This window comes from Vulpes lagopus, chromosome 3 (genome assembly GCF_018345385.1).
Source record: "Vulpes lagopus strain Blue_001 chromosome 3, ASM1834538v1, whole genome shotgun sequence".
NCBI classification, from domain to species: domain Eukaryota; kingdom Metazoa; phylum Chordata; class Mammalia; order Carnivora; family Canidae; genus Vulpes; species Vulpes lagopus.
The window spans coordinates 78045689-78189867 of NC_054826.1; the positions used below are offsets into that span (position 1 = coordinate 78045689).

Below are 144179 nucleotides of genomic sequence, written 5' to 3' on the forward strand. Positions count from 1 at the left end.
ACAGAGGTTCCTCAAGAAGTTAAAAATAGAGCTTCCCTAGGACCTAGCAATTGCCCTGCTAGGTATTTATCCCAAAGATACAAACATATTAATCCAAAGGGGCATCTGCACCTCAATGTTTAGAGTAGCAATGTCCACAATAGCCAAACTATGGAAAGAGGTGAGATGTCCATTGACAGATGCATGGATAAAGGTTAGTGTATACACACACACACACACACACACACACACACACACACAGGAATATTACCTAGCCATCAAAAATAATGAAATCTTGCCATTTGCAATGATATGGATGGAACTAGAGGGTATTATGCTAAACAGAATAAGTCAGAAAAAGACAAATACCATATGATTTCACTTATATATGGAATTTAAGAAACAAAATAGATGAACATAGGGGAAAGGAAGGAAAAATAAAGTGAAATTTGAGAGAGAGGCAAACCATAAGAGATGCTGAACTCCAGAAAACAAACTGAGGGTTGCTGGAGGGGAGGCCAGTTGGGAGATGAGGTAAGTGGGTGATGGGCATTAACGAGGGCACTATGTAATGAGCACTGGGTGCTATATGCAACTGATGAATCACTGAATACTATTTTGAAACTAATACAGTGTTAACTAAATTGAATTTAAGTAATTTTTTAAAAGAGTTAAGATTATACATTTTGTGTTTTTTAATCACAATTAAAAAATTCTTATTAAAAAGACAAGCTTTGGAAGAGATGTGGACAACCTGGAATCCTTATACACTGCTGGTGAGAGTGTAAAATGGTACAGGGACTTTGAAGATATAATTTTATAGTTTCTTAACAAAAGCATAAACTTCACCATATGAACACTGGGATTTTATATTTAGGATTTTACCCTGTAGAAATAAAATGTATGTTCATGAAAAGACATATACATGAATGTTCATAGCAGCATTGCTCACGATGGCTAAAAATTGGACACAATCCAAATGTCTATCAACTGGTGAATAGATAAACTGAAGGTATATCTGTACAATGGAATGTTATTATGTAATAAAAAGGAACAAACTACTGACACATACTACAAATATTTGAACATCAAAAACATTATGCCAAGTGAGAAAAGCCAGATGCAAAAGACTTACATATTGTATGATTCCATTATATGGAATGTCCAAAAAAAGTAAATGTCCATAACAGTATAAAGATTGAAATAAAGCAGATCAAATAAACCAGTTGCCCAGGCTTGGGAATGCATGTCCAGATGAACTATAAACAAGTAAAAAGGAACTTTTTGGGGGTGATGGAAAAGTTCTTAAACTGGATGGTAGTGATAGTTGTACTTGATAAAGCTCTTTTTGACTTTTTGAGGAAACTGCATACTCTTTTCCAGAGTGGCTACACCAGTTTGTATTCTCATTAAACTGGTGAATTGTATAGTATGTAAATTATACTTCAATAAGATAAATAATAAAAATAAAATTAAAAACACCATGCCCCACAGGTAGCAAACCATCTTGGAAATAGATTCTCCAGGATGTTCAAGCTGCCAGGGCAAGTGCTTCTTGGAACAAGGGTGAGCTATCTCAGCTGAGCTCTGACCAATATGAAGACTTGTGAGCAAAATAAATCCACATACATACACAAAACCACATCACAACTGAATCTCATATTAATATTAACGTACTAGTCACCCTGAAACAAAGCAAACTTTATATCTGGATTGAAGTTTCTCCTACCTTGAAGGAAAAGGAGGTAGGGTTAGGTAGTGTGAATGTTAGGTGTTATAACTACATAGCACCTCCAGCTTCATACCTTAAAAAAGAAAAGTCATTTTATCTTATCTTGCTGGTGTGTTAAAAAGCCACAGGCAAATGACAAGTTTAAAAACATTAAGCCTCTTGGAACAATTCGCAGGCATTTCTAACACAGAATGCTGGAGGGAGAGAGGGAGAATGAGCGAGGGAGAAATAAACAGAGGAACTGCAAGAGAGAAAATTCAGTATCAGAAGCAGGAAAACTACAAAATCGTCCCTGAATATGTCATGAAATGTTGTATTTCACAATCCCCTGGATTACTGTGTGGTTAGCATTTGGGCAGCCATAATATAACAGCCCTGAGTTCAGAGCCTAAAGGAGTAAAATTTAATAACAATTACATTACATAGACTTATGGGCACATAAGTGATCCAGTGAAGTGCCAAGGGTGGTGTTCATCCTGGGCACTGACTATATGGGGCTCACTGTAGAGAATTTAAGCATAATATAAAACTACCAGCAATTCTACACAATGTCAGTAATAAGATAACTCCTCCCCCCAAAATCTTTCATTGATCTAAGTTCTAAATCATCACTTCAGTTCCTCTTGAGGTTTTGTTTTTTTTAGTTTTTACATCTTTATTTTGATAGAATTTATGACCATAAAATTTCCCTGTTTAAAGTATATAATTCAATGGTTTTTAGCATATTCATAGCTGTATAGCCATCACTACAATCTAAGTTTAGAACATTTTATTAACCTGTTGGGTCTTAGTAATGCATATGTAAACTTATAATTGGCACATTTTTATTACGAATCCTTCAATATATTTGCATATTACATGGAAGTTAATTTGGAGAATTTTCAATTATGCTGTCGGTCTCTGACCCAGTGGAATTTAGTTACATGCATTAATTTTGAAAGTAAGTTCAAAATGATCTAAAATTGTTTTAGGTCGTTGGGCAGTTACTGCCTCAGGCCTCTGTAATTTACATATTTGTACATTTAAACAAGAGATTCAAGATAAGCAATGATAGATATAAGCAATTTTCTAAAGTTATCTTTTTTCTGGTAGGAAATTTTTAGATGAGCTACAAATGTTTGCATAATCAGATACAAAATATTTGTAAACAGCAAGAATCAGACTTTAATAATATCTGATGAAACAATAAGCTTTAAAATTATGCTTTGAAGATCTGCACATAGAAATTGAGGAGGAGGCTATATAACAACAAAATGTAAGGAAATAGGATATTTACATTTAAAAAAGTGGGGGGTGCCTGGGTGGCTCTCAGTTGGTTAAGCATCCAACTCAGGTCATGATCTCAAGGTTGTGAAATTAAGTTCTGGGTCAGGCTCTGCACTGGGTGTGGAGCCTGCTTAAGTCTCTTTCTCCCTCTCCCAATGACCCTCCCCCTCCCTCTAAGGAAAAAAAAGAATAAAAGTTCAAAGAAGAATGTCAGGAGAAATAATGAAAGATGCTGGTCTTACATTGCGAGAAGAAATTAAAAAGTCAGTATTTGAATTCTAAGCATTGGACACCTATTTTAAAATAATGGATCAAAAAGGTGCCAATATTTACTATTATTCATTTATTTTCTCAGACTTTCTTTTCCTTTCAACAACACAAATTTATTTCTCACAGTATTCCTGGGTCAGAAGTTCAGGCATGGGTGGGCTCAGCCCTCTGCTCAGTTTCATTCGGAAGAAATCAAGGTGATAGGTCATAATCTCATCTGAAGTTTAAGTATTCTTTGGAGGTCACTATCTGTTGGCAGACTTTACTTCCTTGATATTCTAGGACTGAGGTATTCAGCTCCTACAGTCAGCCTGGGATTTCTTGCTAGGAGGCTTTCTCTACAAATGGCAGGTTTCTTCAAGGCCAACAGCAGACTGTCTCAGATTTTTTTATAAGATGAAAAACTTTGGAAGCTTTTACTAAATTATAGAAAAAGTAATCTCTAGTAAAGATATCATTTTAATGAAAAATTTTCATTGTGGAGACATTTGAAGGTCTTTAGAATCATGGTATCTTGAAAATAAAGACATGAAGAGTATTGCAATTTCTGGAATTTTTTGTTAAATCTGATTTAAGACTGCCAAATTTATCCTCATGTTTAAGACTTTCCCTGACTTGTATGTCTGTTGCTTCGTGTGAAAGAAACTTTTCTGAGTTAAAATTATTAAAATATGTTGTTTGCTTTGAAGATAGATCAACAAACCTGGCTATTCAATCTACTGTATGTGAAGATATGAGGTCATTGACAAACTTTTCTAAGTTAACACTTGGAACCAGAAAATGTTAGTTATTTGTGTCACAGATCAATAGATAGGTACTTCCCCCCTGTTTCCAAAAAACATGCTAATGCAATAAAAAAAAGCATTGATGCTTTAGTTTTTAATTTTTACTGAAATACTTGAATTATTTTTATTTTTACCAACATGCTTCTATACATGAAGTTAAATAAAAGAAAATCTTCTTCATTAGCATTTATTTTCTGGCTATTAGTATTATTCATTTCTTTTTATAATACTGAAACAAGTTTGGTCATATAGAATGGGTATATATATATGTCAGATATGTAAGACATTTTACTGCTACATTGATCATCTTTGAAAATTACTCTTATGTTTGGTTTCTTTCTTTTTAAAAATCATATGTTATCATAAGTACAGATATACTAATGAGTTCCTAAGAATTACTCTGTTAGAACGTGGGGGGAAAACATGACTCACATCTGGTACTCACATGTACTTGCTTGTCAGATGCTAGTACAAGCAGTTCTCATGTTTGCTCGATTTAATCATCACAACAACCCCATGTAGTAGGTTTTATTAGCTTCATTTTACAGATGAGGTTAAGAGAAGTTTAGCAAAGTAAACAAGGTTTACCAATGTGATTTTTAACTAGTGAGGTTGCATCCAGATCAGCCTCCAAGACGTGGTATTATCCTGCAGGTGCATAGCACCCAACTGGGAATTTAGAACACATAAATGAAGATAAAAAGATAAAATAATATAAATAAATATAAAAAGATAAAATAATATGAATAATATATGCCACCTACCCATAAAGACATGCCCAAGACTTTTATTGGATCAAGAAAAGGATTTTTACAGTTGAAAAGACTGTGGGAAAAGGACAGAGCAGAGCCTCTAAGGGATTATTTTGATACAGAGCTATAAAAGAAATCTGTATGAGAAAATGTGCAAAGTTGGGTCTCCTCCTGGCCTGTCGGGACTAAGGGCTGAATGTAATTGATTTAGAGGGACCTACTTAGAAAAGAAAGTTCATGTCCTTTTGGTCTACCTACATAATTAAGACAAAATTGTACTATTTCCAGTCATCTTTAAGTTTTGGCTTGGATTTCAGAGGCTAATGCCACTGTATTCAATGTAACAAATATTTAGAACACAGTAGCTATGGATAAAGCTTTTGATTCTTCCTAAAACTTTATGATTTTTAATTACCATATATATATGCATATACACACAAATATAAATTTTTCCACAAAAGGTAGCTATGACTAAAGCATATACATACTCTTTAAAATGTGCTTTTTTATGTAACATGTTATAGACATATATTGTCTATAATATAGAGTATTAATGATTTCATTTTATTTTATTTTAGCCAAATGCTATAATATATTCAATCCGAACACTATTTTTTAATCTTAAGTTGTTGTTTCTTTTGGTTTGCTATAACAAACAGTGCATCATACAGTAACATTAAAACTAAATCCTTTGATTATATCTTATTATTTCTGAATAAATCTATCAGGTAAATTCCTAGAGATGGAAGTTCTGGGTCAAATTGTATATTCATTTTTTAATTTTTAAAAACAGTGCCCAAATCTCCTTCATAGCAATTGACACTGATGGTTTTCAACATAACTGGAACCAAATTATTTTCTTGTAGAAACGAAAGATTGATCCATTAATGCTTTGTACTGTCTGCTGATTCCAACAAAACAGCTCACCATAAAAATGCATTTGATTCACTTCATCTCATATTGCTAAATCCTGCACTATGTGCAAAGCGTAACTTAAAATAGTGAGCAAGAAAATGGACAGTAAGAGGGAGAATTGGAGACATACTACAAACACTAGAGAACAAAAAATCCTACTGCACCCAAACACCCATTTTCAGACAGGTGGAAAGTGCAGGGAAGTCTTAAAAGGAGGTCTTTTGTGTTCTTCCGGAGGGCCCTCTCAAAGCCTTGAGAAGTCTGGGACAGGATGGTCAGGCTTGGGTAAATTCACTGGAAAAATGAACACAACCAAGGTGATTAGCTAAGAAAAAGTTTGGGTAGCTAGAGATGGAGAGGAGGGCAAAGGCCTTGCAAGAGAACCAGGAAGTAAGAGGGTTTGGGTTTCTTGGAGGACAGAGGGAAATTATCTTGGGGAAAAAGGTACTTTAGAGGTCAGGAAAAGGGAAGTAGTTTATATAGGAAAAGGTGCCAGGGCAGGGAGGGACAGGGGAGCAAAGACGAAGTTTGTTGAAGTTTTGTTACAGCTTCTTTCCTGTTATTATCTTTCAAGTTTTGACTTTTGAAAGCCATTTTAATGGATCCCTAACACCTAGACTCATATCATCCCTATTTTATTTCCATTGTGACACAGGCCAAAACATGCCAAAACATCTGCTCTGCTTCTCACTTCTTCCTATCTCTGCACAAATGGTTATTGCAAACCTGGACAGATGGTTAGTTATCTCGTTTGTGAATCATAATTCTTATCCCTGCATCCATTCCCTATCTCAATAGACAGAATACATTATATAGGGTGAATTGATCATCTGGATGCTGGCTAAGGTTTGCTTTGCTGAATAAAACTCAGAGCACTTTCCAATTCCAATTCTTTTATCATGACCTACATGAAAAAAATTCTGCTTATATATCAAACTTAAGAAGAAAATATAGATGGGATGCCAGATGGAAGCAAAAATGCAGTAGTTTTTTAAAAGTTTCAGTAGTTTTATAAAGTTGTAGACTGGAAGTTTGGAAAAGATGTCAAGGGTCACTTTGTCTCACCCTTCAACAAATACAGAAGTCCCAAGGCACTGACCTGCATAACAAGCAACTCTGTTAGAATCTCTATTAGAGGCTTGAACAAAACACTATGGAATGACAGAGGAGGGAGTAATGGAAGGTGCAAATGGGAGACCACAATGTAGCATCCACATTCACAGTTAAATAAATATTTGACTGTGTTTTAAAGGATGATTATATATTTGACAAGTGAAGAAATGGGAAAGGAATTTTACAAGGTTTTGATTTCAGGGATTTTGGGGGAATCAGAGAAAGGCAAATTTGTCTGGAGGTCTTAAATTCCTTGCTTTCTGTGGTGGACAGACTTATAACAGCTCCCAAAGACCCCCATCTCCTAGTACTTATGCCTCTGTGAAATCTCTTCCCCTTGATTGTGAGTGGGTCCTGTGACTTGCTTCTAACCAATAGAATACTGCAAATGTAACAGCATGTCACTTCTATAATTATATTACATGAGGTGTAACACCCATCTTGCTGTCATTTATGAAGCAAAGGTCATGTTGTGGACATCTATGGGACAAAGGAATTGAGGGTGTCTTTTGGCCAACAACTACCCAGGAACCGAAGATACCCTCTGCTGTCAGCTAGAAACTGAGGCTCTCAGTCCACAAGCTACAAGAACTGATATCTGCTAACAATCTTCAGAGTTTGGAACAGATCCTTCCCCAGTCAAGCCAGGAGATGAGACCACAACCTGGTCAACACCTTGGTTTCAGCCTCATGAGACCCTCAAGTAAAGCCGTGCTTGGATTCATGACCCACAGAATTGTGAGAGAATAAAGATGTGTTGTTTTAAGCTGCTAAACTTCTGGTAATATTCCTTGTGCAGCAACAGATAACTAATACACTCCCCTTGTGTCTTTTCTCTCCCTATTCCTTTTTTCTCTCACTTTTATTTTATCTTGAAGTATCTTCTTTCTTCACTCTCTTCTTTCTCTTCCCTCTGTTGTAGAGAGAAACTATGGACTTTTCAGCCAGACTTCATCCAAAATGTTCTCTCTCCTTTTGAAATACAGCAGATAATAATTTTAGCATTCATCTTTGTCTGGGATTGAGTGAAAAATGGAATTGTGTGCAACAGCTCTGATTTTTTTTATTATTATTTATTTATTTATTTATTTATTTATTTATTTTTTTAGCTCTGATTTTTAGAGTCAGAGAGACTTGGGTTTGAATCTTGACCTGTCTGATTATGTGAATGTGCGCAAATTATTTAACCATTCTGAGCTTTGCTTACAGTGAAATGTGTACAAAAGCAATGAACCAGAGTGGAAGCCATAAATTTCAGGAATTTGTAATTAAGCTGCTTTTTCTACAGGCAACTCTAAATAGTGTGCTCTGAACTGATTTAGGAATCAGGATCAGTGGCTAATCTCTCTAGCAATGCCAGCTAATGTTAACTAGTGTAAATATTAAGAGTCCTGAATCTAAAGGAGCCATTCATTCTTACGTCATCTGGGAAAAATACCATTAAGTATTAAAATCAAATTCCTGGTTAGTTCTTCTAAGAAAATTTACTTATTTATTTGAGGAAGATTTCACTTATTTCATTCAACCTATTGAAATAATGAGATTTCAATTTTGCTTTTATTTGACCTTTATATTGCTTTAAACAGAGAATTGACCCAATTTTAGCAGGCTTTGATGGAACGACCCATTTAAAGACTATTCCTAGTACCTTTTGTGGACAAAACAAATTTGAAAAAAATTTACCTATTCTAAAAATGAGACAATATGTTTAGAGGAAAGCAGCTGAATTAGGGGAAAAAATACATTCCTCATACTTTTCAAGAGAAGAGAAAACAGAACACAAATTGGCCATGTTCCTGCCCCCAATAGATGCACACCAAGAGATGAAAGGCAGTTTAAAGTCCAGGTGCCCCAGTATGTCCAAGTCTACACCTCAGGGCTGACAGTCCCTGTTCCTGACTAGTGGAGAGAACCCAAGGTATAAAATACCTGGTAACGAAAATAAGTCAGAATTGAAAGGAAAGGAACTAAGGAGATTAGGAGAAATGTATTTTTGAAGAAACTTCACCTTCCTTTCTCTACTCAATCACTCTCAAGGCCTGCATAAGTGATCCAAGGCCATCTAGAAACTGGACAGTCTATGTGCTGGGCATTTCTCTCATGAAAGATTCAGCGCTTTTTATGTCTTAGTCTTATAAAGGTTATCTGGAGAAAATGAGCTTGGTGGAGATAAGTATAGAGAGAAAAGTAAGTGCTAGCTAGATATGAGTAGTAGAAAAGGGAAGGAAAAAAAGGAGTTTATCTAGTAGGAGAGGGTGAAACAAAGCTTTGTAAAGCAATGCAAAAACTAAAATAGAAATAGTAGAGACCTTTTTATGATAATTTCTTTGTACTGTAATATTGGAACAGGATTGTGGAGACCTTGTAATTAGATCATAGGGACCTGGGTAGGAGAGCAGAGTTTGGGGGAAGACCCAAGAAAGCTGTGGCAGCACTTGAAGTATCTGCACTTGAAGCACATCTCTGAGCAGTGGGCACTCATCTCCTTCCTGGTTCAGAAGAATTTCAATAATTTAACATCTGGAATGCATTGGGCCAAATTTCCTTCATCAGTCTTTTATCTCTCTTTTGAGCTGCCTGGAAAGAAGTACTTACATGTTATCACTACTTTTTATGTCAAACAACACACACAAACACACAAACACACACATGTCTTAAAGAAATATGCTATGTGCTGAATCTTCCCAAATGTACAAACTCCAGAACCAAAGCCATACCATATATAACAAAGGAAAACAACCAGTACTCTTTTAGGAGCACAGACTCATCATAGATAAGAGCATGGAAATCATCCAACTCCAGATCATAGAATCCTAAGGGCTCCTCTGTAGTCCTCCATTTGAAACCCTCCATTAGTATGTGTACTGTGTGTGTCCCTGACTCCAGTGTTGTCACTGGGCTCGGTGCCAAGCCGCTGCTGCATTCAGTGCCCATAGGAGAGTTGCTTCCTCAGGGCACTTGTTATGGGCAACAAGCCCTGCCGCTGCTACTTTCACCAGACTTCCCAAAACGAACAACCATTCATACCCTGAATCTCTACATCACTTCAATGGCACTGTGCTTTCTGGGGCGCTGCGCCCTGAGGTTACACTGTGCGTGGTGCAAGAAACTGTGGAGTATATCTCCATCTTTTCCGAAAGGCTCAGACATGGTCTTATTTCCCAGATTTAGGGGGATTCTATATGACCAATCTCTCCATAATTGCCCCCAAACTTGGCTCACTCTATCTCCTTTCCTCTCCTCCTTTTTTCAGGCCTTTCAAATCCGTCATTCCCAGGGCTTCGCTTATTCTTATTGCTGGGGTTATCAGATGGCCAGGGATTTTCAGATTCTGAAACAGGACAAACAAGGGAGAAGCAGCATGCTCTGTACTCTGGTCTTATGGTGGAGTACCTGAAAGAAAGTTAACATTTTGGACTGTTAAAATTAGCCTCTTGTCAAGTTATATGGTGACAAATAGTAGCTACATTTGTGGTGAGCATAGCGTAACCATAGCATAGTATAGAGTTCTGGAATCACTATGTTGTACACCTGAAACCAATGTAATATGAACTATACTTAAAAAATTAGCCTCCTGGGATCCCTGGGTGGCGCAGCGGTTTGGCGCCTGCCTTTGGCCCAGGGCGCGATCCTGGAGACCCGGGATCGAATCCCACGTCGGGCTCCCGGTGCATGGAGCCTGCTTCTCCCTCCGCCTGTGTCTCTGCCTCTCTCTTTCTCTGTGACTATCATAAATAAATAAAAAATTTAAAAAAAAAATAAAATAAAAAAAAAAAATTAGCCTCCTATCTATCTCCTTCTTGGCTTTTATTTACATTACCATGGCTTCTCTCTCTTCTCATGGCCCTAATACAATACATACCAGGATTCAAAAAGGAAATGTGTGAGAAAAATTTGCCCTACCATGCCTTGCGTCACTATGTCTTCTAGAATTTAAGAAAACTATACTATTCCTTCATTTTACATTAGAAGAATTTCCCCCCGTCCCTTTCCTCACCTCCAATACTCTCAAGCAAACTTTGGGAGTGAGCACATGGGGAGAGTGGAGACTTGGCTCAATGAAGAATGTGAGCAGAAAATCATGTGTTACTTAAAATTATTCCTTTCTAGTGATGACCAAGTCTTTGGTACTACATCAGGCTTGTCTGCTTCTCTTTCACTCTTTAAATTGTGGCATATCTTACACATATGGAAAAGTCAAAATTATATAAAGACTCTCAACCCAGATATAATGTCCACCACTCAGATATAATGAATATTTATATTTTGCAATATTTATTATTAAAAATAAAGTCCCCCCCCCCCAAAAAAAACACCTAAAAATAAAGTTAGACATCTCATTCCCCTACTTCTTTCTGGAGAGATAGCTCCTATGTTGAAGTTTTATGTGACTCAGTTGCATGTTTTTACAACTTGGTCACACATTTGTGAATACATAACTGTATAGAACATTAGATATATAACTATATCAATATCAAAATATTAGTTATATATAACATTGGCTTGTATATCATATTGGTTTGTGTCTTAAAATTGTACATGAATGGTATCACACTTTATCAATCAATAATTTCCTTTCTTTGCTCAAGAAAAAATGTTTTAGAGCATTATCAATTTTGATGCATATACAATTTAAATAATTTCAATTTCTGTGTAAATATACCACAACTTACCCATTAGCTCATGTCCATGGGCATTTAGATTGTTTCAGTTTTTTTGCCATTACTGTGTCTCTGATGGATATTGCTTTTTGGATCTTACAATTAAGCAGTTTTTCTGGGTTAATTCTAGAAGTGAAATTGCTGGGTCATAGAATATACACATCTTTAACCTCACTCAATATTGCCAAATTACTCTAAACTTTTGTGCCAACTTTTACTCCCTCATTCTCTCCAAACATTTAGTATTGCCAGTCTTTTTTGATAATCAGATGAGTGTCAAGTTATTATTTTAAAATCTGAATTTCTCTGATTATTCAAGAGATTGAGCATCTTCTACCTGATTATTGATCATTTTGGGGGGTCCTTGTGTATGACTTGCCTTTTTACATTTTTTGGTTAATTTTAACAATATTTGTTCTCCCAATCCATGAGCATGGAATGTCTTTCCATTTCTTTGTGTCATCTTCAATTTCTTTCATCAGTGTTTTAGAGTTTTCAGAGTACAGATCTTCTACCTCTTTGGTTAGGTTTATTCCTAGGTATCTTATGGGTTTTGGTGCAATTGTAAATGATATTGGGTCCTTGATTTCTCTTTCTGCTTTTTCATTATTGGTATAGAAATGCAACAAATTTCTGTACATTGATTATGTATCCTGAGACTTTTCTGAATTCCTGTGTCAATTCTAGCAATATTTTGGTGGAATCTTTTGAGTTTCCTATACAGAGTATCATGTCATCTGCAAATAGTGAAGTTTTACTTCTTCCTTACTGATCTGGATGCCTTTTTGCTGTCTGATTGCTGAGGCTAGGACTTCCAGTGCTGTGTTAATAACAGTGGTGAGAGTAGACATCCCTGTCTTGTTCCTGATCATTGAGGAAAAGCTTAGTTTTTCTCCATTGAGACTGATATTAGCTGCGGGTTTTTCATATATGGCCTTTATTATGTTGAAGGATATTCCCTCTAAATCTTCTTTGTTGAGGTTTTTTTTTTTATCACGAATGGATGTTGTGCTTTGTCACATGCATTTTCTGCATCTGTTGAGAGGATCATACAGCTCTTATCCTTTCTTTTATTAATGCAGTGTATCATTTGATTGATTCATGGATATTGAACCACCTTTGCAGCCCAGGAAGGAATCCCACTTGGTTGTAGTGAATGATTTTCTTAATGTACCATTGACTTCGATTTGATAGTATTTTGTTGAGAATTTTTGAATCCGTGTTCCTCAGAAATATTGGTCTTAGTTCTCTTTTCTAATGGAGTCTTTGATTTCAGAATCAGGGTGATGCTGGCCTAAGAGAATGAGTTTGGAAGTTTTCCTTCCATTTCCATTTTTTGGAATAGTTTGAGAAAATAGATATTTGCTCTTCATTAAATGCTTGGTAGAGGGGTGTCTGGGTGGTACACTGGATTAAGTGACTGATTCTTAATTTCAGCTCAGATTTTAATCTCAGGGTTCTAAGATTGAACCCCTTGTCAGGCTCTGCACTCAGCAGGGAGTTTGCTTAAAAGATTCTCTCTCCTTCTTGCTCCACCCATCCTCCTTGTGCTTGCTCACATGCAGGTGCACTCTCTCTCTCTCTCTCTCTCAAATAAAGTAACACATCTTTAAGAAAAAAAATTAATGTTTTGTAGAATTCCCTTGTGAAGCTGTCTGGCCCTGGACTTTTATTCATTGGGAGATTTTTGATTACTGATTCAATTTCTTTGCTAGTTATCAGTCTGTTCAAATTTTCTATTTCTTCCTGTTTCAGTTTTGGTAGTTTATATGTTTCTAGGAATTTTTTCATTTCTTCTAGATTGTCCAATTTGTTGGCATATAATTTTTCATAGTATTCTCTTATGATTATTTCTATTTTTGTGGTGATGGTTGTTATTTCTCTTCTCACATTTGTGATTTTATGTATTGGGGTCTTTCTCTTACCTTTTTATAGGTCTGGCTGGAGGGTTTATGCATTTTATTAATTTTTTCAAAGAATCAGCTCTTGGTTTCTTTGATCTGTTCTACTGGTTTTTTTTTTGTTTGTTTGTTTTTGTTTTTAGTTTCTATGTCATTTATTTCTGCTTTAGTCTTTATTATTTCCCTTCTTCCTGCTGGCTCTAGGCTTCATTTGTTGTTCTTTTACCAGCTGATACAGTTGTAAGATTAGGTTGTATATTTGAGATTTTTCCTGCTTCTTGAGGAAAAGAATTGCTCTGTACTTTCGCTCTGTACTTTCTTCTTATGACCACTTTTGCTGCATCCCAAAGGTTTTGAACCATTGTGTTTTCATTTTCATTGAAATTAAATGTCAAGTTTCCATGTATTTTTAAATTTCTTCTTTGAATTACTGGTTGAAAAAAAAATAAAAAAAATGAATTCCTGGTTGACCCGTTAATTCTTTAGTAGCATGTTGTTTAACGTCAACATATTTGTGATCTTTCCAATTTTTTTTCCTGTGGTTGACTTCATGTTTCATGTAGTATGGTGTGAAAATATGCATGGTATCATCTCAGTCTTTTTGTACTTGTTGAGGCCTGATTTGTAACCCAGTATGCAATCAATTCTGGAGAATGTCCCACAGGCACTTGAGAAAAATGTGTATTTTGTTGCTTTAGGATGAAATGTTCTGAATATATATGTGAAGTCCATCTGGTCCAGTGTGTCATTCAAAGCCAATGTTTCCTTGTTGATTTTTTTGCTTAATCTGTCCATTGTGGTATGTAGCATGTTAAAGTCCCCTATTACTATTGTATTATTATCAATGAGTTCCTTTATTTGTTATTGTTTTTTATATTTGGGTGCTCCCATGTTGGGGACATAAATACTTACAGTTGTTAGATCTTCTTGTTGGATAGTGCCCTTTATTATAATATTGTGCCCTTCTTCATCTCTTATTAGAGCCTTTGGTTTAAAATCTAGTTTTTGGAGATAAGTATTGCTACTTTGGCTTTCTTTTGACGTCCATTTGCATGATAAAAGTTTCACCATATCTCATCTTCAATCTGCAAGTGTCTTTGGGCCTTAAATGAGTCTCTTGTCAGCAGCACACAGATGAGTTTTATTTTTAATACAATCTGACACCCCATGTCTTTTGGTTTGAGCATTTAGTCCATTTACATTCAGAGTAATTATTGATAGATCTGTAGTTAGTGCCATTTTATTACTTGTTAAGTCATTGTTTCTGGAGATTTCTTTGTTCCTTTTTAGTCTTTGTCTCTTTTAGTCTTTCTTTCCTACTCAAAGAGTCTCCTTTAATTTTTCTTGCAGGGCTGGTTTAGTGGTCATGAACTCTTTTAGCTTTTGTTTGGGAAATTCTTTACCTTTTCTTGTATTCTGAATGACAGCCTCACTGGATAGAATATTCTTGGCTGCAAATTTTCCCCATTCAGCACAATGAATATATCATGCCTTTCTCTTCCAGCTTGCTTAGTTTCTGTGGAAAGATCTGCAGCTAGCCTAATGATCTTCCCTTGTAAGTAGGGACTTCTTTTGTCTTGCTATCACTGTATTTTGCAAATTTAAATACAGGATATCTTGAATCAAAATACAGGATATTTTGATCCAAGTTCCCTGGATTTATATGTCAGTTTCCTTCCCCAGGTTAGGGAAGCTTTCAGCTATTATTTCCTCAAATAAACCTGCTCTCTTCTCTCTCTTCTTCTGGGTCTTCTATGATATGAAGAGTTCCCAAAGTCTGCTCTCATGATCCATAATTCTTCTCTTTTTTGTCCAGCTTCATTATTTTCCATAATTCGAAATCTTCTATATCACTTATTTGTTCTTCTGCTTTTCTCATGCTTGTGGTCAGTGCATCCAGTCTGTTTCAGATCTCAGTTACTACATTTTCAAATTTCTGCCTGGTTGCTTTTTTAACTTTTTTGTCTCCATAGTAAGGGTCTCCCTGAGGTCTTCCATGTGTTTCTCAAGCCCAGTGAGTATCCTTAGGATTGTTGCTTTAAATTCTCCATCAGGCATATTACTTGTATCTGTTTTGATTAGATCTCTAGCTGTGACCACTTCTTGCTCTTTTTGGATGACTCTTCTGCTTTGGCATTTTGTCTAGGTCTCTGCCTTCTTTTGTGTCAGGGAAGTTTGTTATGTTTCCCGCTCCAGAAAGTAATGACTTTACAAAGAGGTCATATAATGTCCAGGGAGTGGAGCTTCAGAAATTGGGCCTGGTGTGTGCTGCATGCATACTGCTGCTGTTTTGGCTGCTATATCCCTCAGGTCAGTCATCTTCAGAGGTTATTCTTGCTTGCAGTGGGCAGTTCTGGGGCCTTGACTAGAGTTTGGTGAGTTTTAACTAGGTGTGGTCTGGTCTGATTGTTAAATGAGCCCTGATGCTACTTTCACACGAACCGAAGCCTTGTAGAACTCTATGGTTGGTAGACATGGTGTATGCAAATGTTTGTGCTGGTCTCCTGGGGAAGGAAGCTGCCACCCTGGTCTTTAGGCACACTTGCCTGAGAAAAGCAGTACCAGTAGAGCAAAGGGGGGTGGGACTTGGTGTAAGCAGGTGAGGCAGCCAGTATTGGCTTTGTGATGTTTATTGAAGTTGGTTTATGCTGAGGGCTAGGGGAGGGAAATGACACCAGCCAGCTCCTTTGTCCCCAGAGAGGGGACCTCATGCTTGCTCTCTCAGGGAAGCACTCCCAGAGGAGAGAATAATTTCCCCCTTGTATATCCCAAATATTTTTATGATCACTGTCTGTCTCTGGGTTGCTTGTCTGCCTGGATCAGCACAGTGTACTTTGGGCTCTATCCCAGCCAAGCCTGCTGAATTTCAAAACTCCAGGCTTTAGAGATTTGCTGTGGTCAGGGTCCTGGGCTGATTTTCTAGGGTAGGGTCTTGCCATGCTGGGACTGATGCAAGTTTGATTGAGAAGGGCAGTGGCATCAAGATATAGGGGTTTGGGATATGGAGCAAAGCAGGCTAAATAGCCAGAATCCAGGTTACCTGCCCTTAGCAGGTGTCTCTGTGCCCATGCTGAGGGTCAGAGGAGGGAAATGGCACACACCTTCTGGCTCTTTTGTTCCAGAAGAGGGTACTCTATGACTGCCACATCTCCTAGATGTGCTCCAAGAAGAGCTAGTAATCTCTCCTCTCATGCTTTAAGCTATTCTCAGATAGTACCATCTGCCCCAAGGTTGCTTTGTGTGCCTTCTCTCCAGGAGCAGGACAGCACTCTCAGGGCTCTATCCCAGCCAAGCTTGCTGACCTCTAAATATCTAGTCTTTGAGCCAGTTGGTTGCAAAAACTCACAAAAATCAGCCCCTCTTGATTTCTCAGCCAGTGGCTTTGGGGGAGTGTTTTCCTTGTACATACCCCTGTGTATCCTACTCTTTCACCTTTCTCTGTCACCAGAGCTATCTTCCTTCTGCAGTACCTGAGATCTGTTTCTCCCTCAAACGATGTCTCTGCACTTCCTACCATCCTTGATGTGGCCTTTTCTCTCCCTCTACTTGTGCAGTTTGTTTTGTCAGTTCTCAGGTCAATTTCTTGGGTATTCAGAATGATGTAATAGGTAATCTAGCTGTGTTCAAGGGAGGAGGCAAGTCTAGGGTCCTCCTACTATGCCACCATCTTAGTTGCCAATCACACATCTCTTAACTAAAATAAGTTCATTTAATATAAAAATATTAAATGCAAGAATTAATACCTTATCTGAAAAAGGCAGGTGTTCCTCACATCTGAAGATGTGATTCCATGTTACCAAATTATTCAAATGAAGAAGAAATCCATCTTATTACATAAAATCTTCTGATTTTTCAATGTTAGCTTAAAGAGACAAACAGAAACTGCCAATTGTTCTTTTGGTCATGGGTCTACCAGTGTTCAGTCTTTGTGTTAGTAGATACTGGGGAAAAAAATAAGTTTTTTCCCTTATTGTCTCCTCCCTCCAGTGCCAGCCAATGGTTCCTACAGCTCAGTGTCCCCTACTCTTATTCTTGCATCCTCAGCCACTGATAATGCCACTTATGACTTACCTGGACTGTGAACTCCTTAAGAGCATCCCTTCTTATTACATCCCCTCTCCACTTACCCCTGTCTACCATAGTTTCTGGTACTTAATAGGTGTTATGCTTTATTTGTTGATTGCTTCACTCACTCAACAAATATTAGATAGCAGAGAAATAGAAAAGACTTTATAGCCTAAATGAAAACGCTTAGTATAATAAGTACTTGGACAGGGATCCCTGGGTGGCTCAGCGGTTTGGCACCTGCCTTTGGCCCAGGGTGTGATCCTGGAGTCCTGAGATCGAGTCCTGTGTTAGGCTCCCGGGGTGGGGCCTGCTTCTCCCTCTGCCTGTGTCTCTGCCTCCCTCCCTCTCTCTCTATCATGAATAAATAAATAAAATCTTAAAAAAAATAAGTACTTGGGCAAAAAAATAAGCATAGTCCTGCAGGCTGCAAATGAAGGAGTAGAGATGGTCCCCAGATGATGCAATATCTGAAGTAATTCTTTGATTCTTGAAGAAATTGGTTTATCCAGAAAAAAAGAAAAAAGGTGTGGGGAGGCATTCGAAGAAGAGAGAGCTCATTCCAAGAGAGAGTTTGGTATGGGAGCTGAATTAGACTGGAATAGCTGACTCCAGAGCATGAGTAGGGAATGATGAATGATGGTGCCAGAAGATATTCAGGGTGGGTCAAGAAGAACTACATTGAATAATTTCATCTGAGACCAGCACACAATGCAAACTAATCCCTCTTCACTTTTTTTTTTCAATGGGGTTTTCTCCCCCAGTCTGTAATTTCTTTCTTCTAATTCTCTGACTGGGAAAATCTCACTTATCCTTCATCTACCAGTTCAAATGCCAGTTTTCCTGTAAAGATGGTTTCTCTAGCCCTCATGAACAGGATTTGGATTGATTAAACCACTGTACTTTGCACATACTTATATTTTAGCTTTATTTCCTTTTACAGTTTGTATTATTATTAGTTTTTCAGCTAAGCTGGAATCATTTTATGTTTTTAGAATTTACTGTTTTTACATTCATATTGGTATCCAAAGCATTTGTAAGATATTTCATATTTATTCCTTGAATATGTAGATTGTCATTGGCTTCTCAGAAGAAATAGCATTTTAGGTGGATGTTGAGAATAAGTGACATTAGACACATACACGAAAGAAAAGAGAGGGCATATCATGCAAATGGAATAAGAGCAAAGATATTTCTTTTCTTTTCTTTTTCTTTTTAAAGATTTTATTTTAGAGAGAAACAGCTCTAGCTGAGTGAGGAACAGAGGGAGAAGGACAAGTAGACTCTGAGCTGAGCATGGCCCAGCCCAGGGCCTGATCCCATGACCCTGAGATCACGACTTGAGCTGAAATCAAGAGTTGGACACTCAACCAAATGAACCACTCAGGTACCCCAGGAGCAAAGATATTTCTTAAGTCATTTGGGTTAAAATGATTGCCTAAGTGATTAGTGAAGATAAAGAAAATATGATGGCATTTGCAAAAAAGGAAGGCTGTCATGAAATTCCATTTCACACTGAGTTCTTTGGCTGCTTTGATCTACATTCAAACATTTCTGAAGAAGTAAAGCTATTGGTTTATGCTAGTGCAGTTGAACAGGCAACTATGACAGGTCTTTCTTTCCTTACTGTGTGTATTTTATTTTATTTTATTTTTTAAATATTTTGTTTATTTATTCATAGAGACACAAAGAGAGAGGGGCAGAGACACAGACAGAGGGAGAAGCAGGCTCCATGCAGGAAGCCTGACGTGGGACTCAATCCCCGGTCTCCAGGATTACACCCCAGGCTGCAGGTGGCACTAAACTGCTATGCTACCAGGGCTGCCCTATGTGTATTTTATTTTATTTTATTTTATTTATTTTTTTTGTGGTGAAAAAATTTATATTTAGATTTATAGCCGGCTGGACTCAGTTTAGATGATCCCAATTTTGTTGGCAACATCCAAAGCATCATAGTTAGGAGCCAGTCAAACATATGCTTTCTTCTCTCCATCAGGCCTGATCAAGGTGTTGACCTTGGCCACATCGATGTCATAGAGCTTCTTCACAAAAATATGGAACGCTTCACGAATTTGCGTGTCATCCTTGCGCAGGGGCCATGCTAATCTTCTCTGTATCGTTCCAATTTTAGTATATGTGCTGCCGAAGCGAGCACCCTATGTGTATTTTAATACCTAGTTCATGTTTGACTTTCTCCATGCAGTCTTTTCCAATTGAAACACGAGGGTCTCTTTTCTCTCTTCAACCCCTCTGGACTTTCTGCTGGTACATTTTCCAATACAATTTATAACCCCTAAAGGCTTCTTTTGTGATTGCACACTTTATACTTTGATTTAGATCTATAGTGACTTTTTTGGCATGTGGTTGTTATTGTAAGACATCATATTTACCACCTATATGAATATAGACAGATATATGTAGGTAGTTTTCTTCATTTTACCTTCTCAAAGAATTATTAATATATGCAATCCTTACCAAGAAGGAAAACAAATCTCAAACTTTTCAGAAAAATTAGAAGATCAAGGTTAGAGAAATGTGCTTCACCTCAAGAAAGGTATTATTTTAACAGGTTTCCTATTGTTTAAAATATATTTGAAGGCAATGGGATATTAGAAATTTTGATATTACCCATGAAGTTTCTTAGAGCTCTTTCTTCTGTGCCTATGATAAAGAACAGTCTGAGATCAGTTGCTTTGATCTGCTATTATTTGCTATTTGATTCTGCCTTCAGGGTTTATGTTCTCCTCTTTTTTCCTTAGGATGCTAATAAAAATTTTGCCGGTTGGAACTACTCCTTTGAAATCTAGTGGTACACTCCTTTTAGTCAACAGTACTGTAGTTGTCCTAATCTTGATTAAGTACTAATGAGAAACTTTTGTAAAAGAGACTTTTCTCCACCTATTACCTTGCAATAGAAAGGCATGCCCAGGATTTGCCCTGGTGGTCATGGTAACAAGTACATGGGAATCTTCAGAAATTTGGATTTCTCACTAGGCTTTCATTCTATGAAGTGGATACTAATAGAAGAGGCCAAAGGAAGAAAAGGCAAGGGTAACATTTAGGAATGTTAGGTTACTTCTCTCGGTTTGAATTTCCAATCTCATCAACTTTGTGTGGTGTGTTTATTGCTTTTGTTCTTTTTTAGTTTCTTGTTCTGGGTCTTTAGACTGTATCTATCAAATGAAGGGTATATTAATCAAAGCAACCTTATACTCAAACCAACTATAGTTTTTGATCAAAAAAAAGATTTCTTTGAATTAAAATGGTCATGGCAATGTAGTAGTATTGACTCACACAGCATTCTGATACAGCTGAAAAACAATGGACAGTAGTGAACAACTGAGCATGCTTATCACATGGTGGGCACTATATAAAAGATTTCATATGTATTTCATTTTCATGACAGTGCTGTGAGATAGTCAGCCCTATAATCCCTGTATAACAGGGGATCAAATAGGCTAATTGATCAGACTAAGGTCACACAGTGGAAAAGGCAGTCTGTAGCTCTTGGCTTTGTTAGGGACCTTCCAGGATACTCACTGATGGTCAGTGAATACTCAGTGAATACTAAGAATGGTTTTGGAATAAATACCCAATTAATTTTCCTTTTCAACATTACATTATGGTATAGCTTAATTTAAAACATCACTATTGGTACTGAGATTATGAAACCTTTCTATTCAGATCAGGTATTTCTTCATTTGGCAACAAAAACAATATATAACATCATTGATTTAACTTCTTGGACTCTGGTAACATGATCAAGGTTGAATACATTGAATATATGACCTTTTAAGTTCTGGCTAAAGCAATAAGGGCCAGTCTCTTCTATCTGGGTTTATTGCTAACTTTGTCTGCTTTCATTTGGTTAGTCGGGGATGACAAATTTATTTCATTTTGCACATTAAAAGTTAGGATAAAAATGCTATTAATACAATCATTCCACAGACAGTTGCACTGCCAACATAAGTGGTAGAACCAATCAGGGCCATATTGGATGAGAAGGTGAGGTCTCTGAACTGGTCTTCTAGACTTGAAACTTGCTTGCCCTCCTCCTCTTCAAACACTTACTCATTCTTCAGTTCTTACTGCCCTGATATCTGGTTCTGGATTTTTGTCCCTGTACTCTCACAGCTTTTGTACTTATCTCCTTCATCTCATCTAATCATATTAATAATGGCCTGTTACTTGTAGCACCACCCTTTACCCCTCCTAAGAGTAGGGGGCCAATAAACTCTGTAAGGGTAGATTGTTTGAGTCTTATTACAGCCTAGCTAACAGTAGATGCTGAGTAATTATTTGTAGAGATTGTTATAGGAAGACCCTATAATTTAAAAAAACAAACAAAAAAACAACAAAAACTCAACTGCTTTTCCTCCTCTCATGCAGAAAAACGGGACCATTTTAGAAAAATGTCCTGGGAATGTTTTTTTTTTTTTTATGATAGTCACAGAGAGAGAGAGAGAGAGAGGCAGAGACACAGGCGGAGGGAGAAGCAGGCCCCATGCACCGGAAGCCTGATGTAGGATTCGATCCCGGGTCTCCAGGATCGCGCCCTGGGCCAAAGGCAGGCGCCAAACCGCTGCGCCACCCAGGGATCCCTGTCCTGGGAATGTTAACAGAAGTATGCCAATATTCAATCATTTCTCAGTATTATTTGTGCAGAAAACAGCTCTGAATATCTTTTTTTTGTACTACTTTTAGCAGGGGACATGATTTTATGATAAGGATGCCAAGACAGTTTGTATTATGTGATTAGAAGGAATTGGCTCATGAGATTGTGAAGTCCTAAGATCTGCAGGGTGAGTCAGCAAACTGGAGACCTTGGAGATCCAATGGTGTAGTTTCAGTCCAAAGACTGGCACGATTTGGAGACTCAGGAAGAGCAGATGTTTCAGTTCAAAGGCAGTCAGGCAGGAAGAATTCTTCTGGAAGGGGTCAGGTTTTTTTCTATTCCTACTTTCAGCTGGTTGGTGAGGCCACTCACATTAGAGGGGACAATTTGCTTTAGTCTATTGATTTAAACGTTAATCTCATCCAAAAACAACCTCATGGATACAGTTAGAATAACTCAGTATTTGGGCACTCTGGTGGTCAAGTTGACATATACAACTATCACAGAAGCCCACAGAAAATTACTTCTTCAAGTGGCAGATCAGGGATTTGAGTATGTCTGATTTAGAAGCCTAAGTTGTTGTCCAGTGTACACACTACCCGCAAAGAGGTAATAAGTGCAATTAGAAAGCCTTCCAGGTTGACAAACTTCAGAACTTTTGGTCTTTTTCATAGCAGCTTTCTCTTCTCCCAAAGCAATGTCTAGAGATTTTAAATATTCGAAGCACCATATTTCCCCCCAATTATAATGCATCATGTACATACTGGCCTAAAAGCAAGCTGATTTGTATTGTAGTATTTGTTTGCTGGTTTTTATACTAGTTTAGGCACAGAAGTATTGATTAGACTAATTTATAGCCAATCTTGTCAGGATAATATAGCTACTTAGTAAATTTTCCCAATAGGCATGTTCAAAGGTTTATAATACTGGATGTAAAGGAGCAAATCTGAAAAAAAAAAAAAAGCTAACCAGGATTTTGAGTGTAGAGCAAGACAAATACTGACTTTGGGGGATTACCATTGTATTCTTTTGAAATTACATTCAAGTCTCTTACTAATTAAAACAAGTGTTTACTGATCACCTGTTATGTGCTTGTAATTGTTTTGGGTACTGGTTATATTGTAATATTAAAATTTGAAAATTTTTCTTTCTCAGGGTTTCAAAAAAAGTGAGTCATGTAGCATGACCAAGAACTTTGATAAACAAGATGACAAAAGCATAAAGGAGTAACAAAGCCATAAACTGCAAGCTGCTACAAGTGACTTGACTTTTGGGAGTACAAAGGTACTGGAGGAACAGGTACTTAAGGGCATACACTGGATGGCAATGTTAAATTAAGAAATCTAAGTTATGGTTTAATATTTTTATTATCAGAGAATTTACATGAGGTGGCATCCAGGGTCAGAATGGAAGAAACCAGCAATGGAAAGCCAATGTATTTTAGCTTTTGTGCTAGAAACAGCTTCCCAGTGGATCCTAAGAGCAATAGTATTAAGAGAATTGTTTGCTTTAGTGATGATCAAAATGCTTTCTGTTGGAAGGGACCTAGAGGTGAAAGATAAGGAGAAGGTTCATGTGATGATTACAGGGCAGACTACAAATTGGAGAGATGAAGGCTGAGGAATTTCAAAAGAATAAAAAATGGTATTAAAGTGAACACACAGCCTTATTGTCTAAAATGAAGAAATGAAGCCTATATCAAGAAAATTTGGGACAAGGAAAAAGAATTTCTGTGCAGATGAATTACATAAATGGATCTCTACCTTTCACGGTTGGAGATTTTGAAATATAACAGATTTAGCTAAGTGTAATGAATGATAGGGCTGTAAGAGACATAATCTCTCATCTATCTTGAATATGAAGTTAGACAAGTCACTCACTGCCTAACCCAATAATGAAAATGTTAGTAGGCAATATTACCAACAACAACAAAAAAATTATCCTACAGTAATAAGCTCATAGGTAGATAGATGGGCAATATTCAAAATTATTTTAAAAATTTTAATCAATAAATCAAAATCCCAGTTTTCCCCCTTTGTCATAATTCCTGGCAACTTCAGTTAACTTATGCAATTCTTTTGTTTATGAAATTAAAGTCCACAAAAATATAGCCTTTCCTCAGGCTATAAATAAAAATGATTTCTTATAGATTAATAACTTTGCATGAAACCTCAAAACACTGTAATCATATATGAAAAATTTCAAATAAACAAACTAAATATCAAAATGAATAAAACTGTATTATTTTAATACCTTGATAAAATAGTAAGTCTCAGAACTTTAGATAGGACATTGGCTTAGTGGTTCCCAGACTTTTAGATTTCATGGAGTTAAAGTGGGGACCAATACAGAGCTGTTGAGTTTTCATTTTGCCAAGTAAGGATACTTAAAGCAACTATTACCAACATTTCCTTCAATACAACAAAACTTGGAATAATCTTATAATAAAAATTAAATTCAAGCTGATAACCTATCAACTTTTTACTTTATTTCCTTTTTGGATGGTGAAAAGTTAAGGTTGGCCTAGAATTTGCAAATTGCCTAAAATGTCACTTTGTCCAACCATTTTTATTTTTTTATTTTTATTTAAATATGATAGTCACAGAGAGAGAGGCAGAGACATAGGCAGAGGGAGAAGCAGGCTCCATGCACCGGGAGCCCGACATGGGATTCGATCCCGGGTCTCCAGGATCGCACCCTGGGCCAAAGGCAGGCGCTAAACCACTGCGCCACCCAGGGATCCCTGTCCAACCATTTTTAAATAGAAGTTGAGAGATGAGTAGCTTTACCTGAAATCATCCTGTGTTAACCGTTAACCTCAGAGAGAAAGCATAGATTCTGACAATTAGTAGATAATACACCTTCTCAGATACACGAGCACTAAACATGTTGCTAATCAGAATGTTTATCTTAAAACCAAACCCAAATCCTTCATAACTAATGAAAAATCAAAGAAATCCACCTACTTTGTAGTATAAAGACTTGGTATACACAACTGTACCTATAATAATATATTAAGGAAAACCGCAAACCACAAATTATAATTATATAACCTACCTCATAAATGATGTTGTTAGGGTCAGGCAGGAATAGGCAGGGCTAGGTAGGGGGCCACAGAATCAGGCTCACAGAAATCCCAAAAATGCTGAGGTGTAAGGAAACCAGGGATAAGGGAGCAAGCCAGACTACCCTGCCCTAGGTGTGTGTGTGTAGGGGGTAGGGTGTCTTTTTATATAAAGACAGTCATCTATGACCAACAAAGAATAACCAGACCCCAAAGAAGTAAGCCATTAAAGATGTTATCACCAGTCCTAACTCAAGCCAAGACAGCACAAGAATCTCAAGGCCACAAGTTTCCCAGTCAGTTCTCAATAAATGACTGCCCCTACAAGCCCTCAGTGGCAACCCTTTCAGGAACCCTCTCACATCTGAGAACTTTCTCTGTATCTTTGTTCAATAAACTTCTATCACTTTACTCACTCTCCTGTGTCCACAAGATTCATTCTTTGACTCTGTGAGACAAGAACCAAGTTCTCCCGTATCATATAATCTTATCTGTGAACTTTTAATTCTCCAAAATGTTTCATTCTCAATTACATGGTCTATGGAAGATGCTTAATAAATGTCTATTGTACTAACAGATGAGTGACACTTTCAATCACTGAAAAAACAAGTTTCTTCCTAAGAAACTCTCAACTAGCACAAAATCCTGTTTCAGAAATCATTAGAACATTAGTGTGTGGAGAAAAAAAAAGATAGTGGTGGTGTGAGGGAACCCCATTTGTCGGTTTTCTCAAATGAAAAAGCAATCAGATGCCTTAGGGTGCTTAAGTGAGAACAGTATTTGCACACAATTTTTGTGTAAAAACATCTTCATACCCCCTTTACTTTTTTAGGTTAAGTAACACGGAAGTTTTAATATCTTAAAGGAATTATAGTTCAAGAGCATGTAACAAAATTTTAACATGACCTTGGGGATGCATTTATCTAATTGTTTGAACTATCAAAATGCTATAGATCTGCATTTCAATTCAGCTATCAATTCTAATTCCACCACAAACATATAATCTTATTCCTTTGAAAGTTTTGAGAATTGGCACTAATTTCCTCCCTCCCTGCACTAGCTACAAAAATGCATGACTAACAATGTAATTTCAAATTCAAAATTAAGAATACAGTTTAGTCTGTTAAAAGGATGTCCCATTATCAGAAACTGGGAGTTCATGGGTTTATTTTTAAAACAATTAGCCTGTAAAAGTATGATGCTTCTTTTGCAGACCCACTCCTATTTACTTAAAACAGGGGGCAGAGGCACAGAAAGAAATTCACCTCAAGAAACTGATAGGCAGAATCAGGGTTTGTAGTATTTTAGATTTTGTATTCAAAATGTGCCTTAAAAACACATCCAAATAAGTCACATGGGCTGCTTAAAACCAGTATACGCAATTTTGGTATAAACTTTACCTACTGTAATATACAAAATTGTACATTTTAAAAATATCTGTGATCATATATAATACAGAAATGCTAATACTTGGTTTGACTCCAGTGATTTTCAAGGTAATTTTGGATTTTAGCAGGTAGAAATGTGATGACTACTGAGAATTCAAGTATACTAAAAAAATGAGAATATTTTTGTTACCTTTGTCGAATTGTTATGTAAATATTCTGTCCCAATTTTTCCTTCTAACCCATAAAAGAACTAATTTCTTTAAAAATACACATATTAACAATTCCTGTCTTAATATTTTTATTGCTCCTAATTATTTTCAGTTTTCACATTTTTTTTTTCTGAATCAGGAATGAATGTAATGTTTCTGGTCTGAGTCTTTGAAGAATATTATATAAACAAAAACTTGTCTTCAAACTTTTGCCTTTAAGATCACACAATTTAAGAAAATGTAATTACTTTTCTCCCCCAAATAGCTTCTTTACTGAGAACAGCTGTGTGCCTGATTATCAAGAGTGAGAAATAAATCTACCTGTGTCTTTGATCTAGCTTTGTGACTACTATTTCTGTTATGGATGCATGGCTTTCTGTTCAAGAGATCTGACATCATGTGCTCCAATTCCTTCAATGTCCCTGCTTTGAGTGCTTGCCACTTCTTGGAATAGAATTCTGTAATATTAAATCTTAAGACTTTCTTCATGACTATTTTAAGTCTAATATCACTTTGATCTAAATTTCCAGTATGGTTCCTTTAATAGGTCAATTAAATACCTATAAAAATGAATAAAGAAGCTACTGCACCCTTTTATTTTAGACCTGGCCCACTTGTAATTAAGCAGAATAACATTCCAAGTTCATTTTGATTAAAAACTATGAAAACATGGAAGCTATAGTTTCCGTATCATCAACTCTATCAAGAAGAGAATCAAGGTCATATTAAGACATTAATATAGCTTAATCACACCCAATTTACTTTCTAGGTTAACTAAGTAATATTAAAAGGTGATAATTTTCTTTGAAACTTCTAAGTACAACCTGCATATACATGATTTTGAGGATATATGTTAACTTCGACATACAACTATATTCTAATATAATTATTTTAAACATAAAGAAACGGATCCTTACAAGACCAAAGTAACCCACAGGCCATGAGGTTGGTTTTTACTTTTTCCTTTTTTTGTTTAAACAAATGTGCACCACGATGGTTCAACAAATAAGGCAAATGCCGTGAATATGAAAGCTGCAATTTGCAATACATCACATCTAGAACCCAGGGGAGGTGAACAGACAGAGGTGGTAGTCATTCTAATTAAACAGTCATATGACATCATGACAAGTTGGTTTGCAGCATCAAAACTGTCCATTTAAGTTTCCTTTTTCTTAATGATCAGAGGTCCCACGTTGTCTCCAGTCTCTTCATTGTGTTTTGTGTGAGATCCATCACAGAATGGAAACTAGGAAAAGAGAGAATGTCAATGTCTAATCATAAAATCAGTATTAGCTTGGTAGAGCGGGGGTGATGCTTAATTTACATATTTAACACACAGGATAACTCTTAATAAAAAGATCTTCCTAGGCCACATTATACAGGTGCTCTTAAAGAGCATATGTAAAGTATATACACTAAGTATATCCACTAATTTGTGGATAATACACAGATCATTAATTGCATTTTCATTTGTGATATTTGATTGTGGATACTGAATATCTTTTCCATGTTTATATGCTAGTTCCAGTTACATTTCTCTTCTAGTGAACCATGTCCATTTAGAGCCTAAGTTCATTTGTTTAAAATCAATTTGTATATTATGCCTTTTTTTGATTACCTTTGTAGCAATTTTTCCCAAGCCTTTTAATTTTGCTTATTTTTTCATATTAACTTCTCCACTTTCATACAAACATGTCAGTGCTTCCCTGTTTAACATTCTTCATGGAGACATCTTTCTCCTAGAAATGTGGTAAATTTTCATGATTTCATTTAATATAATTGACATTTTGGGGTTCGGTGGTAGAAAATGTGACAGAAGTAAATTTCTCACAGTGCTTGTCAAAGTGTGCTCCAAAGTTGTTAAATCCTAAAATATGTGATTTGGTTTCGCTGTGTTTTAAGAACATATAATTCTTTTGATTTGTAGCATACATTATTATTTAAAAGAAGTTCTGCTATTAAAAAATACTCAAAATTTCCCAAGCTGACTAAACCATAGACACTTTTAACTTTGAAATCTAGTATTTGTGTTCTATACAGCAGACTTTATAACCATGTTTAAAATATGCTTTAGATTAGGGCTAGGTTTCCTTATTCTTGTTAGACCTTTCCTATTTATTCTCTACCTACCTTTATTAAGCTTTATTCAAATAGATAAACTTGAGATTTTTTTTTCCCATGTACTTTTAAATTCTTCTGGAATTCTCATTTTCAGGTAGGTCTCATACATACTCTGATACCATTATTTCTGCCTTATATATTTTATAGTTAGCATAATTAAGTATATTTTCATACCTAACTACTTATGCTATATATTATCAATGGTTTTTGCAAGTATATCCTTCCTACTGTTAAATGAAAAAGATACGAATTCAACAATGTTTTAGGTGTCTCCTCAGGACTTTATATTTAGAAGGTCCAATTATCAGTAACTATTTTGGTTTTTTTTTCCTTCTGTATTTATGTATTTTATTTCTATTTCACATCAAAGGATGACAGCTAGCATCTTTGTTTCATTCTTGATGTCTGAAACGTACCTATACTCTAGAATTTAGAGTTTCATTGTTTGGTATAAGGTACATTACTGCACTGAAGAGGCCTATTTACAAGAGTAAAGTAACAGGAATCTTAGCCTTAGGATTAAAATTGCCTCATTACTCACAGTGAAGGCAGTATGATTTTAGATACCTGAAAATAGACAATCTTAAACTTTGACATTAGAAGTGTCTATTCTAAGATTAAAAAAAATATTTGGTTGATGTTAAAGAAATTCAATTTTAATTTTACTATTTGTATATTATTCCAAGATACAGTAAATTAGTTAAAAATTACAGAAAAAGTCAAGGTACCAGCATGTTTAATGTTTCCAAGTAAATAATCTATTTTGGGGTAGATGGCAACATTAATGCAATATATACAAATAAAGCTTTCTTTTTCTTTCTTTCTTTCTTTCTTTCTTTCTTTTTGGTCAATAAGATATGGTACAAAGTAAATTCATGTTTAAAACAGTCCTTGAAAAAAAATAAAAAATAAAAAAATAAAAAAAAATAAAAAAAATAAAAATAAAAATAAAACAAGTCCTTGCAGCAAAAACATAAAAACATCAACCTAAGCTTTCATTTTTTCTTGGCATGGATGAAGTGGCCATAACAATCCATAAAAATCAAACTAAAATGTACCCCATAGCAAATAACAGCATTTCAAGGTGACATATGATTAATATATAAACACAGACTATTTTACAGTGAGAATACATGTTTAGATTGTAAAAGACCTCACTTTTTATAAAAGGCACATATAAAACATGTTACTATATAGTTTTATATATTTAGGTTTTAAATTAAATTTCTGAAAAATGAAGTATTTACAAATTAAAAAGCTTCAAATAACTTACTGAAATAGCATGTTTTACTTATTTATTTAATCTCATTTTGAAAATACTAGAAAAATAATACAGTTTTAAAAATCATTTCCTTCTAAATACAGAATCAAAAACAGGAAAGACATCTATAGAGAAATATACAAAAAACATCTTATAAAAGATTGAGAAAGCCATACATCTAAAATGAGAATATACTTTTTAAAAAATTTTCATTTATTTATTCATTAGAGAGACACACACACACAGAGAGAGAGAGAGGCAGAGACACAGGAAGAAGGAGAAGCAGGCTCTATGCAGGGAGCCTGATGTGTGACTCCAGGATCATGCCCTGAGCCTAAGGCAGGCGCTAAACCGCTGACCCACCCAGCGATCCCCGAGAATATACTTTTTATATGATAAACTAGTCAGCCTAAAAACCAAAATTTGCCTGTTTCCTGTTTTAAAAGAAAAAATAAGTATTTCTTTAAAAAGCAGTGAATAGTAGATATTGGCCATTTGTTTAATAAAGGTTCATGCTTTTATAATAAAGCTTTTATGACTTTAAAATATTAGTTAAGATTAAAAATCAAAAATCATTTTATTCAGAGACACAGATATCTTTTAATAGTACTTTATTAATCCCAGGAATCATTGATTTAAATCAAATTCCTCTCCCAAACTTCTTGTGAAGATTAGGTATTCTCATTATATTTATTCAATAGAGAGTTCTCACTTTAAGTTAATGAAAAACCAAAACTTTTCTTTTTCAGCCAGGACCAAAATGAGTTATTTCAAGACTGGATTAGCAAATTCTTGAGAATATACTGTACATATTACTGGGATACATTTATTAAAATTAACTCATGATTCTCAAATAAGCGAATGCCAATTAGTCGGCATTAAAATTCAAATGGTAAATTACATAACAATATGTTTTTCAGGAAGTGTCTTGTTCTATTTAACTTTTCTATGCAAGAGAAAGAAAATATGTGTATACTTTTAATCGTAACCTAGTAGTTTTAATAATGCAACAAAAACATGTCAAAAACACGAATTATTCTCTTTCATTTAAAATTTTGAAATTTGTTAAACTGTCAAGCAAAGAGCTAAAATTACAAAAAAAAATGCAAAGGGTATATTTAATTTAATTCACGTGGTATCAATACTTAAAAAGTAAAACCTAAAGAATCAAAATACTGATGGAAAAAAGTTTAGCCCATTAAGTGGTTCTAAAATCTGTTCTAGGGGCTCCTGGGTGGCTCAGTGGTTGAGCGCCTGTCTTTGGACCAGGACATGATCCTGGAGTCCTGGGATTGAGTCCCGGGATCGAGTCCCACATCAGGCTCCCTACATGGAGCTTGCTTCTCCCTCTGCCTATGCCTCTGCCTTCTCTCTCTCTGTGTCTCTCATGAATAAATAAATAAAATCCTTAAAATATCTGTTCTTACATGCCAGTGTTTGTTATTAATGAATCCTGGAAAAAAGCTTGAAAATTAAACTGGCTGAATTTCCTAAATGTCCAGAAAATATCTTATGTTGGCTAACTAAATTAGAAAACTACAAGTCCCATATTTTTATATGGTTTAGAGAAGGGGCTATAATAAATGATTAGGATTTAAAAAAAAACCCTAGAGATTCTTGCTTTTCATTTGGAAAGCTAGTTAACATCATCGATCTTCATAAAATACACAAGATTTGTTTCTTTTTAATGGTCCCAATCTCAGGTTGTGATGTTTCTGTTTTCTGGGTATTTGAAGATAAAAATAAGTAAGTGTTCCTGCTATCTCTTCTATCTGCAACAAATTAAAAAAAACATTTATCTTCCTTCTCCAAACTTTGTATTCTTAATGAGTATGGTTTCTATTTCCCAAGGAAGTTGCCTGGTGCTATTTTGACTCACTACCATAAACTGCTCTAAGAAATAGTCTTTTTCTTTGGTTGAGGAAGAAAAGCAGTAAGATTTGACACTACCTGAGAGGACATGACGTTTTATTCCATTCTTAGGTACTTGCTTTAGTAAAATGTAAGATAGTAGTAAAACATATTAAAAGAAATTAAGATTTTACAAGACTGTCCTTATGTAGATTGGACAAGCTATGTAACCAACACTCTGAATTTTATTTCTATGAAGAAATGGACTCCATGCATCCACCTCCAAACCATTAATAGGATGGAGACTTCTGTTAACACATATACAACCCCCAGAACAAAAACAAGCACACCACTAACAAAACAAAACAAACAAACAAAAAAACAATTCAAATCCTAAAGTTGTAAATGAAACAAAATGATTCTACATAGTCTGTTCAGCTGCATTTCTTTTCGACTTCAGTTGAGCTCCTGACAATAACTGGCACACCCTTCCTCTGTTCTTATTTCTTAGCATGCATCCTTCTACTGTCCTTGTTCAAACTCTCTCCTGCCTCCTAATAGCCAACAGACAACTCAGGGGAGTGAGGGTAGGCTGGGAATCTAGCAAGACTATGTTGCATACTTTTCCCTCTGACATCAAAGTTCTATTTTCTTATTTCGAAAATAAGGCTCTCTCTTCCTTCCTAAGTTTCACATTTGTGCTCTTACTCTCATTTCCTTCCACCTCTTTCAAGACATCACAGTCTCAAATAGTATCTTTCCCTGCTGTCACTTCTCTATTGCCTCTTTTCTTTCTCCTGTCACATATGGATAGCCCTCTTGTGAAATACTGTGAAATAGGCCAGTTTCTGAAACAGCAGAGGGCATAAGGGGTGGGGAGGGGAGAGGGGAGGACAAATGAGGTAAATTTTTTTTAAAGATTTTATTTATTCATGAGAGACACAGATAGGAGAGAGAAAGAGAGAGAGAGAGAGACAGAGACAGGTAGAGGGAGAAGTAGGCTCCATGCAGGGAGCCTGACGTGGGACTCGAACCCGGGTCTCCAAGATCACACCCTAGGCTGAAGGTGGCGTTAAACTGCTGAGCCACCCGGGCTGCCCCCAAATCTTAAGGTAAATCTTAAAATGTAATTTCTGCACACTGTAAAGAAATGATTCATTAGGCCTGGAAAAACCACTCAAAAATGTTAGACCCACATAATGGGCTACTAGTGATTGTACCCTTAGAATGAATTAGAACTGAATTAAAATTTCTATCATATGTACCTTTTTTCAGATAAGTAGAAAGGTGTTTTCATTTTGTCATATTAGAAACACAACTGGTTTGTCTGAGAAAAAAATTACTGAATATGAACTCAATAGAGACATCTAATCAAAGGCATTAATTGCGAATCTTCTGTGATCTTGCATGTAAGTGTGTGAGCTGGCACCACTGTGATAACCTTAGGTATCTGAGGAATGTGGGGTTTCCAAAAATATCTGAAGAATAAAAACATCCATTAATATGAATAATATTCAAAGTGAACTATTAATTGATTCAGAGTGGGAATAAAAAGTTACTAAGATTCAGTGAAAATTCAAAACCGACAAATCCTAGATGCAAAGAGGATCACTAACAGCATAAAAGATGAGCTTAAAATAAGAGAGAAAATGGGAAATAAAAAGACTGGTCTGGCATTCCTTTCCTCGAAATCTACCTAGGGGAAATGACCATCTCTAGTTTACCCATCTGGAAACTCTAAACTGTATGATGAAAAAGTAATCCCAGAATGTTTTGTTGAATTATAAAGTCTAATAAACATTTAAATCACTAGTTGGTGTGCGCTTGTGATTCTTACTGAAATACTTAAGATCTTAGTCCTCATAATTTCCTATTTGCTTTATTGACCTCTCCTTTACCCTCTGGAAGAACCCAACCAAAACAAACACCCTTTATTTGACCCCAAATCTATGCTTTAAAGTTCAAACAGTCATCTTATTTCTTTCCCTTTCCGTTCACTGCCATGTTTACTAAAATTTTGACATATACTCAAACTTCTAGCATTTCTTTATTAATAATTCATACTTTAACCCACTTAGACATAGCTTCTATTCTAATTATTCTGTTGAAATGACACTAAAAGGTCAATGGCCTAAATGTGTAATCCAACTTTTTATATAATATTCACTTAGGTGTCTCTGCACAAGCCAATGTTCACAGCCAAATCTTTGAAACTTTCTCATTTCCACTGTGAAACTGTGATATTCTTGGTTTTCTTTTGACTCTGGCTCAATTCATCTCCTTTTTGACTCATTCCTCTTTCCAAAATGTAAATAATTCACTAAGACTTCATACTTAGCCCTTGATTTTTATCTGCATCAAGAATCTGTTGCATTCTTTGTTTGACTCATCAGTTTTGCTGATCTCTATCTTCAACCCTGATGTCTCAGCCTTAGACTCACATTTCAGATTATCTGCTGGACATTTCCATTCAAACATCACCTCAAAATTCCTTTGGAATTGAATTCCTGGTCACTGTCCTAGAAAGTCAGCTTTTCTTCTTGCAGTCCTATTTCTGTTATTCTGAAAGATTACCATCTTTCTAATAACACGTTTAGATACTTTAACAAGTTTCAGTTTTTCTCCGCCAATCTTCCTCATAAATCAGTCAGTACATTTGGCTTATCCTTCCCTCAAAATATTTCTTGTATCTGTTCATTTTTATCCATCCCTAGAGCTATCACTCTGGGGTAAGCATCATAACTTTGTCTAAAAACCCAACAAGAAGCTCCCCAATGTCTGGAGGCACAAACCCCACACAGATACCCAAGATGCTCCATAATTTGAACCTATACCTCAGGGGATGGAAGAGCAATGACCAGACTAGATTCTTCACTGATCCCAACCTTACTCACAAGGGTCCTTTCCTATAGATTTTGAGAAAGAGTTCCCCAAACTTGCTAGTTTATTCAAATACCAACAAATTTTCCAGGGGCAATTTAACTCCCATGTATATCCGTATGCCTTCCCAGAAAATTCTAGCCCACACTGTAAGCTTTTTCTTTTATTTTAAGCACCTGTACTGAGTCTACTGTACAGATCTATGATACCTGCTATTTTACTATTTAACTTTTCTCATGCATATATAGTAGACATTATATGATCACTGACTAAAGAACTACCAAAATGACTTAAACATTCTTGAATCTCTAAAGGTACTGTTTTGTATATTTTGATGAGCAACAGGAGGGGACACCTATTACGGGCACAAATTTTAAAAAGCAAACCAGGTCTAGTCTACAGAATATTACTGAAGAGTATTTTCTAGTGCCGCTACTAGTACTTACAAATAATCCCACATACCAAATGAACAGTGTTCTTTTTAAGTTACAATTTGTAATGGGCTATTAATTTTGGTTCACATTCTATATGTTCATCAAGCAGCTTCAGATATAATGACATTATCTAAACACTAGATCACTGGATTATACAATATCGTTATATTGGGGAAGGGAGTTAGAATACATTTTCCAGAGGCACCTGGGTGGTTCACTGATTGAGCATCTCTGCCTTTGGCTCAGGTCATGATCCTGAGGTCCTGGGATCTAGTCCCACATCAGGCTATCCATGGGGAGCCTGCCTCTCCCTCTGGCTATGTCTCTGCCTCTCTGTGTCTCTCATGAGTAAATAAATAAAATCTTAAAAAAAAGAAAAAAGAAAAAAAAAGAATACACTTTCCAGAACCTAGTATGTAACTTCTTCCTGATTTGTTGTTTTTTTTTTTTTTTCCTGATTTGTGATAATGGCTTTCCACTGTGGGAAGAGGTGGTTCCTGACGTGTGCTTTCAGAAACATAACTTTTATTGTCCTTTTTTAAATGTGTTATAGTGTCATCTTTGGTGAAATCCATTTTATTTAAATGCTAATAGTGGCAGTACATACAGTATATTGACCATGTATCTCACAATATATGAGAAATTCTGAAATCATTCAATGTATGAAGCTTTTCAAGATGATCTTAGGAAAGCATTTTACCATCCTTAGGTCACTAGCTGTCATCACTGTCTAAAAGTTGCCTAAAAGCTGCAGGCATCACAGATGACAGCTCCAAAAGGAACTTGATGAAATGTTATCACAAAAGAAGATTTTAAAAGCCCCATTATGAATTTAACTATAAGAGCTATAGCTTAAAGAAAGCTTAGATACAGGGTCAATATATCAAGGGTAGTTTTCCAAATTTCTCTTGAATTTTCTAAAACTTGTCCTAGAATCCAGGAGCTTGAAAGCTCACGAAAAGAATTTCCCTTCTGTTTCTCTTCATATTTTAGGCTGCATACACTCTTCCCCGGGATACTGGAAGCAACGATCCATTTGGAGAGAAAATCCTAAGAATAAATAAGGGATTTTTTTCCCTTCTTGGCCAAAAACACAGTTATGTTCACCTGAACTCAATAAGGGAATAATGGAATTTTACTGCACAGTAGTTAATACATTTTAGGAACGATATTCCTGAAGAGTCCATGTAAAACAGAGAAGAACAGGATGCGTTAAAGAAAAGGGGCACCTGGCTGGCTCAGTCAGTGGAGCGTGCAACTCTTAACCTCAGGTTGTGAGATTAAGATGGGCACAGAGACTACTTTAAAAAAAAAAAAAGAAAAGAAAGAAAACGAGGGAAGGGGGAGAAGGAGGAGGAAGAGGAGGAGGTATCCTAATAATATCTGGTGATACATGTTTGATAGAATAGTTTAAAAAGAAATATTAAATTAAAGATGGAACTAACATAAAAGACTTGTTTTCCTCACCTTTTTAGACCTCCAACAACGACAGTACACAGCTTTATCTCCCAAATCCTCCATGTCATAAGCATGTACTATCTTGGGGTTGTCTTTCTGGATGTGAAGGTTTACCATAGATTTGTTGCGATGATCTTTAACATAAAACCTTCTGTAAGCTAGATAACCAATTGCAGCTGTCCCAGCAGCAATAGTAACTGCTGCGATCCATTCAACTACAGCAGGAAAGAAAAACAGGAATAATTATCAAAACCAAAATATACACTAATAATGTGTATTTTTACTAACATGAATGTTCAGGAAATCCAGTTTTTGAGTTAAGCATTCTAATAGTCAAAGGTTTTTACTGTTAACAAAATAATCACAACACGATGGTATTAACAATTTCTTGTTAAGACTTTCCCCAGCCTTTACTGAGGCAATTGTGTATTTTCTATTGAATGACGATGGCTCAGTTAAGATAGAGAGGGAAACAAAATTATTTTATAGATGGAAAAGGAAAAACAATGCTTAATAATTTTTAAAGTGTTCACAAATAGATTTAAAGTAACATGTAAGCTTGCAGATACCTATTGCTTAAAAAAAACAAACAAACCTTGATACATAAAAAATTCAGATTACAAAGACTCCCCCCCACCCAAATAATCAGGAGGTGATTATGTTGGTAGACTCATCAGAGTTCATTTAAATAGAAGGTCCTTTAGTGATTTTAAAATGCATAACCACAAATAGAATTGGTATCCGAAGAAAAAACCAAAAAAGGACAAATAAAGTCACTTTTAATATTAAACATTCAAAGAAATATATCCAGCAGGATTCTAGGCTTCAAAGTCATTCAAAAGTTTTTTGTTTTTTAGATTTCAAAGTGCTTTCTCATTGGAATAAAAATTAGAATGCATTAATTTATTTCATAGAAAATATTAATATAATTACAGTTATATTCTCACTTAATAAATTCTAAATTTCCAATATCCACCAGTGGATGATGATTTGAATTCCCTACAAACTTCATTTTAAATTTCATGACCTTTTTCTACTCAATTATTTACTTGACTAACAGGCCATCTATTTATTTTTTCCACGTTGCTTTTTAAGGAGCCCTTAGAAACCCAAGCACTTAACTACCCCAGTTCCACAGAATGTTGGAGAGAAGAAAGTTCTGCATAGTCTGGTTAGCCTCAGCCTCAGAAGAGAGTTGTCTATTCCCAGCATGGAGTGAACTGCAGGAAGAAGTTGAACAAGGGTCAGGATAAACACACTGGACTGCTTCCCAGCACTTCCTGAGTCAGATCTTCATAGTGTTTGAAATAAGTTCCCAGACTATCAAATAAAGCCCTAGAGAGATAAGTACAAAAAACACATTCCAAGGACAAATAAAAACATATAATGAATAATTAACTGTACAGCTTATTTGCACTATTGAGTCAAATTTCTTATTGCACTAATGTGATTAATTACCCTTCCTAATAATGTCCTACATTAAATTGGAACTCATTTTTAAAAAAATTATTTTATTTTTAAAGATTTTATTTATTTGTTCATGAGAGACACAAAGAGAGAGAGAGAGGGAGAGAGAGAGAAAAAGAGAAAGAGGTAGAGACACAGGCAGAGGGAGAAGCAGGCTCCATGTAGGGTGCCTGATGTGGGACTCGATCCCAGGTCTCCAAGATCACACCCTGGGCTGAAGGCGGCGCTAAACCGCTGAGCCACCCAGGCCTGCCCTGGAGCTCATTTTTACAAAACTGTAATGGGAAGAAGCAACCATTCTTACAGTTCTTTTTATCTTGGATCTTCTCTTTTAATTTATTTAGTTTTTATTAAACATTTCTAATTAGCACTTTCCTTGGATTCTATTTTCAATCACAGTATTTTTCTCTACAAGATAATTTATTTTTCTTCCCACATTTCCATTCCTCCTTGCTAAAATACTCTAAAATAAACATTAACATTATGTCCTTCACAGGTGCTGCATGACTGAGAAAACAAGTTAATAAGTTATTTGACAGCTTCAAACCTTTGGACTCATTGAAGAATGTTTTTAACTACACATTTTGTGTATATTTGTCTTGAATTTTAGTGCTGTTTCATGATATTACACTGCAGCAATTCCAAGCAGGGCTGAAACTTTGCTCTGATTTCTAACTTGGTTCCTGATATTTCTTTTTGATGTATTATTTATCATGGAACTCCCTTGAGAAAGTACTCTCTACATCAGGAGGTATAGCAATCTGTTTCTAAGCTAATGGAAATCCACTCTGAATAGCTAATGTACCCATTACAAAATGGGCTAAAATATTGTTTTGCATAGTATACATTCAGTTATATTTGCTAAATATTATCTGTAGCATAAATTCAAAAGGAGGAAATATCCCAAAGGAGTAAAATAACATAATTCCCTAAATACTGTTAATTTTAGTTACACCCTACATTTTAGGTGAATTGTGAAGTAATCTCTTAACAGATTTGCTTTAATAGTGCCTACATATTACAAAAAGGCCTGAAATCCAAAGAGCTAACATTGGTTAAGATTAATTTGTCTCACAACATAAAAAGGGAATCTTTTAGGAATTTCTACCTAAAACTCATGATAGGCCAAATGAATCTTTCTTAGCCATCAAAACAGTCTTCTATTCTCTTTTCTCATATTAGTCACTGAATCTGTATGGTGACTCTTTTTTTAAACCTTTACCTCCCTAGAATTTTTGACAGTGGAATAAATGGCAGAATAAATAACACAGAAAAGAAGAAAAAGCAAATGAAAGAAAAGGAAATTGACTCTAGATATTACTTAAAAGTAGCAGCCCCATGGAGAATCAAAACACAAACTGTAACCCTACCCCCTAACAAGGGTCACTTATGACCCTATATAAATGTCATAATACCATATGTGTGCTAGAAAAATGGATTTGCATTTGCTCCAATGGATTGTTTAGAATCAGAGAGCTAGGCAAATTCTTAAGAATTTCCATTATCCCCCCCTTCCCAAAACCTAATTCTCTAATCTCACTAGAGACAAATGTAAAAGTTCCCAGAATAAGAAATATGTTGCTGTTTTATCATTTCATTATTATAGGCTGAATCAGTTTTTTCTGGCAAAAAGCTGTGGATGCCACTGGCAACTCTAGGGAAAAGAAGGAAAAGGAAACTATGTAGAGACAGGCAAAAATGATGATGGATTTAAAAGTTAACAATTAGAGAAAGAATTGAAAACCCAAGAAAATAAATAAAAACAATAAAACCCAAGTGACATTTAGTTCTTGATAGTGGATATAGTCTATTAAGAATAAACACAATCTCAGAAGCAAAAAAAAGACTTTACCAAAAACCAATTTTTAAAGACATTGCAATTAGCACCTTTCAGACACTTTCTGAACTGGGGTCCAGAAAAGTCCTGAGCACTACTTCTACCTCTTCTGGTTTTACCCTCACTTCCCTTCTCCGTAGACATCTCTCGAGGCAAAGTACTCCTAGTTAGATCAAACCCCACCCTGCCCAATCTTGCTTAACATCTATCTATACAAATACAATGAATAAACCAATGTGAAAAACAAAATGCAGAAAATACATTTCTAAATAATTCTTCTCATTCTCACTCCTTCCTTGCTCTACTCTTGTATAATACTGGTTTGTATAACATATTACTGTTTTTTCTCAGAATTTTTCAGAGATTGAAAACAATCTCTTGTTTGTAACCCATTCTTCAGCTTTTCTCTACCGTGGAAATTATTTTGCTTCAATTTAGACCAAGATCTCACCCTGTTTCTGTTCCTTTAGCCCCTTTTCTGTTCAAAATGGTCCTCTCCTGCCCAGTGTCAACTGTCACAGAATCAGAGGTTCTTTCCTTTTCAGGAGAGGGGGAGGGGAGCTATGTGTAAATCTTTCTCATCCTTAGGTCTCTCCCATAGATTGACAGGCTGTGCCTGGTAATGATTTTTTTTCTTAAGGCCTCGCATAAAGGTGGTGTTCAAGGTTAGCTGAGTAAAAAGAAATAACAGATTACTAATTCGAATTTGTAACTACCTCTGTCCATTTTACCATCACATTGCTCTTATAACATATGACTTACCTTTGGCCTCATCTTAACCTACTGTATCACATGTGAGACTTAAAACATTTCTTCAGATTAAAAATAAAACTTTATTATGGAACATTTTAGACATATACAGGGATTACTATAATGAACTCCCATTTACCCTCACTGAGCTCCAACAAGGATTAACTCACTGCCAATCCTGTTTCATCTATGGTCCCTAATGTCATTTAATATTTATTTATCATTTATAACCTGAAAGAGCAGATTCAATGAGTTTGAGAGGTTGGTACCTCTAAAAGGAGCAAGACATATAGTAAACTTCCTAAAAGTCATACACTGTGCATGAGTCACTAGAGACAGAGGATTCCATAGTAGTGAAAGATGCTTGAAGTTAGAAACTATATTAAACTAGTATCAGATATTAAATAAAAAATACGTTGGGCAAAAGTACATTGATTATTCCTCAGTAAGGGAAAAGCAAAGTTGGTATCGCCTATCCAAAGGGTATCAAGAACCATCTCACTGAATAAGATTTCTAGATTTCAATTCCAATCACTTATCCCCAATGCCTCTCCCAAGTTCCTGTCCTGGCCTAATCTCCATTAATTTTACTTATAACCTACAACCCATTATTTTTCTTCTGAATATAAACAAGAATTCTGCATAGATACACACTCTTTTATTTTTCATTTAACATATCCTTACAAAGTGCATACCACTGGCCAATACTATTTTAAGCCCTTAATAATTACTAATCTATTTAGTTGAGAAGAGACATCTTCTTAATTTATCTTCCCCAAATTCAAAGATCAAAAATTTAGATTTTTTTAGTGTGGCTTAAAAATCGAGAACAATTTGAGATCTAACCATTACAAGGTAGATTACCAATACATTATCTGTCCCTACTTTGCCACACTACTGTATTTGAGGAAGAAGGTAAGAAGGTGCTGGATAAAGAGATTTACAAAGGTTTCAGTAACAACCTTTACACTTTTAGGTGAAATAAAAAGTATTTACTTCTCATAACAAAGTTGAGTACTTCAAGTTTAAGCTGAGAACCCTCTTCTCTGGCAACTTCCTATCCCTTAGAAAACAGCAAGCTAGTGGGAAAGTCACCTTTGGATTCCCCTATGGTTCGATTAAAAACAAAACAAAACAAAACAAAAACACCACAAACTCCTATTTATTGCAAGAAAGATTAGTCAGCAGGTAGTGTTAAGAAGTCGTAGGGTTCACCTACCTCACATTTCACAATAGGACTCCACATTTAAAAACATTTGTTGGAGTTTTTCAGCCCATATCATGTTAAGTGCTAATTTTCTTCCTACAAAATTACTAGTGGCTCAAGTCACATGAGTATCTTATTTTACACAACAGTCTTATTCCTGAGAAAACACAGGTTTGGGTTTTTAAACAAAACAAAACAAAACTGCTCTCTATTTTAACTGCACCAAGGTACCTCTATTTAAAGGACTCTCAAGATGAGCAACCTTTGAAATAAATTTTGCAAATAATCACCTCCTATATACTTCATTAGTAACTTAAAAATGTCATGGGTTATCATCCTAACTCTGCCAGGTAACTTTTGGCAACAGACGCGGATTTCTCTAATTTAAAGAATGGATATTACAAAATTGGGTCTCATGTTAACAAGGGGCCTTTACAGAACCTGACACTCCAGATGCTCAATATTTACCAAAAGAATCAACAGGGCTCTTTTTAATTAACTTCTGGACAATCTCTTTACATTTACTTAACTGCTGTTACAGGTAATCAAATCATGAAGTGTGGGGTTTACTAGGGCAGAAAGATCACATGTATCACGCAGCTGGTGCACAATATTAACAGTTATACCACTACCAAGAATTGTTATAAAGTGAGGCTCTACATTAATCGACTTCTAGAAAGTCTCTTAATTTTAATTGGACCTGTTTCCAAACGCTAGACTAGCGCAAAGGAAGTGAGGCTAAGAAAGCTCAGAGCTCAAAGCTCCAAGCTCCGTTTTCAATCCTCTCTCCTGGACTACTGCCATAGAGTGCCAGATGCCAGAGGGATTTAAAAAAAAAAAAAAAAAAACAATACTGGGAAAACCGAAGACCTCGGATTAGGTTTTTTCCCCTAAAAAAAAAAAAAAAAAAAAAAAAGTGCAAAACTAAAATGCGATTAGTCACGCATTGCTCCAGGGTTGCAAGAAATTGATGGTCTGATTCCACGGTGATTTAAACTTGAGAAGAGGGCGCAGTTAAAAACAAAAACAAAAAACCTTTCCTCTTTTCCAAGCTCTGTGATCTAAAAACACAGAGGTGTCTCAAAGGAGAACAAGAAAAAAAGCTAGCGGCGGGACCATTAGATTTTAAGATATGGCTAGTTACGGAAACGTCGTCCAGACTTGGGTAGATGTCTCCACGGCCCCCATGCCACTTGTGCCTGGAGAGATCACCAATCCATGCCGACATCGCTCCCTTTCCCCGTTCGGCCCAGAGAGCCTGCAGGCCCGCCTTGCGCTTGCCCTTCTACATCTCAAGGTTACAGGACTGGCAGGCTCGCAGGGCAACGGTAACTAATATCCCAGAGAGGAGCCTGAGGAAGCTGCAACCGGTGCGCAGGCCTCCAGCCTCACCCGCTCCCAGGCCCCACTTCACCTCGTACGCTGGAAGTCAGACTCATGGCGCCGTCGCTTGCAAGGTGTGTGTGCACAGGACACTGAAGCACAAACAGGCTCTCGCGGAGGGCCGGAGTCAAGGTGCGAGAAACGTCCTACGCGCACCGACTCCAGGCCGCTACGGCGCAGGCGCCGCGGCTGGCCGTAAGCACGTGTGTATTGCACCCCAGCTGATGCTGAGCATGCGCGGAGCTGCGTCCCAGTCTTAAAGAAGTCTTGAGACTGGATTTTGACAGCCGCAAAAGTGGGGAGGAGGAAGAGACCCAGAGAGGTAGCAACTGAGTATGCGCAATCGTAAGGGGCGGAGTCTTGGAACCTGGGGCAGCGCTTTGAGAATAGAGATTCTAGGCCAGATTTTAAGTCTCTCCCAGGAGTGCAGGTTTCTAAGGGTAAAAACAGGTGCTGATATAACACTTGACATAATCAGGTATCTAAGATTTTATCCACAGTTTTCTTGCTCAGTTCGGTAGCTGCAAGGCCACGTCCCGTTTTCATATAAAATGCCAGTGGCAGACACACAGGTATCAATTGTGGAGTACTATTTCAGAACCTCATCTCGCTCCCGGTATACATCACTCTCCGCTTTTGAGCCAGTTATCTATTGAGGACCATGGAATCTGCGCTAAGGGCTGAACAGGAGAGAAACAAAGCGGCTCTTTTTTTTTTTTTTTCAAATATACTCAAAAAAGAAACTAAGATTGTTTTTTATCTTCTACAGTCGGAAATTGTCGATTACAAAATACTTTATTAAAGCGGTTTGCGGGCCCCAATTTGGGGGGCGGCGTTAGAATTAAAGGGTGTTTTGAAGGTGAGTTTTTTTAAGAAGCTGCCTGTTTTTACTTCTTGTTTCTATGCGAGGTGGGAGTTGATTGCAGTTAAAGGATGGGCTCGCAAGCCACGCTTGGCACTACGGCCTTCCAACTCTCAACACGTGACCAATTTTGCTCCTCACAACTGGAAGCCCCTGGAGTCTTTGAGCCGGACCCCAGGAAACGCTGAAACGCCCCCTGAATGAATGAAGCTACAGTAACCCTGCTGGCATTGTAAAGCCAGCTTAGGGGCGGGGGTGAAAAACAGCGCGAGCGCGCGGGCCCCATCCGGTAGCCTTCAGCAACCGCTGGCAGCGCCGAGCTCCCGCCTCGCTGCAGGGGGTCCCGTCGGGCAGCCTCTGGGCATGCTCTGTAGCGGCGGCGGCCGCGGGTCGCGCAGTCGGAAGCTCGCAGCTGCGGCGGCGGTGCAGGCGGCGCTGACGCGCGCGGCAGCTGAGGGGACTGGAGGACGGCGGGAGGGGGCGGGGGCGCAGGAGGTGGGGCCGCCGTCGCCGTCAGGGCCCCAGGGAGCGTGGGGCGCCGCTGCCGCTGCTCCTCGCCCCGGTTCCGTCTCCAAGGCTGCGCCGGGAACAGTGGCCGCAGCGGCAGAGCAGCCGGAGTCGGGAGCCGCGCTCCGCCGTGAGTTGGGCAGGGGAGTGCCCGCGCCTCCGCGGCGTCATGGGCCCCCTTCCCGGGCCTCAGCGGGCACCAGCCGCGGGAACCCCCGGGCCTCCTCGCGGCCGAGCCTGAGCGACCCCCGGGTTCTTCGGCGCCCCCCTCCCTCCGCCCTATTTTTTTCCTGCTCTAGCTGCGGCCACAGCTTCAGCTCTCCGTTATGGCAACGGAGCCACCATCCCCCCTCCGACTCGAGGCGCCCGGCCCCCCAGAAATACGGACCCCACCGGTGAGCGAAGCCCCCCCAGAGGGCACCTCGAAGCCGGCAGGCGGCAGGCTCTGCTTCCTCAACGGCTGCGTGCCCCTCTCGCATCAGGTGGCCGGGCACATGTACGGGAAGGACAAAGTGGGTAAGTGGGGGTGGCGTGGGGCTCGCCGCTCCCCTTCCGCCTCTGCCAGCCCCCGGCCGGCGGAGGCAGCTTGGCGCTCACGGGCCGGGCTGGACTCCCCTCCAGTCTGTGCACAGCTCCCCAGGCCTCTTCCGCGGTCCCCAGAGCTTCAGGACCCTTGCTGCAGGAGCTCGAAAGAGGGGAGATTTCTAGGGTAGGGGGCGTCAGGCCAGCAGCAGAGGTGGCGGGGACAGAAGGGCTTGGTCTCCCTAGGAGGGTGGATGTTGATTGGAGACGGCGTTGTTAGTTGAAAAATAGGAACTTCATTTTTACTGGACGGGGAAGTAAATTTTCCCCTGAGCACAAGGTCTGTTTATTATAGGCGGGTAGCTATTGCACAAGACACGGAATGAAATGCAGATGATGCTAATCTAGTGCTTCTCTTCTGTGTGCAGCTGCATAGCTGGAGGGGAAGAAAAAACATGGTGCTTATTTCATTTATTTATTTATTTATTTATTTACACACTTATTTATTGGGAACGCTTGTCTTGGCTTATCCAGTATCCTTCTCCCTGTCCCCTTGAGAGGTTTTTCTGGTATCTCTTGGGTTTCTCAGCAGGCGTGGTTCCCATAGTGCAGAAACTCGAATTCATGGTAGGAAATATACCCTGTTGTGGTACTTGAAAGGTACACAGTTAAAACATTCAGTTATTCTTGATGATCTTTTTAAGACTGCCATTCCAAAGCACAATACCAAACCTATCGCAGGTGATTCTGATGGTGATATAAAAGTTCTGTTTAGGAACCATAATTCACCTAGCTTACTCACACTGGTTCTCTGGGCCGTGATTACTTGAGGAATCTGATATGTGAGTATTTGAGTAGTGCAGATCATAGACTTGGAAACCACTGGATACAATTTGGTTTATGCTAGTAAAGTGATTCCAGTTTAGGGTAGTGAAATAATACGTTTTTAGATGAGTAACTGAGGCCAGGCCTGGTTAAATGACAAGCCTGAAGTCACACAGCTACTGTGTGTTAGCATTGGGAAACCAAGGGTCCTGCCTTAGAGCACTTTATTTTTTCACTGTGTATTCTTGCAGATAACTCATCAAACAGGATTTTTCAAAATGGATGAATATTTGTTTGAATGTATGTATGTTATTCTCCAAAGAGCAACTTTTCTTACTGCTTTATCTTTACCTACCTTTCTTTTTCTCTTGGTGAAAGTTAGGTGTTAATGATGATGTCATGCATTGTGCTTTTGTCCCCACTGAATTGTACGTTCTTTGAAGTTAGAAACCAGATCTTTTTATCCTCAGGCTTGTACAGGGATTGGGGCTTAGTTCAACTGGGAAATGTTGCTGAAAGAGGGAAAATTGACAATCCTTTTAGTATATAGGGGCAAGGAAACAAATATAGTTCTGAAGGTGCTTAGGTGAGATGTAAGGAAACAACGTTCTTAAGATGCTTAGCACAGACACATAATTGTGTGTGGCTCTTCCAGTAATGAAAGTTTGAGAGTAATTATGGAATTCCTGTTCATAGATTTATATACTGCATACCTATTGATTTATTTTAATGAATTGTAATGATACTATTCCTTTAGTATTTTAGAAGCCTAAAAAAATTTTCCATAAGGGTCCTTAGAGATCGACTTGTGTGCAAAGGAAGATAGATTAAAAAAATCCCAGCATAAACATGCTCTCAATGGTGATTGTCGCTTAAGAGTGCAACCATTGCTTATCAAAGTATGTACTAGTGAGCCTATTCAGCGTATTCACAAATGTACTCTAAATGTGACTTTAAACATATTGCAGAGTGGCTGAGTTAATTTGTCACCCAAATTACCTAATTTACGAAGTAGTTGAGATTCTAAAGAGTCCTTGATTTTGCTTATTGCATTCAATTTAAAATAAACTTCAAGAAAATTTGTCAGATACTCTTGACTAGGGATTGTCTTTGTATTACTAATACACAATTTTGCAAACATACTGTGCTAGCAACCTAATAAATATTTTGTTGAATTTAATTCATAGTTACTTACACAACCTAGCATATATTGTTAAGGAAAGGACACCTGAATGATAATCTTACCTGTTTATAAAGTGAATAACAAGATGGTCAGTAATTCAAAGTTCAAGAATTTATTATGTTTCTCTACTGTCATAAATCACTTACAGTTGTAAAGTACATTGTGTAGATTATAGTTTGGTTTGGCTGTCAACTGAAATTCTCAGAATAAACTTTCTTAAAGACATTGTGTGTATATTTGTTTTGCTTTTTAAAGTTTTTGTTACTGTCATTAAGTAAAGATTTTTCAATTTAGGACTCATATCTTACCTGTTTCCAAAAAGAAGTTGTTGGCTTTGTTAAATTAAAAATGAAAACACATGGAACCAGTTGTACAAAGGTACTTGGACATAATAACATCTTGTTATAGTTGAGTAATAAGAATATGTTATAGTTCTGCTATCAGAGTTATATTTTATGTTCTTCACTAAAATATTTCAATCTTATTTCTAAGAATAAAAAGTGTTATTTTAAGATTGTAAAAGTAGTACATGATCTTTTAGGAAAAAAATTCAAACACCTACTCTCCGTTTCCCAGAGGTAGTCACTGGTGAACTATTGCTGGTGCATTCTTTCAGGTTTTTGTTTCTGAGCACTTATGTAAACACATGAACAGAACTCTAATTTTTTGTACAACTGGATATATCAACTTTTTTTTGTTTTCATTCTATACTATGTAGTATATCCATATTTTTGTGTTCATAATACACTTCATTCTCTTAAAAAACTGTTATATTCTGTAGTGTGGATGTATCATAATTTATTCTTCAAATGGTAGGTTTTTGTATTTTCACTATTTTTTTGCTATTATAAATAATGTATTAAACATTTTTGTACATTATAGTATACCTTACACATTGTGCAACATTTTCTGTAGGGAGATTTCACAAAAGTGTAATTGCTATCAATTTAAATTCCCAAGCTCACCAAAGTTAGCATGAAATCCTTTTTCTGTTTTAGTATTTAACATGTTTAATTTCTTTCAAAAGTCATTAAAGTTTCAAACAGTTTAAATCTGGTATTTGTTTCCTGATCCAACAAAAGATCTCGAAATGAAGTAGTCTATGGGTAAAAGAAGGATTTAAACTGGTATTGTCTATTTTGGTTTATGGTCTATTTTATTAGATATGTTCTGAAACTAATTGACTTAAAATAATTTCAAGCTTACGGAAAAGTTACAAGGATAACACAGTGAACTTGACATTTCGTGGAATTTCTTTATGTATTCTTTATTTGGAGGGAACTATTTGAGAAGAGGTTGCATTTATTTTGCCCCTTTACAGAGCAATACTTTGGTGTGTACTTCTGTAATCACAGCATATTTATCAAATATGGGAAATTTAACAGTGATACAATGCTTTAATCTATAATCCATATTCTAATTTTGTCAGTTCCAGTAATGTCTTTTATCATATTTTTTTTCTCAGTCCAGGATTTAATTCAAGATCATATATTGCATTTAGTTGTCACGTCTCTTAGAATCTTAATTCGTAACAGTTCCTCAGCCTTTATCTTTTATGACATTGTCATTTTTTAAGAGTACAGGCTAGTTATTTGATGAAATGTTCTTTAGTTTGGATTTCTGATGGGTTGTTAAGAGATCCAGGCGATACCTTTCTGACTGGAATATTATACAAGTGTGTTCTTCTCAAGGGGTCACATCTGGAGGCCTACAATGTCTATATGCCCATTATTAGTAATATTAATTTGATCATCTGGTCCAGTGTGGTCTGGCTTCTCCAGTATGTAGTTAATATTTTTCCCTTTGCAACCAGTAAGCTGTTTGTGGAGAGACACTTTGAGATCATGCACATATCCAGATCCTTATCACACTTCACCCTTAGATTACATATATATTGATAATTTTTGCCTGAAGCAATCTTTACTCTGAAAGTTGAAAAATTGTGACTTTTCTCCCTAATTCTGTCACTTTAACAGCATTCTAAGAAATAGCCCTCCCTTCACTCCTATATATGTACATGTTTTTTTTTACTAATAGTTTGGACTCATGGATTCTTATTTTGTAGTGTTATTACCCATTATAGAACATTTATTTTGCTGTTCAAATTGTCCTAGATTTGGTGAGTGGGAGCATTTCCTTCCTTTCTGTCACAAGTTATTTTCGATTTATACTTTCCTTTCCCAATTCTAGAATCAGCAATTTCTCTCAGGAGCCGTGGTTCATTTTCAGTGGGAAATGGTATTTTGAAACCAAGTATCTGGGTGTTGGATTGTACTCATTCCCTTTGGAGTGTTACTGCTTCCTGGCCTTTTAAAAGAACTTAACTGAGAAGAATGTATAAATATTTAGATATCATAATTTCATATTGATATTTCTGATTTCATTCCGATACCACAGAGTTCTTTCTTTTCTTCCCCTCCTGATTCTAAATTTGTATTTCCCATCTACCTCAGTGAGAACCCTGGCTCTTGACATTGTTAATGGGTTTTTTTGGTTTGGGTTTTTTGGTTTGTTTGTTTTGCTTGATCCTATAACTTTCAGAATTTGTATGCCCATACTACTGCAGGAAACAAACCTAGAATAAAGAATTCAGGATGAGATTCCCTTATTTTAAGGGTATATAGTTGGAAACTCTTCAAAAGCTATTTGGGTTAGGGATTTTTGTTTTTTTGTGTGATTTTTTTTAACCCTTCTCTAAGGTAATATTATTTATTTGAAATATAGTTGGATTCATTTGTGTTTAAATTCAGTTCCTTCTCTTCATTTTTATTTAATTTATGTTTTTGAATGCTTCCAAAATTAACATGCTTTGAAAAGTCAGATGTATCAGAAGTGTCACTCCATTCTCTGTCACTCCATTCATGTTCAGCATCCTTTTAGGTATCCCATTCCATTGTTTTCTCATTTATCCTTGCTCAGTTACTTGTTGCAAAGATAAGCAGATCTATATAAATTTTCACATCTTTCTTTTTGACACAAAAAGTAGTATGCTATATTTACTTTTTTGCACTTCATATTTTAAATTTAATGTATCTTAGAAATCAGTAGTGTCGGTTTGAAGAGTGCTTTATCCTTTTTAACGGCTCAGTTGTACTCCATTGTGCATATATACTCCACTTTTTTGGCAGTCAGTTTCCTGGATTTGTTTTTGGATGGACTTGTATTTATTTTCATCGATTAATTTATCATAGCAGTAATATCTGATTATCTTAATTCACTGAAGAATTGAGTCTTGATGTATGGTAGAGTAAGCATCCTGTTTTCTTTTTTGAGATTGTCTTGATGATTTCTGGTCCTTTGCATTTTCATGTAGATTTTAAATCAACTTGTAATTTTTCCCAAGAAAAGGTAAGATTTTTGTGTCTGCTTTGAGTCTATACGGTGCTTTGGTAAAAATTGATTTCTTGATAATACTTGTATCTTCCAATACATGAACATAGATCTTTCCATTTATTTAGGCCTTCTTAAATTTCTCTTATAGTTTTCAATGTAGAGGTCTTACACAGCATTCACTAGATTTTCCCTAAATATTTGATGCTACTGTAAATTGTATTGCTCTTTTAAATAATTTTTATTTTGGAAAAATTTCAAAGTTGTAAGAATAGTATAATCAGCTAATGTGTATAATTCATGTAGGTTTTACATATTAATATTTTGCCACATTTGCTTTATCACTTTCTGTACTTGATAATGATTTTGCAGAACCATTTAAGATTAAATTGCAGACATCATGACCCCTTTCCTCTAAATAATTAAGTAATGCCTAAAAATGAGAACATTTTCTTACCTAACCATGGTTGCTGTTCTTTCAGCAGATTGAACTAAGAAATACATAATTTCGTATTTTTAAAAATTTGGGTTCATACTTAATCTATAATTTAAACCTAATACCACAGGGTTGTTGTTTACCTTCCTCTGTTCTGTATTTATATACCCCTTCTTTCTCATTGAGAATTCTTACCCAAAACATCAATATACTTGCTCATATTGAAATACTTAAACCAATTTTGCATTCCTGGAATAAGTCCAGTGGTTATGATAAATTATCCTGTATACATTGCTGGATTAGGTTTACATTAAAGATTTTTATTGCTGTGTTCATTTGAGATAATTGTCTATAATTTTCCTTTAAGTCTTTGTTGGGGTTTTTAAAAGGAATATGATGGTTTCATAAAATTAGTGGGGAAATAAATGTTCCCCACTTTTCTGTTTTCTGAAAAATTTGGTAAGAGTGCTATTATTATCTTTTTCTCTAAATGTTTAATAGAATTCACTATTGAACCATTCTGGCCTACAGTTGTCTCAAGATATTTAAAATTATGAATTCAATGTTCTTCATAGACATAGGGCAATTCAGATTTTCTTTTTTTTTTTTTTTTTTTAAGATTTTGTTTATTCATGAGAGACACAGAGACAGAGGGAAAAGCAGGAGCCCTGTGGGGAGCCTGAGGTGGGACTTGATACCAGGACCCTGGATTAAGCCCTGAGCCAAAGACAGATGCTCAACTAGGCGTCCCAGATTTTCTACTTCTTTTAATTATGTTTTAATTATGTCTAAAGGAATTTATTCATTTTATTTAAGTTGGATTTATTGGAATGGGTTCATAATTATCTTATGGCTTTAATGCTTATAGGATTTAACATGATAATCCCATCTTTCATTTCTTCCTAATAATGGTAATTTATGTTTTTACCTTGATCCATCTAGATAGAGTTTTATCAGTTTTATTGATCTCAGAGAATCTTTTTCATTGGTTTTTTCCCCTCTGTTGTCCATTCTTATTTCATTGTTTTTTTTTTGTTTTTTTTATTTATTTATTTATTTATTTATTTATGATAGTCACAGAGAGAGAGAGAGGCAGAGACACAGGCAGAGGGAGAAGCAGGCTCCATGCACCGGGAGCCCAATGTGGGATTCGATCCCGGGTCTCCAGGATCGCGCCCTCGGCCAAAGGCAGGCGCCAAACCGCTGCGCCACCCAGGGATCCCTTGTTTTTGTTTTTGTTTTTATTTGCTCCTATCTTTCCACTTATTTTGGGTTAATATATTAATTTTTTCTAGCATCTTAAGTTGAAACTTTTTTTTTTACTTTCTAATATAACCATTTAAAACTACTCATTTTCCTCTAGGTACTAAGCAGTACTTTGAGTACATTTCACAGATTTTATTATGTTTTTATTATCATTTAGTTAAAATGTTTTTTAATTTCCCATGTGAATTTTGATCCGTGGATTAATTACAAGTGTGTTTACTTCTCATCTATTTGATATTTTCCCAAATATCTTATTACTTCCATTATGGGCAGAGAATATTCAATCCTTTTAGATTTAAACTTGTTTTTAATCATTTAGCACATAGTCTTCATAAATGTTCCATTTGTACATGAAAAAATGTGTTTTCTGTTGGGTATAGTGTTCTATAGGTGTCAATGTAGTTAAGTTGTTTGATAGTATTGTTTGGTTTTATATATCACTACAAATGTTCTGTATACTTATTTTATCAATTATTGAGAGAGTGTGGCTTTGTCTATCTTCTCAGTTATGTCAGTTTTTATTTCAAGTATTTTGAAGCTCTTATTAAGTATATACATTTAGGATGGCTATGTATAAACAATTTGACTTACCATTATGAAATGTACCTTTTTACATATAATGTTCCTTTTTTTGAATTCTACGTCTAATATTAACATAGTCTTTATAATACTATAAAGTAATATTAATATGTTAACTTTCTTACGAGAAGTACTTGCTAGTATATTTTTTTCCCGTCTTTTTACTTTTATTTTATTTTATTTTATTTTATTTTTTTTATTTTATTTTATTTTTTCGTCTTTTTACTTTTAACTCATCTGTGTCTTTATATTTAAAATGTCTGGTAGTTTGTATTTTCTATTCTATTTGGAACTCCCTGAACATTGTGGTTCTGTGTTTTTAGGTTTTTCATTAGTTTTAGAACATTTTAGACATTGTCTTGTCAAGTATTTCCTTATACACTGTCATTTAAAAAATATTTTCCCTTCATCTTTTTCAATAACTTTAGATAATTGAAATTGTATAGAATACCTAATCATTGTAGCATATTTGATTTCTCATGTCATGCACTTTTTTCTAATAAAAGCAGTATGTTTATTATAGAAACTTCTGGAAAAAGTTACAAAAAAAGTAAAAATTACCTAGAATGTTCTAACCACAGATAGAAATTTTAACATACATTTATTTTACATGGTTGTAATCCTATTAAATACATAATTTTTTCACTGTGGTAAAAAACATAACATTAAATTTACCAAATTAACCATTTTAAGAATACAGTACAGTAGTGTTAACTATATAAACATTTTTGTGTAACATATCTCTTAGAACTTTTTCATCTTGCAAAAGTGAAACACTATATTCTTTGAATAACAAATCCCCCTCTCCCTCCCTCAGGGACCTGGAAATCAGCATTGTAATTGCTATTTCCAAGAGTTTGACTGCTTTAGATACTTTATGTGAATGGAATCATGCAGTATTTGTACTTCTGTGACTCTCTCATTTCACTTAGCAAATGCCCTAAAGGTTCATCCATGTTGTTGCATGGAATAATTTCCTTTTCTAGGGCTAAAAGATATTCCATTATATGTATACACTACATTTTTTTAATCAGTTCATCTGTTAATGGACATTTAGGTAACTTTCACTTCTTGGCTATTGTGAATAATGGCTGCAGTGAACATGAGTGTGCCTTTTTATTTCTTCTAGGATTCTTATAGTTATCGTAGACTGTTTAATATTATTCCTTAGATCTTAGATGCTTGCTTCTAGTTTTTTCCACACTTTGTGTGTGTGTGTTTCAGTTTAGGTAATTTCTGTTGACCTGTCATCAAATTCCCTGATTCTTTCCTCTTTTATGTCTACTGATGAGACCGTAGTAAACATAATTTTGTTTCTTTACTTCCTTTTTCATTTCTTTTTTAAAATTTGTTTTATGTTTTTATTTAAGAGAGAGAGTGAGTGAAAGGGGAGAGAGCACAAGCTAGGGGAGGGGCAGAGGGAAAGGGAGGAGCAGACTCCCTGTGAGCCGGGAGCCCAAGGCAGGACTGAATGGATGCCAGGACCCTGGATTCATGACCTAAGCTGAAGGTAGTTGCTTAACTGACTGAGCCACCCTGGTGTCCCTTTTTCATTTCTTTTTTTTTTTTAAGATTTTATTTATTCATGAGGCATAGAGAGAGAGACAGAGACTCAGGCAGAGGGAGAAGCAGGCTCCATGCAGGGAGCCCGATGCGGGACTCGATCCCAGGACTCCAGGATCGTGCCCTGGGCCCAAGGCAGGTGCTAAACTGCTGAGCCACCCAGGGATCCCCCCCTTTTTCATTTCTAACATTCCATTTGACTCTTGAAATTTCTCTGCTTAAATGCCTCATTTTTGCATGCATGTTTTTTACATTTTCTGTTACAATCTTTAACATGTTAATTGTGGTTATTTTAAGTTCTTTTGATGATTCTGATATTTGTATCATCTCTGAAACTGTTCTGTATGTTGCATCTTCTCTTTTGGCGGTATTTTTTCCTTTTTCATATGTCTTTAATTTTGTATTAAATTTGGACATCACATGTGAGACTGAAGGCAAATAATATTTATGACTGAAATTCATATGCCTCTTCTGCTAGGCAGATAGCATTGGTGATTGAACTAAGGTGGAATTTTGTTATTACAGTCACTTTCTGTTATGAATTGAATATTTGAATGTTGTATTGCCCCAAAGTCCTATGCTGAAACAACAACCTTCAATATGATTGTATTTGGAAAGGGTCTTTATGGAGGTAATTAAGATTAATGAGGACTTAAGGGTGGGCCTGATCCAAAAGGATAAGTGTCCTTACAAAAAGAGATCTGAGAGAACATGTTTTCTCTTTCATTGTTTCCACCATATGAGGACAGAATGAGAAGGCAGCTATCTACAAGCCAGGAAGACAACTCACACCAGGAGCTGAATAGGCTGTTATCTTGATCTGTGACTTCTAGCCTCTAGAACTGTGAGAAAATTAATTTTTGTTTTTTAAGCCATTTGGTCTGTGGTATTTTGCTATGGAAGCTGGAGCTGACAACACCTTCACTGCACCACAGGCTTGAAATTTTTCTGTTGTAATCTTTTGTTTAGGGTGGGGTTGATTTGCCAGAGGATTTTTCTCAGCATTCCTATTTAGTGCTCTGCTTTAGGTCTTCCTTGTGCACTCATGCTTCAGAGATAGTTTTTTTCCATGTTCATGCCACTTCTCCAAATGTAGATTACTGTTGCTTATTACTTGGTGATTACTAGCCTAATGTAAGGGTGTAAGGGGTGTTCCTTGTCTTGGTCCAGCTTCAATATTAGGAAGGCCCTATGATCCTGATTCTTGGGATAGGGTTTCTGTATTTTAGGTAAAAGTGGAAGTCCAGAAATTTTTTTCTGACCTATTCTCTTTTCTCCTTATGATACTCACACTACATGTTTGTTAGAATGCTTGATATTATCCTACTATTGCTCTATTCCTTTTTTATTTTTAGATACTTTTTCTTTCTTTGCATTTGGATATTTTGAATCATCCTTAAAGTTCTTTGTACCTTTCTCTGAAACCGTATTGTAATCCGTCAATTAAAATTGGGGATCCCTGGGTGGCGCAGCGGTTTGGCGCCTGCCTTTGGCCCAGGGCACGATCCTGGAGACCCGGGATCGAATCCCACATCAGGCTCCCGGCGCATGGAGCCTGCTTCTCCCTCTGCCTGTGTCTCTGCCTCTCTCTCTTTCTCTCTGTATGACTATCATAAATAAATTTAAAAAAATAAATAAATAAAATAAAATTGTTTCAGATACTCTGTATCATGTCAGCTTCAGAGTTTTTTGGTTTTTTTTTGTTGTTGTTGCTGTTCTTTTCAGACTGCTTCCCTCCTGAAATACCTCATCTTTTCAGTGTTTATATCTATTTTTGCCTATAATTTCTTTAGCACATATAAGATTGTTGTTTCAACATACTTGTTGATTAATTATAATTATTTGGTTATCTGTGTGTCAGCTTTTCCTGACTATATTTTCTCTTGGTTATGTGTCATATTTTCCTGATTTTTTTGTATGTCTCATAATTTTTTTAAATTAGATTTTGGACATTTTATTTGAATAGGGAGTAAAGTGTACTATTTGTTTTGTTTCCTCTATGTAGAATATAAGCCCTTTCTTATGTTTAGGGTGATGGGCTAATAAGTCATATTCCTCTTGGAATTTAGTTGAGCTGGTGCTGAGCTCCAGTCTTATATTAACTTAGTCTGTTATTTTATTTATTGATTGATAGTTTACAAACTGTGATACTTTATTGGTGGTAAAACTTTAAAAATTGTTATCTTAAATTCCAATATAGTTAACATACAGTGATATATTAGTTTCAGATGTACAATATAGTGATTCAGCAATTCCATACATTGCCCAGTCAGTGCTTATCATGACAAGTCCATTGCTTAATCCTATCACCTATTTTACTCATCTCTTCCACCCACCTCCCCTCTGGTAACCATGAATGTGTTCTCTGTAGTTAAGAGTCTATTTCTTAGTTTCTCTCTCTCTTTTTTCCTTTCCTTTTTCTTTTTTTGTTTGTTTCTTAAATTCCATATGAGTGAAATCATTTGGAATTTTTTTTCTCTGACTTATTTCATTTAGCGTTATAATCTCTAGTCCCATCCATGTTGTTGGAAATGTCAAGATTTCATTCTTTTTTGTGGCTGAGTAATATTTCTGTGTGTGTGTGTGTGTGTGTGTGTGTGTGTACGATACCCATTCATCTATCAGTGGACACTTGGGTTGCTTCCATAATTTTACTATTGTAAATAATGCTGCAGTAAATGTAGGGGTATGTGTATCTTTCCAAATTAGTGTTTTTGTAATTCCACTAGTGGAATTACTGGATCATATGGTAATTCTATTTTTAACTTTTTGAGGAACCTGCATCCTATTTTCCATAGTGGTTGAACCAGTGTTCATTCCCACCAACAGTGCACAAGTCTTCCTTTTTCTCCACATCCTCACCAACACTGTTATTTCTTGTATTATTGATATTAGCCATTCTGACAGGTGTGAAATGATATCTCATTGTGGTTTTGATTCATTTTCCTGATGATTAGTAATGTTGAGCATCTTCATATGTCTGCTGGCCATCTGGATGTCTTCTTTGGTGAAATGTCTGTTCATATCTTCTGCCCATTTTAAATTGGATTATTTGTTTTTTTTGGCTGTGAGTTGTGTAAGTTCTTTATATTTGGGGTACTAATCCTTTATTGACTATATCATTTGCAAATATTTTCTCCCATTCATTGGCTTGTCTTTTTGTTTTTGTTGTTTGTTTTTGTTTTTGTTTTTTTTAAGATTTTATTTACTTATTCACAAGAGACAGAGAGACAGAGACACAGGCAGTGGGAGCCTGATACAGGATTCCATCCTGGACCCCAAGACCATGCCCTGAGCCAAAGGCAGACGCTCAACCACCCAGCTAACCAGGCATCCCTGTTTGTTGTTTCCTTCACTGGAATACTTTTTATTTTGATAAAGTCCCAATAGTTTATTTCCACTTTTGTTTCCCTTGCCTCAAGAGACATATCTAGATAGAAGTTGCTAGGGTTGATGTCAGAGAAATTACTACCTGTGCCCTGTTCTAGGATTTGATGGTTTCAGGTCCTTCAAATAGGTCTTTAATACATTTTGAGTTTATTTTTGTGAATGTTGTAAGAAAGTGGTCCAGTTTCATTCTTTTGCATGTTGCTGTCCAGTTATCACAACACCATTTGTTGAAGAGACTGTCTTTCCTATTGTATATTCTTTCTTCCTTTGTTGACCTCCCAGTTGAATCATGGGCTTGGTTTATTCCTGGGTGTTCTATTCTGTTCTATTGATCTGTGTCTATTTTTGTGCCAGTACCATACTGTTTTGATGACAGCTTTGTACTATACCTTAAAATCTGGGATTGTCATACCTCCAGGTTTGTTATTCTTTTTCAGGATTGCTTTGGCTTTTCAAGGTCTCTTGTGGTTCTATACAAATTGTAGAATTTTCTGTTCTAACTCTGTAAAAATGCTGTTGGTATTTTAATAGAAATTGTATTAAATCTGTAGATTGCTTTGAGTAGTGTGGACATTTTAACCAGTTAATGTTGCTGACTCACCCTTTCAAGTTGCTTTCTTTTTTTACCTTGCCAATTTTTTAGCTAGGAGGGGTTTGGCTGTTATTTAAGATACTGTTGATTTGCTTTTGGATCCTGGAATTCACTTTATCCAGAGAATGCCTGGGATTACTATCTTCTCCATAGCTACTTTCTTTTAAAACTTGGAGTGCGAAATGTTTCAGAGTGAGTAGTGTGTTGGAGAATTGCTGGGACAAGCAGACTGTTTTTGTGTTAGAGGCCTGTTGTCTTTAAACCATCTTGCTCTACCACAAGGTTGCCTATAGTGTAGCTGATATCTGCTTGCCTGTAAAATATATTTGTCCAATGGTAGGTTCACCTGTATCTAGAGTAGGTTCCTGGATCAAGGTAGGGAAGGTGCATAGTTCTCTCCTCATGTATGAATGCTCCATTTTCCCTCCTGTGGAATTCAGTTCATCAAGGCTTCGTTGCATCTACCACTCCTCATTAGCCCATAGAAAATGTCTATTACCATAGGAATCAAGGCCTTTCTTGTTCAGCATCCCGATCTTCAAGAACAGAATTTCTCTTCAGTAATTTTTAGTTATATTAGATTACTCCTTAAATTTCCCAAAATCTTTTGGCTGCTTATCAACCAGTCTTTTGGCTGAATATTTACCTTCTTTCTATTCTATATTTAGGTCTTAAGTAATCTTGATTACTGTACTTCTTGAGATTTCTGCTGCTCATTGATTAAATTCTGAATTTTTTGTCATGATTAAAAATTATTGATACTTGCCAAAAGAAACAGAAACTAAGGTGACATATTTTATCAAATAAATATATTTATTTGTACCCTATGAATCATGTACACATGATTTTTTGAAATCTCAGTACTTGAAAATTTAAGATTTTAGCGTATAAATTTGGTAATAAGTCTGAACAGTATAGGGACAGTGCCAGTGTTAGTATCTGATTTCAGCCCCCACTTTTCCTAGTGGCCATGTGCTCTCATACTATCAGTACATAGTGCATCTGAATCAGGAAAAATTTTTAGTTGTTTTCTTATGATAAATGAGAGAACCTTATAAAAAAGCTACAAAATAGGAAATTCATATAGTACCACCTTTAACATTTTTTTTTTCTGTTTACAGGAATGGAATCAATTTAAACTATTGCTTTTAACTTCTTGTTTAACTATAACCTCTCCCAGAAAGACCATTACTGAAGAATTTCTATAAAAATTTAGAAATATGTTCTATTTAGTAGAAATTCTGAGAGGGCTCTAAGGAGTGTAGTAGTTGGAGACAACAAAATCACACTCTTCAGAATTTGTGTTCTGGTTCTTTGCATATACCAAGTGCTGAAATGTATTGGTTAAATGTTAAAATTTCTGAAACATGGAAAACCCCTTAATTTTTATGAAAGTGGTTTATCTGTAACTTTAGGAACACATCTATCCTGTGATGCAAGGTACACTATTATCAAAGCATTTAAAAAAATCTGATTTTTGTTCTGTAGGTATCCTGCAACATCCGGATGGCACAGTTTTGAAACAGTTACAGCCACCTCCAAGGGGTCCAAGAGAGCTGGAATTCTATAATATGGTAAGTAAGGTAAGATTTGTTTCATTGTAGTCAAAGAGTTTTTCATAGTTTTCTGATGACTTGGTAAGAAATATATTTGACTTATGTTCTGCTGTATTGTGTATGTGACTGAAATAAAAGCTTTATGAAATAATGCTTATCTTTACTGATACAGTCTAATATTTTCCACTATACTTCATTTTTAAAATATTATTTATTTATTTTAGAGGGAGAGAACATGCACACAGGAGTGGGGGGAGGAAGAGGGGCAGACGATCTCATGATCCTGAGATCACAACCTGAGCCAAAATCAGTCAGCTGCCCAACTGACTGAGCCACCTAGGCGTCCATACTCCATTTCATTTTGTAAAGATTCTTATTCTGATCTGCTAAATTGCTTAACTGAGAGACTACTTGTATTTATCAGAAATGCTGAGTTTAAATAAGTGTTTTTATTTTTATTACAGGTTTTTTTAGAACCTTAAATGTGCTGATGTATGCCATGAATTTCCAAAGTTGGGGAGGAGGAAAGGGCATACTAAACCTTTAATTAACTCTATGACTAGGAATACTTTTTTATTACATTTACAGTGTTTTCAACCATCACCTTTATCTAGTTACAAAACATTTTCATCATACAAAAGGAAACCCTGTACCTGTTAAACCATCCCTGGCAATCACTGATTTTCTTTCTATGGACTTACCTATTTAGGATATTTCATATAAATGGAATATACAATATGTGTCTAGCTTTTGTTTAGCATGGTGTATTTTTTTAAAGATTTATTTATTTATTCTAGAGAGAGAGAGAGCATGAGCAGGAGAGGCAGAGGGAGAGAGAATCTCAAGCAGATTCCATGCTGAGTGTGGAGTCCAACTTGTGTCATGACCCTGAGATCATGCCCTGAGCTGAAACAAGAGTTGGTCACTTAACCAATGGTACCACCCAGGTGCCCTAGCATGTTTTTAAAGTTTGTCTAATTATAGTCTGCGTCAATACTTTGTCACTTTTTATGGCTGAGTAATGTTCCATTTTACTTTCATGCCACATTTTGTTTAGCTTTTAACTGCTACATACAACCTCTTTTTTGAAGAATGTATTTTATATTCACTCTATAAAAGTCATGTATATGCTTTGTTCAATTTATTTTTAGTACTTCATTTTTTGTTTCTATTATAATTTTTTTGAATTGTTTCCCAACGATTGCTAATATACAGGAATGAAATAGATATTTGTATTTCTTTTATCTAGTAATCTGGTTGGTCTCTTAATTCTAATTGTTTACTGTGTAGACAGTAAAGCTGTTGTGATTGGAAGGGGGTTTTTTTGTTGTTGTTGTTGTTCCTTTTGAATCCATATAGTTCTGTCAAGTATTTCCAGTTCAGTGCTGAATAGAAACAGTGATGGTGGGGGCATCTTCCTCTCATTTAATAGAAGTGCTTCTAATATTTCTCCATGTAAGTATAGCTTTCTCTCTTAAGTTTCTGATAGATACTTCTTCCCAGGTTGAGGAAATTGCCTTCTGTGTGAGTCAAGATTCTGTCAAGAAACAAATGGTGTACTCTGTCAGTTTAATAAAGGGACTGTTTACAAAGGTGTGGTCAGAGTTTAAGGCCACCTTCAGGAGTGAATGCTATACCATCCCTGGGCCTGAAAGGGCAAAGAAAGGGAGAAGTTACTAGAGCCCAAGGAAGGAAACTTTATGAGAAAGTATGAACAGAGAATGAGGGAATTAGAAAAGTAAATAACCTGACCTCAACACTTTTCCTACCTTCCACTGTCTGATACTGTTAAGAGACAATGAATGGCAGGAGGGCAAGGGACACCCACTGATGCAGTTGATTGAAGTTAGCTTCTTGGAAAAAAGGGGAAGATACATAGCATCTGTTCTGTTTTTATTTCAAGAAACAATTTAAGACATGAATGACTATTGAATATTTTTCAGCTACCTTTTCTGTATCTGATGAAATGATTTTATGAGTTTCCTCTTTTAATCTTAACATAATGCCATAATAGATTTCTAATCTATCATTACCTTTCATGTTTGGAGTAAAGCCTACTTGTAGATGTCCTTTTAATTTTTTTAATGATATGCCTTGCTGGATTTTGCTTGCTAGTGTTTTATTTAATATTTTTCCAGCTATTCTCAAAAATGAGATTGAACTATTGTTTTCTTCACATATTTTCCTTGTCTGGTTTTGATATCAAGTTTCTTTTAACTCATAAAAGGAATCAAGGGGCATTTCTTTTTCTATTTTATGGGAGAATTTTTATCAGATAAGGATTTTGTTCCTTAAGGGCTTGCTTGATAGAACTTAAATGTAAATCATCAGCGTAGCCAGTTGTCTGTCTCTCTTTCTTTTTTGCTTTCTTTTTTTAATATCCTTTTTTTTGGTCATTCCTTCTTTCCTGGGAAAGGATTTTTTGTTAAGATTTATGTATTATGAATGAATGGATGAATGAATGAATGAATGAATGAATGAATGAATGAATTGAATGTGAGCAGGAAGAGGGGCAGAGGGAGAGAATATAGAAGCAGACTCCTGTGCATAGAGCTGAACACAGGACTCCATCTCACGAGCCATGAGATCAGGACCTGAGCTGAATCCAAGAGCCAGATGCTAAACTGACTGAGTTACTCAGGCACCCCTGGGAAAGGATATATTTTTAGGCACTGATCTTGACTTTTTGTTAGTGTAATAGTAAAATATAATTGGATTAGATATGATTCCTTTTTTTACTGCTGGTATTGTTTGTTTTTTTTGCTACTTTTAACTTTTTCTTAATCAGTGTGACCTGTAGCATTTTTAGAGTGTAATGGTAGGGGAAGGAAGATGATGCCTGGGTTTTTACTGTTTAATATTTTCATTTACTCTCCCTGTTTCAGTATTGTAACTGTCTTCATCTATGCGGAGTCCATAAATTTAGAGATCCTTTGGTTCAAGTCTTCAAGGCAGACCTTTATGAAACCCAAATATCCATTTAATGCTTTTGATTTCCTTTTCATTTTAGACTCTTGAGTTTCCTTGGGAGCTCAGCTATGCGTTTAAGAAAATATTTGTTATATTTTATCCTACATCTCTCTGGGTAGAAAGTTTTTTTAATCACCTCTCCCTTCAAAATATTTAAGAAGAGAAAGCTCACTTCTATACTCTTTTTAGTGTTTTTATCATTTTCACTTACAAATATATCCTGGACTTCTTTTAAGTACATAGAGATATACTTGGTTCCTCCATCCTGTTGTTATGTCATCATGAACACTGCCCTTCCTGATTTTATGCTAGGAACAAAGGTATGATAAGGTGTACTCTTCCCTTAATTACCTTGGCCTAGAAGTGACTCATATCACTTCTGCTCACATTTCAATAGGGGAAGCTGGGAAATAGAGTGTATTACATGGGTATTTGGTGAGTCTCTGTCACACTTGAGTTTATTCTGTAGACTTCTGTTGTATGTATAATTACTTGACATGAATATGACTTGACAAATATAATTAGAATTGCAATACTAAGACTTCATGAGCATTTTATTTTACACCAGCGAACTTTAATGGTTTTGAATAATTAGGCCATATTGTGAGAATTCATTGGATAACATGCTTTACAAGTTGTTTTTAAAACAAAAATATTTTCATTCCCTTTTCTTCTAGGGAAAAAAACTAAGGATCTAGCTCCAGGATATCTGAACATTTCTAGTATTTTCTAGAATTATTATTGGTTATAAATCAAGGAATTGCATGAGCAATAATTAGACTTACATTGAGTTAAAGTATAATTTTTTAAAGATAAAACCGTAACTCCCTTATAGATATAAAAAAAATGTTAAAGATTTTGTTAAACAAATTATATAATGAATGAACCAAGCAGATATTAAAACTGGTGCAAAGAGAAGCTAAAGAAGCACAATTTTTTTTTAAAGATTTTATTTATTTATTCATGAGAGAGGCAGAGAATAGTCAGAGGGAGAAGCAGGCTTCCTGCAGGGAGCCCGATATGGGACTTGATCCTAGGACTCCGGAATCGCTCCCTGAGCTGAAGGCAGACACTCAACCACTGAGCCACCGAGGCATCCCAAGAAGCACAAATTTATAAGGAATGAAGGGAAGTTGAAATAAGTACATATGTGTGGACACTGAATTCCACCCTCCCATGACGGATGGGAGTGGAAGGAAGTGAGTTAAAACCTCCTCTGGCCAGAACTTACATTTTTATGGACAAGAATTATTTTGCATTTGCTGAAAGTTTTATCTACAACTTACTTATTTGTAAAATAGTTCAAGGACATTGAAAGGCTAGAGTTAGATACCCCCTCCCAAAATGTGCTCTAAACAATACATACTTTTTTTGTTGGAGACACACAGTAATATTTTTTTTCCTTCCAAATGTATTTCCAATTGAAATTCATACCAAATAAATTATGATTCAGCAGTATTGTTTTATTTGAGAAATGTGTAGAGGCAAATGTAAAGTATTATAGGAAACTACCATAAAAATGTATTTCTCTTTGTTTCAGGTTTATGCTGCTGACTGTACTGATGGTATTCTTTTAGAGCTACGAAAATATTTGCCAAAATATTACGGCATCTGGTCGCCTCCCACTGCACCAAATGGTAATCATTTCTCAAAAATCCATCCTTTGCTATTAATTCATGAGAATGGCTTTTTTAAAGGCTTTATATAAAATTAAGCCTTGTATTATATAGACAGAATGTAGGTGTTTTTCTTTCTAGTCTTTTTTTCTACTTCATTAAGGAAATCTTACTAATACTTTTGCTTTTCGTTCTTTCTTTTTTTTTTTTTTTTAAGAAGAGCATGAGAGAGAGCAAGCATGAGCCGGGGGAGGGGCAGAGAGAGAGGGAGAAGCATACTCTCTCTTGAGCAGGGACCTCGATGTAGGGCTTGATCCTAGGACCCTGGAATCATGACCTAAGCTGAAGATAGACGCTTAACCACCTGAGCCACAAAGGCACTTCTACTTTTGCTTTTCATACCCAGTTTCTTAAATGGTATGTAACATGACCAATGGGGCACCTGGGTGGCTCAGTCAGTTGAGGGTCCAACTCTTGTTATGGTCTTAGGTCATGATCTCAGGGTTGTGAGATCCAGCCCCCTGTTGGCTCTAAGGTCAGCAAGGAGTCTTCTTCTTTTCTTCTCTCCCTTCCTCTCCCTCTGCCCCTTTCCCAACCTTCCACTCATGTGTGCACGCTCTCTAAAATAAATCTTTAAAAAAAAAATTAATGACCAGTTTGTTATAATTGAATAAAAAAAATGTACTTAATTCTGTGTTAATTTACAGATGATCTTTTTTCCTAATTTATTGGAAATAATTATTTTTTTCCTAATTATTATTATTTTTATTATTTTCCAAATAATTAGTATTTTCCTAATATTTCCATTTTGGGTAGGAAAATCAAGAAAAATATTTTGTTTGCATAACTTCCTCTATATCTCATTCTAGGCTTTAAATTGCAATTTTTTAGGGGAGTCTGAGTGGCTCAGTTGGTTAAGCATCCAATGCTTCATTTCTACTCATGTAATGATCTCAGGGTTGTAAGATTGAGCCCTGCGTCGGACTCCATGCTGGACTTGGAGACTGCTTAAGATTCTTTCTCTCCCTCTCCCTCTGTCCCTCCCTCTTCCCTCTCTCTTTTTTTTCTTTTCTTTTTTTTTTTTTAAAGATTTATTTATTTATTCATGATAGACATAGAGAGAGAGAGAGAGAGGCAGAGACACAGGAGGAGGGAGAAGCAGGCTCCATGCCAGGAGCCCGATGTGGGACTCGATCCCGGGACTCCAGGATCGCGCCCTGGGCCAAAGGCAGGCGCTAAACCACTGAGCCACCCAGGGATCCCCCTCTTCCCTCTCTTAAAAAAAATTTCAATCTTTTAAAAAATAATGCTAAGTTTCATGGTTAGAGAACAAAATGATCTATGTAAGGGCATAGCATCTCTTAATGAAAACTTGAAGGAGTATTGCCTTTTTAAAGCCTTTGACAGAGCAGATACAATTAATTAAACAAGTAGCATGATTGCTTAATGATTGAAGAAGGTTTGTGAATGGAGGAAGAGTTTCAAACTTGACTGAGTTTAAGAATAACCTAGAGGCTTGCTAAAATGCAAGTTAAGGGATCCCTGGGTGGCGCAGCGGTTTGGCGCCTGCCTTTGGCCCAGGGCATGATCCTGGAGACCCGGGATCGAATCCCACATTGGGCTCCCGGTGCATGGAGCCTGCTTCTCCCTCTGCCTGTGTCTCTGCCTCTCTCTCTCTCTCTCTCTGTATGACTATCATAAATTTAAAAAAAATAAAATGCAAGTTAATAGACTCAACTCCCAGTTTTTTGTTTATGTGGATCAATATTGGAGTTTAGTGATATGCTGTTTAAAATAAAAGCTACAGGGATGCCCGAGTGGTTCAATGGTTGAGCATCTGCCTTCAGCTCAGGGTGTGATCCTCGGGTCCAGGGATCTAGTCTTGCATCAGGCTCCCTCTAGGGAGCCAGCTTCTCCTTCTGTCTATGTCTCTGCCTCTCTCTGTCTCTCATGAATAAATAAATGAACTCTTTTTTAAAAAGCTACACTTTTTTTTGATATAGTTAGTACTTGAACCACATTTTGAGAACAGGGAAAGAAGGGTCTCTAGCTTGGGCTTGTTCATCTATTGTTGTCCTTCTATTCATTTACAAGGTGTGCCAAGTGGCATTTGTAGGGAATCATGATATCTCCCTGAGTATCCTCAGTTAGGAAATAGTAAATCTATGATTCCCTGGGTATTTAGGATTCTTTTGTATTTTAGTAATACAAAAAAAAAAAAAGAGTGAGCTTAGCTTTTTTCTTCTCTCTTTTCTTTCTTTCTTTTTGTTTCCTTTCTTTGCTTCCTCTTTCCCTTCCTTCTTTTCTTTTCCTTTCTTTTCTTTTCTTTTCTTTTCTTTTCTTTTCTTTTCTTTCTTTCTTTCTTTCTTTCTTTCTTTCTTTCTTTCTTTCTTTCTTTCTTTCTTTCTGTCTTTTAGTCCCCCCCCCAAAAAAAATATATATCCTTGATTCAGATTAACACATTACTTAAATTATTTCACCAATCTTTATGATCACCTTTACTTTATAGAGATTTCCATTGTAAGATATCTGGATTCCATCACATTTCGCTATTGGTTGCTGATTAATTTTGAGCAAATCATTACTTGTCAGGAGAGTGACATGGAAAGATTAACAAAGGTTGTTGAGGATGGTACTAGATTCGACATCTAGATGAAAGAAATACTGAGTTTAAAAACATTGTTAAGAAGGGGTAGAATAACTGAGCAAACAGCATCATTATTTTGAAAACTAGAGTATAAAGAAAGAATCTGGGTGAGAGAAGAAATATTTTAATTAAAAATAACATTTTAGGGCAGCCCCTGTGGCTCAGTGGTTTAGCGCCGACTTCAGCCCAGGGTGTGATCCCAGAGACCTGGGATTGAGTCCCACGTCAGGCTCCCTGCATGGAGCCTGCTTCTCCCTCTGCCTGTGTCTCTGTCCCTGTGTGTGTGTGTGTGTGTGTGTGTGTGTCTGTGTGTGCGCGCGCGCCTCTCATGAATAAATAAATAAAATCTTAAAAAAAAAAAAAAAACATTTTAGGGCAGCCTGGGTGGCTCAGCAGTTTAGCGCCACCTTCAGCCCAGGGCCAGATCCCGGAGAACCGGGATCAAGTCACACGTCAGGCTCCCTGGAGCCTGCGTCTCCCTCTGCCTGTGTTGTGTCTCTGCCTCTCTCTCTCTCTCTCTCTCTCTCTCTCTCTCTCTCTCTGTTTCATGAATAAATAAAATATTTTTTAAAAATAACATAGTTTGGAATAACTAGCGTATGATTTAAAAATCAAGGACTTGCTAGTAGTCAACAGCTTTTTCGTCTTTAGTACTGACTAGAAGGACATCGATGTCAAAATAGAAAGAGCAGTAACTTTGAGCTCAAAAGACTTGGTTTTTACCATGATTTTTTTTTCCAAATTTTTGAACTTGGTTAACTCATTAACCTTTTTGATTTCTACTTTTTCTTCTATAAATTGAAAGTAATACCACATAGAGTCGAAAAGATAGATGCATGTTAGGTAAGAATGCTTTGAAAATTCTAATACTCTTATTTGACTATAAATGGAGAAATTGGTGCTATTGGGATGAGAAGGTAAGTGAGAAAAATGAGAGAAGAGAGGAGAAAATCTAAATATAAGGGGGAGAAGGACAGGAATAAAAAATATATTTGTACAGAGTGGCTCAGTAATACCAACAATTTCCTCGGAATTTCTTGTTCCTTTTCAGTTTTTTAAAGCTCTGGAAGAAGTTGGACAAAAATTGTTGCACAATGCAGGTGTTTAGCTTTGATTTTACTAGAGAGTTTATGGGATCATTTTTCTGTTTTTATCCTTCTGATAACAAATGAAATAAATAGAAATATTTATATTATGAAACCAAATATTATATTGAATTTTAGTAGAACATTGTGGTTTACATTACTGTATTTTACATAGGAATAACTGGGCTTTTTTTTTCTCCCCTTCTGGGCATCTTTTTTTACGTGCTCAGAGTAGTTTTATAAAGCTTGAGATAGTTCTTACAATCCAAAGTAGTAAAATATAGAAAGTACTGCCAATTTGTTTAGCAAATTATTGTAACTTGAGAGAAGCATAAGAATGTGCTGACCAATAAGATTTTTTCTTTTGATTTTTTTATGATAGCTTTATCAAGACATAATTTATGTACTGTAAAACTCACTCATTTAAAGTATACAATTCAAGGTGCCTGGTTGGCTCAATCAATTAAACATCTGCCTTCAGCTCAGGTCATGATCCCAGAAATGTCTGCTGTCAGCTCAAGTCATGATCCCAGCGTCCTGGGATTGAGTCCTGCAGCAGCTCCTGCTGCTCCCTCTTCCTCTGCCTGCTATTCCCCCTGCTTGTGCTTTCTCTGTCAAGTAAATAAATAAAACCTTAAAAAAGGGGGAAAAAAGAAAAAGAATTTATAGAGTATACAGTTCAGTAGTTCATAGTATATTCATAGAATTATATGACCATCATCACCATTAGCTAATTTTAGAACGCTACTAAGGGATTTTTAAAAAATTAAACATTAGCAAATTATCTTTGAAGATTTTAAGCTAGTTGTATATATTAAATCTCATTTGTATCTGTATAAACATATGATGCCCAGTACATGTACCATCAAAAGCCTTTTATTGATAATTATTTAGAGAGATAGGAAAGTATATCTTCAGGTAGATTTGAGCATATTGAGAGTTTTCAAATGTAATCTCTAGCCTGATTGATTGTTACATTTCTGGATCTAGCTACTAGTCAAATTTTAGGACGCATGGACTAAAATAAGCTGGCATACATGTCTATTCTCTCCTTCAAACTTAAGTCAAATTTGGAGGCTCAAAGGGGCTTATAATTCTATTTTTAGCTTATCTTGCTCTCAGAAATGACCAATAATTGCAGTAGAAAGCGGAAGCAAAGCATTCTTTGTTTTTCCATATGGCTTCATAGTTGGGCAGGGGCTTCTCATCCGGGCTTCTCATCTGGCCTCTTCTCCTTGTTGAGAGGTTCAGAAATTGAGATGGAAATTAATAACTAGTAGACTTTCTAGAGATGATGGGGAAGAATTTGATACAACTTGAAACCCATGTTCTCATAATTTATACAATCAGAAATATTCAGTAAGGATATCTAAGTAAGTCTCCCTTCAACTTCCTAAATGCCCTCTCCCTTTTCCTTCTTTTAAAGGAACTAATTATCTTATCTTTACTGTTTAGTTATATGTAGGTCTTTCAGTTTTTCTACAGTATTTCAAATATTTCTGTTTTTTTCTCTTTTGATACTGAGAATTTTCTGCCTTTCTTAGAGTGTCAGGACTATATTCCAGCATAGAAAATTTGCTATAGGAATTTCTTATGCTTAACAATAATTTCTTATGCTTACATTATAAAACAATGTAAGTACTGTATTCATATTTTAGGTAATTATAATCAATTAAATGTATTTAAACAGAAAATATATTTAAAATAGGAAAGCTTTCTTTTTTTTTTTTTAATTTTTTATTTATTTATGATAGTCACAGAGAGAGAGAGAGAGAGGCAGAGACACAGGCGGAGGGAGAAGCAGGCTCCATGCACCGGGAGCCTGATGTGGGATTCGATCCTGGGTCTCCAGGATCGCGTCCTGGGCCAAAGGCAGGCGCCAAACCGCTGCGCCACCCAGGGATCCCAGGAAAGCTTTCTTCAGCCATGGTAACTTTGGGTAATCTTATACTGTCATCAACAGCATGAAGTGTATAAATATTTTGAGCATGCTAACCATGTCATTGTTAAAATGACTTAGATACCTCCTTAGGAATCTGCTTATAACAGCATGTATTTAGAAATACACCACTGGTAGTTATTTCTGGTAGTTATTTTCGTGACTTTAACCTCAAAAAGTTAATGAATTACAGAAATTATGTGTATACTTTTCATAAATTAATAGATAAATTATAGATTTATCTCTTACAGCCATAGACTCCTAAACTTAACTAAGTTATTTCCAGTGTGACCTCTTGTAATGAGCTCCACGTATTTATGAAAAGTAGATGCCCCTTTATTTATTATACAAATACCATTAGGCATTATAGAATATCTCCTTAGATCTGAGTTTCACAAATGCCAGTCCTTGGACTTCTGGCAAACTGGCCTTATCAGAATCTGTTGTCCCAAATAGAGCTTTACAGAATTTAAAAAAGTAAATCTAGTTATTATTCTAATTATTCTATCAATCTTTATGATTTATACACACACAAATAAATATACCCCTATATATGTAAAAATGTAAAAATCACCTCTTTTCATTCAAAATCATATCTTGCAAGTTATATCATATTAAATAATCATACCATAATTACTCTTTTCCAAACATCATATTAAAGTAGTTTAATTATTTCCTTAACCTTGGTCAGAATGAACTTAAAACTGTCCCAGATAGAAAATTTATGTTATTCTTAGTCCATCAGATTTTTTGGATGAGTTTTACTTTTATTTTTAAGATTTTATTTATTTATTTGTGAGAAAGACAGAGGCAGAGGCATAGGCAGAGAACGAAGCAGGTTCCCCATGGGGAGCCCGATGTGGAACTAGATCCCAGGACCTGATCTAGATCATGACCTGAGCCAAAGGCAGATGCTCAACCACTGAGCCACCGAGGTGTCCATTGGATGAATTTAGAACATATTTTCTGTTTACTTGAAAATTAAAAAATACTGTTCCATTCTATACCCTGAGAGGCCTGGCTGAAAAAGTGTCCTTTGTTATCCAGTCTGTGGTATTGCCTTACATGCAAAGCCCTGTAGTAAAATGCCTTTGAGCATTTAAGTTACTGAATCTCAAGATTGACTTACTTTGAATTAAGCTCTGTGCTAGCAAATAATTTGCTAATAGCATTTTTTCAGAGATAATTAGTATCCAGACTTATTTCTAGTGATGACAACCTGTAAAAATCAGTAAAAGTCTCAGTGCTCAGATCATGTCCCATTTTCAAGTATTTATTTATTTCATTCAAAAGTACTTGTGACAAGCTGCTAGATATATGATGACATATTCTTAAAAACTCTGCATCTCTAAAGCAGGTTTTTTTTTTCTAAAGCAGATTTTGATGTTTATTTTTACAACTTAGAGGGAACAATAGAAATCACAGTCTCAAAAAAAAATTACAGTCTCAAATTCTTAGTTTTACTTAAAAAAAAATTAGGGCCAGGAACTAAAAGAAAAGACTAAGCCAACTCAGTATGTCTTAATTTAAGGGTTATTAACTTAAGGCTATAAATAATCTACTAGTTATTTGGTAATTTGAGTCATATATCACATATCAAGAACCTGAAAGTAAAGAAAAACACATTTGGCTGGTTGAAATAAAACCCAAGATACTCAGGCCTGTTTACTGAAGGAATGACTCAATTTATTATGTTAGTAAGGCCAAACCCAAAGTTCCACTGGGCAATAGGAATGAGAAGGGCAAACATTCATTCATTCAGCAAACATTTATTATATTCCTACTATATATGAGATTTGCATTTGTATTTTCCTCTTTCCCAAGAGGGGAAGGAAGAAATAGAGATTTTATGTTAAGATAATGCAATCTACTCTTGCTTCTGTCATCTCTTATTACAAAAAAGTTTATTATTTGTTTTGATCACTACCAAATTGTCAAGTAGAAAATAATAATGCTACACTGAGATAAAGATGCTATGATAGTTAGCTAGGTTCACTCACTATCTGTGTACTCCCTTACATAGCCTCACCTCAATAGGATTTTTGCAGTCTCTTGAGTTATGGAAATTAATGATATACTTGTGAATGCCAGTAATGTACTGTATTAGGTTTTAATTAGTCTTTTCTGGTATTTGAACTATAGTTCAAATAGTTAATAAACCATGTTACTGAAATTTTTACACAGCTATAGGAAAAGGATAAGTCTGTTTACTTTCACTCAAGGTAGCTGGAGACAGGAGGAAGACCTAGAAGAAGAAGACCAGAAGTTCTTTGCTGCTTTCTTCCCCATCTTTTCACACTATCCTGTACTTATATTTTAAAGCACAAAAGCTCATTGACTAGGTTCCAGTTTCTTGGTTGGGGTATTCCCACTGTGCCCTTACCTTTCACTGTTAATAGTCCCCTGTCTGTCTCCAGACCTTTTGTTTTCTCTTGCTGAACATGTCTGTTTGTGAGTCTTTCTTTAAAATGTTATACTTTGTCTCCAGACCTTTTGTTTTCTCTTGCTGAACATGTCTGTTTGTGAGTCTTTCTTTAATGTGTTATACTTTGTTTTGTGTGGGTGCTGGTTTCTTAGGCTATAGTTTTTTTTGTCATATTTGGGCTTGACTTCACCTAGTTCTATACAATCATGACTTTGCTCCCATCTTCCTTTGACTAAAGGATAAAACTTAACTTTTTATTTCTTATCCTTTCAAGGAAAAGATTTATGCCTCTTAAATCTGAAGGCTTAAAACTTTCTCAAGGCCTACCCAAGTTCTCACTTTTGGTTCAACACAGACTTCTTTATTATAATTTAATAACTGCTACTCTTGGGACGCCTGGGTGGCTCAGTGGTTTAGCTCCTGTCTTCAGCCCAGGGTGTGATCCTGGAGACCCGGGATCGAGTCCCACATTGGGCTCCCTGTGTGGAGCCTGCTTCTTTCTCTCTCTGCCTGTGTCTCAGCCTCTCTCTCTGTATCTCTCATGAATAAATAAATAAAATCTTAAAAAAAAATATGTCTGCTACTCTTTGTGGATCAAGGTAAAGGCAAAGAGGGTAAAAGTCTTCCTTTTTCTCTGGTGGCCTCTTACAGAATTCACTGAAAATACATACCTTCTCTAACTTTGTTACTTTGGTAAGAAACAGATAAAATCTTTTCTGTTTTTGAGAAAAAGTTTTTAGGAGACATGCTTCTCACATTCATAACGGAAAATTATGAGCTCATTCAGAACTTTGGGACGATTCTTTTATCAAGTAGAGAGAGGAAGAATTTCCTTCCTTCCCTTAGTGTACTTAGACCTTTATTTTCAAACTAAGCTATAATTAGTTCAGCTACAGTATGTAATAAATGGGACTTCTATAGTCTTTTACTTGAATCTCCATTTGTAATAGATAATATGTATATTTTATATTATTATATATTATATAATATATATATATATCTGTGAGAAGATGTATGCAGGATGCCAAAGTGGTTTACAGATGAACTTTTGATGAACACTTATATTCTAAAAAGCAAGATATTTATTTTTCTTTTGAGACTAGTAAAACTAGAATGTAAATTTGGCAGTGACCATAATTTAGCTTGATTTACCTTTCTTAAGCTATATTTCTGTTGTGTACACTGTGGGAAGGATTTATTCCTATTACTAATTTTAAATGAAGAATTTTAAAAATTATTAAAATACTAAGAGATCTGCTGAGGTATAGATGACATAAAATATATTCAAAAGGGGGAAAAAAAAAGGGGGGGGGAAAAACATAAGGGGAATGCATTCTGAAATAGCTTTTGAAATAATCTCATTTTAATGTCCGTAGAAACCTTAGATCTATTTCATACCTTTTGCTTATGGTTGAATATTATTTAATCACTTCTTGCAAGAGTTTCTCTGTGATATTTATACTTGATATAAATTTGTTGGTCAGTCTTTTTTTTTTTTTCTTCAGATGGAGTAATAATAATTGTTTCTGGATTTTATTTTAACTTTTTTCTCAGTTTTTAAGATTTCCTTATTTTGTTTTCCCCTGGCAGTTTTTTGAATAGTAATATGTTTGCCTATTACTAATTAGTTTTTCTTTAATAACAGATTTATACTTAAAACTGGAAGATGTGACCCATAAATTTAATAAGCCCTGTATTATGGATGTAAAGATAGGGCGAAAGAGTTACGATCCTTTTGCCTCATCTGAGAAGATTAAGCAACAGGTCAGCAAGTACCCATTAATGGAAGAGATTGGGTTCTTGGTGCTTGGCATGAGGGTAAGAGTGATTATTGGTAACATTTCTCTTTTCTTGTTCTTCCCTTGAAAAATGTAGATGTTGTTATAATACTTATATATTAGAAGATAATATATTTTGGATGTGGGTTGTCCATATCTCCCCAATGCAGGCAGAGATTTTAATCTCTTGTTCACTAATATATGGTCAGTGTTTGGAATGACTCTGATTCATCGTATGTAATTAATAAGTGAATGAATGGATGAACCACTGGACTATGACTCTGGTAATTTTATTTTAAAGGAGCTTAAGTTTACATGCAAAATAATGTGATAAGTAATGTGATATTATTTATGATTTTTCCACAGAAAGGTACTAAGTTTTTATATTCCTTTTTTTTCTATATTTTTAAAATAGAAAAGGGAAATTAAAAATTAGGTTACAGCTTCAGACTATATTTTAAAAGTTGTCTTATTTGCTCATAATTCTGTAGGTTGACAGTCCGAGTAGGGCTCAGGTACACAATTTGCTGATCTCACTTAGGGTCCATGAGGCTGTACTCATTTGATGACTCAGCTAGGGCTTAGATGGTCTGAAATGACCTCGGTCTCACGTCTGGGAGATGGTACTGTTGGCTGAGCCTTTTTCCCTGTGATCTCTCATGTTCCAGAAGGCTAGCTGGAGCTTCATCATATTCCATGAAGCCAAGCATGAGAGCTACAGGAAAGCTTAGGAAGTCATTTGCTGTCACGTCTATGGAATTATATAGGAAAGAGTAAATCACAGGGCCAACCCATATGATAGGGAAAAGAAACAGATTCCCCTTCTGATGGTTAAAATAGAGAAGTCACAATGCAAATGGTAGTATGCACAAGGATGGGAGGGATTGTTGAGGCCATCTTTGCAAATAGTATGCCACGTTTACGTAATGTAGAATAAAATCCTCTAAATAAATCGTATGCCTTCTAGGTGTGTGGAGATAAAATTTGTACATATGATAAATGATTGATTACCTATATGAGCATAGTGGGTAGTTTTGAAATTCATTGTGTAAGATATATAGGTTTTCATTTTGAGTTTTAAATAGAGTTTATAGGAAGTATTATAGATGAATTGTTAATGTGATGGTAACAACAGCACAGTTGAATTTGGTATTCTGATTATAAATAAAACCAAAGAAATATTATACAGTTATTTCATTTTAGAAAACTATAATTAAATGTGGATATATGGTAAAGAAAAAAAGGGTAATGGAATAATGTTAAAACAAACAGGGAATAAACATCCCACAGGAATCTAACTGGGCAACTATTTAAACCTTCACTGTTGTCAAATCTCTCACCCTCCCACTTTCCTTCTCACTTTTAGCAGGTGACTTTGCCTTCTGCTTCAGAAAAAAATAAAAACTATCAGACTGGATTTCCTTTAATTTTCTACTAACAGATGTACATACCTACATGTACTTTCATTCCCTCTTTATTTCTTCCTCCTGTTGAAGAATATTTCATCCTCTTGTCTAAGTATAACCCTTCCCTATGTCCTCTGGATCTTGGTCCTTCCCACCTCTTTAGGAACCTAGTGCTATTGATTCTCTCTTGTTTTTCTTATATCTTCAACTTCTGTTTCTCTCTCCTGACTCTAACTTTGTTTTAAATGTATTCAAATTGCTCAACTTTTTCAGTAATGAAACATCAAAACCTGCCTTTACTGTGCTCTGCCCTCCAGTGGTGAATTCAGCTTGCCTCCCAGAACTGAACCAGTTATTTCCATTGCCTTTCCACTCAGTATTCTTTTATATTTTTAATGATTTTACTTATTTATTTCTTTGAGAGAAAGCACGTGCACGTGCCTTGTGCAAGTGGGGAAGGGCAGAGGGAGAAAGAATCTCAAGCTGACTCCATGCTAAGATGGAGCCTGATGGGGGGCTTGATCTCATGACCCTGAGGTCATGACCTGGGCCAAAATCAGAGTCGGCCCCTTAACCTACTGAGCCACCCAGGCACCCCTCCACTCAACATTCTTAAAGTTATTCCAGTCTAGCTTCTATTCCATCATCCCTCCAGATTTGCTCTCACTAAGGTCCCTAAAAACCTTGACAATCTCCATTGTTACTAGATCCAAATGACAGTTTTCATTATTCACTTTACTTTGAAAACAACTTTCAGCATTAAGTCTTTCTTGAAACTTTCCTCTTGAGGTTCATGACACCCTCTCCTGCAAAGACACTTTGCAGTCTTCTTTACCAGTTCATTTCTTTGTTTATTCTTTAAATGTTGTATTCTGCTCAGTTCCATCTTAGTCCCTCTTTTTCTTTCTATTTCTTTTTGTTTTTAATTGATTCATTTTCATTTACAACAGTAACACCCAAATGTATACCTTCTGCCTCTGGTTTTTCTTTGCTCTCCTAGTCTGTATAGCTAGATCTTTACCTGGATAATGTCAAGACATCTAGAACAAATACATAAAAAACTGATACATCCCTGTTGCAAACTAACATCCACAACAATAGTAACATTTCTATTATTCCTTACCCCAATAAATAGCACCACCATACATACAGTTTTACAAAGGAGAAAACTTGTACTATCACATCTCAGAATCATCCATCAGTCCTATTGATCTTAATTCCCATAATCCCTTTCCAGTCTCTAGTCTCTTAACTGATCTTTCAAGTTCAGTTTTGCTCTCTTCCAATCTGTTGATCAAACATTGCAAAAGTATATCTAATTATGACATTCCCCTATTTAAAAACTCTTCAGTGTGTTTCTGTTACCTTTTGGGTACATACATATACAGGATAAATAAGACCTTGTGTGATTTGGTGTTCTTGGGATGTGGTTTCACCAAACAAGGAGAAGTTGTTCTGTTTGTATTTTTTTAAATAACAACTTTATTTAGATATAATTTATATATCCTTCAATTCACTCATTCAAATATAAGATTCACAGGTTTTAGTATACTTGCAGAGTTGCACAACCATCACTACATTCAACATCAGAATATTTTCTTCACCCTCAAAAGAAATGTCATACCTATTGGCAGTCACCTTTTTCTTCCAGTCTTTCAACTCACCCTAGCCTTAGGCAACCCTGATCTACTTTCTGTCCCTATAGATTTGCCTCTTCTGGAAATTTCATATAAATGGAATCATACAGTACAATAGGTGGTCTTTTGTGCCTGGATTCTTTCAGTTAATGTTTTCAAAAGTTCATCTATGTTGTTGCATATGTCAGTATTGTATTCCTTTTTATTGCTAAATAGTATTTCATTCTCCATATATACCACATTTTCTTTATCCATTCATTTATTTTTATTTTTTATTTAAATTCAATTAGCCAACATATTTACATCATTAGTTTCAGATGTAATTTTCAATAATTCGTCAGTTGTGTATAACACACAGTGCTCATCCCATCATGTGCCCTCCTTAATGCTCATCATCCAGCTACCCCATCCCCCAACCCACCTCCCCTTCAGCAACCCTCAGTTTGTTTCCCAGAGTTAAGAGTCTCTCATGGTTTGTCTCCCTCTCTGATTTTTTCTATTCAGTTTTCCCTCCCTTCCTTTATGGTCCTCTGCACTATTTCTTATGTTCTGCACACGAGAGAAACCATGTGATAATTGTCTTTCTCTGACTTAATTCAATAAGTGTAACACCCCTCCAGTTCCATCCATGTAAATGGTAGGTATTCATCCTTTCCGATGCTGAGTAGTATTCCATTGTGTATATATACCATATCTTCTTGTCCATTCATATGTCGAAGAACATCTCAGCTCCTTCCACAGTTTGGCTCTTATGGACATTGCTGCTATGAACATTGGGGTGCAAGTGCCCATTCGTTTCACTATGTCTGTGTTATCTTTGGGGTAAATACCCAGTAGTGCTAGGTCAATTGCTAGGCCATAAAATAGCTCTATTTTTAACTTCTTAAGGAACCTTCATACTGTTTGCCAGAGTAGTTGTACCAGCTGGCATTCCCACCAACAGTGCAAAAGGGTTATCCTTTTTCTACATCCTCACCAACATTTGTTATTTCTTGCTCTGTTAATTTTAGCCATTATCACCGGTGCAAAGTGGTATCTCATTGTGGTTTTGATTTCAGATTTCCCTGATGGCAAGTAATGTAGAGCATTTTCATATGTCGGCCGTTTATGTTTCTTCTTTGGAGAAATGTCTGTTCATATCTTCTGCCCATTTCTTGAGGGGATTGTTTTTTGGGTGTTGAATTTGATAAATTCTTTAAAATCTTACATACTGGCCCTTTATCTGGTATGTCATTTGCAAATACCTTCTCCCATTCTGTAGGTTGCCTTTTAGTTTTGTTCACTATTTTCTTTGTTGTGCGGAAGCTTTTTATCTCAATAAAATCCCAATAGCTCATTTTTGCTTTTGTTTTGCTTGCCTTTAGAGACATGTCTTGCAAGAAGTTCCTGTGGCTGAGGTCAAAAGGTTTCTGCCTGTGTTCTCCTCTATGACTTTGATGGATTCCTATCTCACATTTAGGTCTTTCATCCATTTTGAGTTTATCTTTGTGTATGGTGTAAGAGAATGGTCCAGTTTTCATTCTTCTGCATGTGGCTGTCCAGTTTTCCCAATGGCATTTATTTTTTTTCCATTGGATATTCTTTCCTACTTGTAAAAGATTAGTTGAACATAGACTTGAGAGTCCATTTCTGGGTTCTCTATTCTGTTCCACTGATCTATGATCTATGTGTCTATTTTTGTGCCAGTACCATGCTATCTTCATGATCACAGCTTTGTAATATAGTTTGAAGTAAGACATTGTTATGCCACTAGCTTTGGTTTTCTTTTTGAACATTACTCTGGCTATTTGGGGTCTTTTCTGGTTCCATACAAATTTTAGGATTGTTTGTCCCAGCTCCTTGAAAAGTGTCGATGGTATTTGATAGGGATTGCATTGAATGTGTAGATTTCTCTGGGTAGGAAAGACATTTTTAACAATATTTATTCTTTTAATTCATGAGCATGAGGTGTTTCTCCATCTCTTTGTGTCTTCAGTTTCTTTCGTAAATGTTCTTAGTGTTTAGAATACAGACCCTTTATCTCTGGTTAGGTTTATTACTAGGTATCTTAGGGGTTTTGGTACAATTGTAAATGGGATCAATTCCTTAATTCTCTTTCTTCAGTCTCATTTTTAGTGTATAGAAATGCAACTGATTTCTGTGCATTGATTTTGTATCCTGCCGTGATGCCAAATTGCATGTGAGTTCTATCCATTTTGGAGTGGAGTCTTTTGAGTTTTCCACATACAGTATGATGTCATCTGCAAAGAGTGAGAATTTGACTCCTTTGCCAATTCGAATGACTTCTATTTCTTGTTGTTGTCTGATTGTTGAGGCCAGGACTTCATGATGGATAATCGTTTAAATGTACTGTTGTATCCTATTGGCTAGTATCTTGGTGAGAATTCTGGCATCTGTGTTCATCAGGGATACTGATCTGTACTTCTTTTTGTTGGGATTATTGTGTGGTTTTGGGATTAAGGTAATGCTGGCCTCATACAATGAGTCCCATTCCTATTTTTTGAAATAGCTTCATAAGAATAGGTATTAGTTCTTCTTTAAATGTTTGGTAGAATTCCCCTGGGAAGCCATCTGGCCCTAGACTTTTGTTTCTTGGAAGGTTTTTGATAACTGCTTCAGTTCCCTTTCTAGTTATGAATCTATTTAGGTTTTCAGTTTTTTCCCATTTCAGTTTTGGTAATTTATAGGTTTCTAGGAATCCATCTATTTCTTCTAGAGTGCCTAATTTGGTGGCATATAGTTGCTCATAATATGTTATTAAAATCATTTGTATTTCCTTAGTATTGGTTGTGATCTCTCCTCTTTCATTCGTGATTTTTTTCGAGTCTTTTTTCTTTTTGATAAGTTTGGCTAGGGGTTTACTTATTTTTTTAATTCTGTCAAAGAACCAGCTCCTAGCTTTGTTGATCTGTTCTACTGTTTTTCTGGTTTCTGTTTCATTGAGTTCTGCTCTATTCTTTATTATTTCTCTTCTGCTTGGTGTAGGCTTAATTTGTTGTTTTTTCTCCAGCTTCTTTAGGTGTAAGGTTAGCTTGTATATTTGAGATTTTTCTGATTTTTTTGAGAGAAACTTGTATTAAAATGTACTTCCTTCTTAGGACTGCCTTTGCTATATCTCAAAGGTTTTGAACATTTGTGCTTTCCTTTTCATTAGTTTGCATAAATTTTTAAAATTCTTTAATTTCCTGGTTGACCTCTTCCTTGTTTAGTAGAATGCTCTTTAACCTCTAGGTTTGAGTTCCTTCCATATTTCCTCTTATGATTGAATTCAATTTTCAGAGCATGGTGGTCTGAATATATGCAATGAATAATCCCAGCCTTTTGGTATCAGTTGAGACCTGATTTGTGAACAAGTATGTGATCTATTTTGGAGAAAGTTCTATGTGTAGTTGAGAAGAATGTGTATACTGTTGCATTAGGGTGGAATGTTCTGTATATATCCATATAGTCCATGATGATAAATGGTTCTCCACCCCCTTGCTTTCAATTTGGAGGTGTCTTTAGGTCTATAATGATTCTCTTATGATGGCATAAGGATGGGTCTTGCTTTTTTATCCATTCTGATACCCTCTGTCTTTTGATTGGAGCATTCAGTCCATTTACATTCAGAGTACCTATTGAAAGATGTGAATTTAGTGCCATTGTATTACCTGTAATATCACTGTTTCTGTAGATTGTTTCTTTCTGGTCTATGTTATTTTTTGGCTCCCTCTTTGCTTACAGGATCCCCCTTAATATCTCTTGCAGGGCTAACTTAGTAGTCACATACTCTTTCAGTTTATGACTGTCCTGGAAGCTTTTTTTCTCCTTCCAAGATTCTGAGTGACAATCTTGCTGGATAAAGTATTCTTGGCTGCATGCTTTACCCAGTGTGTGTGTGTGTATGCTGCATATATCATGCCAGCCCTTTCTGGCCTGCCAGCTCTCTGTGGATAGGTCTGCTGTTGGTCTAATATGTCTCCTCTGTGTTAGGAATCTTTCATCTTGAGCTGCTTTCAGGATTTTCTCATTATCCCTGAAATTTGCCGGCTTCACTGTTACATGTTGGAGTATTGATTGGTTTTTGTTGATTTTGGGAGGGGTAGGGGTCCTCTCTATCTCTTGGATATGAATGCCTGTTTCCTTTCCCAGATTAAGGAAATTCTCAGTTATGATTTGCTCAAATATACTTCCCAGCCTTCTCTTTCTCTACTTCCCTCCCTCCCCCTCTCTCCACCCTCAGGCACTACAATAATTCTGATGTGGGTTCTTTTCATGGCATCACTGATATCTCAAAGCCTCTCCTCATGGGCTGTTAGTTGTTGTTGTTTTTTTCTCTTTTCCACAGGTTCCTTCCTTTCTATCAACTTGTCTTCTATGTCATTTTTTCTCTCTTCTGCCTCATTTATCCTAGCCGTTAGAGTGTCCCATTTAGATTGCACCTCAGTTAGAGTATTTTTAATTTTGCCCTGATTAGATCTCATTTCTCCAGTAAGTGATTCTCTAGAGTCTTTTGTGCTTTTTTCAAGCCCAGCTAGTAACTTTCTAATTGTTATCCTGAATTCCATCTTTGACATTTTACTTAAATCCATATCAGGAGGAGGAGGGCAAGATGGCAGAGGAGTAGGTGCCTCAACTCACCTGGGCCCACCAACTTACCTAGATTACTTTCAAGTCATCCTGAAAACCTACGAATTCGATCTGAGATTTAAAGAGAGAACAGCTGGAATGCTACAGAGAGAAGGGTTTTCACTTCTAGCAAGGTAGGAAGGTAGGGGAAAAAAATTAAAAAGAATCAAGTCAGGGAGGGCCCACGTGTCGTGCCTGGCTAAGGCGGGCTGGCGAAAGCTTCCCAGGACAGGAAAGCCCAGTCCCAGAAAAGCAGGAACTTGAAAAAAAGCTGCACCAGATTCTTCCTGGATGGAAAGGCGCTTAGCCGGGAAATCAAGCAGAATCGTAGGAGGGGCAGTGGAGCCTCCAGTCACTAATAGAGGAAGGGCACCCAGGTGAAAGCACGCCACAGACTGTGAGCCAATCTCAGTAAAGGGCTGGAGCACACCTGGCAGGGCCTTGGGGATAAACCGGTGGGTCAGTGGGGGTTCCACGCCACAGACTGTGGGCCAATCTCATTAAAGGGCTGGAGCACACCTGGCAGGGCCTTGGGGATATACCGGTGGGTCAGGTGGGGGCTCCAGATGAAGGGGTCTGCACCCTGCTGCCTTTGGGAGCCCCGGCCCCAGAGCGTGATTCCAGCTGGACAGGTCCCAGATCCCAGGATTCTGGGTGGACAAAGCTAGCGATCCCGCACTCCCCCCAGGACAGAAGGAGGCAGGGAGGGCACAGGACAGCGAGGACTCACCTGTGCAGATCAGCACACCCACGCCACCCCGGGACCATCTAGGCCAGTGCACACTCAGAGACTGCAGTAGTTACTGGGGGAGCTGACTCCAGGGCTGGAGATCTGGCCACCACCAGTGTTGTTGTTCCTCCTTGTGTCACCTTATGCCTGGGAGAGACAGGGCCACCAAGGAACAGAGGATTCATGGGGTAATAAACAGCTCCCACTGAGCCTGGCACCCAGTGGGGGCGGGGCAGCTCCCCCAGGTACACATACCTGAGAGTCAGCACAGCAGGCCCCTCCCCCAGAAGACCAGCTGGAAGGAAAGGGGAAGAGCATGTTCTTGACCAAGCAGCCCTGGAAAGCTCCAGAGGAAGTCGAGGGATTTACAGTATACAGAACCAGAGGGCACCCCTCCTTTTTTTTTCTTCCTTTTTCCAGTACAACTCGGTCTTATATCAGACTGATAATTTCCATTTTTTTCTCTTTTCCAACATTAACTACAACATTTTACCACCTCTTCATTTTTAAGATTCTTCCTTTTTGACTTTCATATTTCTACAATTACAGGTATATTTTAGATATATTTTCCAATTCTAGATTCCCTTCAAAATAATCAACTTAATTTTGGAGATATACAAGATCTGTTTTTTTTGTTTTGTGTTTTTTGTTTTCTCTGCCTCATTTTGTTCTACAAGGGCAGACGTTAATACCTTCCAAAACATGATCAGCATGCACCCAGACCAAGTGGTGTACAGTGCTGTTTCATTCTGTGAGATTCCTCATTCCCATTCTGCCCCTCTCTTTTATCTCATTTATGTTTTGGTGGTCAATGTTGGGGCCCTCTACAAGTATTTCTGGTTTATATAAATTTGGGACTGAGCATTTTCTAACATACAGAACTTAATATACTCAGAAACAATAGAATCACCCTCTAGAACCCTTCAGGTAGACTACATTCTCCCTCCACTACAAATTCATCACCACCACCATCTCCCAGCAACCCCCTTTGGTTTCTTCTCCTTGTTTGTTTCTTTTTTCTTTTCTTTCTTTTTTTTCTCTCTTCTACTTTAGGATTCCTGGCCTTTTATTTTTTACCACTTTGTTTCAAAATTTGTTTTTCACTTTAATGGTCCTTTTGTTTTATTTTGTTCTGATCTTTGTTTTCAATTTCTGGTCTCTGACCTCAGCAGAATTATCTAGAGTGAAATTTACTTAGGTCGTGGTTGATATTCTTGACACAGGCCACTCATACAGCCACTCTGCACTGAGCAAAATGACTAGAAAGAAAAATTCACCACAGAAGAAAGAATCAGAAACAGTACTCTGCCACAGAGGTACAGAATTTGATTTACAATTCGATGTCAGAAAGCCAATTCAGAAGCACAATTATAAAGCTACTGGTGGCTCTGGAAAAAGCATAAAGGATTCAAGAGACTTCGCGACTGCAGAAGTTAGATCTAATCAGGCTGAAATTAAAAATCAGTTAAATGAGATGCAATCCAAACTAGGATTAGTCCTAGCTTGGTCCTAACGACGAGGGTTAATGAGGTAGAAGAGAGTGAGTGACATAGAAGACTAGTTGATGACAAGGAAGGAAGCTGAGGAGAAAAGAGAAAAACAATTAAAAGATCATGAGGAAAGGTTAAGGGAAATAAATGACAGCCTCAGAAGGAAAATTTTATATATAATTGGAGTTCCAGAGGGTGCCAAGAGGTACAGAGGCCAGAAAGCATATTTGAACATAATCATAGCTGAGAACTTCCCTAATTTAGTCAGGGAAACAGGCATTCAGATACAGGAGATAGAGAGGTCCCCCCCTAAAATCAATAAAAACCGTTCAACACCTTGACATTTAATAGTGAAACTTGCAAATTCCAAAGATAAAGAGAAAATCCTTGAAGCAGCAAGAGACAAGAGATCTCTAACTTATATGGGGAGAAATATTAGATTAACAGCAGACCTCTGCACAGAGACCTGGCAGGCCAGAAAGGGCTGGCACGATATATTCAGGGTCCTAAATGAGAAGAACATGCGGCCAAGAATACTTTATCCAGCAGGCTCTCATTCAGAGTAGGAGGAGAGAGAAAGAGCTTCCAAGATAAGCAGAAACTGAAAGAATATGTGACCACCAAACCAGCCCAAAGAAATAATCCACAACAACAGGGACTATTACGATGACACTAAATTCATATCTTTCAGTAGTAACTCTGAACATGAATGGGCTAAACGATCCCATCAAAAGATGCAGGGTATTGGACTGGATAAAAAAGCAAGACCAATCTATTTGCTGTCTACAGGAGATTCATTTGAGACCTAAGGATACCTCCAGCCCGAAAATGAAAGGTTGGAGAACCATTTACCATTCAAATGGTCCTCAAAAAAAAGCAGGGGTAGAATCAGATAAATTAAAGTTTATCTTAAAGACTGTAGTAAGAGGTGAAGAGCGACACTATATCATACTTAAAGGATCTATCCAACAAGAGGACCTAACAATCATGCATATTTATGCGCCTAATATGGGAGCTGCCAAGTATATCAATCAATTAATAACCAAAGTAAAGACAAACTTAGATAATAATACACTAATACTGGGAAACTTCAACACGGCGCTTTCTGCAAATGACAGATCCTCTGAGCACAACATCTCCAAAGAAACAAGAGCTTTAAATGATACACTGGACCAGATGGATTTCACAGATATATACAGAACTTTACATCCAAATGCACTGAATGCACATTCTTCTCCAGTGCACATGGAACTTTCTCCAGAATAGACCACATACTGGGTCACAAATCAGTTCTCAATTGATACCAAAAGATTGGGATTGTCCCCTGCATATTTTCAGACCATAATGCTTTGAAACTTGAACTCAATCACAAGAAGAAATTTGGAAGAAACTCAAACACATGGCGGTTAAAGACCATCCTGCTAAAAGATGAAAGGGTCAACCAGGAAATTAGAGAAGAATTAAAAAGTTTCATGGAGACTAATGAGAATGAAGATACAACCATTCAAAATCTTTGGGATACAGTGAAAGCAGTCCTGAGAGGGAAATACATCGCAATACAAGCATCCCTCAAAAAACTGGAAAAAATTCAGGTACACAAGCTAACATCGCACCTAAAGGAACTGAAGAAAGAACAAATAAAACCTACACCCAACAGAAGAAGAGAGTTAATAAATATTTGAGCAGAACTCAATGAGATAGAGACCAGAAGAACTGTAGAACAGATCAACAAAACCAGGAGTTGGTTTTTTGAAATAGTTAATAAGATAGATAAACCATTAGCCAGCCTTATTAAAAACAAGAGAAAAGACTCAAATTAATAAAATCACAAATGAAAAAGGAGAGATCACAACCAAAACCAAGGAAATACAAACAATTTTAAAAACATATTGTGAGCCACTATACGCCAATAAATTAGACAATCTAGAAGAAATGGACACATTTCTGGAAAACCACATATTACCAAAGCTGAAGCAGGAAGAAATAGAAACCTGAACGGGCCAATAACCAGGGAGGAAATGAAGCAGTCATCAAAAGCCTCTCAAGACACAAAAGTCCAGGGCCCAATAGCTTCCCAGGGGAATTCTATCAAACGTTTAAGAGAGAAACAAGGACCTATTCTACTAAAGCTGTTCTGAAGGACAGAAAGGGACGGAATATTTCCAAACTCCATTTTATGAGGTCAGCATCACCTTAATTCCAAAACCAAAGACCCCACCAAAAAAGGAGAAGTATAGACCAATATCCCTTATGAATACAGATGCAAAAATTCTCAACAAGATACTTGTCAGTAGGATTAAGAAGATTATTCACCATGACCAAGTGGAATTTATCCCTGGGATGCAAGGCTGGTTCAACACTCATTAAACAATCAACATGATAGATCATATCAACAAGAGAAAAAACAAGAACCATATGATCCTCTCAATAGATGCAGAGAAAGCATTTGACAAAATACAGCATCCATTCCTGATAAAAGATCTTCAGAGTGTAGGGATAGAGGGAACATTCCGCAGTATCTTAAAAGCCATCTATGTAAAGCCCACAGCAAATATCATTCTCAATGGGGAAACATTGGGAGCCTTTCCCCTAAGATCAGGAACATGACAGGGATGTCCACTCTCACCACTGCTATCCAACATATACTAGAGGTCCCAGCCTCAGCAATCAGGCAACAAAAAGAAATAAAAGCATTCAAATGGGCAAAGAAGAAGTCAAACTCTCCCTCTTTGCAGATGACATGATACTGTATATAGAAAACCCAAAACACTCCATCCCAAGATTGCTAAAACTCATAGAGCAATTCAGCAATGTGGCAGGATACAAAATCAATGCCCTGAAATCACTGACATTTCTATACACTAACAATGAAACTGAAGAAAGAGAAATTAAGGAATCATTCCCATTTACAATTGCACTCAAAAGCATAAGATATCTAGGAATAAACCTAACCAAAAAGGTAAAGGATCTATACCCTAAAAACTATAGAATACTTCTGAAAGAAATTGAGGAGTACACAAAGAGATGGAAAAATATTCCATGCTCATGGGTTGGGAGAATTAATAGTGTGAAAATGTCAATGCTACCCAGGGAGATTTACACATTTAATGCAATCTCTATCAAAATACCATGTATTTTCTTCAGAGAGTTGGAACAAATCATCCTGTGATTTGTGTGGAATCAGAAAAGACCTGGAATAGCCAGGGGAATATTGAAAAAAACAGAGCCTGGTGCATTACAATGCTGGATTTCAAGTTGTACTACAAAGCTGTGATCATCAAGACAGTATGGTACAGGCACAGAAGCAGACACATAAATATGGAACAGAATAGAGAACCTTGAAATGGGCGCTCAACTCAATGGTCAACTAATACTCGACAAAGCAGGAAAGACTATCCACTAGAAAAAGGACAGTCTCTTCAATAATTGGTGCTTGGAAAATTGGACAGCCATGTGCAGAAGAATGAAACTAGACCATTCTCTTATACCATACACAAAGATAAACTCAAAACACAGGCAACACCCTTTTTGAACTTGGCCACAGCAACTTCTTCCAAGATACATCTATCAAGGCAAGGGAAACAAAAGCAAAAATGAACCATTGGGACTTAATCAAGATAAAAATCTTCTGCACAGCAAAAGAAACAGTCAACAAAACTAAAAAACACACAGAATGGGAGAAGATATTTGCAAATGACATCTCAGATAAAGGGCTAGTATCCAAGATCTATAAAGAACTTATTAAACTCAACAGCAAAGAAACAATCCAATCATGAAATGGGCAAAAGATATGAACAGAAATTTCACCAAAGAAGACATACACATGGCCAACAAGCACATGAGAATATGCCCCGCATCACTTGCCATCTGGGAAATACAAATCAAAACCACAATGAGATACGACCTCACGCCAGTGAGAAGGTGAAAATTAACAAGACAGGAAACAACAAATGTTGGAGAGGATGTGGAGAAAGGGGAACCCTCTTGCACTGTTGGTGGGAATGTGAACTGGTGCAGCCACTCTGGAAAACTGTGTGGAGGTTCCTCAAAGAGTTAAAAATAGATCTGCCCTAAGAACCAGCAATTGCACTGCTGGGGATTTACCCCAAAGATACAGATGCAGTGAAACGGCAGGACCTCTCACCCCAATGTTTATAGCAGCAATGTCCACAATAGCCATACTGTAGAAGGAGCCTCACTGTCCATCAAAAGATGAATGGATAAAGAAGATGTGGTCTCTGTATACAATGGAATATTACTCACCCATTAGAAATGATAAATACCCACCATTTGCTTCGACGTGGATGGAACTAGAGGGTATTATGCTGAGTGAAATAAGTCAATCAGAGAAGGACAAACATTATATGGTCTCATTCATTTGGGGAATATAAAAAAATAGTGAATGGGAATAAAGGGGAAAGGAGAAAAAATGAGTGGGAAATATCAGAAAGGGAGACAGAGCATGAGAGACTTCTAACTCTGGGAAACCAACAAGGGATGGTAGAAAGGGGTGGGGGTGCATGGGTGACAGGCACTGAGGGGGGCATTTGACAGGATGAGCACTGGGTGTTATGCTATATGTTGGCAAATTGAACTCCAATAAAAAATATACCAAAAAATCTGTATCAATTAGATCTGCAGCAAAAGATGTGGTATATATATACAATGGAATATTACTCAGCCGTTAGAAATGATGAATACCCACCATTTGCTTCATCGTGGATGGAACTAGAGGGTATTATGCGGGGTGAAGTAAATCAATCAGAGAAAGACAAATATTGTATGGTCTCATTCATTTGGGGAATTTAAAAATGGTGAAAGGAAATAAAGGGGAAAGGAGAGAAAATGAGTGGGAAATACTAGAGAGGATGACATGAAAGACTTCTAACTCTGGGAAATGAACAAGGGGTAGTGGAAAGGGAGGTGGGCAGGGGGATCGGGTGGCTGGGTGACAGGAACTGAGGGGGGCACTTGATGGGATGAACACTGGGTGTTATGCTATATGTTGGCAATCAAACTCCAATAAAAAAATATACAAAAAAATCGTATCAATTAGATCTGCAGCAGATAGTATTACCTCTCATTTTTTCTTTTGTTGTGATTTCCTCCTTCTTGTCATTTTGTCCAGAGAAGTGTGGATGAACAAGTGAACAGATTAAAAAATATCAACCACAACCCAAGGAAAATACACACTAGACAAATCCAATGAGGTCAGAAAGCAAAACTGAAAAACAAAGAAAAAGCAAAAGAAAAAAGAGGGAGGAAAAGAGAATATAATCTCACAGGGTGGACAAAACACAGTGATCCACTTGTTCCTAAATGTGTATTGGTTTGTGTGCTTGAAGACAATATTTCCCAAAATTGGAAAGCAAAACCTATATATATACAAAAATAAAATTGAACAGAATGAAAGGAAGCCAAAAATGAAGTATCTATGAAGTGTAAGTATAAAAAAAGAAAGTTAAAAAAAAGATTTAAAAAACAGTTTTTAAAATAAGAAACTATTTGAAAAGGAAAAAAATGGAAAATTTTTAATTGAGAGATAAACAAATCATGAGAAAAAAGCTTCATTCTATATATTCATTCTATAACCGCTTTTCTCCTAGTGCTAGAGTTTTACAGTCTTGTGGCAATTGTAAATTTGCTGTGCACCTGTTCTTTCCAGTTGATCTTCTGGGGGAGGGGCCTGCTGCCTGGTTTCTCAGATGTCTTTGCCTGGTTGGAGTTGCACAACCCCTTGCCAGGAGGTGTGGCTCAGCGTAAGCTGATCCTGTGTGTTTTTGTTTCCTGAAGGTTTTCCTTGCCTCTTTAGAGAATCCAAACAAAAATGGCTGCACCTTGATCTCCAGCCTGGCTCCTCAGCAAACCCTCAGGGACAAAAGGTCCTCATTTTTAACTGGGGCTGTATGTGCCCACACTGATCCTCCCCTGGGAAGTCAGAGTATCCCACCCCATGGCACTATGTAGGGTGCTGGCACTGAGGCCACCTGTCAGGATCCTGTGTTAACCCTCTCCCTGTGGGGAGGTGGAGGGTGCCTGCATTCCAGTCCTTTGCAGATTCCCAGGGTAGAGATAGTCCCCTGATCGTCCTGCTGGGCTTGAAGTCTATGGCTAACCCAAGTTGAGAGTCTCCCCTGGATTTGCTGATCCTAACCAGTATCACTGCTCCACTGCTTGGGAACTCCACCATCTCAGGAACCCCTGTTAATTCTGTGACTCCAAGGGTCCTGAGACCACACTGTCCTTCACCACCACCACCCCCCCCCCCCCCCCCCCCCCCGAATTCTTCCCATTTCACCACCAGAGCACCAGGGATGTCTCTCACTAAAGCAACTTTCTCAAGGTTTCAATTTTGCCTTCCTGGGCTATATAAAGCTTAGAGAGGCTCTCCCCTCCATTTATTTTCCCCTATTTTCTCTCAGATTCTCTTCCCCACACCTCCTACCTTGCAAAAAGTGGTTGCTTTTTTACTTGTAAAGTTCCAGAGACTCTTTTCTTATATCCCAAGGTGAATTCATGGGTGCTCAGAATACTTTGATAGTTCTTTAAATAAATTGAAGGGGCTAGATGAAATGAGGTCTCCCACTCTTCTGCCATCTTGCTGAAAGTCCCTATCCATTCATTTATTGATAGACATTGGGTTTGTTTTCACTTTCTGGCTATTATTGATGCTTTTATGAACATGCATGCACAAGTTTTTACATGTGAATATGTTTTTATTTCCTTTGGGTAGATTTCTAAGTTTGAAATTGATGGGTCTTATGTTTTAAGTTTAGCTTTTTAAGAAACTGCTGTAGTGTTTTTCCAAAGTTCCTGCACCATTTTACATTCCTGCCAGTGATGTATGAGGGTTCTAATTTCTTCACATCCTTGTGCAGCCTTTGTTACTGCCTTTTTTTTTTTAAACCATAGCCATCCTAATAGATGTGAAGTAGTATCTCATTATGCTTTTGATTTACATTTTCCTAATGGCTAATGATGTTAAGCGTCTTTTCATGTGCTTATTGATCTTATTTGTATATCCTCTTTGGAGAAATGTTTTTTCCAACCCTTTGCCTATTTTTAAATTGGGTTGTCTTTTTACTAATGAGTTTTATATAAATCCCTAATCAGATATATGATTTGCAAATATTTTCTCCCATTCTTTTACTTTATTGACAGTTCCTTTGAAGTTTTCATTTTGAAATCTAATTTATTTTTCATTTTCTTTTGTTACCTATGCCATTGGTGTTATAGCTAAGAAACATTGCCTACCCAAAGGAATGAAAATCTACTCCTATTTTTCTTCTAAAGATTGTATAGTTTTAGTTCTTACATTGGGCTATGTGATGCATTTTAAGTTTATTTTGAGGGTGTGGTTTGAGGAAGGCAACAAACTTAATTCTTTTGCATATGGATATCTAGTTGTCCCAGCACCATTTGTTGAAAAGGCCATTCTTTTAAGACCTCATCAAATGGTCTTGACACCCTTGTTGAAAATAAGTGGACTATAAATGTGAGAATTTATTTCTGGATTTTCAATTCTGTGTTTTTAATTCATATTATGTCTTTATGCCAGTATCACATTTTAAAAAAATTTAACCTTTATTGAGGCATAATTGACCTATAAAATTATTAGATATTTAAAGTGTACATCATGGTGATTTAATATGCATAGACATTTAAAAGGATTCTGACCAGCTAGTTAATTAACACATCTATTACCTCACATATTTATCTTTTACTTGTGTGAGAACATTTAAATTCTACTCTCTTAGCAAATCTCAGTTATATACTACAATGTTATTAACTCTAGTCACCTTATTTTACATTAGATCCTCAGGACTTTATTCATCTTGTTGTTGAAAGTTTGTACCTTTTTACTCACTTTACCCTATTTCCCCACCTCCCAGCCCTTAGCAACCACTTTTTTACTCTGTTTCTATGAGTTTGATTTTTTTTTTTTTTTTTTTTGAGATTCCACACATGAGTGATGCCATGAAGTACTTGTCTTTCTTTGTCTGGCTTATTTTATGTAGCATAATGCCCTTAAGGTGCACCCTAGTTGTTTCAAATGGCAGGATTTTTTTCTTTCTCATGAATGAATAATAATTCCATTGTATATATGTACACCATATCTTTATCCATTCATCTATTGGTGGCCATTTAGGTTGTTTCCATATTTTGGCTATAGTGAATAATGCTGCAGGGAATATGGAGACACAGATATCTCTACGATATTTTGTTTTTGTTTCCTTGAACATATACCCAGAAGTAGAGTTGCTGGATCATATGGTAGTTGTTTTTTAATTTTTTGAGTAATCTCCATATTGTTTTGCATAGTAGCTGTACCCAATTTATATTTTCTATTAAATTTTATGAGTACCATATATATTTTGGATATTAACCCCTTATCAAATGTATGATTTGCAGATTTTTTTTTTTTAGAACCACAATGTCTATTAATGTAGCCTTGGAGTAAGCTTTGAAATCAGAAATCTTAACAGCTCTAACTTTATTCTTCTTTTATTTAAGATTGTTTTGGCTAATTTTGGATCATCTTTAAATTTACACATGCATTTTAGAATTGTTGTAATTGTCAATTCCTGCCAAAAAATGCCAATTAGGATTTTAGTGGGGATCATACTGGATCAATTTGTGTTCCTGTTATTTTTGTTCTCGTAACTTCCTTTATATAGTAGTTAACATATTGTTTAATTATCTGAGAAAGGTTATGATTAAAGTATGAGATGATAAATGAGAATGAGGGACGCCTGGGTGGCTCAGCAGTTAAACATCTGCCTTCAGCTCAGGGTGTGATCCTGGAGTCTGGGGATCGAGTCCCACATCAGGTTCCCTGCATGGAACCTACTTCTCCCTCTGCCTGTGTCTCTGCCTCTCTTTCTCTGTGTCTCTCATGAATAAAGAAATAAAAATTTTTTAAAAATTAAAATGATGTGAATATAGATTTGCTTAGACAATTCTAGGATATTAAAATTGGAAGATAAACCTTGAATTTTAATAAGGGTAATGTTAGAGTTAAATTTCTCAAATAGTTTATTTCTTTGGAAGGTGGTAAATTTGACTTTTTTAGTCATAGTGGGTTTATAAACTAATAATAGAGTTAGATAATTTTAAATTTTTTTTTTATTTGTTTATGATAGTCAGAGAGAGAGAGGCAGAGACACAGGCAGAGGGAGAAGCAGGCTCCATGCACCGGGAGCCCGATGTGGGATTCGATCCCGGGTCTCCAGGATCGCGCCCTGGGCCAAAGGCAGGCGCGAAACCACTGCGCCACCCAGGGATCCCGAGTTAGATAATTTTAGAATTAATACTCTATAAAGTGTAAAAATTTCCCTCCAGGGAAGTCTGCCTTAAAACAAAAAAATCCCTTGATGTCACTGACTAGACTGAAGTTTACCAAATATATCAAATATTTAAAATACATCTAAATATTTTTCTGTTCTGCTCAACCAGTAGTAGAAGAAGTTGTGTAGGTAGAATAATTTGCCAGTTTTCTGTGCTGATTTAGTATCTTTCTATTTATTTAAAAACATTTTTTTGAGAGAGAGGGTGAACGAGCCAGGGGGAGAGGCAAAGGGAGAGGGAGAGAATCTTAAGCAGGCTCCACATCCAGCCCAGAGCCTGACACAGGGCTCAGTCTCACAACCCTGAGATCATGACCTGAGCCGAAATCAAGAGTTGGACACTTAACTGACTGAGCCATCCAGGCACCCCTAGGGTTTATTTTTAATAACTTTGAGTAATTATACTATATTTATACATTGATCCCAAGATGGTGTAGATGATGAGACTCAGAAAAATGAAATCTTGCCATTTGCAACAACGTGGATGGAACTAGCGTGTATTATACTAAATGAAATAAGTCAGAGAAAGACAAATACCATGTAATCTCACTTACGTGAAATTTAAGAAAGAAAACAGATGTATAGCAAGAGGGGGGAAAGGGAGAGAGGGAAGCAAGCCGTAAGAGACTCTTAATGATAGAGAACAAACTGAGGATTGATGGAGGGAAGTGGGTGGGGGATGGGATAGATCGGTGATCGGTATTATAGAGGACACTTGATGTGGTGGGCACTGGGTATTGTAAGTGATAAATCACTGAATTCTGCTCCAGAAACCAATATCTCATTGTCTGTTAGCTAAAATTGAAATTAAAAAAGAAAAAATCTTTAAAAAGAAAGATGAATTTTGAGGCACTGGGATGGCTCAGTTAGTGGAGCATACAAGTTTTGGTTTCAGGATGCTGGGTGTAGAGAGGACTTTAAAAATGAAAAAGAAATCTTAAAAAAGAAGACTCACCATTGATTTAATATAATAACAAGGGTTATTGGAATATCTGTAACAAAAGAGGTTGAAATAGAGTAGTCCCTATAAAAGCAAGGGAGTCAAGAGAGGAAGGTTATAGGGTGACTTTAGAAAAGATAGTACAGTTTTTCCCTGCTCTCTGAAAGTAGAGTGTTCCTATGAAAGATTTGATTAAACGCTGTTTTCACTTTTTGCTTTTCTTTATAGAAGTGAAAATCCTCTTTTGATCTCTTTTGACTAGCAAAAACAGATATTAATGTAGTTCTTTTGTAAAAGTAAAGTGGCATAACACAAACTTTTGAAAAGCAGGGGATACCTGTCTTTTGAACTGGCAACAAGAGAAAGTTTCTAATAGGTTGAAAACTGAGAAGTAGACCATATTGTGAAACAGGAGTTTATGTAAGGTGACTGGAATATACTGTATGTAGGTAGGTGGGGTATATAGTATCTTAAAGTATCAGACTTGAGAGAAGTGAGTATATCAGTAACTTGCTTTAGGACTTCCTGATTTTTGAGGTAGTGTCCTTATAGATTAACTATTGTATACATTCTTGTTTAATTTTCCAGTTTTGTATTGATTCTGAAAACAAGTCCTATGTAATTACAGGGATTTATTTTATTTATTAGTCTAAAGTAATTAAAATATAGTTCATAGAAACTTACCTGAAATATCTTTAAAACATATAATTTAAGATTTTAAATGACTTAATTTTCAGATGTTCCAGTATATTTTTTGGCAACAGCTTTAAGTTTTGACAAAGAAATACTTTTTGGAGAGAAGTACCTTTTCTTAATCACTGATTACTAGTTACTTGTGGAAAAGATTCTTCTCTTTTGGTATTGATTGCATTGTCTAAAGATTAGACTCTGTATATCTTTTTTTTCTATATAATACTGGATGGTAGTAACCTTTCAAATAACTCTTTCCTTGATTGACTTAATAAGAAAGGTGTTACTTGAATTTGTTTGCTCCTGACATTTTAAGTTCAACTAATATATTGAAATATGATCCAGGAAGGTTAGCACTTGCTTTTGCTTGTTTCTTGTTGTTTTGTTTTTCGTTTTTGTTTGTGTTTCATTTTGTTTGTTTTTAAGTAGGCTCCATGTCTGATGTGGGGCTTGAACTCACAACCCTGAGATTAAAGGTCAGTCACATGCCGCACTGTGAGAGCCAGCCAGGCACCCCAACTTTTGCTTGTTCAAAAGTCTTGTTCTTAGTCTGTCCTACTCCTGTCCAATTCTCCTTTCCATTTAAAAAAAAAAAAAAAGTAGATTTTTAAAAAAAAATTTTGGCTACATATGTAGATATTTTCAAAGTTGGGGTATATCTTCTGATTTACAAATATCTTTGCTGCTGACCAAGACTGGGTCATGAGAATGGGCCCCAGATCAGGCTCTGCGCTCAGTAGGGAGTTAGCTTGAGATTCTCTCCATCTGCACCTCCCTCCACTTGTGCACAGACTCTCTCTGACTCTCTCTCTCTCAAAAATAAGTAAATGAATCTCTTAAAAATATATTAATATTTAAGAAGATACATTGTTGTATGCTTCAGATTCCAAAAGTGTAGAAACATATACCGTGAGAAGTCACCTTACACATAGGATGCTATATATTTTCCCTGGTGTATCCTTCCAGAGATATTTTTTATACAAATACTGCATATATTATGTTCTTTGATCATAAAACCTACTTTGAACATGATTTTGTGTCTTACTTTTTTCCCATTTAAATCATAAAGATGTCTCCACAGTTTTATACCCTGTTATTATATCATTTAACCCTTTTTACCCGATTTAACTACCTTTGATGAATCCTTTGTTTTTGCAGTCTTTTGCTATTTTTAAATAATATTACAAATTAGTAAACAGAGGCCTACCTCATTCCACCAGTATGCTAGCATATTTATGGGACAAGTTCCTAGGGGAATTGCTGGGCTTATATTCATTTATATTTTGGTAGATATTGGCAGTCTGCTTGATATATAGAGTGGTGGTTTTGAACCAGGGGCAGTTTTGCTCCAGGAAGACATTTGGCAAAGTCTGAGACACAATTTTTCATGGTTTGGGGCAGGGGCTGTGCTCCTGGTATGTTTGAGAGCTGATTGGGTTATGTGAACTGTTCAGATCCTTTGTTCATTTTCCCATAAGAGTAATCATGCCCTTTGTTCATTATATAAATTTTAAATACCTTTTCTCTGTGTCTGTCGATTTCTGCATAGCAAAAACACTATGAACATTTTTAAAAACAATGTATATAAAGGGAGTTTCTGAGTTTTGGTAGGAAATGTTTTCCCTAGTATCAGTTATTCAAGGAGTCTTCCATCTTTGTGGGGACACTTTATCATTTCATTTTGTGCATTTTGATATTTGATGTATTTGGAATTTATTCTGGTATAAAGTTTAAATACAACTTATTTTTTCCAGTTCACTACCTAATCACACTATGGCTATTTAATAAATAATCCATATTTTTCTACTGATTTTAAGTACTATTATCACATACAAACTTCTCATGTATTTGATTCTAAAAATATTTTTAATGAACTCAATATCTTGGAGATATCTGCACTCCCAATGTTTATTGCAGCATTATTAACAATAGCCAAGATATGGAAACAACCTGTGTCATCTACAGATGAATGGATAAAGAAGATGTGGTGTGTACACACACACACAGACATACACACAATGGAATATTATTCAGCCACAAGAAAGAAGGAAATCCTGCTGTGCAACAGTGTGGATGAACCTGAAGGGTCCATGCTAAGTGCAATAAGCCAGACAAAGAAAGACAAATGATGTGTGGTACCACTTATAAGTGAACTAAAGAAAAAAAGCTGATTTCATGGAAACAATAGAATGGTGGCTCCTAGAGGTTTAGAGGTGGGGAAAGTGGGGAGATGTAGGTCAGAGGGTACAAGATGAATAAGTTCTGAGGATCTTATATATAGCATGATGACTATAGTTAATAATATAGTACTGTATATTTGAAATTGGCTGAGAGTAGATCTTAAGCCTTCTCACCACACATGCACAAAAAATGAGTTAACTGTGAAGTGATGCATGTGTTAATTATCTTGATCTTAGTAATCATTATACAGTGTTATAGCAAATAATCATGTTGTACACTATAATTATATTTTTCATATATTTCAATCAAGTGGGAAAATATAAATAAAATATATTTTAGTATCTAGTAGGATGGCAAGGCTATTCCCTCAGTACTCTTATTTGGATTTTTCCTGCCTATTCTTATTTTTTTAATATAAACTTCAGAATTTGCTTATATGGTTTAAAAAAGTTGTTTTGTTATAATCACATTTTAGTTGTTGACTAAGTAGAATTGATATCTTTTATAATGTTGAATTTCCTCTCTGAGAACATTAAGTGTGTGTGTGTATGTCTTAGGAATATTTTAAAGATCTCTTTATGTAGACTTATTTAGTTTATCTCTATGTTTTATTTCTTTGTTGTTGCACTTGTAAATGGGGTCTGCCATTACATTTTCTAACTGGTTATTTGTATATATGAAAGCTTACTTCTGTATACCAATTTGTACTCAAGTTCTTATTGTTTGATTAATTTTTCAGTTGATTTTCCAATATACAATCACTATCTACAAAGATTAATATTTTTATCTCCTTCTTTCCAAATTATTATACCCTTTCTCTTGTCAGTTTATATTTGCTAGAAATTCCAGAACAATACTAGATAGATGATAAAAAAAAATTGTGGTAGAATACTTTTTCTGAAAGCTTCTTATATTTTAGAACAGATACTTCCTTATTTCCTTTTCTAAACTTGAGGCTAGCTGTTGGTGGATTGATAATGTTATAGATAATTCTTTCATATTGGATATATTCATCACTTAAACTCCTTTTAAAGAGTTTTCATCAATAGAGGGTATACATTTTTTTAAATAATTTTATGTCAGTTTTTTCAAGTGCATTAAGCATCCATGTGTTGGATCTGTTTTCTACTTTCATAATGTTTGTTTTTTTTTTTTAAGATTTTATTTATTTTTTCATGAGAGACACAGAGAGGCAGAGACATAGGCTGAGGGAGAAGCAGGCTCCCCGCAGAGCCTGATGCGGGATTCTACCCCCACACTGGGATCATGCCCTGAGCCAAAGGCAAATGCTCAACTGCTGAGCCACCCAGGTGTCCCAAGTATATAAATTTTTAAATGCCTTTTCAGCATCCATTGATATGATACAATACAATATTTTTCTTCTTAAATCCATTAGAATGAAATATGAGTAGATCTTCCTGTCTTTTACTATCCTTGCATTGCTGCATAAACCTCATATAGCCGAGAACTATTAGTTTTTAATATTCAGTGCTTTTTCTCACAGGTTTATCATGTTCATTCTGATAGCTATGAGACACAAAACCAGCACTATGGAAGAAGCTTAACAAAAGAAACTCTAAAGGATGGTAAGGATTAAAAAACCATACTATTACTGCACAGTTATCAAAATGTTTCTAAAGTAATTTCAATCTTAATTCTTCTTTGTTATAGTGATTCAATCCATAAGTAAACTTAAAAAAACCCTTAAATTGATAAAACCGCATTAATCATAATCCTTGGTTTGTAATCCACCAAAACCATGGATCCATGAATGCTTTCTTTTACATTTAGTTCATTTCTTATTTATTGTTATACATAAAAAAAATAATGGACATCAGTGAACCAGTAATACAGTCCAAGTCCTAAACTAGAGTTGTCTTCAAATCCTAATATGTAAATCATAGTGTATTAAAACTGTATACTGTTACGTAAGAGAACTTTAAAATGTGTATTATTGTATGTAATGTATTTTTTTATTGAAATCTTCCATGTGTCGTTTAACTGTGTATTATAAGTTTCTACAACTACATAATAAATAAATGGCTTTAGAAGCAGTTAAAATAAAGCCTGTTAACATACATGCTTCTAAAATAACCAAGCTATTACAAAAACAATAACACCTTAATAGGTTTCTGGAAATATTATTCTATTAAACGCTTATTCTTAGCTTTGCCTAAGATGGGAAAGAGTTTATGTGTAGTGTAAATAGTTTGAAGAAAAATGTTTATTTTATATATAGAAAACAAACATACACCGTGTGATCTTAACAGTATTTGCCTTGGTTTACTTAACCAACAGCAGGATAATATTCAATTGGCTCTTTATTAAAATATTTTTCAGGCTAATATGAATATATTTTTTTTAAGTAATTTCTGTCCCAGAGTGGAGGAACAAGCTATTTAAGAGCAGAAATCAAATTATATATACCCATAAATTCTCAAATATAATAAAATAAGCATAAATAATCTTAAAAGATTATTAATAATCTGATAGGTTAAAACATGTAAAAATCTCAATTTTGAAGAACATATTCAACCTGGAGTAGTGTTGATCCCCAAAGAGAGCTTAACTTTGTGAAGACTGATTTAATCAACTTTATTAAGAACAAAATGATTTATTATAGTTCATTATTTGATATTTTGGCTGTTGGTAATTTTTTAAAGATTTATTTATTTATTTATTTATTTATTTATTTATTTATCTATGACAGAAAGAGAGAGAGAGAGCGAGGCAGACACACAGGCAGAGGGAAAAGCAGGCTCCATGCCGGGAACCCGATGCGGGACTCGATCCCGGGACTCGATCCCGGGACTCCAGGATCGCGCCCTGGGCCAAAGGCAGGTGCCAAACCGCCCAGCCACCCAGGGATCCCTGTTGATGCTATTACGAGTGGCTGTGATTTGACTCTAGGTTTTAGATTAGCTCTTGAGTATGATTCTAACAAACAAATAACCTTATTAAAAAATCCCTCACACTAACAAATGAAGCAAATCTTATCACATTCCTCAAGAGAATATAAAGAGAACTAAACTACCAATCTTAGTGTAATAATTTTTTAAATCTAAGTAGTTTATTTCACTTTACGTATTTAACTTTACATAAGTGTCATTTTCTAGTAAGAGAGTCCTCCACACTAGAAATTAAGTTTGAGGTCCAAGTTTCTCTGACTAGAATTTTACCTGTTCAGTTAATTGCAAGGGGTGATGGGAAAAAGTTGAAGAATTCTATCTAAAATGAATTCACTTCCCAGGTGATAGCGAGTTCATAATTTCATTATAATCCTAATATTTTCCTATTTATAGGAGTTTCCAGGTTTTTTCATAATGGATTCTGCTTAAGAAAAGATGCTGTTGCTGCCAGTATTCAGAAAGTTGAGAATATTCTGCAGTGGTTTGAAAATCAGAAGCAGCTTAACTTTTATGCAAGTTCATTACTGTTTGTTTATGAAGGTTCATCTCGGCCAACTACTACAAAATCAAATGACAGAACTTTGGTAGAAAAGTTTTTGTCCAAAGGGCAACTGTCAGGCGCAGATGTCCTGGAGTACAATAATAACTTTCATGTGTTAAATTCTACAGAGAATGGGAAAATAGATGCTTCAGTAGGCAAAAGCTTGTCCAAGATGTATGCTCGTCACAGAAAAATGTGTTCAAAAAAGCATCACAGTCAGACTTCATTGGAAGTTGAAAATATAGAGCAAGACAATGGGTGGAAAAGCATGTCACAGGAACATTTAAATGGAAATGTACTTTCCCAACTGGAAAAAGTTTTCTATCATCTTCCCACTGGTTGCCAAGAGATTTCAGAAGCAGAAGTGCGAATGATAGATTTTGCTCATGTGTTCCCTAGCAACACAATAGATGAGGGATATGTTTATGGGCTGAAGCATTTAATTACTGTGCTGCAAAGTATTTTAGACAATTGAATCCTTTGCTGCAGTCTTTTAAGGGATGGGGCAATCATAAGAGCAGCAGTCGATATCTCTGCACTTGTAAAGCTATGTAAAAAATTTGTATTGTGAGTCTACATTTTGTCTTTATACTTTTGGTAGAAGGGTTATCTTTTTTATAATCTTACTCAGGAAAACTAATTATTTGTTCATTAGAAAACTATGAAGAATAAAGAAACTTAGGAATGTTAAGCAGGGAATGTGGTGGTACATGGCTTAAACATCTGTTTGGCTCAAGCAAAATGCAAACCATTATTCAGTCATTAAGAGTTTATTTAGCTTTCTGTAGCCAATTTGTCATGAAATCTCTATCCACCCAACCTTGACAATGAGCCATATCTAAACTCATTAAATTATTTGAAGACTTTAAAAAATCTAGAGAGCACAGGTTGATGTCCTTAGTGTTACTATGTATGAAGTTATTAAAACTGGAGAAAATTCTACTTCAGAACAGTTAAGTACTGTTTAGGTTTTATATTAAAAGTTCAGACCAGCATATCAAAAGGTGCTTCTTAATAAAGCAATTCAGAATCATTGTATTCCAAAAGCAGATTTTCTCTTTAATTTCCATTTATATGCCTATTTCAATATATTATACTTCACAAGAAAGATAATTCAACAACAACAACAAAAATCTTGAAATTAGTCACTAATAATTATTCTTGCCAAGGTTAGGAGAAAAGAGAAGTTATTTGCCAGGAACATAATATTTTTCTTTTAAAATTGGAATATATATTTACTACATTGTGAAAGGTGTTGTAAACCATATAAATACCGTTTCCTCTAACTGCAGCTTCAAAACATAGATGATTGAAGCTTTGTCTTATTTCTCCTTTAAATAGCTATTGAGAATTTTCTCTTTTAAAATTCATGTCCCCATTTGGTTCAGCACTAGTATAAATATATGTTGTGCTAAAAAGAATTCTCAGAATTCTAATAAGTAGTGAAGGACACCATCCAGTATTGTGTTACCAAAAATATTATGTGTAAATTAGTGCATCACTATGAATTTGGTGCATATCTAAATCCATGCTTCTATTTCACTCTTACTCAAAATGGTTTTATATCCTATTCCAGAGAGAGATTATGATTTACTTTTGTAATAGGTGGCGGAGATGCCATTTTTCCTGGAAAAATTAGATATTTTAAGTATTATATGTGTTTCACATATATCACCATTTTAAAAAATAACTATTATTTGAAAACATTTAAAACTTTGAAATTAAATTTACAAATATGTTAGATATTTATGAAAGCATTACTTGCACTTTGATTCACTAATAACCCTGCTAAGTAGTTAAGAGTTTTGTCATATTCCTGGAAAATGTTTTAGATTTGTGGGCTGTTGGACTTTTGCCCTCTCTTTTTCCCCTAGAATTACAAATTCAAGTTTTAATTCTAAGCAGCTTTTTTTTGGTATGGAGGAAAGTATCACAATTTTTTAATATTTATCTCACTTTCCCAACCTCTCTAAGTGTACTTTGCAAATACCTGAGCACAAACAGAAGTACCAAATGCTCTGTGAATTCTATGCTTAGAAAGTCTATTAAACCCGAATTACTTTAAAATTCATATACATTTTGTTATAGCAAAATTTGTTTTAAATTTTTTACTTAGGGTCAGTATAAGTATTTTTCATAGAGACTTCATATTTTTCTCTACTGTCTAAATGAGTATTGGCTGTAGCTTTTTTTGTGAGGATGAATTTCAAGTCCTAGTAAATAGTAAAAAAATTTTTAATTTTACTTTTTTTCTCCTACAGTATAGACTTTTGTTGTTGTTGTTGTTACTTGGACAGTAGTTCAATAAGTCTTAAGCTCAGATAATTAACAGTTTTGAGTCTTAACAAGAGGCTTTTTTTGTATGGGATGGTATCAGCCTATATACAGTGAATTTAATAAATTTAAGTATTACCAGACTTTTTGCACATTTTAGCTCAATAAAGTGTGAATCAGCTATTCCAGATTTTCTTTATCCATATTTGGAAATACAGTTTTGTGAAAATCAGTGTCTTACCTTTTTGATACAGTAGATCATCTTTTGTTTTACTAAAACAAGAAGCGCTTTTATCTTTTGTTTTTCAGGGAAGAGATTAACATTTAATTCTGTTTACATTTTTTTTATCACTGTTATCCAATACCCATTTTCTGTTACTTTATTAGTAAACCTTACATGTCACAGAGTAAGTATTTACGTAATCTACATGTGAATATTTTACTATCTAGCCCAGTTATTTAACATTATGCTGAAATTTACCACTGTGGGGAAGAATGATCACTATTTACCAAGCATATTTAAACATGTACATGTTCAAGAAATAAGCATAATAAGGATATAGTTTGAGTTAATAGGATTATCATAGTTTTTTTCCCCCCTAGGAAACATAAATAATGATTTTAGTGTATTTCTTATGGAATGCACTCATGAAAAGGACTTTTAAAAAATTGTGGATAGTGAATAATACATTTCTCTAATAAAAATTTAAATTGGATAATAGTTTTATAATGAAGTATTTACACTAATTGATATTTTAATATGGGTGGGAAGTTGCATAGGTTGAAATAAATTAAAAATTGATAAGTGCTAAATATTTTATCTAAATAGTTTTGCAAGAAACAGTTGTGAAAATGTGTATATTAAAATGGCTCTAACATGGAGCTTGGTATTTTCAACTCCGTATCCATTATTCTTTGTTTAATGTGTCTGGAACGATCTTACTATGCCTCTTACACTACAATTTCCTATTGTGGGGCTTAAGGTTATGTTCAACTGAATAAGAACTTTTTTTTTTACTTTGAGTGTAACCTACTATTTTATGATTTCCAAGACAATGTTCTTCATACTATCTCTATAATGTCAGTATATTAAATTCCTAATATAACTTAAGAAAAAGGAATTTTTAGAGATATTTCAGTTGCAATTTTTATTTTCATGCAACTGAAGACATTTGTTTCTAGGATTTGGAATATTGTAGAAAATACAGGATGAAAGAAAATGGAATGAAACAATTTTATTTGTGAAATTGCAAAAATTTTGTCCACTTTTTAAAACATTGTCATCATTTTAGTACTCTTTTAGCAGTTAGGCATTTGTTAATTTAAAACTTGATTTGCTCTTAAAATTGTTTACAGTGCTTTGTAATAATCTTCCTATCCAGTGCCTTTAATCTTGATTTGATGTTTGTAGCCTCAGTTATCCTTCCACTACATCCTGTAATATTTTTTATAGTTTCTTTAAAAAAAATGTCAATTTGATCATGTAAAGAGGTAGCAATTGTCTATCAGTGCTTTGGGAAGACAAGTAGAGTTGCCTATGGAGGCCGGGCTTTACTTAATTCATTCAAAAATACTTAGTGGATGTCTACTGAATAAAGCATTTTCGGCCCCTGAATATACAGTTGTGAACCAATCAGGCAAAGCCCTAACCATTTTCTGCATTCTGTCTAGATGAGGTGGGTTTGGGGACCTAATTAAAATAGAGATACAGAAAAATATGCATTTAACAATAATAAAGTTAACTGGCATTTGAATTTGTGTACAGATAAGGTAATGAGCTGAGACAAAGTAACTGACAATATATTAGGTTAAAAATAATATTTTGCAGCATTATAACCTCTATTTGACTCCTGAGTTCAGGTAGCAATTATAGATAGGATAAAAAGGCCTTAATTTTTCACTTTCTTGCCGGTAAAGGTACGTTTATTTTTAGGCTGCCCATTTAGAGTAGTGTTTTAACAGAACATTACTGTGAAAAACATTCCATTACATATTCACAAGCAAATTACTGCACATTTTTAAAATTTGTGTTTTACAAGTAGTACAAATACTTTAGGCCTCAGTCTCATCTTCAAATTACTGATATTTTAAATTTGGCAATGAAAATGAAATTACTTTTTTACTTATAGAGTGAAGTATTGTTATTTAAAATGCTTGTTAATATTTTAGGAAGGTTGGAGTCTCCATTTTTTTTTTTTGATGTTTAAATTCTTGTTACTTATGTTGATAGTGTCTAATAAGAGGAAATAGCATTCATGTGATTAAATAAATTAGGAAATACTTTGAAAACTTTTAGTTGTTAAACTTTGTCATCATGGGGTTAAATTTTGGCCTGGTGTTCACTTACAATACATGTTAACAAGTTTAATTATGAAGTGAAATAGTTTCAAGTATGATGTGTAATGCACCTGCATATAAATGAAATTGGTGTGCACAAAGACACTTTACTATAAGGAGCTGTACTGGAAGATTTATGAAAGCATGTGAAATTGCACCTAAAATTGTATTAGTGACTATGCTAAATTTATTGTACTTGATGAATGAATGTATTTAGTGTAGTCAAAGTTACTTTGGCTTAAATGTCTAAATAATGTCTTTCTTTTTTTAAATGTGTTTGTAATTTGTAGTATTGATGGGGGTATTCTTGGACTGCAGGGGTTATTGTCAATGTGTGATTTGTGTTTTTATTTTATAGAATCATCTAATGTGATATACTGATTTTTATAAGTGATATTTAGATAATTCTAATAACTGTATATTTGACAACCTATTAAAATGTTTTGCATTTGATCTTTTCTTCATTAATTATAATTTGCTAACAAACTTCATGGTAATTTAAAAATAACTTAATCGTTCAACAAATATTTACGTGCATGTTATATACTAAAAACTACAGGAATCATTAGGGATTCAAAGATGATTAAGACAAGCTGTTAATGGAAAAAAAGCATATGCATTACAAATGAAAAAATATGTAAACTTTTTGCCTAAATATTTTTCTATCAGATATACCAAAATCTTTGGAATCAACCTTATAGGAGAAGTGGACTATAGCAGAAACAAAAATGACTTGTCTGTGAAAATACGTAATTGTAAACTTCAGAAGGGGTAAGATAGTTTTGCTTGTATTTGAAGTTTGATGAATCAGCTACTTAATTAGTGACCTAAGTATTTTCATTCATTAAATAAAAAGAGAGGATACTATCAAATACCCTATATTAGGCACCATATTTGGTTTGGGAGATTTTTAAAAGCTGCATAAGATTTTCAGTACATGTTCTCAAAATATGTACTGTCTGGTAGAAAAAAACTATGTAACTATGGGATAAAATATTGGGACTATGACTGATTCTTAATCCAGCAGAGCTGTGAAAGAGTGGAGTCAGTTCTGATAAAATGCAAGAGGAAGAAGAGGGATTCATAGTCTCATTGCAGCTGTGATTCAAGGCTCCAGAAGGCTGTGTAGCATTCCTCTTTTATGCCTGCTAGTGTGAACAGTGGGAAGGAGCAATACTATGTATGTGATGTAGTTTTTTAAGATTGGCTGCCTAGCTGCTGAGACTAACAGAGAATCCTATTGTCATAGTCCCCTAGTTATAGCTCAGTGTAAGAACTAAATAAAAGCTGAAGTGAAGTAAGTGAAAATAATCACTTAAGGATTTCATTAAAAATGCAGATTCTGATTCAGTAGGACTAGACAGGGTCTGTGATGCTGCTGGCCCATGTACCACTCTTTAGTAGAAAGATTTTCCAAAAGTTCTTTGGGTATAGAGTGTGCAGTGGAACTTGGATTACATTGATTCAAGCAACCAGAGCTATTTGAAAGCCAGGGAGAGTGCTTAGAAAGAATGTGAGAAAATATAGCCAGCAGTGGCTCAAGTTAATACTATCCATTCTTGAATGGAAGAAATCTTCATCAGCTATGTCGGGCCATTAAACTTTCCCCCTACAGGTCTTAAGGGTCCTGCAATAACAGACCAATTTTGTTCTGTTATTAGTGCTGTTAGCTTTTTGTGTGTGTGAATGGACAACTGAACAGTCTGCATATGCCTGTTAATTACGTTGTACTTGCTTTAGGCAGAATTGATACGGAAGACCTGGTTTGGATACTCTGAAATGTTTTGAGTCAAATCTATATGTTTCTAAAAGAAGTTAGGAAGGTCTTTTTTCTTTTTTAAAAAATATTGATTTATTTATTTTAGAGAGAGGGTGAGTGCCAGGAACAGAGGCAGATGGAGAGGGAGAGAGAATCTTAGCAGTGGAGCCCAACGTGGGACCTGTCTCACAATCCTGAGATCAACCGACTGCGCCACCCAGGTGTCCCAGGAGGATCTTTAAAATTGTTATTTATTAAACTAATGTATGACAAAGTGCTTTGGGATGGACACAAAAAAGATGGTGAATGTGGAAGCATCATGTAGACACTTGTTAATCTATGGAAGAATAAACAATATCACCTCATACACTTCGAGGATCATAAGCTTAAGGTAAATAGGCTTAATTTATAGCTTATAGGGCTTGGATCCAGGTCAAAGAATATCTTGAGAATTTGTAAAGAAACCATAACTTTTATTTTTTATTTATTTTTTTTTTTATTTATGATAGTCACAGAGAGAGAGAGAGAGGCAGAGACACAGGCAGAGGGAGAAACAGGCTCCATGCACCGGAAGCCTGACGTGGGATTCGATCCCGGGTCTCCAGGATCGCGCCCTGGGCCAAAGGCAGGCGCCAAACCGCTGCGCCACCCAGGGATCCCGAAACCATAACTTTTAGTTCTCAGTCTTAACTTCCATTTGCCACTCCCTATTATGGTCAACTCTAACCCATCCAGGTTATGCCAGAGGCAGAGAGAACAATCTCAGTAAGGGGCTAGCCTGACCACTCTGTTAGCATTTATTGCTGCATAACACCCTAAAATGTAAGTGTCTTAACAACTCTCCTTTTTTATTTGTAGGGATTTGCAAGTCAGTTGGGTGATTCTGCTGATCTTGGCTAGACTTATTCATGTTTCTACAATCAGCTGGCAGGTCAGCTCAGTTGGGGGCTGGGTTGTGAGCCAGTCCAGGATGACTGGGATGACATGTCTCACATCCTTTCAGCAAGCTAGCCCCAGCATTTTATTTTGGTGGTAGTGGTCCAAGAGAAGACCCTGAAACATGGAAACACGTTACAAGCTTGTTTGAGATAAGTTTGCCACGATTACCAAATCCAGAGTTAGTATGGGCAGGAATTGAATCTTGGTTTGTCATAGTTTATGTTTTCATCAGGCAGCAATGTTAGATTAAGTGGACAATGTGGGCATTAATTCTGTTGATCAGAACAGAGGCAGCAGGATAAGCAGCATGTGCAAATTTTAAAATCTCACTTGTTTTCCCTTTTTAAAAAAATGTCACCCAGGTTTCCTTTTTTTAAAGAGTTTATTTATTTATTCATGAGAGACACAGAAGGAGAGGCAGAGATATAGGCAGAGGGAGAAGCAGGCTCCCTGCAAGAGGCCCGATGTGGGACTCAATCTCAAAATCCCAGGATTACGACTTGAGGCAAAAACAGACGCTCAACCACTGAACCACCCAGGCGCCCCCTTCACCCCATCCATTACCTCCCTAGATAGGACCATCTGGGCAGTCTCACAGTGTCGCCATCTTCAATTTGTAGTAATATGTTATTTGGAGAATGGTTTGGTATTTTAAGCAATATTTTTTCCCAAGTTCTTATTTAAATTCCAGTAATTAACATACAGTATATTAGTTTCAGGTGGAGAATTCAGTGATTTACTTGGTGCTCATCACAGCAAGTGCTCTCCTTAATTTCCATTGCCTGTTTAACCCCTCCTCCAGTCCATCTCACTTCCAGTAACTATTGGTGTGCTCTCTGTAGTTAGGAGAGTGTTTTGTGGTTTGCCTCTTTCCGCCTCCGTTCATTTGTTAAATTCTGCATATGGGGGCACCTGGGTGGCTCAGTCAATTAAGCGTCTTGCCTCCAACTGAGGTCATGATCCCAGGGTCCTGGGATTGAGCCCTGAGTCAGGCACCCTGCTCAGTGGAGTCTGCTTCTCCCTCCCCCTTTGCCCATCCCACTACTCGTGCACTCGTGTAACTCTCCTCAAATAAATACAGTCTTAAAATAAATTCCACATTTGGAATGTTTGAATTTGTCTTTCTCTGAGAGACTTATTTTGCTTCGCATAATAGTCTAGCTCCAGCCTTGTCATTGCAAACAGCAAGATTTCATTTTTAATGGCTAATATTCCATTGTACATATGCCATATAGTATCCTAAGCAATCCTGTCTTAATGGGCTTCCTTGGCAATGACTTGAATGTTAATTGATTTTCTTTCAAATGTATGTAAACTGTTATGTTCCTACAACAAAGATTATGCAAAAACCATGTACTTTCTATTACATACTGTAGTTACAGTTCTCCAGTTGATGTTAAAACTTTTTTTTAAAGATTTATTTATTTATTTTTATTTATGAGAGAGAGAGAGAGAGAGAAAGAGGCAGAGACACAGGAGGAGGAGAAGCAGGCTCCATGCCGGGAGCCCGACGTGGGACTTGATCCCAGGACTCCAGGATCGCACCCTGGGCCAAAGGCAGGCGCCAAACTGCTGAGCCACCCAGGGATCCCCTAAAACTTTTTTTTAATTGAACTAGTACTTCTGGTTCAGTTTTTAGGTGCAAGAGCTACTTAATTCTAAAATAATATTTGAACTTGAATGTGCTGTTTATTGTCAGTTTAGCTAGATTTTAGTTTTCCTAAGTCATTTTCTCCCTACTATTTTTTTCTATTGTTAGTATATAATATACCAGTGAGGGTGAAAATTCTTAGGAAGAATGTTTATGTCATAATTTCTCTTTTCTATACATTTCCCATTCATTGGGGATATAGTTTTTACCCTTTTAATATGTTCTGAATATATTTCTTGGGGAAAATAAAATTAACAAGTCTTTTAAGACCAACAACATCTCTCTACTTAATTTATCCAAAGCAGTGAGGGATTTTATCCCTAATTTCCAGTTTCTAGATTTATGGCAATTCTGTATAACCTAAGTAGGGTGATTGAATCAGACTTTTTGCTCGGTAACTACACAAATATATGTTATGTAGCTTTTCCTGACTGTTTAATCTTTATTTTTTCTTTATAGCTTTTGTAGAGACCTTGCTTTTACAAAAGGGCTTGACTATTTGACTCTTAGAAATATGATATTCGGAACATCTAAGTGGCTAAGTGCTGAGCAGCTGCCTTTGGCTCAGGTCATGATCCTGGAGTGCCAGGATCCAGTCCCACATCGGGCTCCCTGCATGGAGCCTGCTTCTCCCTCTGCCTGTGTCTCTGCCTCTCTGTGTCTCTTATGAATAAATAAATAAAATCTTTAAAAAAAGGAAATATGATATTCATATACTTTTAAGCCATAAATAGCAAATAACATATTAGGAGCTTCCAAATAACAAAGCTACAAATAACTTCAGGTGTCACATGTTCTTAAATTGTTTATAGTAATCCACACAAGGATGGATTATATTTTCAGAAGATATTAAAGTAAGTGGTGACTTTTTTCTTCTACCTAAACAACTTTAGGACAAGAGGTTATAGGTGTTCTGTAGCCACTTCCAGAATCATTGTTATTCCTGCTTCCTTCCTTAAACATAACAAAGCAGAAACAAACTCTTGTGAAGTACCCCCTCTCTCCTTATTGCACCATCTACTCACAGCCTTCCCCTGATGTCAAATGCAATACTTGGCTCACAATCATACTCCCTGTGGATTTTTTTTTAAGATTTTATTTATTTATTCATGAGAGACATAGAGAGAGGGGGCAGGGGAGAGAGGCAGAGACACAGGCAGAGGGAGAAGCAGGCTCCATGCAGGGAGCCTGATGTGGGATTTGATCCTGGGACTCCAGGATCCCACCCTGGGCAGAAGGCAGGCGCTAAACCACTGAGCCACCCAGTGATCCCCCGCTGTGGATTTTTTAAAGGTGATTTCCATGTATACACGCTCAAACTTGTGGCTGGAATCTGAAGTAAGAATGGTGTTATTGGAGACCCTCCCTTAATCTATGGAGTATGATGCTAATCCCTGAGTGGTTAGCATCAAGATTGTATTGCAGTATCTTACTGTGTGTTTCTGTTTAGAGAAACTTAGTGTGCCTGGGTGGCTCAATCAATTAAGCATCTGCCTTCAGCTCAGGTCATGATCCCAGCCTCCTGGGGCTGAGTCCCACATTGGGCTTCCTGCTCAGCGGGAAGTCTACTCCCTCTGCCCTTCCCTCCTGCTCATGATCTCTCTCTCTATCTCAAATAAATAAATAAAATCTTAAAAAAAATAAAACTTAGTTTCATTAACATTGAAATCATGGCCAACGGTGACATAACTCATTCCTGAATAAATGCATGTATTTTCTTTGTCAGACATATCACAGCCTTCTTCTCTTAAGTATACTAAATAGCAGTTCAGCACTCCTCAGGGGCCATTTAAACAGTGATATTACCAAAAAAAGACAAAAATACAAAAACAGCACAAAATAAAATAAATACAAGAAGATACTTAATAATATGAGAACTGAAGAAGGCACAGCACTGCCTTGTTAACTTGGGCTGGAAATGTGTGCATCTGGAAACTCAAATTTTTTGCTATTCTGTGCATGTCCACAAATGATTGCAAAAATGACATGAATATTGATTTGAGGCTACAGTAAATTTTGGTAAGTAGGTGAATTCACAAACATAGAATCCATAAATAATTAGGCTCAACTATATGTGTGTGTGTATATACACATATACATATATATATATACATATATATGTATATGTGTATATATATGTATATACACAGTGAGAGTGTTTATATCAGTCACTGCACTAAGTAATTTAAATATAACCATTTACTACTTAATCCTTTTAGTTTGGGGTCTAAGCACAGATTGGTTAGAACCATTTTTCCCACATCCTGTAAGAAGTTGAATATACTTCTCCAGGGCTTATGCTCAGTAGGAACTAGCCCGAAGTGTGTATTACTCCAAGTATTTTATCTTGTTTGTCTCTACAACTGCTCTTTCTGCTCCATACAAAGCCAGGTATGGGCCTCAGCACTTTTTTCTTGATTTTCTTTCAAACTACTCACACAAGACATTTGTATAGCAGGCTAAGGAAGGCTGGGGAATTGAAAACTTGGTTACATTGCAATAACACAAACAATAGTTTGTGGGTACGATAGTTACTATATCAGAGTCTATTAAAAAATGCTATATATGTACTTTGGATCTTAAACTTAACAGCACTGGTCAAAGCTTTTAGTCTTTGTTTTTTTTCCTTCTTTCCTAGCAGTATACAATACAATACAAGGACAGAGATTTAGTTTAACTGAAATAAATTATAGTAACCACTATGGTAAGCACAATTGGCCGTGACAGTTTTAGTACCATTTTCCCCCTTTATGTTGCTGATGTCAAACTCATTTAATCCTCACAAAGTCTTTATAAGAAAAAACTTATTTCAAATTTAGAGATTAGGAAAAGGCCTACAGACTTGTCAAAGTTCAAATTTTATTACAAGAAGTTCAACCTAGATCTAAGAGGCCAAGGTGCTTAACTACCACACCAGATTTGCTTACTTCTCAATTCTCTAAGTTCCCTGGTAAGGGATGTCTGGATTAGTAAGAATATGCTATGTCATGTACTAACTTGTAGGGAAAAAACAGCTACAATCAAATGCTGAAAATGTTATCCAAATTAAAAATGTGGGTTTATGAAATCTTACTCTTCAATGGAGATACTTTGCATGTTAAAGATATTACAAAGCCAGGGACAACTGGCTGGCTCAGTAAGAGGAGCATGCAACTCTTGATCACAGGGTCCTAAGTTTGAGCCCCAGGTTGGGTATAGAGATTACTAAAAAAATAATAATAAGTATAATTTAAAAAGAAATAAAGAGGGGAGCCAGGGCATTGCAGTTGTTTAAGTGACTGACTCTTGGTTTTGGTTCAGGTTGTGAGATTGAGCCCCATGTCAGCTCTGTGCTCAGCACAGAGTCTACTTAAGACTTTCTCTCCCTCTGCTACCTCCCCCACTGCCCAGCACTCATGCACACTCTCTAAAATAAAAATAAAAAAATTTTTAAATCTATAAATAAATAAAGAAGTTAAAAGGCCATAACTAAACATTGGGTAGTTTCTCTTTAGTGTACAACATAGCTAGGAACAGAGATTTTAAATATTTAAATATACTGGTTAGTTGTTTGCAGCATTATGATGGTTTTCTGATGTTACTAGGCAATTTTGAAAGGATGCTGATTAAAGGAGTTAAAAGTACCATGGTGGAAGCATGTTCACATTATATAAATGAATTTAAAATTTTAACTTGCTGTAAGCAGAGAGCTTTCTCATGAATATATACACAAAGTATATGAATGCTATCAAGATATACCATGTATGGAAAGTTTTATCTTGCCTTTTATCCTTTTACGGTTTTATTGAGGTAACTCAAGACTTGTTAGTAAATTTGAGATTTAAATTTGTGAGCCATCACTACAATCCAGTTTTAGAATTTTCCATCACCCCCAAAATGTTCCTCAAGCCCATTTGCGCTTTTTTCACTGTTTTTAATAGGCCCAAGGAAGGAACACACACACACACACCCCTACTTGAATTAAAAAGAAAAATCGCCTAGTACCACCTAGTGGTGTTTATGTAGACAGCAAGTAGATATTGGAGTTTTAGAAATCCTCAGATTTGAGTTGAGATTCCTTCAGTGGGATCACTACATCAACTACAAATATTTGTGGTTTATAGTTGAAACTCAGATAAAAAAAAATATGCACAGTCTTATCTAAAATCCTTCCTAGATAAATTTTTTAAAGTTAAAATTTAAAAACTAATGATATCTTTTCTTCAAATGAGTTTAGTTGGGGCCCTAATATGTTTAGCTAGTAAATGCTTAACAGCTTTGTTTGAGACAAAGATATAGGGAACCAAGATCTTTTTTTTTTTTTAAGATTTTATTTATTTATTCATTCATGAGAGATACACACACACAGAGAGAGAGAGAGAGAGAGAGAGAGAGAGAGGCAGGCAAAGACACAGGCAGGGAGAGAAGGAGGCTCCAAGCAGGGAGTCCGATGCGGGACTTGATTCCGGGAGTCCAGGATCACACCCTGGGCCGAAGGCAGATGCTCAACTGCCCACCCAGGCACCCCACCCCCACCCTTTTTTTTAAATGTATAATTGTGGTTAATGTTATTTGTAAAGTATCAGTCAAAAAAATAAAAAATAAAGTATCACTCAGCCAGATGACATGGACACAGGATTCAAATATGGCAATGAAGGAATAAACTTTGTCCAGAGGAAAAAAAATACCATATATGAATGTTCCAAAAGTAATCCTTTTAGGGAAATCAAGAAAGCAGAGATAGGTAGGAAATGGAAGTGTCAAGAGAATGAATCTGCAATAGATGAAGCATCATTGTGTTTAGATCCAACAGCCAGAGGCACTGACGTGAGACCTGTTTTTCATAGGGTCTGCTCTGACTCTCTCTGGCTCCCCTCTACCTGCAACTTACATGGTGCTGAGCACTGAGATTTTGCCTCTACATCCTTCTTTTGTAATTTTTTTTATTTAAATTCAATTTGCCAACATATAGTATAACACCCGGTGCTCATCCCCTCAAGTGCCCTCCTTAGTGCCCGGCACCCAGTCATCACATATCCCCACTCTCCTCCTCTTCTGTAACCCTTTGTTTCCCAGAGTTGGGAGTCTCTCATGGTTGTCTTCCTCTCTAATTTTTCCCCACTCAAGTTTCCCTCCTTTCCCTTATAGTCCCTTTTACTATTTCTTATATTATGAATATAAGTGAAACCATATGATGATTGTCCTTCTCCAGTGGACTTACTTCACTGGAACCAGGATCCTAACTCACTTACTCCCTGACCTGATAAAATTAACTTTATAAAGAAAAGGCTTTTAGAGAAAGAGCCTTTTGTGTAGAGAAATACACAAAAAGAGAAAGAGTGTTTAAATTTAGCCATTTTAAAATTAATTGATTTTTCCTTTTGATTTTATTTTTCTCTTGAGTATGCATTATAATTTTAAAAACTAATAAGCTCTGTTTTCAAAGGTGGACATCAAATTTTCAACACAGTGCAAAAATGCCTAACAAAGCCTCTGAAAGACAGTAATTTTCCATAACTATTCCCTTTACTGATTCTTCCTTATTGGTGGCAGTAACTGCGTCACTCATGAGTTAAGACTGAAAGCAGTGGTTAACTAGGGGACACCCACCTCAGCCTCTCATTATGAATCCTTGCTGGGGGGCTCCACCTGTTACCTGGTTTCATGGGAGCTCAATGTCCCAAGATTAATTAAATAATGATCAACAGTGTTATTATAGTTAAATGTACATATTTCTGATAGTATTACTAGAAATAGTGCTTTATTATAAAAAATTATTCAGGATAACAATAGTTTTGGCAAAGAGCTATGTAATTAGAAATGTCAAATTGAACAATAATAAATACCTAATTTGGATTCCAATTTTGGCTCTGATTTTTTACTTCCATATGATCTTGGGCAAGTCACTTGACATCCTTGTCCTGAATTTGTTTCTCAACTGTAAAATGGGGATAATAAAAATATCTTATAGGGTTATAATGGGAATTAACTGAATATGTGTCTACCATTTTTGAGCTCTAAATATAAGGCATTGCTACTATTATTGTATTGGTTGTATTATTTTCTTAGAGTGGTGTACCTTAATCTGTGGCTGGGGAAATCTGATCACACTCGTACAGGTGTAAATGGAAAATAAAATCCAGCATAGGAGAGGTGGGGCGCAGGTGCTGTCCTTGGTTCTGAAACCACCATCATTTTCCTGGGTAAGACTGTTTTGAAACCTCAGGACCCTGATGATTCTTTTATTTATTTTTACTTAAAAAAATATTTATTTAAATTCCATTTATTTAACATATACTGTATTACTATTTACTGGGGTAGAATTTAATTATTCATTAGTTGCAAATGACACTGCAAGTGTTCATTACATTAAGTGCCCTCCTTAATGCCCATCACCCAATTACCTTCCCCCACACACACTTCCCCTCCAGCAACCCTCAGTTTGTTTCCTAGAGTTCAGTGTCTCTTATGGTTTACTTCGCTCTCTTTTCATTTTATTTTATTTTTCCTTCCTTTTCTCTATGTTCATCTGTTTTGTTTCTTAAATTCTACATATGAGTGAAATCGTGTATTTGTCTTTCTCTGATGGACTTATTTCACATAGCATAATACCCTCTAGTTCCATGCATGTCATTGAAAATGGCAAGATTTCATTCTTTTTGATGGCTGAGTAATATATATCTCACATCTTCTTTATCCATTCATCTGTCAATGGACAGCTGGGCTCCTTCCACAGTTTGGCTATTGTGGACGTTGCTACTATAAATATTGGAGTGCAGATGCCCCTTCAGATCACAATGTTTGTATATTCTTTAGGAAAATACCTAGTAGTGCAGTTGGTGGATTCTAGGGTAGCTCTATTTTTTTTTTTTTAGGGTAGCTCTATTTTTAACTGAAGAATCTCCTTACTATTTTCCAGAGTGGCTGTACTAGTTTGCATTCCCATCAACAAAGAATAGAGTTCTCATTTCTCTGCATCCTCACCCACATCTGTTGTTTCCTGACTTGTTAATTGTAGGCATTCTGACTGGTGTGAGATAGTATCCCATTGCAGTTTTGATGTGTATTTCTCTGATGACAAGAAATGTGGAACATTTTTTCATGTGTCTGTTGGCCATGTGTATGTCTTCTTTGTAGAAATATCTCTTCATGTCTTCTGCCCATTTCTTGACTGGATTACTTGTTTTGGGGGGGGTTGAGCTTGAGAAGTTCTTTATAGATTGTAGATACTAGCCCTTCATCTGATAAGACATTTGCAAGTATCTTCTCCCATTCTGTAGGTTGTCTTTTTGGTTTTGTCGACTGTTTGCCTTGCTGGGCAAAAGCTTTTTATCTTGATGAAATCCCAATGGCTCTTTTACTTTTGTTTCCCTTGCCTTTGGAGACACAGCTAGCAAGAAGTTGCTGCAGCCTAAGTCAAGAAGGTTGCTGCCTGTGTTCCCCTTCTAGGATTTGGATGGATTCCTGTCTCACATTTAGGTCTTTCATCCATTTCGAGTTTATCTTTGTGTATGATGTAAGAAAGTGGCCCAGTTTCATTCTTCTGTGTGTGGCTGTCCAATTTTCCCAACAGCATTTTTGAAGAGACTGCTTTTTTTCCATTGGATATTCTTTCCCACTTAGTCGAAGATTAGTTGATCATAGAGAGAAGAGTCCATTTCTGGGTTCTCTGTTCTGTTCCATTGGTCCATGTGTCTGTTTTGTGCCAGCACCATACTGTCTCAACAATCACAGCTTTGTAATGCAGCTTGAAGTAGGCATTATGATAACTCTGGCTTTGGTTTTCTTTTTCAACATTCCTCTGGTGATTTGGGGTCTTTTCTGGTTCCATACAAATCTTAGGATTATTTGTTCCAACTCTGAAAAAATTCCAGGGTATTCTGATAGGGATTGCATTGAATGTGTAGATTGCTTTGAGTAGCATAGATGTTTTAACAATATTTCTTCAAATCCATAAGCATGGGATATATTTCCATTTAGCTTTGTGTCTTCCTCAATTTCTTTTATGTGTTCTATAGTTTAAGAGATCCTCTGCCTCTTTAATTAGGTTTATTCCTAGGTATCTTATGATTTCTGGTGCAATTCTAAATGGGATCAGTTTCTGATTTCTCTTTCTTCTTCCTCATTATTAGTGCATAGAAATGCAATTGATTTCTGTGCATGAATTGTATAGCCTGTCAATTTGCTGATTTCCTGTATGAGATCTAGGCGTGGAGTCTTTTGGGTATTCTACATAGAGAAGCATGTCATCTGTGAAGAGTGAGAGTTTTACTTCCTCTTTGCCAAAATGGATGCCTTTTGTTTTTTGTTGTTTGGTTGCTGAGGCTAGGACTTCTATACTATATTGAAAAACAGTGGTGAGATGGGCATTGCTGTCATGTTCCTGACCTTAGGGGAAAAGCTCTCAGCTTTTCTCAGTTGAGAAGGATATTCTCTGTGGGATTTTTATATATGACTTTTATGATATTAAATTATGTTCCCTCCATCCCTACACAGTGGAGAGTTTTAATCTAGGAAGGATGCTGTGTTTTATCAAATGCTTTCTCTGCATCCATTGAGAGGATCATATGGTTCTTTCTTTTATTAATGTGGTATATCACATTGACTGATTTGCAGATGTTGAACCACCCTTGGAGCCCAGGAATAAATTCCACTTGGTTGTGGTGAATAATCTTCTTTTTAAAAGGATTTTATTTATTTATTCATGAGAGACACATGGAGAGAGGCAGAGACATAGGGAGAGGGGGAGGCAGGCTCCCTATGGGGAGCCTGATGAGGAACTCAATCCCAGGACTCCAGGATAACAGTGTGAGCCAAAGGCAGACACTCAAACACTTAGCCACCCAAGTTCCCATAAATAATCTTTTTAATGTACTCTTGGATCCTATTAGCTAGTATAGTTGTGAGAATTTTTGCATTCATGTTCATCAAGGATATTGGTCTGTAATTTTCCTTTAGTGGGGTCTTTGTCTGGTTTTAGGATCAAGGTAATTCTGGTCTCATAGAATGAGTTTGGAAGTTTTCATTTCTCTTTTTTGAAACAGTTTCAGAAGAATAGGTATTAATTCTTCTTTAATTGTTTGGTAGAATTCCCCTGGGAAGCCATCTGGCTCTGGACTCTTGTTTGATGGAAAATTTTTGATTACTGCTTCAGTTTCTTTGCTGGTTATAGGTCTATTCAGGTTTTCTAGTTCTTACTATTTCAATTTTGGTAGTTTATATGTTTCTCAGAATACATCTATTTCTCCCAGATTGCGTAATTTTCTGACATATATTTGCTCATAATATTCTCATAATTGTTTGTATTTCTTTGGTGTTGGTCATGATCTGTCCTCTTTCATTCATGATTTTATTTATTTGTCTCCTCTCTCTTTTCTTTTTGATAAGTCTGGTTAGGGGGTTTATCAGTTTTATTAAGTCTCTCAAAGAACCAGCTCCTAGTTTCATTGACTTGTTCTACTATTTTTTTGATTTCTATATCATTAATTTTTGCTCTAATCTTTATTATTTCCCTTCTCCTTCTGGATTTAGGCTTTATTTGTTCTTCTTTCTCTAGCACCTTTAGGTATAAAATTAAGTGTGTATTTGAGACCTTTCCTGTTTTTTGAGGAAGGCTTTTATTGCTATATGCTTTCCTTTTAGGACCACCTTTGCTGCATCCCAAAGGTTTTGAACTGTCATGCTTTCATTTTCATTTGCTTTCATGTATTTTTTTATTCTTCTTTAATTTCCTGGTTGACCCATACATTCTTTTTTTTTTTTAATTTTTTTTTTATTTATTTATGATAGTCACAGAGAGAGAGAGAGAGAGGCAGAGACACAGGCAGAGGGAGAAGCAGGCTCCATGCACAGGGAGCCCGACGTGGGACTCGATCCGGGGTCTCCAGGATCGTGCCCTGGGCCAAAGGCAGGCGCCAAACCGCTGCGCCACCCAGGGATCCCCCATACATTCTTTAGTAGAGTGTTCTTTAATATCCATGTATTAGTGTCTTCCCAAATTTTTTCTTGTGGTGGACTTCAAGTTTTAAAGCATTGTGCTCTGAACATATGCATGGTCTAATCTTAATCTTTTCATCCCACTTGATATCTGATTGGTGACCCAGTGTGTGACCTACTCTGAAGAATGTTCCATGTGCACTCAGAAGAATGTGTATTCTGTTGCTTTAGGATGAAATGCTCTGAATGTATCTGTGAAGTCTATCTGGTCCAGTGTGTCATTCAAAACCCTTCTTTCCTTGTTGATCTTCTGCATATATATCTGTCTATTGCTGTGAGTGGGGTGTTAAAGTCCCCTACTATTGTATTATTATCAATATGTTTCTTTAATTTTGTTATTAATTGGTTTATATATTTGGCTACTCCCAAGTTAGGGTCATATAAATATTTACAATTGTTAGATCTTCTTGTTGGCTAGACCTGTTTATTATCATATAGTGTCTTTCTTTCTTTCTTTATCTCTTATTATATTCTTTGGCTTAAAATTTAGTTTGTCTGTTAGAAGGATTGCTACTCCAGCTTTCTTTTGATGTCCATTAGCATGATAAATGGTTCTCCATCCCCTCACTTTCAATCTGGAGGTGTCTTTGGGTCTACAATGAGTCTCTTGTAAGCAGCATATTGATGAGTCTTGTTTTTTTAATCCATTCTGATATGTTATATCTTTGATTGGAGCATTTAGTTCATTTACATTCAAAGCAGTTATCAAAAGATATGAATGTAGTGCCATTGTATTACTTGTAAAGTCACTGTTTCTGTAAATTGTCTCTGTTTCTTTCTGGTCTATGTTACTTTTGAGTTCTCTTTCTCTCTGCTTAAAGTATCTCCTTTAATATTTCTTACAGGGTTGGTTTAGTGTTCACAAATCTGTTTAATTTGTGTTCATCCTAGAAATTCTCTCTCTCTTTCTATTCTAACAGCCTTGCTGGGTAAAGTATTCTTGGCTCATATTTTTCCCATTTAGCACTTTGAATATATCATGCCAGTCCTTTCTGGCCTGTCAGGGCTCTGTGGATAGGTCTGCTATAGCCTTATTTGTCTACTTTTGTAGGTTAAAGACCTCTTGTCCCAATCTGCTTTTGGGATTTTCCTTATATCTCTGAAATTTGAAGGCTTTACTATTATTTATTGAGTTGTTGACTTATTTTTATTGATTTTGAGGGGAATTCTCTCTGCCTCCTGGACTTGAATGGTTGTTTCCTTCTCCAGATTAGGGAAGTTCTCAGCTATGATTTGTTCAAATAAAACTTCTGCCTCTCTCTCTTACTCTCCATCTTCTGGGACCCCTATTATTCAGATATTATTTTGCCTTATGGAACCACTGAGTTCTCTAAGTCTCCCTTTGTGATCAAGTAGTTTTCTTTCTTCTTTTTAGCTTCCTTTTTTAATCATTTAATCTTCTATATCACTGACTCTCTCTTCTGCCTCATTTATCCTTATTTTTTAGCCTCCATTTGGGACTGCATCTCAGTAATAGCATTTTTACCTTCAGCCTGACTATATTTTATTTCCTTTATTTCCACAGTAAGGGGTTCTCTAGTGTCTTCTATGCTTTTTTCAAGCCCAGCTAGTATCTTTATAATTGTTTTAAATTCTAGTTCAGACATCTTATTTATATCCATGTTGATTAACTTCCTGTCAGTGAGTACTATCTCCTATTATTTCTTTTAGGATGAATTTTTCCATCTTGTCAATTTGTTCAGAAAAGAATATAAGAAAGAAAGAGTAAAAACAACAACAACAATGAACAGAAAACAGAACAAATCAGAAAAAATAAAAAACTAGACAAAACAAGAAAAAACTAAAACTAAAGCAAATTAAAAACTAGATCATGGGTGTGTTTTGGTCTGGTTGTTAAAAAAACTAGATTCTATAAAGAAGGAAAGAAAAACATACATAAATATAAATAAAATACAATGAAAGGAAGAAAAAGGTAAAAAGAAAGTATGTACATAGAAAACTATAAATTAAAAAAGAATTGAAAAAGTAAGAAGATAACTGCAAAAATAATACTGAAAGACTAAAGACTTAAAGAAACAAAAAATGCTATGTACTGTTTTCCCTAGGAATTGAAGCTCTGTGGCCCTCTATGATCAGTAAACTTGGTGTGAGTCAGGTGTTCCTGCTGGTCTTCTGGGGAAGGGGCCTGTTGTGCTGATTCTCAGATGCCTTTGCCCTAGTGGAAATGCACCTCCCTTGCCAGGGGGCCAGGCTCAGTATAAGCAGCTCCAGATTCCACTGTGTGGTGCTATTTTGCTCCCTGAAGGTTTTCAGGATGAATGGGTGGGGTCAAAATAACAGCACACCACTCTCTAGCCCAGGAGCTGAAAGTTGGTACCCCACTCCACTCTTCATTGAGTCCTCAGAGAAAAAGCTGTCAATCACTTGTCTGTCTCCCTGGTTTCCATCAGAACTCTGTGTTCATCTGGCCTGTGACTATTTTTATCACAGGCACGTGACTGAGTTTTAAAATTCCCAAATTTTATGGACTCCTGTGGCTTAACCTGCACTGTTCCTCCAGGAGGAGAGAGGAGGGCCTCAATATGCTTCTGCCTTTTGTTGGACTCCTGCCAAGAAAGCAGTCATATATGACCATGTAGCAGTTCTCATTTTACAGCAACACTAAGCAGAAAGCCAGAACCTAGACTCACTATTTTTGACTGGCTTTCCCACTCCTACGCCTGGGAACTTTGCTGCACTCAGGCACCCCAATTCTTCTTGTGACCCTGGGGATCCTGAGACCATAATGTCACACCTGAGATTTCACCTTGCTCACTACCTGAGCACCTTTAAGCCAGGGATGTCCCCCACTGTAGCAGACTGCTAAAAGTTCTGATTTTGTGCTTTGCTGCTTATAATACTTTACAGCAGCCTCCTTAAGCAAGGTCCCTCCCCTCTGCCATTCCTCTGAAATAACACCCTGGATTCAAGTCTCCCCACCTGATACTTTCCAAAAAAGTGGTCACTTTTCTATTTGTAGAATTGCAGCATTTCTTTTCTCAGATCTCCAATTGATTTCTATTGATTTGATAACTATCTAGCTGAATTTCAGGAATCAGACAAACTTATGGTCCTCTACTCCTCTGGCATATTAACTCCTTCCTCTTCATGTATTTTTTTAATCTTCTTGTTTGATTTCCTGGTTGAGCCATTCATTTTTAGCAGCATGTTGTTTAATCTCCATGTATTTGTGGTCTTTCCAGAGTTTTTCTTGTGGTTGACTTCTAGTTTCATAGTGTTGTGATCAGAAAAGATCCATAGGTTGACTTTGATCTTGAATTTGTTGAGGCTGGTTTTGTGGGCTAATTTGTAATATATTCTGGAGAATGTTCCATGTGCACTTGAAAAAAATGTGTATTCTGCTGTTTTAAGATGGAATGTTCTGAATATATCTGTAAAATTCAACTGTTCCAGTGTGTCATTCAAAGAAATTTTTCCTTGTTGATTTTCTGTTTAGATAATTGTCCATTGATATAAGTGGGGTCTTAAATTCTCCAATATTATTGTATTATTATTTATTAGTTCTTTTATGCTCATTATTATTGTTTTATGTATTAGGGTGCTTCTATGTTGGGTACACAAATATTTATAATTGTTACATCTTATTGAATTGTCTCCTTTATTATTATACAGTGTCTTTCTTTGTCTCTTGTTAGTCTTTGTTTCAAAGTTTATTTTATTCAAAATCAGTATTTATTGCTACTCTGGCTTTCTTTTGACATCCACTTGTATAATAGACGTTTCTCTATCCCTTCACTTTTTCAGTCACAATTTGTGTGAAATACCTATAGATACTTTGTTTTGGTGAAGTTTCTGTATGGTTTTGTCAAATGCCTTTTTGCTCAAAACAACCTTGGCTAGAACATCACAATTAGTTATTCCCTAAATACGTTCCATCAGATGGTCACTGGGTTGACAGAACTTTCTTCTAGAAAAAGAAAATTCTGGCAAAAGGGAGGATGCTAAGGACAAATTATCAAAATTGTACTCTTGAATAAATTACATGTGCATATACACATCTACATGTAAAACCACAGAGTATATGATAGAATTGTTGGTGTTAAATGGGACAAGTTAGCTTCAATTACAGATAACAATTGCTTATAATGATCTCAGATTCCACCAATATACATAATCCTTTTTATTTCTGTCCTTTAATACTCAAAATAATGAAGAATATTCTGAATATTACCTGAGGAAAAAGCAGGGATATCTGTTTATACGAAATGAATTCTAGATGCAAAAAATTGAAATAATAAAAGACAATTTCATCACTTTTACAAAATACAAAGTGAGAAGAGTGAATCATTTTATCAGAACCTTCAGGGAAAGGCAAAATTCAAAAGGGAAAATATGCTGCGAAAAGAACATTTTTAATCCTTTTTGGCTGCAGCATTTAAAAAAGCATAGGTGGGAAGAATAATCAGAAGGCCTGTATTATCAGACAGGCAGTCATCACTAGTTTCGACATGAAGACCCAAAATTAATCACTCTAATAAAATCATATTTAAATTACATATTTAAAATCATACTCAAAATACAATCATGCCAACAAAACAAACAAAAATGATTCACTTTTTTTATTCAGAGGAAGAAAAAAATCTCTAGAAGAAAATGATGATTTTTTTAAAAAAGCTAGCATTGGTATTCAATACAGAGATTTTTTTCCTCTTCTGGGCCTTCTGAAACAATAGAAATATCTTTTTTTTTTCTTCATAGTTCCAGTTTTTATTTAAAAATTTGAAACTAATTGCTACAGGGAAGTGTGTAGATTTGTATGTGTACCTTTTTAAATTTTCTAAAATTTAAATTCAATTTAATTAACATATAGTGTATTCTTAGCTTCAGAGGTACAGTTTAGTGATTCATCAGTTGCATAGAACACTTGGTGCTCATTACAGCAAGTGCCCTCCTTAACTTCCATCATCCAAATGCCCCATCCTCCCACCCATCTCCTCTCCAGCCACCCTCAGTTTGTTTCCTAGTTAAGAGTCTATTATGTTTTGCCTCCTTTTCTGTTTTCATCTTATTTTATTTCCACTTCCCTTCCCCTATGTTCATCTGTTTTGTTACTTAAATTCCACATATGAGTGAAATAATATGATATTTGTCTTTCCCTGGGCAGCCCTGGTGGCTCAGTGCTTTAGCGCTGCTTGCAGCCCAGGGTGTGATCCTGGAGACCTGGGATCAAGTTCCATGTTTGGCTCCAGGCATGGAGCCTGCTTCTCCCTCTGCCTGTGTCTCTACCTCTGTGTGTGTGTGTGTCTCTATGAATAAATAAATAAAGTCTTTTAAAAAATTAAAAAATATTTGTCTTTTCCTGATTGACTTATTTCACTTCACATAACACCCTGTAGTTCTATTCATGTTGCTGCAAATGGAAATATTTCATTCTTTTTGATGGCTGAGTAATATATATATATATATATATATATATATATATATATATATCACATCTTCTTCATTCATCTGATGGACATCTTGGCTTTTTCCATATTTTGGCTCTTGTGGACATTGCTGCTGTAGCCCTTTGGGTGCATGTGCCCCTAAAAATTAACAACTCAGAAAAAAACAGTTACTGGTGAGGATGCAGAGAAAGGGGAACCTCCTTGCACTGTTGGTGGGAATAAAAACTGGTGCAGACACTCTGGCAAACAGTATGGAGGTTCCTCAAAAAGTTGAAAATAAAGCTATCCAATGGCCTGGCAATTGCACTACTAGATATTTATCTAATGGAAATGTCTTTTAAGGCAAATACATTCCAACTAACTAAAAAAGAAACAGTGAAGAGAAAGCATTGAGGATTTTCAATGTTCAAATCACAACTACAGTGTTCTAGTTCTCTGGAAAGAACTATCTTGTATCAAACATCTTGATAGCAGAGTTCTTGCTGCATCGGCAGTGTCAGAGTGCCAGACTGTTCTGTTCTATGTAGAATATTTTACTAACTTAAAAAAAATCATCATTTTCTTCTAGACATGCCCCTGTAAGTTGATTTTACATGTTTGCCTTAGTAGTTTTTATTTTTTTGTGGATAGAAAATTACCTCAAATTATTGCAATAAGGACTGTAATAGCATGTCCAGAAAGAATTAATTCTTGTAAGCAGGCCATTCTGTAAAGCAACCTGTTTCTGTCAACTCTGGTTACCAGAATTTTGAGTGCAACGGGTAGAAAGGGTGCATTCCTTATAGTATCTATACACAAATATATCTGGAAGGCATATTTAACTCTAAAACAGATAATAACAAACTTGCTGGGAAGCAGGAACCCAAATGGTGAAATAGAAGCTGTGTATATAGTATTAATGGGTAAGGCCATGTTGTGTGATGATTAAGATCAGAATACAGAACAATGTAGTTAAGTAATGTCTCCATTATACACTAGCTGTGTGATCCCTGACAATGTAGCTATCCTCTCCATTTTCCTTATCTAAAAAGTCAGCATAAGAGGATATGCCTCATAGAATTCTTTGAGAAATTGGTTAAACTGAAACTCATAAATCACTTAGTAAAAAGCCTACATTACAATAAGTATTAAACCTATCAGTGTGGTGACGATGATAACATCAATTTCAAATACCTCTTCATTATGCACCCAATAATAACCTACATGACTTCTGTCTCTGCTCAGGTCATCTGTTGTTATCCTTATTCTACTTATAACCCTATATGTTCCCAGTCTTTTCTAATGATGCTGGGAGCAGGGAGGCCATTTTCTTGTCTCAGATTCTCTATATTCTTTGTATATAATTTTTAGTCTTTGAACCCCAAAACACATCAGGTTCTCTTTAGAGTGCCTACAAAATTTCTCTTCCCCTGTTAGTCCTGATAAATGTGACTGTTTATTTTAACTGCTAGTATAGGAGTGGCATGTGTTTAATGAAGCTGCAGTTCTTTAAACTCAACACCCCTCTGTGTTCTTTGGCATGTCACTACTTTGGTGGGCAATCACAACTCATAACCCAATTAGAGTCCAAATGAAAACAAATTTCTTAATTGCAAAAAACAAAAACAAACAAAAAAAACCCCCTCCACACCATGATATTTCCTGTGCAACACCATTAAACATTACTCCTTACTATTAAATTATGTCATGACTACTATTGTTCATTCTACACTAGTCAATACTAATTCAAACACTGGACAAAAATGCTTATTAAGCTAAATTAAATTGGATTATACAGCTAGCATGGAATAGTGATGTTTCATGGAGCCTTTGGATAACCTGTTTCAGCCAACTGAGACCATGGCCATTGCTGTATAATGAACTTCTTCCCTCTGGGAATACTCAGACATGAAAAACATTCAATAGAAGAGCATGATGTCATGTGGTTTAGGCTAGTCTATTCCTATAATCTATAGGAAATGAAAGAAACAAAAACATGAGCACCTCTTTAGTCTTCCATTTTACTTTATCTAAATCACATGAATTTTCTCATGTTTGCTATCCTGTAATTGTTCTATTCATGAAAAAAATTAAGCTTATCTGCCCAAATGAGAAAGTAAATATTTTCACATAATTTCATCATTTTACATCATCTAGGTTCAAAAGATGGGGACAAGTCAATTGGCACCAACGGAATAATCTTGGGGTCATACTCATGGAGCTTAACCATGAGCAAACCATGGATGTGATCCTTATTGCTGATACACAAATTATTCAAGGAAAGGGACTTCAATGTATGGCTAAAAAAACAATGTGGGTAAGATCAAAGTATTCCTTAATATTATACTAGATAGCAGAAGGAGTCCAGGACAGTGGACATACTAGAAAGATAACAATTCTTATGACATCTTATCTGAGTGATCAAGTTAATGCAAGGCCAGTCAAGCACCTTATGTCTCATACAATGAGCAAATTGAGTACACATTTCTGAGCTGAACTAGTAAGTAGACACCCAGATAATAGATCATTGAACAGTTAAGAAAAAAAAAAAACCTCTGATGGTGTCCCCCCAAATAAGAGAAGAGTAAGGGATCCCTGGGAGGCGCAGCCCTTTGGCGCCTGCCTTTGGCCCAGGGCGCGAACCTGGAGACCCGGGATCAAATCCTACATCGGGCTCCCGGTGCATGGAGCCTGCTTCTCCCTCTGCCTGTGTCTCTGCATCTCTCTCTCTCTCTCTCTCTCTCTCTCTCTCTCTCTCTCTCTCCCTCTGTGTCACTCATGAATAAATAAGTAAAATCTTAAAAAAAACAACTTGAAATCAAGAATAAAATAAATAAATACATTGAATTAACCAACATACTAGTTTTGGATGTAGAGTCCAATAATTCATCCATTTCCAAGCCAATTCCTAATCACACTTCCAAGTGCATTAGGAATTTGTCCCTTCCCATTCCAGTTTTTATAGGTCACTAGAACTCAGTTTCATTGTCTGTAAAATGAAATATATATATATAAATTATATAAAATATATATAATTATATACCATTATAATTATATACTACAATGCTTTAAGTTATATTGTGTAAATACAGTTATATTTAATATTATTTGATTCATTAAATTAACCCCCCAAGACAGGGTAAATCTTAAGACAAAACTGTGGAAAAGCAATATTTATTTTTAGCTTCTATCTACCTCTCCACTTCTGCCCAACTCTTCCTGGCACATCCATTTGCCCATTACCAAGCTCTGTATATCCTTCTTCGAATTGAGTTATCTGATAAATGCATATTTAATACTTGTCAATAATGACAATATGTTACTTTTTTCACGGGGTATTTTTATTTTAATAGCAGAGTATAGGAAGGTAGTGCCTTAGCCCAGATGGCAGACTTTCAAGCACATTAGCGAATCAACAGTCAAAAATTAGAGAAGAGGAATTGCTTTCCAAATGCACAAACTTGGCAGTTGTGCACTCCACATTCCTAGAGCATTACAATTGGTTAGTTTCTCAGAGTTTACAAAAGAGTTTCTCTAAACTCTGAAGATACTCCTTTTATCAGTTGGCTATTACTACAAAATGGCTAATTAACCACAAATTCTCAATGATATTCAACAAACATATTTTTTAAGCTTCGGAGGTGTTCTGCTGATTTACGCTAAATGTGGATGATCTTGGCTGGCCTTCTCATTCATGAGATGTATCTAGTTCACTCATGTGCCTCTATGTTGACTCTAAACTATGTGACTTTATTTTTCTCAGGGGGGCCAATGAACTAACCTGAGCATGACCTTACTGTGGTGATGGCAAAGTTGAAAGAGTACAAGTGCATTAAGCAAAATCTCTAAAACGCTAAGGTCAGTGGGACACCTGGATGGTGCAGTCAGTTGGGCATCTCCTTCAGATCCACTTGTGATCCTGAGGTCCTGTGATTGAGCCCCACATGAGACTGCCTGCTCAGTGGGGAGCCTGCTTCTCCCTCTCCCTCTGCCTGCCACTCTGCCTACTTGTGCTTTCTCTCTCGCTTGTTAAATAAATTTAAAAAGTAAAACCTTTTCTTAAAAAGGCTAAGCTCAGAACTGGTATGCTGTTATTTCAACCACATTTATTGTAAAAGAAAGTCATATGACCAAGCCCAGAGTCAGAGTGGAAAGGTACTGAAAATTTGCATGACAGAGAGCATAGTTATACGAAGAAGGGATGATTGGAGTCACTAAAAAGATCTATCTCAAGTCCACAAGAGACAAGAATTATTCATGCTCCTTCCATTTGAAACATATGCTCATCCCAGGAACCTCAAAAGTTTTATCAAACACATTAGGTTTGAGTCCCATATGATTTAAATAGCAAATTGACTAATTCTTTTGAGTTCCTCATTTTGTACTACCAATATGCAGCTACATAGAAGCAGTTGGTCTTTTCAAGTTTCCACTGGGATACCTCCTTGTCCATAGCCAAAATTTGTTTAAGTACATTCCAAATATCACAAATGACTATTTCACCAAATGGGTTCCCATTTTTTCAGTCTTCTGTCATAGTTTCCTCAACATTTTTCCAACTTCCCACCACCAGCCAATCCTAAAAATAACTCTACACATTTCAGGTGTTTATTGAAACAACATCCATTTCTGGGTACCAATTACTCTTTCACTTCCCTTTGGTTGTATAACAAACCATCAAAAAACTTAATGGCTTAATATATATGACAGAACAATATTTGAAAATGTATTTGAAAAGATAGTTAAAACTTTCCAAAATTAATGAAAGGTAGCAATTCACACACCTTTTAAGTTCCATGATCCCCAAACATGATAAACATAAACATCACATCTATTCAAACACAAAAGTCAGATTGCTGAAAAAACAAAACTAAGTAGTAAATTTTTAAAGTAGATTTTTAGCTTTTAGGCAGAATGAGTCAAAAAGAAGAAGACACATTACATACAATGTAAATCCATATAAGTAATAGTCAATATGTTAGTTACCTGGAACAATGAAGGACATAGGACAATGTGACATCTTTAAAGTGATAGATGAAAAAAAAAAATAAAGTGATAGATGAAAACCAAAAACACTCAGCTTAGAATTCTCTATCAGGAGACAAGATCCTTTTAAGAGGAAAGTAAAATAAAGACATTTTCAGAGTGACAACAGCAGAATTAGTCTTCAGAAGACTTGTATTATAAGAAATACTGAAAGTTCTTCAGGCTGAAAAGAAACAATACCGGACATAATACTAAATCTGCAGAAAAACATAGACCACAGTGAGGTGAGAGTGTATATGTGCATATCTTTAATTTTAATGTGTAAATTACTTTTTAAAATATTAACCAAGGATTATGGGAATTATCATATATCTAGAAGTAAAATATAAGACAATAAGAATAAAATAGGGGACCGGAAAAAGACTTGTAAGGTTCTTATACTATTTGTCAGTTAGTGTGTTATTATTTGAAGATAGACAACAATAACTTAGATCACATTGTAATCTCTAGGATAAAGCACCCCTTAAAAGTATTAAAAAATATATATCTAAAAGGTCAATACATGAAATTAAATATAATAATAAAATGTGAACTCATCCAAGAAAGGCAGGAAAGTAGTAACAGAAGAATAATGAGCTTCATAAGTGAATTGAACTAAATATTTAAAATAAAATAATACTAATCATACATAAACACTTTCAGAAAACAGAGCAGGAAGGAATGCACCCCAACTTGATTTTTAAAAACCTGAAAAGAATATTTAGAAGAAGGCTACAGATCAATATTAATCATGAACACAAAAGTCCTAAGCAAAATGCTGATAAATTGAATCCAGAAATACTAAAATAATATAGTAATAATAATAAATTATGACCAAATGATATTTTCCCAAGAATTAAAAATGGATTTGACTTTCAAAAATTAATGTACTAGACTTCTGGTTTCAGCTCTAACATATGAAAAGTATAGAAGTCTTCTCTCCTGTTCTCCTACAAGAAAAAAAGCTGAACAAATTAAAATAAACATTGTTCTTAGATTTCTTTTTTTGTTCTTAGATTAATGAGAGAATTGAAGTCACAAAGCAGACCACTGCTGCCTTGAAAACTATAGAGACATGTGAATACAGAGGATCACAGTCTATCAGGAGCAGAATCCACTGGAGCTATAAACTGGTAGGAACACTTAATGGTAATTGAAAAATCACTGGAGACTAAGTGTAGATGAGCTTGAGTGTTAAAAACCCCTTAAAGGGATCCCTGGGTGGCTCAGCAGTTTGGCGCCTGCCTTTGGCCCAGGGCATGATCCTGGAGTCCTGGGATCAAGTCCCACATCGGGCTCCCTGCATGGAGCCTGCTTTTCCCTCTGCCTATGTCTTTGCCTCTCTCTCTCTCTCTCTCTGTCTCTCATGAATAAATAAATAAAATATTTTTTAAAAAAACCTTAAGATCCAGCGTTAGGGTGTCTCCTTTACTTCCAAGAGTCCAACCAGGTTTTCCCAGGGAAGAACAGAGAAAAACAGCCTCTTGATCCCAACTATGCAAGGGCATGTAGGAAGTAACCACTTTGAAATAAGCGTAGAGCATTCTGTCTACTTTACCGGAGCCTTATCTGATGTAGGGAAAAGGCAATTAGACAGCAGTTCCATCCCCCTCTAGCCTTCCTGTCTCACATAGAATTAAGAAAAAAAAAGGCTATGAAATTTTTCTGAAGGTCACGCCCAGATACACTGGTCCTCTAAAACACAGACTTAATCATAAGATTAGAATGGTTTTCTTCCTCAAAATCTTACTAACACATTAACAGCGCCCCAATATAATAACAGTGGAGTATAACTGAGAAAACTACAAGACTATTTAAGAAGGAGTTTCTAGGGAAACTCAAAGACAAAAGGGAAGACCAAAAAAGGACACTAGAGAAAATTGAGCTGCTGACACAGCTCTAAGAAACATTAAACACAGCCTCTCAGCTGGATAAACATAACACCTCACATTAAAGTTTGGTTCAGGGATCCCTGGGTGGCGCAGCGGTTTGGCGCCTGCCTTTGGCCCGGGGCACGATCCTGGAGACCCGGGATCGAGTCCCACGTCGGGCTCCCGGTGCATGGAGCCTGCTTCTCCCTCTGCCTGTGTCTCTGCCTCTCTCTCTCTGTGTGACTATCATAAATAAATAAAAATTTAAAAAAAAAAAGTTTGGTTCACCTCAGTACTTATTATCCAACATATCTTATCAGGATTTCAAGAAGAAAATTACAAGGTATGTTAAAAGGCAAGAAAAAGAAAAGTCAATCTGAAGAGCCAAAGCAAGTGTCAGAACTTGACTCACAAATGGTAGAAATTTTGGAATTATCAGCCAGGAACTTAAAAAAAAAAAAAACTATAACTAATATGCTAAAGGCTGTAATGGAAGAAGTGGACAACATGCAAGAAAAAATGGGTAATGTAATTAGAAAGATGGAAAAGATAGAAAAGATAAGATTAGATTAAAAGATTAGAAAGATAGAAAAGAATCAAAAGGAAATGTTAGAAACCAAAACAATTGTAACAGAAATGAAGATTGACTTTCATGGGATTATCAGTAGATTGGACATAGCCAAGGAAAGAGTCATAAGCATAAAAGTTTCTATATCAAAAAAAAAAAAAAGTTTCTATATCAATAGAAACTTCCCAAACTTAAATGAAAATGAAAAAAATAGAACAAACTATCCAAGAACTATGGGCTATTTACAAAGGGTGCAATGTATACAATAGGAATACCAGAAGAGGAAAGAAAGGCAGAGTTGAAAAATATTTAAATTAAAAAAATATTTACATTAATCATGGCTGAGAATTTCCAAAATTATTGACAGATACAAAACTCACAGATTTTGGCATCTCACAAAACATCAGCAGGGTAAATACCCCCAAAATCTACATGTAGGTATATCATATTCAAAGTGTGGGAAATTAAAGAAGGAAACCTTGAAATAAGCCAGAAGAGGGAAAACAAATTATCTATAGAAGAATCAAGAATAATAATTGTATCATACTTTTCTTCAGAAGCCATCCAAACCAGAAGAGAAGGAAAATAAATATTTTAAATGTTGAAAGAAAAAAAAACCCACCAATCTAAAATTCTGTATCCAGTGAAATTATCATAGAAATACAAACTTTCTCAGACAAACAAAACTTGAGGGAACTTGTAATCAATAGAACTGCCTTGCAAGAAATATTAAAAGAAATTCTTCAGAGAAAAGGAAAATATGTTAGTTGAGACATAGAAAGAAATAATCATAAGAGAAAAATAATTGACATTTAGAATGCATCAAAATTTAAAAGGTATGCTCATGTAAAAATATGTTAAAGAAAATAATAGGCAAAGTACAAGTTGAGAGCAAAGGATCAAAAGCATATATCAGACAGACAAAGAACTGGTACCTTGGGTATATTAAAAAATTGTTACAATCAAAGACAAGACAAGCAACTCAATGAAAAAATGCTCAACATAGTTAGTCACCAGAAAAATCAAATTGAAACCACAATGGGATTGCACTACATACTCACCAGAAAGGATAAATAAGTACAACTGGCAGTACCAAATGTTGATGAGAATGTCAAGCAATGAAAAATCTAATACTTTATAGGGAATAATTTTAAAAAATTACAACTTTGAAAAATGGTCTGACAGCTTCTTATGAAACTAAATATATTTCTTCCTTATGAACCTGAAAATACCAATCTTTGTGGTATGTACTCAAAGAAGCAAGAATTTTATTCAAATTTTATTCATAGCAACTTTGTTCAAATGAGAAAAAATGGGAAATAATAGTGTCCATCAACAGAAGAATGGATGGAAGATGGAGGAGTAAAAGAACTCTGAGCTCAACAAAACTCGTATTTTCCAACTAGATAGCATCCATATTAAAGTCAGTAAACTGGAGATTGACCCACAGATTGGCATAACAAACTCCACAACTAAATACAGAGAAGCTGCATCTGAAAGCTTAGAAAAGTTAAAAAGGCAGATTGAGGCCGCCACAGGATGGAGGGAGCTGCATACATACAAAAGGCAGAGAAATGGGCCTTCATGCCAGAGAGCTCACACAAGGAAGACTAATCCCCTTAACATTTAGCTTTAAAAATCAGAGGGGCTGAATTCCATGAGTTTGTGAACCAGTGGGACTTAGAACTCAGAGCTTTAAAGGTCAGCTGACTCAAGACTGGGCTAGCTGAGAAGGTGAGTGATAGCTGCTTGATGTGTTTAAATAGATAGCAGCTTGAGTAGAGAAGCAACATAAAAATGGCAGTTTACCCAACACTGGGGTAAATAGGAGACAGATCTGTTCATACTGATTTTGTTGTTTTTTTTTTTGTGTGTGTGTGTGTGTGTTTGTTTTAATTATCAGTCATGTTCATACTGATTTTGGAGCATGCTGGGGGACTTCTTTGGAAATGAGGGAGCTGACAGATGCCATTTACTTCCCCAACTGCCAGCATGAACACAGACCCATCTGCAGGAGGCAGGGCTGCACAGACACTTGTAGCCTTAAACCAGGGCTCAGGGCAAATTTTGTCAAATCTGTGTGAATGCCCCAGCCAGCCACCAAGTACACGGCTGCCACCATGTGCCCAGGCCAGCCACAGGACCCAGCTGCCCAGCTCCTGCCACTGTTGTGCTCCAGGCCCAACCACATCCAGCCATCATCATGCAATGCACCGAGGCTCACATCTCTGGCCACTCCAGCAGCAGCCCCCAGGTGCCAGTTAATACTTTCACAAGCAGAAAACATAGCTGAATTTCCTAACACACAGAAACAGACATAGAGAGGCAGACACAATGAGCAGACAGAGAAACTTATCCCAAATGAAAGAACAGGACAAGGCCACAGCCAGAGAGCTAAGTGAAACAGATATAAGTAACATGCCTAATAGATAATTTCAAGCAATGAACATAAGGATACTCACTGGACTTGAGAAAAGCCTGCAAGACATGAGTGAGATCCTTAACACAGAGATAAGCAATAACATAGAAGAGATAAAAGGTTTAATAAATGAAACAAGAAACATACTTGATAGAGTGAACAGGAGGATGGAAGAAGCAGAGGAACAAATTCGTGACCTAGGAAACAAAGTAATGGAAAGTAATCAGGCTGAACAAAAGTTAGAAAAAATTTACACAAAATGAGAATAGATGTAGGGAACTTAGTAACTCCATCAAATGTAATAACATTCATATTGTAGGAGTCCCACAAGAAAAAAAGAGAGGAAAGGGGGCAGAAAATTTATCTGAAGAAATGATAGCTAAAAACTTCCCTTATCTGGGGAAGGTAACAGATATCCAGATCCAGGAGGCACAGAGAACTCCCATCAAAATCAACAAAAGTAGACCCATACCAAGACACATTATCATTAAATTGGAAAAACACAGTGATAAAGAAAAAATTCTTAGGAACAACAGACAAAAAAAGTTAGTAACTTACAAGGGAAAAAATCATAAGGCCAGCAGATTTTTCAACAGAAACTTTGCAAGCCAGAAGGAAGTAGCATGATATATTCAAAGTTTTAAATGGAAAAAAATCTGTAGCCCAAGAATACTCTATCCAGGTAGGCTAGCATTTGGAATAGAAAGAGAGATAAAGAGATGCCTGGGTGGCTCAGTGGTTGACCATCTGCCTTTGGCTCAGGGCATGATCCCGGGATCTGGGATCGAGTCTCACATCAGGCTCCCTGGAAGGAGCCTGCTTCTCCCTCTGCCTATGTCTCTGCCTCTCTCTGTGTGTATCTCTCATGAATAAATAAATAAAATCTTTTTTAAAAGGGGAAGAGAGATAGTTTCCTGGACAAAAACAAAAGGAGTTTGTGACAGCTAAACCAGCCCTGCAAGAAAAATTAAAGAGGACTCACTGAGTGGAAAGGAGGGACCAAAAGTGACGAAGTAAAGGTAGAAAACAGAAAAGCAGTAAAAAATGAATATTTCTGTGAAAATGCAGTCAAGGAACTTATCAAAAAAGATAAAATATAATAACATATAACTAAAACATGGGGAGGAGAGGAGAAAAGAGTAAGTTCAAACTTAAGTGACCATTGACTTAACATAGACTTTTATTTTTTTTTAAATTTTTTTTTAAATTTTTATTTATTTATGATAGTCACAGAGAGATAGAGAGAGAGGCAGAGACACAGGCAGAGGGAGAAGCAGGCTCCATGCACCGGGAGCCCGACGTGGGATTCGATCCCGCGTCTCCAGGATCGCGCCCTGGGCCAAAGGCAGGCGCCAAACTGCTGCGCCACCCAGGGATCCCAACATAGACTTTTATATGTAGAAGAGGTTATATATAAACTTAAATGTAACCATATATCAAAAATAACTGATAAACATGTAAGGAATATAAAGAAAGAAACCAAAGTTTATCACTAAGGAAAATCAGCAAGACATGGAAGAGAGAAAGACAAGAATGGATCACAGAATATCTTCAGAAACAACCACAAAACAAAATAAAATGGCAATAAATATACATCTATCAATAATTTCTTTGAGGGGAAGCCCCAGTGGTGCAGCGGTTTAGTCCCGCCTGCGGCCCAGGGCGTGATCCTGGAGACCTGGGATCGAGTCCCACATCGGGCTCCTGCATAGAGCCTGCTTCTCCCTCCACCTGTGTCTCTGCCCGCCCCCCTATGTCTATCATAAATAAATAAACAAACTTTTTAAAAAAATTTATTTGAATGTAGACTCTTGGGATTTCCAAGATGGAGGAGTAGTAGGAGAACCCTGACCTTTGCCTCATCCTTTAGATACAAATACAACTTTCAACTATTTTGAACAACTAAGAAGAGGATCGGAGGAGTGCAAAAACAAGCTATACAGTTGGAGCGAGTGAATTTGGCAGAGGTGAGGTTTAGAATCCTGAATTGGGCTTTGGGGAGTCTTGAAGCTGGGAAGCAGAAGAAGCACAGTACTGGAGCAAAGTCAGGAAGAGGGAGAAAGTTGGAAAGAGTACAGAAGATGATGACCATACAAGAAGCTATGGTAAGTGGATCCTTGGGTTGATCAGAGAGTGATTGCTCCTCTTCCTAGAGGGCATTTGGAGGACCATATTTGTCCTCTCCAGATACAAGGGGACAGCTGGGGAACTGTTGAGTGGAAATCAGCAGCAGAGCCAGAGGGGTGCACAGAGGGCTCTTAACTTTTCAGTGTGAGCCACAATTGGCTTAACCCTCTGTGTGTGTGCTCACTGGCCACTTTTCTAAGGTTGAATGAGCAGAATGCAGAGACTGGAGCTGGTTGTGGATAACCTAGCCACTGCTTTTTGCTGCCTGCCACAATAGAGTCATGGTTCTGTGATGGCTTTTCTGGGACAAGAGGAGTAGGGGACTGAGTTGAGTGCAGAAGGCTAATAACCTGGCTACAAGTTTTCAGTGAGCTTACAATAAGCTCTAGTCTGTAGAGCACACTGTGTGATGGCTTTTTGGGGACAGAAAGGTGCTGAGGATGCCCTGAGCCTCCCAAACTGGGGACAGGAGTGGGTGAGCACATTGCCAAGCCATTTAAAACTTGGAACTTTGAGTCCCAGTCACAGGCCAAAGATAAAATACATAAAATATGTGGCTCTGGGCATGCCAACGACCTGGGCACAGACAGGTTAGGGCAGGGAACTGACCCAGGTCACAGGAGATTGCTCACTTTTCTAAGAGGGCCTCCTGAGCAATAGCTGCTGAGAGTTCCACTCCTCAGAGACAAAAAGGTGAGGTGAGTCCATATTCTACCTTCTACAATGTCCCCTCCTGCCCTCCAGCAGAGTCAACTCCAGAGTGAAACACAGTACCTCTAATGAAGGCTGGAGTCCCATATGTTAAACCCCACCCCTCTGACCTGGCAGGAGCGTCTTTACAAGGGCAAATCAGCTTGTGAGCCAGCAGAGAAGGCCCCTCCCTCAGAAGACCAACAGAAACTGCCACATTTACCAAGTCTAATGATTAAAGAAAGGTCCAAAACATCTGCTTCTGGCTTAATTTCACAAACAAATCAAAGCATATCTACTTAAAGGACCGAACACTCCCCACTACAAGCAAGGAGGAACTCTGTAGCAGAAGGACCAGTGGGAAATAGCAGCCAAAATACGCCATCAGAGTGTACACAGCATACACCAGAATCACTTCCTAAAGATACTGTTGTTATTGTAGCTGCTTTGGCTGTTTTTCTTTCTTTTTCGGCTTGCTCTTTACTTCCTCCTTTCTATTCTGGACAAAATGAGTAGAGGGATAAATTCACAGCAAAAGAACCAGAGATAGTATTCTTTGCCAAAGATTTAATCAATATGGATATAGGCAGGATGTCAGAACTAGAATTCACAACAACAATTATAAAGATATTGACTGGGCTTGAAAAAAGCATAGAATACAACAAAGAGTCCCTTACCGCATAAATAAGAGAATTAAAATCTAATCAGGCTGAAATTAAAAATGCTATTACTGAGATGCAGTAAAAAACGGAGGCTCTAACTGCTAGGACAACTGAGGCAGAAGACAAAGTCAGTGACATAGAAGACAAAATGGTGGAAAGTAAAGAAATAGAAAAAGACAGAAAAACGACTCCTGGATCATGAGGGGAGGCTTTGAGAAATCAGTGATACTATAAAGCACAATAATATTTAGGGGTTTTGGAAGATGAAGAAAGAAGGGGGGCAGAAGTTGTGGACAATTTAGAGCTGACAATTTCCCTAGTCAATGGAAGGAAACAAGCAATCAGTCCAGAGGAACCCCCCTCAAAATCAATAAAAATAGATGAACAACCTGACATAAAATAGTGAAGCTTACAAATTTCAGAAATAAAGATAAAATCCTAAATGTAGCTCTGGACCACAGGTTCTTAACCTACACAGGTAGAAACATAAGACTGTCTTCAGACCTGTCCACAGAGACCTGGCAGACCAGAAAAAAAATGGCATGCTATATTCAAAGTGCTAAAGAAGAAAAACATGCAGCCAAGAACACTTTATCCAGCAAAGGTTGTCATTCAGAATGGATGGAGAGATAAAGAGCTTCCCAAAGAGAAACTAAAAGAATTTGTGATCACTAATCCAGCCTTGCAAGAAATATTAAAGGGGATCATTTGAGCAGAGAGAGAGAGAGAGCCCAAAAGTAACAAAGACCAAAAAGGAAGAGACAATCTACAGAAACAGTGATATTACAGATAATGCAATGGCGCTAAATGCATATCTTTCAATAATTACTCTGAATGGAAATGGACTAAATGTTCCAATCAAAAGACTCAGATATTAGATTGGATAAAAAAATAAAAAACAAGAACCATCTAGATGCTGTCTCCATGAGACTCATTTTAGACCTAAAAACACCTTCAGATTGAAAGTGAAGGGGCAGAGAACCATTTATCATGCTAATGGACATCAAAAGAAAGTGGGAGTAGCCATCCTTATATCACACAAACTAGATTTTAAACCAAAGACTGTAATAAGAGATGAAGAAGGACACTATATCATATTAAATGGTTATCCAATAATATGAGCTAATAATTATAAATATTTATGCCTTTAACACAGGAGCAGCCAATTACATCAACCAATTAATAACAAAATTAAACATATTGATAATAATACAATAATAGTAGGGGACTTCGACACCTCACTCACAGCAACATTCAGATCATCTAAACAGAAGGTCAACAAGGAAACAAAGGCATTGAATGACACTCTGGATGAGATGGACTTCACAGATATGTTCAGAGCCATCCATCCTAAAACAATAGAATATATTCTTCTCAAGTGCAGATGGAACATTATTCAGATTAGAACGGATTTGGGGTCACAAATCAGGTGTTGACCAGTATCAAAATATTGGAATTATTTCTAGCATATTTTGAGACCACAATGCTTTAAAAAATGAACTCAAGCACAGGAGAGAATTTGGAAGGAATACAAATACATGGTTGTTAAAGAGCATCCTAGTAAGGAATGAATGAGGTGAGGAGGGGAGGCAAGATGGCAGAAGAGTACAGGTCCTTGTTTAATCTAGTCCCCTTAATTTAGCTAGATAACTATCAAACCATCCTGAACACCTATGAATTCAACCTTAGATGTAAAGAAAGAATGGCTGAAACTCTACAAATAGAAAAGTGACCACGTCTTGCAAGGTAGGAGTGCAGAGAAGAGAAACCCAAGAAGGGGTATATTGGAAAATAAATGGTGGGAGGTGTGAAACTTTGTAGCTTGCTGCAGGAAAGTGAAACAACTCTGGGGCTCAAAATTGGGATCTTTAGAAATCTGTTCCTGTGAGAAAAATTCCTTGCCTGAAAGGTAGTCAGTGGTGAAAAAGGGAAGAAACACAGGAGGGACAGTAGGGTCTCAATATTCTCAGAGGTACAGAAAGAATAGTGGCATCTGAGCCAGCAGAGTTCCCAAGCACTGGGGTAGGGAAACAGGTCAGTGAGTCTGGGAGAGGCTCAGTTTGTTATGCATAAACCACAAACCAGACTAGTTAGGAGGCTGCTCACCATACTGGGTCCTTGCAAAGGACTGGTTGCAGCAACCCTCCACCTTCATCTGGGAGAAGTGGAATGGGTGCCCACTCAACAGGATGAATGTTCTCTATGCCAGGGCCCTAAAAGGGACAGAAGTGGGGCAACCCTCCACTTACTCTGGGAGGGTGGAGTGAGTTCATGCACAAGTGAGCAAAAGTACTTCCAGGCAGGGTCCTGCAGTTGCACAAATCAATGTCCCCTTGCCTGCCCATGGGAAAGATCTGAGTGAGTGGACACTATAAGAATCTGCAGTTTGGCATGTGCTGGGTTTTCTCAGGATGCGACAATTTTTTTTCTTTTTGCCCCCAAGAGAGGCATAGAAAAGCTCCAGGAACAAAGACCTCACATGATAAACTGCTTACACCGAGTGCTGCAAGGGGTGGTACAGATCTCCCTAGACACAGACACCTGAGAATCCGTGCCACAGGCCCTTCCCCCGAAGATCAGCTGAAAGAACAGAACAGCAAGTTTACTGACCAAAGAGGACTGGAAAACTCCAGGGTTAGGGTAAAATAGTACATAGAACTTGAGGTTTTCTTCTTATGATTCATTTATCTTTCAGGTTAAAATTTTCCAATACTTCTTTTTTTCCATCTTAACCATTATAACTCTTGGTTTTTAAGTTTTTTTTAACTTTCATATTTTACAATTATGTGTTATAGATATATTCTTCATTTTTGGCTTCCTTTCACCATATTCAATAATACATATATATGTATTATATATGTAAGAATATATATATATATATATATATATATATATATTGCTTTTTAAAAAATATATAATCTTGGAATTTAGTATCTTCTGACATACAGATGAAAATACCACTGAGAACCAAGTGGATCACCCTGTTTTGTCCACTCTGTGAGATTATATTCTCTCTCCCCCACCACTTCCCCTGCACACTTTTTTTGGTTTTTCTTTCTCTTCGTCTTTTTTCTTTTATTTTCTGATTTAAGTAAAATGTCAGAGGCAAAGTTCAGGATTTAAATTATCAAGTTACTTGATAGGCCTGAAAAAAGCATAACAGACTAGAGAATCTCTTACTGCAGAAAAGAAACTTAATCAGAAAAAAATTAAAAATACTCTGAGATGGAGCTTAAGCTGGATGGGTAAATGAGGCAAAAGAGAGGATAAGTGACAGAATACAAGTTGATGGAAAGGAAGGAAGCTGAGGAAAAGAGAGAAAAACAACTAATAGTCCATGAGGAGAGTAAAATTATAGTTTAAAAAATCCGTACTATTAGGATTACAAAGGGCACGGAGAGTGAGAGGGCCAGAAGGTATGTTTGAGCAAACCATGGCTGAGAACTTTCTGGGGAAGGAAACAGACATTCACATCCAAGAGATAGAGAGGACCACTCCCAAAATCAACAAAAACTGATCAACACCTGGTATAAAATAGTTAAGATTGCAAATTTGAGAGATAAAGAGAAAATTCTGAAAGCAGCTGAAGACAAGAGATTCCTAATAAACAGAAGGAGAAATGTTAGACTAAGAGAGAGAGACCTGTCCACAGAGACCTGGCAGGTCAGAAAGGGCTGGCATGATAACGTCAGGATATTAAATAAGAAAAACTTGCAGCCAAGAATACTTTATACATCAAGGCTGTCATTCAGAAAGTAAGGAGAGATAAAGAGCTTCTAGGACAGACAGAAACTGCAAGAATATGTGACCACCAAACCAACACTGTGAGAAATATTAAGGGGGATCCTGAAGCAAAGAGGGAGCCCTAGGAAACAGAGACAATCTGCAGAAACAGGGCTGATAGGGGTAATACAAGGGCACTGAATGCATATCTCTAAATAGTTACTCTGAACATGAATGGGCAACATGCTCTAAACATGAATGGGCAAAATACTCCAGTCAAAAGACACAGGGTATTAGACTGGATAAAAAAGCAGGACCCATCTAAATGCTGTCTACATGAGACTCATTTTAGTCCTAAAGACACCTTCAGACTGAAAATGAGGGGGCTGGAGAACTAATTACCATGCAAATGGACCTCAAAAAAAGCTGGGTAGCAATATTCATATCATATAAATTAGATTTTAAACCAAAGACTGTAGTAAGAGATGAAAAGGGACATTATATCATACTTAAAGTGCCTATCCAACAAGAAGAACTAACAATTATGAATATTTATGCCTCAAATGTTGGAGCAGCCAATTATATCAACCAATTAATAACCCAAAGTAAACAGATACATAGATAATAATACACTAATAGTAGGAGACTTCAACACTCCACTCTCACAAAGGACTGATCTTCTATCCAGAAGATCACCAAAGATACAAGGGCCTCGAATGACACACTGGACCAAATAGATTTCACAGATATATACAGAACATTCCTTCCAAATGCAACTGAATACACATTCTTCTCAACTGCACATGGAATTTTCTCCAGAATAGACCACATACTGGGTCACACATCAGTTCTCAATTGATACCAAAAGATTGGGACTGTCCCCTGCATATTTTCAGATCACAATGCTTTGAAACTTGAACTCACTCACAAAAGAAATTTGGAAGGTACTCAAACACTTGGAGAGCATCGTACTAAAAGATGAATGGGCCAACCAGGAAATTAGAGAAGAATTTAAAAGTTTCATGGAAACTAATGAAAATGAAAGCACAACTGTTCAAAACCTTTGGGATACAGCAAAGGCAGTCCTAAGAGGGAAATACATCTCAATACAAGCCTCCCTAAAAAAAAAAAAAAAAAAAAAAAAAAAAAAAAAAAACAGAAAAATCTCAAATACACAAGTTAACCTTACACCTAAAGGAACGGAAGAAAGAATAGCAAATAAAGCCTGAACCAACCAGGAGAAGAGAAATAATAAAGATTAAAGCAGAATTCAATGAAATAGAGACCAGAAGAACAGTAGAACAGTTCAATGAAGCGAAGAGCTGATTCTTTGAAAGACTTAATAAGATAGATAAACCCCTAGCCAGACTTAGTAAAAATAAAAAAGACTCAAGTGAATAAAATCATAAAAGAAAGAGGAAAGATAACTGAAGAGTCAAACAGAACAAAACAGAGTTTGGATATTCACCACACATGCAAAAATTTTATTCTTTGGAAAATGGAACTACTTTGCAAGATCTGCCCCAACCTTAAAGGTGTTTGTTGCTCAATAAATCCTGAGTACTAATCAAGTACTTATCAATTGTATTGCCATTTTGTGTGTGTGTGTGTGTGTGTGTATGCAAGTGCACATGCGTGTGCACATCCATGTGTCTGTCTCTCTTACTAGATAGTTGGTTGAAGGTAGGATAAATAGTTGTGCTCCCTAAGGAATGCCTGTATATAGTTTGGTCCAATTATGGTGGATTTCTCAAAAGGAACATGTTGGCAGCTCCTTCCATGATCAGGTAGGACTTATGGAGACAGAGAGAAATAGAGAGAGACCAAATAGAATTATAAAAATAAGACAATAAGTGTC

General features: G+C 36.3%; 2 protein-coding genes and 1 non-coding gene across 4 annotated transcripts; 1 reads left to right on the forward strand and 2 right to left on the reverse strand.

Annotated features, from left to right (window-relative positions):
* Window positions 1-19487: 19487 nt before the first annotated feature.
* On the reverse strand, window positions 19488-19594 carry LOC121488421. The gene has a single exon (XR_005987050.1). It is a non-coding gene; the product is annotated as a U6 spliceosomal RNA (small nuclear RNA).
* Window positions 19595-26787: 7193 nt separating this feature from the next.
* On the reverse strand, window positions 26788-43603 carry CISD1 (CDGSH iron sulfur domain 1). Its single transcript, XM_041748939.1, has 3 exons — window positions 43396-43603; window positions 36730-36935; window positions 26788-27961 (listed from the first exon to the last, which is right to left on the reverse strand). Exons 1-3 carry the CDS (start codon window positions 43418-43420, stop codon window positions 27872-27874), a joined length of 321 nt encoding a protein of 106 aa, XP_041604873.1. The 5' UTR covers window positions 43421-43603; the 3' UTR covers window positions 26788-27871.
* A 910-nt stretch (window positions 43604-44513) lies between these two features.
* IPMK (inositol polyphosphate multikinase) lies at window positions 44514-106011 on the forward strand. 2 transcript variants are annotated; one of them, XM_041750250.1, is made up of 6 exons: window positions 44514-45249; window positions 59908-60002; window positions 64486-64582; window positions 74303-74475; window positions 98969-99050; window positions 100767-106011. In XM_041750250.1, the coding sequence occupies exons 1-6, from the start codon at window positions 45060-45062 to the stop codon at window positions 101387-101389; spliced, it is 1260 nt and encodes a 419-aa protein (XP_041606184.1). In that variant the 5' UTR covers window positions 44514-45059; the 3' UTR covers window positions 101390-106011. The 2 variants fall into 2 exon arrangements, with proteins under 2 accessions (XP_041606184.1, XP_041606185.1); XM_041750251.1 differs by having other exon boundaries at window positions 44516-45249; window positions 59908-59993.
* The last annotated feature ends 38168 nt before the right edge of the window (window positions 106012-144179 follow it).

What these genes read in the sequence shown, in the direction of transcription:
- CISD1 (XM_041748939.1), bottom strand. Translation starts at nt 43,420, where the DNA reads ATGAGTCTGACTTCCAGCGTACGAG. An exon ending in TCTGACTTCCAGCGTACGAG is followed by an intron (nt 36,936 to 43,395) that starts GTGAAGTGGGGC and finishes TTCCTGCTGTAG; the next exon opens with TTGAATGGATCGCAGCAGTT. An exon ending in GTTGTTGGAGGTCTAAAAAG is followed by an intron (nt 27,962 to 36,729) that starts GTGAGGAAAACA and finishes CTCTTTTCCTAG; the next exon opens with TTTCCATTCTGTGATGGATC.
- IPMK (XM_041750250.1), top strand. Translation starts at nt 45,060, where the DNA reads ATGGCAACGGAGCCACCATCCCCCCTCCGACTCGAGGCGCCCGGCCCC. An exon ending in GCCTCCCACTGCACCAAATG is followed by an intron (nt 64,583 to 74,302) that starts GTAATCATTTCT and finishes CTTTAATAACAG; the next exon opens with ATTTATACTTAAAACTGGAA. An exon ending in TCTTGGTGCTTGGCATGAGG is followed by an intron (nt 74,476 to 98,968) that starts GTAAGAGTGATT and finishes TTTTTCTCACAG; the next exon opens with GTTTATCATGTTCATTCTGA.